Source organism: Halichoeres trimaculatus, unplaced genomic scaffold (genome assembly GCF_033239565.1).
Source record: "Halichoeres trimaculatus isolate MK-OKI-2021-1 unplaced genomic scaffold, fHalTri1.1 fHalTri1_scaffold_8, whole genome shotgun sequence".
Classification (NCBI taxonomy): domain Eukaryota; kingdom Metazoa; phylum Chordata; class Actinopteri; order Labriformes; family Labridae; genus Halichoeres; species Halichoeres trimaculatus.
This window is the reverse complement of record NW_027437186.1, coordinates 10316104-10450745: the sequence shown is the minus strand read 5'-3', so window position 1 is coordinate 10450745 and position 134642 is coordinate 10316104. Positions and strand designations below refer to the sequence as shown.

General features: G+C 40.0%; 5 protein-coding genes across 5 annotated transcripts in view; 4 read left to right on the top strand and 1 right to left on the bottom strand.

Annotated features, from left to right (window-relative positions):
• The first annotated feature begins 17274 nt into the window (after positions 1-17274).
• Positions 17275-42258, top strand: LOC141794865 (rho-related GTP-binding protein RhoQ). The gene is made up of 5 exons (XM_074675433.1): positions 17275-17846; positions 18152-18210; positions 34210-34374; positions 37207-37302; positions 39028-42258. Exons 1-5 carry the CDS (start codon positions 17705-17707, stop codon positions 39187-39189), a joined length of 624 nt encoding a protein of 207 aa, XP_074531534.1. The 5' UTR covers positions 17275-17704; the 3' UTR covers positions 39190-42258.
• Positions 42259-50514: 8256 nt separating this feature from the next.
• Positions 50515-71494, top strand: socs5b (suppressor of cytokine signaling 5b). Its single transcript, XM_074675332.1, has 2 exons — positions 50515-51000; positions 62422-71494. Exon 2 carries the CDS (start codon positions 62441-62443, stop codon positions 64127-64129), a length of 1689 nt encoding a protein of 562 aa, XP_074531433.1. The 5' UTR covers positions 50515-51000; positions 62422-62440; the 3' UTR covers positions 64130-71494.
• A 37596-nt stretch (positions 71495-109090) lies between these two features.
• Positions 109091-110689, top strand: prop1 (PROP paired-like homeobox 1). Its single transcript, XM_074675082.1, has 3 exons — positions 109091-109184; positions 109951-110183; positions 110333-110689. The coding sequence occupies exons 1-3, from the start codon at positions 109091-109093 to the stop codon at positions 110687-110689; spliced, it is 684 nt and encodes a 227-aa protein (XP_074531183.1).
• A 2583-nt stretch (positions 110690-113272) lies between these two features.
• mcfd2 (multiple coagulation factor deficiency 2, ER cargo receptor complex subunit) lies at positions 113273-119069 on the bottom strand. Its single transcript, XM_074676348.1, has 4 exons — positions 118954-119069; positions 118202-118372; positions 117890-118049; positions 113273-115022 (listed from the first exon to the last, which is right to left on the bottom strand). The coding sequence occupies exons 2-4, from the start codon at positions 118369-118371 to the stop codon at positions 114891-114893; spliced, it is 462 nt and encodes a 153-aa protein (XP_074532449.1). The 5' UTR covers position 118372; positions 118954-119069; the 3' UTR covers positions 113273-114890.
• A 4316-nt stretch (positions 119070-123385) lies between these two features.
• ttc7a (tetratricopeptide repeat domain 7A) overlaps positions 123386-134642 on the top strand; it is a 68553-nt gene continuing 57296 nt past the window's right edge. Inside the window, exons 1-6 of the mRNA XM_074676349.1 lie at positions 123386-123530; positions 127298-127461; positions 127563-127731; positions 130361-130491; positions 130696-130820; positions 133296-133374. Of these exons, the coding sequence (XP_074532450.1) occupies positions 123401-123530; positions 127298-127461; positions 127563-127731; positions 130361-130491; positions 130696-130820; positions 133296-133374 (798 nt within the window). The 5' untranslated portion in view covers positions 123386-123400. The remainder of the gene's footprint in view (positions 123531-127297; positions 127462-127562; positions 127732-130360; positions 130492-130695; positions 130821-133295; positions 133375-134642) is intronic.

Here is a 134642-nt window from a genome sequence, read left to right as displayed (position 1 = left end):
ACGAAAAAGACCAATTGATTTTTTTTATCTTCCTTTCCAGTCCCAAATAATACTCTGAAGGTTTTATGATTGAATAAGGATGACAGAAATCTGATCCACATGTAACAGCTCTGCGTGTTGCCTGATTTGACACACATGATGACCCCAGATTCGGGTTCAGATTAGTTTATTTGTACTCATAGATTTTCTCTACAACAAGAAGATGATCCAACACAAAGTTATGTCCAAGGCAGTACACAGGATGTTCATCTTCAGGCCTGAGCTGTTTCCCTCACGATATGCTTATGTTGTTTGTTCTGATTTGGCCTCCTGCCTTCATCCTCAAGATGGGAGGAAGGGAGTTGTCCTTTTGTTTTAGTGTCTGGCTTTGGTTCCTGTTCCCAAAAAAACACACACAACAGGCCGGGATGCAGGAGGGATCTCACTAAAGATAGACCAGAGGAGGAAATGTCACAGACTGTTGGAGCCTGGCCTGTGTGGGGCAGGTGTGTGCAAGTTAAATAAGAGGAAGAACCTTGTAATAAACCAAAGACTATTCTGATCCCATAACTTTTTTAAATTAAGTTCTTTCAGATATGGCTCAAAGTATATTTGTGTCATCATTTTAAACATCTTAAGTATCTCCAAACTCTGTCTTTTATAAATCTTGTCTGTGAACTTCTTTTTTTTTTTTTTTTTTTTTAAACTTTCAGGGTCAACCTGATTCCAAAAATGTCAAACCATAGAAATAAGCAGAAGTGGAAAGAGTACTACAAATTTTTACTCAAGTACAAGGACTGCTACATTGCTTCAATTGTACTTAATTACAAGTAAAAGTACCCATGTTAAAACAATACTTGAGCAAGAGTACAAGGTACTCTTCTTTAAATCTACTCAGAGTATTAATTACTTTTTAAATGAGGGATGCTTTAGTGTGTTGTTAATAGCAGACATTCAAAACGATTTGACCAGATGTTGCTGTCAGATTGATGTCAATCTTTGATGGATGTTTCCTCTGTAAAGATAAGTATACGATCACACATCATGTTTGAACATTACTTCATCACATCTCTGCCATTAGCACCGAAGGAAAACATATTTTTAAAACCAGGCGAGCTGAAGCATCTGTACGCTGTCTCCTTTACTCCTTCTGTGAATTAAAAATTCCTCCAGGTACGGCCACGGACACTTGTCAAGTACAACTCTGTTGCATTAGTATATTGCCACAGACACCTGTGCTTGTGCTGGTGGGGTTTTCCTTTCCTTGTGTTATTGGTGTGGTAAAGAACATCAAACATCATCAGACTTTGAAAGTCATGAGATAGAAAGCCTTAATGACCTTTCTAAATGTGAGGCCCAGTACTGGATAATGTTATGTTTAATGCTTATAATTTGCTGCAAACACCCACAGACCCAATAGTATGGATTTATTTATTTATTTATTTATTTATTTATTCATATTCTTTCTTTATAAAACTTAAATTAGCTACCCAAAGTCAAACCAACACTTCATGAAAAGAATCCAGAAGTTAAAAAAAAATGTTGTTATATATATATATATATATATATATATATATATATATATATATATATATATATATATATATATATATATATATATATATATATATATATATATATATATATATGATATTATGGTATTCATCAAATTTTTTTGATTGATTTTTTTGTCACTCTGTTATTTTGTGAGTCTTTTTGGGCTGCATTCTTGAATGTATGAAAGATCCTCTATAATAAGATGAGTTTGAGTTTTGACCACATGTTGTTATCCTTCTACTTAGACTTAATGTGCCCTTTCTTATTGTGTCGATACATGAGACTGAAAAAGTGATTCAAATGAGCCGCTCCACGGACAAAGCATACTTGAATATATTTTTGACAAAGAAATGAAAAGCTGGTTTATGAATAATATCTGTGACAAAGGATATTGAAACAAAACGCCACAACAGCTCCTTTGGCACTTTGTTTCTGGTAATCACTGTAGGTGTCGGTACAAGTGATGATTTCTGGTTTTTATGTTTTTCCACATTTAGACATCATAAAGTGGTCACACACACACACACACACACACACACACACACACACACACACACACACACACACACACACACACACACACACACACACACACACAAAGATAGAAACTGAAACTCATAAATCTGGATCACCAGGGGTGATTGTGAGTTGTTTCACAGTGCCTCTCCAACCCGCCAACAGCTCTTGGAATAACGTCACTGACACTGATGTGGCGTGATGACTGCAGTTATGATCATTTTGAAACACCCGTGGGAAAGTGTTGTCGATGTTTGTTTGCCTTTATGAGAAAACTGATCCAAATATGATACGATCCTGTGACTGCTCCCACACTGAGGAGGTGTATGAGTCAGGAAAACATTATCTTTCATCAGTCTTTAGATGTCCCTGTAAAATGAACCTTTCAGATTACTCACGCTCTGATAAAAATGATGTTTCCGATCAGCTGTTTATGGAGGCCCTGAGAGGCAAGAGAGACAAATGCAGCAGGTAATCCCTTTTCCCCTCTTATGTGTACAATGTGAGGTTCAACTCTTGAAGGTTTAAAGTAGAATATTCTCAAGTTGCTGTGTTTCTCTGAATGAGTTTACACATGATGATCAGGTGAATGAAGCATCTATAAAAGCTTTTCAGAGGGAAGGTTTAGTATATTCTCTACTTTCCACTGCGAGGTGAGAACAAGGTTACAATGACCACTGATGAAGGGAGAGTGGTGATTACAGTGACACTGAGAAAACAAGATGCAAATCCAAAAACAATAAGAGAAGAAGACAAACAATGGAGGCACCAGTTAAGATGTGGTTTAGGTCTTCTTCAACCTCTAATTACTGACTGCAGAGGCAGACAGATTGTGCAGGCAGAGTCTTGGTGTCAAAAGTGTTCTGGGTTTCATTTGTTATCTGAATATTGTGCATTGTGACTGTCTGTAAGAAACTGGTCTTTGTGGAGACCAAAAGTGGATCAACCCAATCTCCTGTTATATAATCAGCAAACCCCTCGACAGTCTTTAAATGACAACTTTGCTCTAATCTGTGTTTGTAAATAGATATTTGAATGCAAGTTCAGATGACAGTTGACTCCTTGACTCCGTCTAGACTGCTAACAAAGATTAGACAACTACTTATGACGCCAACAAGGCGCACCAGTGTCTCATGATCTAAATGAGACTTTAAACACAAAAATGTTTTCTTTGTTCTTACACTCTACAAAACTTTTACTCTATACTAAAAAAAGAGAATAAAGAAAAATGTTTCTGTTCAAATGATGTTAGTACAAAAATCGAGACCAACAACGACAAAGGTCACACTTTATAAAATCATATCAGTAGATATCTTTCCTCTATTGTCCCCTCAGGGCTTCCGTAGTTTTCACTGTTTGCCGTAAATCATTCAGCTCATGTGTCTCCTCTTCCTGACCTTCTTACGGTCAGCAGAGATTACATAACAGAAACATTTCCCTCTTTTAGACCCAGTTTCAGTGAATCCAGCATTTAGTGTGAAGTGTACATCATGAGGTTCATCATGTGTTTCAGGGTTCCTGCAAAATACTGAGTTTATCAAAATCACACAAATCAGCTGAGTGTTTCATGTGATGAGACGTGTGTGTGTGTGTGTGTGTGTGTGTGTGTGTGTGTGTGTGTGTGTGTGTGTGTGTGTGTGTGTGTGTGTGTGTGTGTGTGTGTGTGTGTGTGTGTGTGTGTGTGTGCGTGTGTGTGTGTGTGTGTGTGTGTGCGTGTGTGTGTGTGTGTGTGGGCGAAATCCTCCTTCAGTTGACATTCTATCTCTGGCACACACACGTTTTTTTTTTTTTGTTTGTTTGTTTTTTCAATCAGTTCAAATGACGTTTTCAGGATATGACGCTTTTACAACTTGAAATAGTACAAATAAATTTAGTCAGAGTGATTATCAGATATCTCTAATTTTATAATCAACAACAGTAGCTTTATTTAAGTTTTACTTGTAAAAATATAACTTCTCCATAATTTCAAAATTATAATCAATATTTTGTTGACCAATATGCCCCTTTTTGTCTTAAATTTAATTTTCCTTAGTCATACATTGAGTATGTATTTATCTTACATACTGTATACTTTCACAGTACCTGTGTTGTTGTAGGGAAAAAAACAGATAATGAGGGAATGGTTTGAAATAGTAATATTTGTCTACAAAACATACATTAAATATACCGCATCATTTCTCAGAGTCCATTCATGTTTTTAAACAATCAATCAATCAGTCTCTATTTGTATAGCGCCAAATCATAACTAACGTTATCTTATGACACTTTCCAAAAACATTTACTGGTCTAGACCTGTTAATGTTAATACAATTTTATTAACAGAAACCCAACATCAAGATAAGATAAGGAGTCTTAGCTCATCTTAACCCACCATGAGTACAGGACTTTGAAGCATCTAGCAAATTACAATGGCAAGGAAAAACTTCCTCTTAACGGGCAGAAACCTCGGACAGAGCCAGACTCGTGTTAGACAGACATCGGCCTGTTTTGTCATCTTAAGCTATATTTGTACCTTGCACATTTGCAACGACACTATACTGATGCCTGGTACCTGGCAATCCGTATCAGTACTCAGTGGTACCAATTTTTAGTACTTTTGTGTGTTAATGTGGAAAAAATATTCCATCCATACATTTTCTATACCCCTTATCCTGTTCAGGGTCGCGGGTGGCTGGAGCCTATCCCAGCTGTCATTGGGCAAGAGGTGGGGTACACCCTAGACTGGTTGCCAGCCAATCGCAGGGCTGACACATAGACAGACAACTATTCACTCACACACTCACACCTAGGGACAATTTTAGAGTGACCAATAACCTGGTGAGCATGTTTTTGGATTGTGGGAGGAAGCTGGAGAGAACCCGCGCATGCACGGGGAAAACATGCAAACTCCACACAGAAAGGCCCACTGGCCAAGGTGGGGATTTGAACCAGTGACCTTCTTGCTGTGAGGCTGCAGCACTACCGTGCAGCCACCGTGCAGCTGGAAATAATATGTTGAATTATAAAATCTCCATCTTCTTCAATTTAACATATCCATTCTTCAGTGTATAAACTTGCAATCCTGTGTTGATGTCCAGCATGGAAAATCACCTACCCCTCCATCCCTCACAGTCACAAGGATGCGTTGAGGGGCCCAAACATGGTACTGTTTGATTTTACGTGAACCGGTTCCTGGTACTACAGACTGACTTCAGTCGGTACCTATAAAAGTACTTAATTTGGTACCAATGCCTAATCATGAAATAATAACTGGGATTTTTTTAATCCATCATATGGATTAGGATTATCGTCTATCCAAGATCTACACTGCTCACAATGTTCATGGTGGCTGGGTTTGAGCTGTCTCAGGGTGAGAGGTGAAGTAGACCCTGGTCTGTGTCGCAAACAAAGGTGGACCAGGATAACCTGAAGGAAGTTTGATAGTGTTAACTGACTGAATTTTGCAGTATGGTCTTCAGTGCTGGCAGAGAAGGGGTGGAAATAGTTTGTCTGGGCTGATGGAGACGAGAAGAGGTGGACAGGTCTTTATGTAAGAGATGACCATGAACACAGCCACGTATGTACCAGCAGAGTTGATAACAATCAATCCAAAAATTTGGAAATCATATAACTGAAGGGCTGATTACTGGATAAGCTGCAGGTGTGTAGCTTAAAAATGGTGTAACAGATTTGCAGTGATCAGGAGGAAGGGGGTGGCGCCTGTTTCTAGACACATACAAACAGATAGAGGACATAAGGTGCTCTCAGTTGTTCACAAGTGTCCATATGAAGATATCCATGACATTGTAAGTCAAATTTTTCTGAAAGCTTAGAGTCTAGGAGTTGTGACGTGTCTAATGAAGTTCTCTGAATAAGTGGAGTCCTTTTCATCCAGTTTCATATAAAGACATTAAGTTATAGGGTCTGTACTTAGAGGAGTTAACTCAGCTAACATTGAAGAGTGTTAGTTTGGCCAACATTAGCCACTTACAAGACCAAAAGGAGCTAATCAGGCTGTTATCAAACTGTCCTTCGTGTAACTGTTGGAATAAATGATTGCTGTTAGGATGTTTTGACCAGTGATTATGTATGTTAGGTAAATTAGTACTGCCTCTTGTCATAGCAACAGAACAAAAATGCCAAAGTGGCATTCATATAAGCAGACTCACGTTTTTTTTCTACAGTTGTTTTAGAGGCTATTGACTTAACATGTTTAAGTGTGAGCAATAAAATCATAATTTCATTACCCCTAAACTCTTGTTTATTAGCTGTTTCAAAAAAATGATCATCTTACTTTATAATATGACTGGGTATGACTGACGAGAACCTTGGTGACTAAATTCAAAATCTAACAAGCTTTAATCCTCTGATTTTTCTTTTATCAAACTCCCTCAGGCGCATTGGTCGTGAAATTTCAGACAGAGAGATGGTTTTAATTTAATACACACACATACACCCACTCACACCCTGTAACAGGAGCCCTAAGAGCGTCACTGTTGAACAAACTGGGGTCAGTCAGGCGAGTGAGTGATGGAGCTGAGCTGAAGGTTAGCCTTCACTAAAAATATGTCCTGTAATTTAACCGAACACTCCACAGGACTCCCGACGGCCTCACGTCTAATTTAAGAGCTCATCTGAGGAGTCACAACGCCTCACGCTCCCCCAGACTACCACCTCAGTCTGCACGTCCACACTGAGATTTATGCTGCTGACAGGAAGTGTGTGTGTGTATGTGTGTGTCTGCAAGCTCTAACATGAGCAGCGTATGATCAGGCAAATAGTGTGTGGAAACTGGAGAGGAGACGTGGGAGTGGAGAGCTCCTGTCTTTGTTTGCTTTTTCTGGAAATAGAACGGAAGATCAGACAGCACACACACACACACACACACACACACACACACACACACACACACACACACACACACACACACACACACACACACACACACACACACACACACACACTGTGTAATAATATACTATTGAACAGGTTTATTTTCATTCATATTCAATCAATGTTTATACAACACGGGACATTGTCTCCTCTGACAATCCAGTGAGTGAAGAACACATCTGTGTGTGTGTGTGTGTGTGTGTGTGTGTGTGTGTGTGTGTGTGTGTGTGTGTGTGTGTGTGTGTGTGTGTGTGTGTGTGTGTGTGTTTGACATGCAAACTGCTGCAGACCAGTTAATGTATGTATCACATTATATAGAAGCACCCACCTTTAAAATTAGCCCAACACAGAAATAGACAGTAGATATTAAATGTCATCCATGTGGGAAATAAGGTCAGCAGCTCTCTAATGAACTCCTGGGCAGAGCTCAACTGGACTATAGAAACCTAATAAACCCGAAACACCACATCAACACAAAGAGCATTCTTCTCCAAATGTCCTTTAGAATAATAATAATAATAATAATAATAATAATAATAATGATAATAATAATAATAATAATAATAATAATAATAATAATAATAATAATAAGGAGACTAATCTATTTCCTTATATGTGAAACAGATTAAATGTTTAAAAGTTACTGTAGTGACACAAAAACATAGGACAGGAAGTCATTGTTTACACATAAAGTTTTTTTTTAATGTAGGTCTGATGGTCCGCATTAGTGGTTCCCATACTGAGGGTGAGCACAGAGACACAGGCTGTTTCCCAAACCGCCTACTACACTAGTAGTACCTACTATTTTGGCCAAAATTCAGTATGTGAGAACTTGCTAGATCTGCAGTATGACAAAAATCCCTGGATGTCCTACTGATCCAAGAAAGTTTCTCAGTATGCAACAGACCAGTCTACCTGGTATACTGTTTCCCACAATGCACGCCGCTAACGCTGTTTTTCTATGTGGGTGGCAGGCTTTGGTGAATTACGCCATCTACTGGAATGAGTCAGCAATACAACTACAATACAACAACATTAACATTGGACAATCCATGAGATAGAAGTGAGGGGATGAGAAAGAAACGCCAGTAAATCTTGTCTCTTCTGGTGGTAAAATAGGTGTTAACTTCTACATATTCAATAAAGCCCATAAACCAATAATTTACTTTTATTTAACCATACGTGGATTATATCGAAGTGGTTTTTCAGTCAGCTGTAAAAATAAAAATTAAATCCCATCCAGATTTTTTTAAATGACCAATATAACTTTTGGTGTAAGATCATCAATAACTAAAATGTCACGATCTTCACATAGTTTGTTTTGTACATTTATAATAAAGGTAAAAAAATACAAATAAATCATCAGCTGTAGCTCCGCCTTCCAAAACTTAAAACCGGAGTAGTATACTAGAAAACAGATCCAACAGAACAGTCATACTACATACTACAAGCAAAAGCAGTATCAATCAATCAATCAATCAAAATTTATTTTATATAGCACTTTTCATACAAATAAAATGTAGTGCTTTACAAACAGACAAATGAATAAAATGGAATTATAACCCAAACCCACTCCACCCAGCCCCAGAACCCACCCACGCAGCAATCCATACACAGTGTTGATAAAAAGCAACATAGATAAAAGACAATGCTAAAGCACACTGCTGAGGAAATGCCATCTCAAAGGTTTAAAAACAAGAAAACTGGAGGTTAGGTTGTTAAAAGTATACAATTAAATATATCATAAAATAAAATAAGAAAATGATTTTCAAAACTTAAGAAAACTTAAGAATAAAAAATACTTGAAATTAAGTTTATATATATATATATATCAAGATGAATAAATGAGGAATAAAACAGGAAAACTAGAGAAGAAAATTAAGAAAATAGAAAAGATTTTAAAAAGATAAGATAATAAATAAGACAAGATAAAATAATAAAAAGTGGTCTGTACTTACAGTTTTTCACGATTGTTTACACACATTTTCTGAAAGGATGCCTCATATTCCCAGAACTCTACACACAAATCAAAAAATCAGTCACACATTTCTCAAAACCCCTCAATTTTCCTGCAAAATGAAACTTTACATCCAAAACAGTGATTATTCTTCTCAAAATGGTGTTTTGTCTCCAAATGATGCACACAAACCACTATATGGACAAACATTTATATGAACCAGTTGAACACTGATGTGCTCAGTGTAAAACACTGTGATTACATAATATTCATCATGACTCGGGCCTTTTTGTGTTCAGTGTGACACTTCTTGCAAAATACTTTAGAATTGTTTGTTTTTTTGTTTGTTTGTTTTTTTTGACTCAGAACACAAAATGGCTGATGATGTTCTTTCCACTTCTACGTCTTTTTGTGAGGCTGAATCTAACCTCATCAATAAAGACAAACTGGTGCCCCACTGCAGCCACCTCTGGCTCAAGGACTCTCTGAAACACACAGGATAATATCAGAAATAGACATGGAGTGGTCACTATTGTGAAATACATTCATTATGATTCCAATTCTAAAGCATGTATAACATTTAGTTTTCAGGGTATGCATCAGTTACAGGATTTACTTGCACATAGTTATATCGCAGTTCTTTGGCTCTGTCTCAATTGCGTTCAAATGGAACTCTGTGGACTTGTTTCATCTTCAGAGAATTTCTTCACAAGACACGGTCCACAGTGGATAAACTTATTCTATCAACATTTGGAAAAATTGTCATTGTTTTCTTGTACTTTTCCTTGGATTTGTCGTAACGTAATGACATTATTCTCTACGACCATGTTCATAATTTGATTTTCCTGTTCAGGAGACAGTAGATGCTCCCGACCTCCTCTTGATGGTCGTCTTTCAGCTCTGCAATACTCAGAGTGAAATACTGTAAATATTGTGAAGGGATAAAAAGAAGGAATACATTTCTCAAATAAACAATTTACTTTTTTACAGTCCTTCAGAACAGTACACTGACAATACTGTAATACTGTACTCATTGAGTACTGTGTTGAATTGCAGTACAAAAATTTTCTAATACTAGTAAGACTAATTTTCTTACCTATTTTCATTTTGGAAAGTCCGGATGATGGATGCTACTGTGTATCTGCTCAAATTTGGCTGCACCCTTTGCTCAGCCTACCTCATTGTTAGACCATGGTTTACCACATGGTCAACCAAAGTGACCCTGATCTCATAGAGATTATGGCCCTCATCCTTCCTTGTCCTCCTTGTCCTCCTCGTCCTCCGCGTCCTCCTCCTCTCATTCTCACACCTCTGGCTCTCCCTCTGATTTCAATGTTGGCATTCATTGTTCCAAAACAGAGAAACTCACCTGTTGCCCTTTTATGCTAAAGCTCTGATTGCTAGTTGTAAAATTGTGTGACAGGTGTTTACCCATTTGATGAGTCAGTGTGCATAATAGGAATATTCATTTTACTGTTTTGAGTGGCATTGTGTTCTTTGTGAAAACAAGAAGTTTACTTCATGAAAATTGTGCCAAAACTCAGAGAATTGTGTGTAGTGTTTTGAAAAAAGTGTGTTGTAGATCTGCAGTCTGAGTGTAAAGCAGGAATTGTGCTTATGGTTTAGCAGACTTGGTTCATGGAGTTGGTGCATTGGTTATGTGTTGTGGTCATCGTGTCTCAGGCACCAAAAATTGTGTGTAAACAATCGAGAAAAACTGTAAAACAAATAAAACACTAAAAGGCAATTCAGGTAAAAGCTCGACTAAAAAGGTAGGTTTTGAGTTTGTTTTTAGTAGGTAGTATTTAGTGCCTACTACATACTACATTCACATGTAGTATGTAGTGGGTGGTTTGGAAAACAGAGTGTCATCACCTGCATGTCTGCTTTTTAAATGCTGTGTCCACTAACTGCTAAACATTATTCTTGAAATTTGAAAAAGTTTCCTAATCGTCATTTATTGTCCATTATTTTCTGTTTTAAGAGCTCCACTTTTTATTTAAGAATGTTCAGCTATACAAGCAAATCTGTAAGACTTTTTTTGTGTCAAAGTTAACATTTTTAAAAAGTTTTTTAAGGTTTAGTGTTTGAACTAAATTGAAATCCAGTCAGCAGTTTTTCAGCTGGTACTCTGCCAACTTGGAATGAACTGAGGGCTGTGGAGCCCTTTTCCAATCCAGAAGCCTACATATGGACCTCCTCCTAAATCTAACTGAGTGTATAAACAGTGCGTATCAAAAGGCCTTTGATTGGTCTGCAGGGTTTACAGTATTTCCAGAACAGTATTTACCAGTAGTGTAAATATCGATGGTGTAACCAGTGCAGCTGCACCGGGGCCCAGTCACCCGCAGAGGCTCATGAATGAAGGAAGAAAAAAGAAGCAGCTGTCCAGAGTTGTCACAGGCCCCTGTTTTTGTGAATGGAATAACTCAGGGTGGGTCAGTAAGGTAACGCTGAGTGGCTGGTAGGAGGAAAACAGTCATTTTTTTCAATGACTTAATACCTGTCAGTAATCATAAGCTGTGATGATGTGATGCCTGGTTTGCTGGATGAGCGTGTTATGTTATGTGGCCAGTCACCTGTAACGTTTGCTGACATGGTGACCATTGCAGTTCTCTTAACTGGCTGTGCGTGTGTGTGCCCAAGTGTGTGTGTGTGTGTGTGTGTGTGTGTGTGTGTGTGTGTGTGTGTGTGTGTGTGTGTGTGTGTGTGTGTGTGTGTGTGTGTGTGAGAGAGAGAGCTTATGTTTGGGGCACAAAAACTATTGGCCAATCCCCATGATGTTATGCTACTGGTATTTACATCAGTCATTAATTCCATCTCCTTTGGTGCCTCCATCTTTTGCTGTATGATCAATGGAAACATATATGATGGAACAAACTCCAGTTAACATAGTATGCTTGGAGGCAATGTATCGTCATAGAGACACCACACTGCACACAAGTGTTTCTGTCAACCAAGAAGGAACCAGGAACCTTTCAACCAGGTTGTCAACACAAGTCAGTTCAGGTCTGAAGTAAACTCCTGATTTTCTAAAAATCTCACTCGACTTTTTTTCTTTCACTGTAGTCACATTGTAGCAGTGTCTTCCTGCTTCCTGATGGAAAGCAACAACACCGTGTTGTTTAGAATGGCACATTTCACTGAGACATAACTCTCGGTCCAAGCAAAAGGGTTTGTGATCATTTTTATTGATTCTACACCAAGTGAGACATTTGCTGTTATAAAGCCACACATGGTTAATATTCTTCTTAAGCCAGGGATAGACTCAGAAATCATGACCCAAAGTACATAAAAGTTTACACTAGCAAATTTAGAAAAAAAAAAAAAAAAAAAAAAATCAAAAAACACTTATCATCAACTTAATAACCAAGCAACCAGATGTATACTTTTCTGTCTGCACATTAATCTTCACTTAGTGGAAGTTGTATGTTTTCTATCTTTGTTAAAGACACAGCAATTACAGATGGGAAAAAAAAGCTATTTCACAGTTATTACTATGTGTGGTGCATCCCTGAGAGTTTCCCAGCATGCTTGGTGCTGTCAGCTGACCACCAGTCCAGCCGGTGCAGGGGCTCAGCCTGCATGCAACACCTACTCAGGAATACTACATGTATGAGGTAATTGTTGTTTGGTCATGTGAGCTGCTGCAGCAGCTGTCAAATGTGATGAGAGCAGGAAAATCCTCAGCACCGCCTCCTGCAGCTGGTTGGGCAGCTCATAGCTGTCTAGGGACCATCAGCCAATATAGGGAACAAATTTCAGTTTCAACAGTGAAACAGAGAAATTACTCAAAAAAGAGACACTCAAAATCAGAGCTGTATAAATCTGTAAGGAAATGCAGTAATTTCATTTGTTTAAATCTCCTTGCTTTTTACTTTCCTGTTTATTGTTTTCTTGTTTTCCAGTCTCCTGTCAGCTGTATCTCACCGTCAGTAGTTAGTTTACAGGAATGTGTAACACGTCAGTTGTCAGTTACGAGATGTTTCTGACTGATTTGGGATAAGATGTTAACAATTTCAGTTTTATCAGATATTTTCGAAATAGGCAGAGAAAGCAAAAATGGGTGAAACGGCAAGATGAGTGGAGGCAAAGGATCTGAGTGAGCAGACAGACATGGATGAGATCATAGTGGTAGAGAGGCAAGGTTGTGGATAGCTTTGTAAGTGAGTAACAGTATTTTTTACTGTATATGGTGAGTGATGGGGAGCCAGTAGAGCTGCTGTTGAACAGGTATGATGTGACTGACGGAAAGGGTCCTGGTGATAACACGGGCAGCAGAGTTCTGTACCAGATACAACTTATGGAGGGTTTTCTGAAGGAGACCAAACAGAAGGGAGTTGCAGTAGTCAAGTCTGAAAGTGACAAGACCATGGACAAGTGTGGACAAGTGTGGCAGCAGTGTGAGGTGTAAAGGAGGGGTGGAGGCGGTTAATATTGCGGAAATGCAAGTATGCTGACCAGATAATGCTGTTTATGTGGGTGGTGAAAGAAAGTGTGCTATCAAGGATGACACCCAGACTCTTGATCTGGGAGGACGGAGGTGGGCTTAGTGGAGATGTAGAGCTGGGTGTCAACTGCATAGCAATGGAAATGAATGGATGTTTATGAAAGATATGGCCAAAAGGAAGTAAGTAGATTATACATAGCAGGGGCCCAAGGATGAAGCCCTGGGGCACTCCTGTAGCAACCGGTAGTGAGTGTGAAGTAAATGATTTCAGCTGAATGAAGTGAGTGTGACCTGGAAAGATGGTGTTTGAACCAGTTGAGGGGTGTTTGTGCGATACCAACAGTACAAAGGTCATCCAGGAGGCGTTATTCCAAATTACTTTCTTCTTTGATCCTATCCCTTTTTCTCTGAGTTTTAAAAAGTGAGATGAGACTCAACTTTTTTTAGTCTTTGAACATATAAAAAAACAAACAGTAAAAATGTAAAGAATTGTTTGTTTGTCACACACACACACACACACACACACACACACACACACACACACACACACACACACACACATATATATATATATATATATATATATATATATATATATATATATATATATATGCTCAATCGTCTGCTCAATCGTCTCCTATGGGCCTTTATACCTGTGTGTCAGTGTCTGTATCTGCCTCAGCCCTCTCCTCTCCCAGTATGTTGATGTTTTGGTTGTTTTGTGACAGCCAATTACAGAGTGCCCCGTGCACAAGTGACTTTGTGTGTTGAGGAAGCTGTTAATACCAGCTACAATAGTAGATGTAGCAAGGAGAAAGACAAACAGAACCAAAGCAAAACAAATCGCCGAACAGCTGCTGCTTTTTCCTAAACCAGAGTATAGCTTAAAACACGACTTTCACTCACTTTTGGTCACTTGGAGAGCAGCACAGGACAAAGAACGTCACGAGTTGGCTTTCTAGCAGGTATGTGTCAAATACTAGTAATTAGCTTGTGCTAACTCGCAAAGCCAGGTGCACGGTTCTGGAGTTTCTCTCAAGTAGAAACGCGATGCTACAGGTGGATGCTGCTAGCACTGATCCAAGGAGGAGGAGCCCAGTTTGAATGTTGTGTTTACTAACAAGAAAAAAAAAATCCTGCAGACCCTACCCTTAAGGTTATAAAAGAGGGCCTTATGACCTACACAGCAGTCAGCCACCAGGGGGAGCTCTAAAAGTTTTGGCTTCAAATCTGGGGAGCTGTCAATTTATCCATCTGTTTTCAAGCTTGAACTACAGATTAAGAATAATAACACATGAATATAGCGTTGCCATGACTCTAGATGTATGGTTTACAGAGGAAATTTTAGATGTTGTATCAGACAAGCATACAAGTTTTGCGGGATAATCCAAGAGGACTACGTATGAGAGATCTGTAGAGTATCTGACTTGTCTCTGTGTAATACATCTTTTTGATGCCCCCACATTTTGCTAAGGACCTCCTGAAGTTTAAACATGGGCTTCAGGGTCTTTAAACCCAGACAGCGGAGGGAACAGGACATTCAAGGAAATAATAGGTATGGGCCTCTGTGAGGGTGTGTGTGCTTTGTGAAGATGTTTATGAGCTGACTAATTTCATCAGACAGACACACCTGGCCCACTCACAGGTCAAATCCTTCTCCCACCTCCTCCTCTTTTATAAACACGCTCCTCCTGTGGAGGCTCCATCTGTAGTTTCCCTTCTCATCTCAGATATCTTATTCATCCCACTCACACACTCAAGCACACTCAGACATCTCTTCATCTCGACAGCCACAGAGTCATGTGACCAGCAGACGGACTTCCCTTAAATTAGATGCTAGACATTTATGAGACTTCAGTTTCAGGTCAGAGTCTAAACAAACATGTAGGTGTTCTCTTACATGTGAGGGCTAATGTGTGTCTGGACAAAATGAAATCACTGTAATATCATTACTGTCTTTATTTGGGGGCTGAGCAGAGCTGGCAGTCAGCTTAAGAAGGTGTTACTACCACGTCTGTAATATGAAACTGTGCTGGAAAGACAAACCATCTAGCGCCAGTAACCAAACAATACCACAACAATTAAGTGACTGTTTCCTGACATTAAAGCTATTTCAAATGCAATCTGCTTTATTAAAATAAAGGTACAATATTATATGAGTTTAACTATGGTTACTTGATACCACACGCCCCTCCCACCTGGCTACAGATACAGACAACTTTTTAAAGATAGAAAAGCACGACTTGAAAAGAGTTGCCTTGCTTATTATTGTCATAAATAGCCTGAAATTAGTGCAAGCGACTTGTATTGTTATTAAATTGTTGTCTGAGAAGGTTTTATTTCCATTTTCTTTGGAGATAAAAATAAAAAATGCAGTGTGCCTTGTTAGATTAAAAATGTAATTCACATATTATCATTTCCATCATTTATAAATTGAGGATTTAGGTCACTGGGAGTGCTGTTGAGGGGCCTTCTAGCCTCTGTTGGATGATATCTCTGCATGACACAGACTGTTTAAGTATACACAGTGACATCACCCATTGGTCTGCTGACTGCCTCACTGATGTATGGCATTAACCAGCCATCATGTTGTTTTTTAAAGAGAGCCAGTGGTGACCATACTTGGATGAAAGAATGCAGCCAGAGGGGAAAAATTGGTTAGCAAATGCTTTATTATAAAAGCTGCATAACCCGTGTCCATGGCTAATTCAAAATGTTAGTTGAATAAGTAATGAGAGTATTTCACATTGACTTTTTCGTGGTAGAAGAAGCCCCTTTGGTATGGCAGACTGTATGCTAAAAACACATCCCTGTTATTGTAAGTTAAAGCTCATGTGAGGACCTATCTTTTAGTGTTGATAATAGCGCCCCCTGTGGACAAAGTGGTATCTCTTATCTCTGCTCACAAGGCAGCTTCAGAGGGTTAGTTGTCTTATCATGACAGACTGCAGTCTTCTCAGCTGGAGAGCTGACAGCAGTCTTGACTCTCTGACCTTGGCTGGAACAAATAAATCAATGTATGACAAACACAGATTCAGCCAACAAGCTCTGAGCGCAGACACAGATACTAATGAGTTCTAACATATCATTAAAATATTACTACAGTTTCACTCTGTGTAGAAACTGGAGTTCAGCAGGTCAGAACATTTGATTTTTTTTCTTCTTGTGTAAAAAATATAGAAAAGGCTACAAAATGCAGCTGTCATTTGCAAATAGCAAGAAACTCACACTGTCCATTCAAAAAGGCCATGTCCCAATAATGTAAGACTTTAAGCCTGATATCTTAACAATTGAGGTATATATTAAAAAATCACCCTTTATATGGTTGCCATTAAAAAAAATACTGAAACAACTTTGCTGTATGCCTGTTTTTTATTTTTTTTTTCCGTTTCAAACTTTGACATTGTGCACTTTGAAGATCAACACTGTGTGGAGCTGCCCTTAGAGGACAGATAACTGCTGTTATCTGGATCATAGTGTTGTCTTTATTAAAAAGCCCTTAAAACTGCTGCTTGTCTAGTTTCCATCCGGCCTACTGATGAAAGAAAAATGATGCAGCATCTTGAAGATGAATGGTGTGAGTGGCTCTATACAAGTTAAGTAGATTCTTATGTCAGATAACTTCTGTTTTTCTCTGAGGATGTGTTCGATCATTTTAACAAATCAGTCAATAATGAGACTGCTGTTAAGTAAAGGCTTTGGTTATACATCAAAAGTGCTGTGAGGGGTCTATCACTTCACAAACCATATGTTTACACATATCCATGTAAGTCTATTATGATTCCTTTCCACATAGAAGCTCGTTTAATTTAACTGGTTGAGTCATTCCAGTGTTCATGATGTAATTCCTTTGGTCTTCATATCCCCAGCAGGCGGAGTGCACTTTATCCGGAGCCCCTTGCTTTGAAACCCAAGCTCCGCCCCTCCAGCGAGCGCACCCACCTTGTCTCGCAGCAGCTCAGTGCGCCAGGCTGCTCGAGCTCAGCCGAGGAGCTCACCGGGGAGTGGGCACGACAGAGCAGGGCACGAGGAGTGGCAGCTGCAGCAGCGGACGTTTCATGGTCTGAAGGTGAAGCTGTACAAGGAGCGCTTAGCTTTAAGGGTTAATTAGGAACGGCAGTCCCGTTCACGGTTTTATCAGAGAGAGTTCCGTAGCCAGCTGTGGGGAGGAGCGGAGAAAGATGCAGCTCCAGTCCGGCTCGGTGCGCCGCGCCGTCCGTCTCCGCCGCTGGTGATGCCTGCCGCGCGGGATCACCGCCCAGCAGCAGCTACAGCGGCAGGAGGAGCACGAGGAGGAGGCGCAGGAGCAGAGGGAGGAGGTCAGGAGAACAGGGCGTCGGGGGCCCGGTGATGATGATGGTAAGGTCCGGATCATGGCTAACGGAACCGGTACTATCATGTTAAAATGTGTCGTGGTGGGAGACGGAGCGGTGGGAAAAACGTGCCTGCTGATGAGCTACGCTAACGACGCGTTTCCTGAGGAGTACGTCCCTACAGTCTTCGACCATTATGCAGGTAGGAGCAACAATGTTCATGTGTGTGTCTAATTATGGTATGAAAGTATTCTTCTGCTCAGTGTGTATGTGATCATTAAAGTGTCTCAGATTAAATTAAGAGTGAACTCCCTGCTCCCCTTCCTCCCCCTCTCTTTGCATTGGCTGCATCTGTTGCTATAATCAAAACCACTTGTTTGCCTTCTTCATAGCAGAGAGGGGTTGGGGACCCCGACTCTCCCCTCCCTCTCCTTCCTCCTTTACCCCCTCCCTCCCTTCCTCCTCCTCTTCTTCCTCCTCTCACTGCTCTTTGTCATGTCGTTGCAGTGAGCGTCAGTGTCGGGGGGAAGCAGTACTTGCTGGGACTGTACGACACAGCCGGTCAGGTACAGTTTATTTTTTCCTCAGGCTGGGAGCCAAGCATGTCAAGGACACACACACACACACACACACACACACACACACACACACACACACACACACACACACACACACACACACACACACACACACTCACACTCACACTTACACACCCTATGCCTGTCCTCCAGCCCTCCACAGGCTTCATATTCAGGCCAAACACTAAGCTGCAACAGGTGACAGCTCTCACACAGTTTACTGCAGAGATTGTGTGAGTGTGTGTGAGGGCGTGGGCAGTGGTGGTAGTTTGCGGTGTTTGTGTTTGTGTGTGTGTGTGTGTGTGTGTGTGTGTGTGTGTGTGTGTGTGTGTGTGTGTGTGTGTGTGTGTGTGTGTGTGTGTGTGTGTATTGAAGGGTCAATAGTTGTATTATGTGGAGAACAGGCCTCCTATGTGCAGCAGTGATGTCACAGGTTGGCTTATATGGCTGCTAATGCTCTTTACAATGTGCCATTCAGCTGGCAGACATAAAAACTGTACCAAACACACACACACACACACACACACACACACACACACACACACACACACACACACACACACACACACACACACACACACACACACACACACACACACAAAGTCATTGTGGGCATCATCAGCAAAAATCTACAAAACTGCCAGTCGGCTCAAGCAAACTGGCAAATATTTTTTAATGATTTGATGTTTAAAAAAGACTGACTGTGTGAAAGTTATTGGTTTTAGTAGCTGCTCACCTCAAATTACTTTGGGTAAACAACTGACATTAAAAATCTGATAATTGAGTTTCAAAAAAAGGTACTTGAATATGTTTTGAGGACTGTGTTAAAGAAGAGGAATATGCTTCTGTGAAATCACCTGTTGCTTCTAAGTTTTTAAGTGTCAGGATGGCTTTTGAATGTCTTCTTGTTGTTTTTTTTCACTAAAAGTTAGGGTATGTGGACTAGAGGTTTACAATTCTGTAATGAACATAGAGATGGGCTGTAAAAACAACAAGAAATTTAATTGGTACAAAGCATGAAAAAGGTTTTATTTTTGTTGTGAAGTTAAGCATTTTTACACGAGGCTCTGTGGATATTGACCCACTTTAGGAGCTACCCCCAAGTGGACACATGGGGAACTTCGAGTTTTGGCACTGAAACTTTAGCCTCATTTTTTTTTAACCCTGAGGTTACTGTCAGTATGATGCTTGGATTACATTTACATAAATTAGTTTTCAGACCAATGAAAAGTCAAAATAAAAACATGTTGAAGGGAAAATTACTATAGATGACTTCCTCTTGTGTGCATGCATGTAATGGATGTGCTATAAGAAGCAGGTTTTTTCCATAATAGGAAAAACTCTGCAAGTCCATAACAGCAAAGTGGTGTGGCCAGGGGCATGTATGTTGTCAAAGTTTAGCATGAAGAACACAAATACAGCTGCTGGTTTGATGCTTACACACTTATTGAGACATTTCGGGCAATCTCTATTTAAAAATGTTAGAAAACACTGAATCTAAAAACACATTTTGTTCAAACAGAAAGCTGCACAGTTCCCATTTAAGTCCAGACATTGTTCAGCCGCACTGTATGACGTGTCAACAGTTGTGCACTAACACCTTTAACTCCCCGACTCTGCAGCAACTTGAAACTGTGCACGCCTGACGCTGAATAGTTAACACTGTCCTCAGAGACAGATTTAACCATGTGAAGTCACACTCCGAAATCTGACACCTCCATAAGTAACACAAAAACCATGCACTGAAGGGTTAACATGAGAATATTCAGCTTTTACTCTGCTCTGTTCATTCATAAATGCTAGATGGTGAAGTCCATAAATAACAAATCACAGACAGCCCAACAGCTACCTGTGGCTATGATACATCTCCTGTAGAAAACAGGCAGTGGAAGTTTTACTACTCAAGGAGAAAAGAGGAACACAGGCTTATTGTCTATTCTGGCGTGGTTGATGGGCTGTGTGTGTATGTGTGTGTGTGTGTGTGTGTGTGTGTGTGTGTGTGTGTGTGTGTGTGTGTGTGTGTGTGTGTGTGTGTGTGTGTGTGTGTGTGTGTGTTTAGCTGATTCAGAGTGTCTCTGAAATGGAGAAGTTCTCCCAGATGTCTGCCGTGGGTGCAGAGTAGAGTTGCTGCTCTCCAAAACGTAGTCCCCCCCACCCCACCCTCCTCCACCCTGTGCCCCCTCCTCTGTTGACCTCTTTTTGTGGAGCACGAGGCCAGCTGGAAATATTTAGAGCTTCAGGATCTGATCAAAGACCCGGACCCCAAAGAGACAGAGAGAAAGACAGAGAGAGAGTTATAGGAAGACCAAAAGAGGAAGAGAGGAGGAGATATTTGAGGGAGGAAGATAAATTTAGTCTGTTTCTCTTTCTCTTCACATTGTTCTCCTCACCCTTCACTTCTGCTATACATGTTTTACAGGTGGACAAAACGAGTGTTGGAAGCATGGAAGTCATGTTTTTTTAATCAAAAAATACATGCTAAGTGTCAGTTTTTATCATTTGAAATGAAGACAAATCATGTAGCTACATAAGGAACAAAACTTTTGTTTTCACGTCTGGTCCGTTGAGGAGTGATGTCTGTCTTTGTGGCTAGGTGCAAGGGCTTGGAAGAAAGTTGCTTTAGAGTAAATGTTGACCATTTACTGCCTTTCATTTTGTCTCTCATTCACTTCGGATTTCCTGTGACTCTCCATAACTTGTTTAACGTAAAAGTGCTTGAAATAGTACAGCAGTGTGCTTGTGTTTGAAAAGAAAACTGTATGGAAGGCGCTGGTGATGATGGTGATCCTTAGAACAAACAAAATGCCAACCAAGTTGCTTAAAGGGAAAACTTTGCAAGCTAGTATACATGACTTCACAGTCAAAAGAAGGGCATCATAAGACAGAAGAAGTCATCTGGAAAAAACTGTTTTGTTGTCATGGTCATATGAGAAAACAAAATGAGAAGTGTTAAACAGTCTACATCTACATGCAGCTTAAGAAATCAGACTGTGAGCTTATTTTCTTAGCTTAGATAACACATTTACTATTTGATTAAAACGTATATGTATATGTTGTATCAGACAGCGGCTGGATTCAGCCGGACTTGGCAGGTCTCAGTACGCCTCAGTGTTCAGCAAATTTCACTAGGAAAAACTCTTCTCCTTTGTTGTTTCCAAATGGCCCCAATGATTTACCTACCCTCATACTAACCACAGAGTCCCTTTCTACTTTTAAGAGATGTTTGAAGTCGTGCTGCGACGATTAATCAACGTAATCGACTACGTCAACTATAAAAATTCATCGACATAAATTTTGACAGTCAACGCATTTTTTTTTTTTTCATTGTTGTTGTCATGTGGTGAAATGAGCATTAGAACAAAACTAAACGCATTGTTGTGGAGAGCTGGGAGAGAATCAGGCAGGGTCATACAAAGAGCAAAGCAAGCCCCAATAAACAAAAACAAGCCCAGAGTCACTCGTAAACAGTCTTGCCAACACTGCTAACAACAACTTTGATCTTTGATGTTTTCTTGGTTAGCAAGTTCTCAATATCTCAAAATGTCAGCGTGCATCACGGCCTTTTCCTGGCTAAAATCTCATAATGGGTGGAAATGAAGCAACATTTTTAATTCTATACAATGACTGTCATACACTACGACACTGGCATTCACTAATTCAACACTAACATTTTAGTGTGACGTAACAGACACAATCTTGAGGCAAAACAGGATCATAGCATTGTTGTAATACTGTATGTTATGGTGTGATAGATCTTTTTGTGTGTTGAGGTTGCAAATTTTGACTAAAAACACACTTTCTATCAAACTGTTTTAGGCGAAATGCTTTGTATTAAGCCTGTAATTCTCCCTTTAAACGTTGATTGTGTGAAAATAAAGTCCCTCCTTAATCATAAACAATCATCTCAACCCCACAGTTTGATAACTCATCACATCCTTTGTGAAACCTTTATCAACCACCCTCCATGATGGTATCACATACATCTCCAAAGTAACTTCCTTGCTGTGCATTTTAATCTTAACCATGTTATATAAACACTTTAAAGCGATATTTGCTCCATCATTGATATCTCTGCAGTTCTTGCAGAGTTCCTGCAGTCCTGCAAAGGACTTCTCTTTTTTTCTTTTTGCTGTGGAGCCAACAGCTGTGCCCTTCTAATGCAGCTCCTCTGGCACCAAACTACAGTATCTTCAAATACACTTTGATCATTTAGTCTGGTTTTAAATCCAAAACAAACAGATTAGTTAATCCAGGTTAGCTATGTCCTGTCAGTCCTCTACCAATCAGAGCTAACATAACCTCACTCTTCATTTTATTGACAGACTCTCAAGTTTGAACAGACCACTGCAGAATAACTGCTGACTGTGGGTTGGAATGAACAATATCGCAAAAAAACATAGCCCCTGTGTTATATAGTGATACAGCCTGAGCTAAAGGCTAATTTGCCTTTAGCTCAGGCTGTCACTCTCCCATTTATCTTTCTTCTGCTCTTCTGTCCTTTTTCTGTCTGACAGTTAGGCTCCTGTGTCCACCATCACTACAAAATTAATCACAGAAATCGTCTTCTCTCTACTTAACTTCATCAGCCGGCGTGGTGTTGTCTTAGAGGCCTTGACGTGCTGTAAATCAGTCTGGTCCAAGCTAGCCCAACCTGGAGGCTAAGAAGTAGCAATTTAAAATAAACTGTAATCAGCAATATTGGTACTGATAATCTTGTTTTAAAGTGTGGATTGTGGTCAGGCATATATCTAGAAAGAAGACTTTTTCAAGATTACTTTTAAACTCCCCACAGCCCCTTTAAGTCTTCTGACCAAGCTGTGTTACAAATCAAAAAGTCAGCACTTATTTTAATTCTACCGTCTCTTATAGATGTTTTTTTTTTTTTTTCACTGAGAATAATGAGTAAAACGCTGTTAATGAGATTAAAATAAACAACATATATATATATATATATATATATATATATATATATATATATATATATATATATATATATATATATATATATATATATATATATATATATATATATATATATATATATATATATATATATATATATATATATATATATATATATTTAGCCCAGCACACAAGGTGGGTATTGTGATGTACAGGCACAGAGCAAATTTAGCATCCTATGACTATAAAAACTGTTTAATTCAACTTTTACACAATTGATTGGGTATATTGAACCACACGAACAAACATCTGGCTCAGCAAAAAGATTACTTTACTGGACTCGCCTTTGTCCCACTCCCTTAGACTGGCTGTGTTATGTGTTGCACCAGTACTTTTAACATGTGTCGGGGGTGCAGAGACAAGTCAGGGGTCTCTGTGGCAGAAACATCAAATATAGAATCAATGTTTTGATATTGGTATCATTTTCAGGGTATTAATATAAACCAGGCATGCATTGCCTGCTAACAATGGTGTTCAGATCTGACAGTCTGACAGGGCTAACGAGCAAAATCAGCTTTTCTTGAGGGCGGTAATAAGTACTTGTCAGCATAACCTCTTTAAAACAGTGAGAATCTGTGCTCGAATGATTTATGATTATGTTCTCTAAAAAGTATCAACATATATGTATAGGTATTGTTTCTACTGATGAAATTAAAAAGAAGGGTGATTAATTAGAGACTGACCAAGCAATCTACAGTGTGTTTTTATTGTCAGAAATTTAATTACAGCTTGACACTGAGCTGCGGTACTACCAGCTGTTGTTTGTGCTCCTCTGACTGCTATTTTCTGCACACTGCTCCCCTCCTGCTGTTTATTGAATTATTCCATATGAGAAGTCTGTTTTTCTGATAGTGAAGGGAGAGTCTTTACTTATTCATTTGTTCCCCTGCTGCTGCTGCATCACAGCCTGAAGATGAGGAGGAAGCAGGAAGTGGATGATAATTGCAGCTGTAGTTACCATGGAAATGCTTCAGCAGAGGGGAACTGGGTAGTCGTGACCCTGTGGGACCAGCGTGCTGGTTCCCCACTCTCTGTCGTTCTCTTCTGCTGAAGTCCTCAGCTGCTGTCACACTCAGCCGCACTTCCTGTAAAACACTTCTCACCCACTCCTCCTCCTCCTCCTCACAGTCTGATGAGTCTTTTTACAGGCAGCAGCCAAAAGTGGCCGACTGACCCCCGGATGAGGGAGGGGGGGCAGGTGGGCTGGGGTGTAAGAGTTAAATGAGGTGGGGGGGCTGAAATTGGTTTAACCCAGCCGGGCATCTGTCACCACTCAGCTGCTCTCACATTGAGGAACAGGAACTCTCAGCTAACACTTTGAGCTTGTAACCCTTAGGATAGCTTAAGGAGCAAACAGCTGTGTTAGTTCAGTTCTTTAATCCATAATTCATTCCAGAGAAAAAGTTGAAGATTGTTAAAGAATGATTTTACACTTTTGACAAAACACTGATTTATAATTCAGATATTTTGCATGGTAATTATGAAATCAATATTATTTCCTCCCAAATAATGAGCTTCCTCTCAAACATGTTGCCTTTATCGGCCTCTGAAAACCTTGAACCTGTCGACTGCAGGCTTGGGTTTGCTCATGATGATGATGTGTTGTAGTCATGTGAAATACTGTCTGGGGTCAACAGAGTGCTTTATTCTGAAAATCATCTGAATTTGCAGTGTGTTGGACTTTGGGTCCTGCTTGATCTTGACTGTGCGAGTTGATGTGTCCTGTTTCAGCATCAGGCAAATATAGAAGTCCTGCATTGATCATCATTTTGATAGTCGTTTTCACAGTAGGTAGAGAATTGTTATTGGTGTAGCATAGAGCAACTATCATTTAAAGTTAGGGTCTACAAGAATTTTCATTATGTAAGTAAATGCAAACTGGGCTCCTCCCCCTTGACTCAGTGCCAGCGGCAGCACACACCCACAGCCTTCAACTGTGACTACATGAACGCATTTACTAGCCTAGCAACCACCTGTAGCATTGCGTTTCTGGGGTGGGAGAGAGTTGAGAACCATGCACCTGACTTGGCATGTTAGCACAAGCTAATCACAGGTATTTGACACATGCCTGGTTAGCAGAAAGCCAATTTGTGTGGCTCTTTGTCCTGAGCTACTCTCTGAGTGAAATTCAAGCCAAGCTTTACCCTTGTCTAGTAAAAAGTGTTATCTTTTTGGTGTTTCATTGCATTTTCGTTGTGTTTTTCTTGCTTTGTGCTACGTCCACTATCGTAGCTGCTCAGTATAGCTTCTTTCACTAGCTATTAAACGTATAGTCACTTGGATACTGAGTGTGCTGTGATTGGCTGATATAACAACACTTAGCCCCCCCCCCATAAATGTCCCGATACAACCAAAACACCAACATACAAACTGAGGAGGGGGTTGAGGCAGACGCAGACACTGACATATCTGTATAAATGCTCATAAGAGAGGATTGAGAAAGTTGAGATTTTATTTTTTAAGGACAATCCTGCAGACTCAACCTTTACATCTTTGCGTTGTTATTACAGGACTGTCATACCAAAAACTCATGTCTTTGTGTGTGTGTGTGTGTGTGTGTGTGTGTGTGTGTGTGTATGCGTGCGGGGTGGGGGGGATTCGTCCTCACAAATGTGAATATGTGATTTGTTTCTACTAAAAACCAAGTAACAAATTGGAGACTTTTAAAAAGTGTTTTGCTATTGAACAAACAGCAAAAATGACATGGCTGCTTGTGGCAGTTGTTTTTTTATTTTTAATGCACATGCACCAGTGCTGCAGACAACCTGTTTGTTAAGCTGTGTGGTACTGTTAGATTTAATTGCATGTTTAGAAGAAGGAAACCTGTTGTGTATCATTATACCATGATGCGAGGGTGAATAAATATTTCACACTGAAAAGTTTTGATGCACAGTACAAAGTTTAAAGAACTTTAACAGTCCCCACTTGCTCATAGGGACACTATATACACACTTGCACATATACTTCTGGGGTGTTTAACATGAAACTGAATACACAGTTTACCACTTACTGTCATGACCAAAGGGGCTTTTCAATTATTTCTTTCAAAAACAACTCTGGTGTGGACAGGAAATGAAAAAAGGGAAAGAAAAAGAAAACAATGTAGAAATATCTGTGTACATCTAGCATGAGTGTCTTTGCAGAGTGTGTGTGCGCGCAGATCTGACAGCTATCGCTGGTCTCGGACATCATGGTGGGATTCATCTGCTTTACAATTTTAATGCAGCACCATTTCTGGGATGAATTATTCAAATTTAAAGTGTATTTGAGGAAGGCACTCATTAATTTGCTGCAGTAGTTACTGTTCCAGTTCAAACCTTATAAGATATCTAAAATAACAACATTGTTAAATGCTTTCAGTCTTTTAATGATTTAGTGTTGGGATGATACCAAGAGATATTACTTTATTACCCTGCTCAAAATATAACAATGATTTTAAATAATCTTCTAAGTAATGTTTTTAAGGATAGTGTTTGGGGATGACATAGTGTCATACACCAAGATAAGACACAACACAGTACCATTGTTCAAGTTTGTAATAATACAGTATTCTGATAATATCGTATTGTGATGCATTATTCAAACGCATCATGTGGTTTAGATATTCATTTGCACTGTATTTTCCAAACAATATAAGGTATACAATAATCTTTACCACTGGATCCTTTCCCCAGTTACAGTGTTGCCTGAAAACATGATTGTATTTATTTGTCAGCCTCCTCCTTCAAAGGGGAGCCAGGATAAAAAAGGATGTTTTAACCAGAGCTCATTAAAACCACGATGATTAAAGGTCTTCATCCTTATTGCGCTGTGCACAGTTATGTGCCACTGCCATTAACAGCCATTACAGGCTTCATTACACTGTCTGATTTTTGAATGGAGTCTGGCAGGACGTCCTCACTCTGCATGCCTGAAGAGACAGAGTGCATCAGGCTTTGATTAATGATCACTAATCACCGTTAAAGGACAGGAGAGTAAAAAGCCCTTTTATTCCTGAGGTCAAATCCAGGTCTGTGAAATGTGCAGACTCACAGATCAGAGGCTGACCTTTGTGAGGATGTCTGCGCTTGTTTTCCAGCCCAGCAGCCATGTTGGAGCAGGCGTCTGTGACTCTGTTGACACAGCCGGCTTATCGAGCCCCAAGGAGGCAAGAATGAGACGGATAGAGAGGAGAGAGTGATAGAGGGCAGAGGGAGGGAGTGACTCACTGGTATCATTGCACTATATGTCACAGAGTCAACAGAGCCCAGAGACACAGCGGAGCTGGTCCAGGAGGCCGAGTGGAGACGGATAGTCTCGCCCTGATGGGATCATATGGACATGTATGGGGAGAAGTTAAGCTGCTCTGCTCTCCTCTGATCATAATATTTACTGTACACTTCTCACTTGGCTGTCATGAAACATCTCAGGGGTGAACTTTTAAACTATTAAATCTACAACATCGAGGAAACTGCCCTCTGAATAAGATCAAAGCTCTGTTATTTTAACTGTAGTGTCATAACCCAGCACAACTCAGAATGTGATACCTTAATAAGAGCTATCCTGATACTTTGTCTAGGGCGGGGGTCTGCAACCTTTATTATTACTTATTAAGAGCCGTTTTGCCCCCTCTTCCACCAAAGAAATGTGGTCTGGAGCCACAAAACATAACACAGAAATAAATTCAACAATAAAATATAGGTCTGTTTGAGTCTTTTCCATATTTGTGTAAAATTAATAGAATAAAAAGTAACCAACTTTTCAGAAAATACTTTGTGCTTGTTGTGAAAATGTCTTTCAAGTTTACATTTTTTGTTGTTTGCTAAATTTTCACCACACATATGCATATTTTGGTTGGAAAATTATTAAATCTTCTTTTGAGTCAGTGACAAAAAGGGATTACTTTCAGTCCAAAAGAACTGTGCAACAAAATAAACATCAGAAAAAGATAATTATGTTAAGAAATAAGTTTTGTTTGTCTTTATGATTTTCTTTGTCAGGGCCAGAGGGAGCTATTACAAGGAGGCTTAAGAGCCACTTGCAGCTCCAGAACCACAGGTTGCAGACCCCTGGTCCAGGGCCTTTTGGTGTAACACAGGCAATATGTGTTGTGTTTTTCAATTCTTTCCTAAAAGCACTGGTTGTAATTTGGAGTTTATAAATACGTTTCATTTAGGAGAAATGGACCCTACAGCATCACAGCAACAGACACATTGTACAACAAGGGTTTGCTAGTTTAAGTTGTAGTCACTCAAAGATAATTTCGATTTCTTCACACTTAAACCAAAGGAACCCCACACTGTGTATTAGTGTCTGACCTCACATAGGGGAAATGAGACCATGCAGAGGTAACTCAATTCTCCCAAACAGTATGCAAATAACTTGTCCAGAGACCCACCTGTAAGGGCTTACAACTGAAAGTCTAAGACAAGCTTTAACTATTTCTGCTCAAGGAGGTTTGTTTCTGGTTGCTCTCTGTAATGCACGTCAGAATATTAGTGCTACTAAAATGGCTCTTGATAACTTTTAGCAGGTGTACTTACTGGTATTTAATACAGTCACTCTGCTGAAAAGCCAGCGATTTTTTAGAGAAAGTGACATTAACCATAATAAAAGTATATCTATCAGAAAGTGTAAGATTCACTTGTTAAAAAGAAGGGAAAAATAATCCAGTGGCCCTTTTCAGCAGAGTGACTACAAACATTTCTGCCCTGAGTGCTGATCAGGCTTCAGATTGAGCAACGTAGGAGTACTCACTCTGTCTGCGTCTCTATATTTACACTCTGGGAGACCAGCAGGCGTACTGTCTTCTTTGGTAATGTTTGGGAGGTGTGCTGAGGAAACAGAGCTGTGTCTCAGAGCAGCGCTGGGCTTGTTTACAGTAAACTGCTGACTGTCTAACACTGTGTGTCTTTATGTCTGCTGCTCTGTGGGGATGGCGGGATTCACTTGTGCAAGCAAAGGTCACGGGCACACAGAGACACACAGAGACACACAGAGACACACAGAGACACACACACACGGTGTACTTGACCCTACGTGGCAGATATAAAGTGCCTGAAGAGGCAGGAAAACACGATATATGTGCTGTTATGTTTCATTCCAGTGAGGGTAATTTTAGTGTCGGCTAGGAGCTGATTGATGTCAGTGCTGTGGTAAATACGTATGCCGTCAGTGTGCTTTTGATTGGCTGCAGGGTGTCAGTGATGTCATGAAACTATAAAGTGTGCTAAGTCCGTCTTCTGTTCCTAATTAAAGATCTGGCCGCATTGAATTCAACTCATTAACAATCCAGAACCTGTTTAAATAATGAAAGACTCCTGCATTTCTCAAAAGTAACATGTGAAAGTGAAAATAGTTAAAAAAAGAGAAACTGAAAATAAAAGTAATAAACTCCAGTTATTCCAAAAGTCCTGCAGTGCCTCTGAACACCACAGAGGGCGCTCGTTGCACAGAGCTGGAGCAAATGCAATGTCTCCCTGATTTTGCTTGGCTCACATCAGCATCATCGTGTACCTGATTGTCCACTGAGCTCTCTTTTTCAGGCTGTATGGCAGAAAACATGGCAGCCCATTTTTTGGTAGAAATCTTTGCTCTGATTTGTATGCAATAGGGGTGTGCCAGATCACACCATCTACAATAATACGGGTATAACTTTTTGGACTATACAAATTTGTCATTTTGTGATATTTACAGTGCAGAAACACAATGATGTGTGACGGTGATGTGTGATGTGTACAAAACAATGGCCGAGAGTGAAAGTAGTACGACAGCATCAACTTCATCCTCACGTTAGGATTTATTGCCTAAAAGAGGAGCTACCTCAGTGATGTGGAGGTGGTTTAGCTGACCAAAGATCAGACACGCAGCAAAACACATTGAATGCAAAATGTGCAGGTGAACTATTACCCCTAAGGGTGGCAACACCACAAACATGTTCCACCACCTAAAGCTGAAACACACAGCCGAATACAACCAGATGACACACAAGAAGGACATGAAAGCTACGTAATTATCCGTGGGATCTTTTGCCTCTATGACGGGCGTGTAGTCGAGCCAAACGTCCCAACGCTTTATAAGCCTTACCCCTAATATACATGAAGCATGAGCGCCCTGCAGCACAGTCCCGCAGATTTTGGAGTCATGCTAACTTATACTGGGCGCTACCCTGCACTGTGCCGTGCAGCACAGCACTGCACAGTGCAGTGTAGCGCCCATAGCAGCTGGAAACCCCCCTCCCCAAACAACAACAACAACAAAATTATAAAAGAATCAAATCGCGAGGATAGCATGTCGTCCCAGTCCTACATTTTGTCACGTTGAAAACTCTTTGTTTGGCTGTGCAGCCCGTTGTGTCCACTCATCCACCTGGTACCCTGACTATTGCTCCGTATGTTTAATTAAGTAAGAACGACAACTTTCTCTTTGCGTATGAGGCAGGTGTAATTCCACAGAAATAATCATTCTCACACTTCTTCTGAAACACTCTGTACCTGATATCAACCCTTCTTTTGGCCTATGAAAGAGATACCTTGCTTTAACAACATTCTGAGGATGTTAGCAATATGTCAAATGGCTGGTTTCAATAGTTGATTATGCTGCATTAAGGGTCAACTCGTGCATTCCCCCCCCCCACCCCCCAGAGTTTTAGGGGTGTGGCTTCAGCTCTACCTTGTTATCAGCTTCTAGGTGGCCTCTAGGTTGGGTTGAGTGAAGTCATTGAGACCAAGCCCATAGCTAACGAATACAGTCTGTGGATGAGAGAAGCTGCCAGAGCTGTACTGTTAGTGCTTACAGGAATGCCTTAGGCTGTACTTAAATGGCTTACACATTAGATAGTCATCAGCAGCAGTGTTTCCTTAATAATGAGGATATTTGTGTTGGTAGCGGACAGTTTTTTCAGAGGTGTAAGAAACTGAGAAAACTTGTGCAGAACTCAGAGTAACAGGTCTCTTTAAAACTCTGGGCTCTAATTTCGTAGACCAGACACAAGCGCAGGCGCACCTGCCCTGGCCTTCGCCGTGTGGACAGGGCGTGACCGGCGCACTTTGTAATTTTCCTCCTGGAAACCTGCCTCTGAGGCTTTGTTGACATGTGCGCACATGTGCGCCTGTCACCAAATTAAAGCTGCGTGGGGTGTGCTCTGCTTTGCGCCGAGAATGAACCAGGTTGGAGCTGGCGAGCTTTCAGCACACTTTTTTGGCACAAAATTGGCACTGCGCCAACATGAATCTGCTGACACCTCCCCCTGGTGCGCTGTCAACTCCCCCTGGCGCGAAGTCACACCCATCTCTGTGCAGACGGTCTACCAAATTGTCAAATTGGCAGTGCTCGGCGGTGCGCAGCACAAAATTGATACTGCGCATGGTGCACCAGGCTTGCGCCCCCTGCGCTGCGCCATGAAATTAGAGCCCTCTGACTTTGCATCTTTTGTGTGGGGAAAGCTAACAGCTAGCCTAACCCCAATTAAGGAGGCACCAAAAAGACTGGAAAATCTACTTTGCCAGGCAAGGCACACAGATACCTGTTGATACCTGCTTACACCTGCTTACACCTACTATCACCTGCTAATGTATACATGAAATACTACGATGTATTTATTTAAATCAATGTCTGAAGTGTTTCTACTGATTGTGCCTCAGCTTGCGTGAAGCACCAGATGGTTTGCATTCATAACTGATTCATCCCATCAGCAAATTCAGATAGTGTGAGGTAATCTGTCATTCACAGTTCAGTTACATAAATAACTGTGAGTACACTCAGTCATCCCACGAAGCCTTCCAAGTCTAAAATCATCCATTCAGGATGTGCTGAAATTTTAGAGTCTGGTCCATTTAAACAACAAACAAAACACTAATAACACTCAGCATCCGCCCACTGGATTGAGATTTATGTGCTGTTTTCATAATTTATTCCAGTTCAACATAAAGTCAGTTTATCTTCAGTTCATTACACAGCCGAGGATGACCCCTGACTGATCTGCTGCTGGAGAATCTCGTGATGCCCCGCTCATTTGCATTTCCATTTCCCTCGGTGCGTTTCTGTGAGAAGGACTTGTCTCTGAGGGTTGTATCAGGGTGATCTGGTTGGACTTTGTTATGTGTTTTTTCTTCACTGAAGGCACCAGAAAGAAACATTGTCATGCTAGCAATTGAAACTCTTTCTATCACAGCAGAAGTGTAAAAACATGGAGGTTGTTTGATCTCAGGGATGTGGACAATACGTGTCTTTGTCGAAGACAGTGAGATTGAGTTATTCTGATAGACCTTTGAGCTAGCAGGAGAAAACCGTCCCATCGGGAGAAGGAGTGAGATGGTTTATGAATATTTGCGTGTGTGTGTGTGTGTGTGTGTGTGTGTGTGTGTGTGTGTGAGAGAGAGAGTTTGGCTCATAAAACATCAAACGTCAGAAGGGTTTATCAGTGCAGAGGACAGAGAGAGCCTGATCTGACACACAGAGGACAGTCTCGTGTCTGTGAATTAGCCGTTCATACAGCACAAATATCTGAGGTGGCAGGGACTCTGGGTCTTGTGGCGATGCCTTGTGCAAATGTAAATAACACGTAATTGTCTCTGTCAGAAAGAGACAAAGTCAGTCTCATTTGAAGGTTATCTTCGCCACATCCTTTTCTTATCTCGGTCTAAGAGACGCATTTTCTCCTTAATGTTTCTTATATTTAAATGATTCCTATCTAGAAGTTTGATTTCCAGTTTATAAACAATGATAGAAATAACAAATTTGAATTGGAAAAAAAAAAAAAAAATTGACAAAGAATCCTGATTCTGATATCGTCAAATTTGGATTTTCGATCCCCCCCTTGGCCCGACTTAAACAAGTGTTGAAATGAATGGGTACAAAGGTGTTGTATCTAAAGACTAGGGATGGGAATCGAAAAGATTTTATTGATACCAGTGCCCTTATCTAACTACTTATCGCTTATCAATACAATTCTTTATCCATTCCCTTTTAATTCCTCCTGGTCTTCTGTGTCAGCAACATTTAATTGAGTAATAAGTGAATAAATATGAAATTGGTCACTGGATCTTGATATTTCTGGACATTAATAGATAAAAATAACCAAAGCTCGCATGTCACATGATGTTGATGTACTGTTGTGTTATGTTATTGACTGAAGTAGGTCATCTAGTTTCTCAAAGTGGTTATAGTATGCTATCTTCCTGTCTGAAAAACATTTACCTGTTAGTAGGTTAGTAGTTTGACCTTTGGAGTTTTCATTATTTTTTAACAAAGAGTAACTGTGTTTTGCCTCTGTGATGAGAGTTGAAATTCTGTTCTGAACCTGAAGTTATACAGATGCATGCTAACCGCGAGCATTTCAGTGCAGTTTCCCATACACATTAGCATCATGCTAGTGTTATTTTTTTCTATACTGTTTTTGGTACATTAGAAGACGTGTAAATGTATTGAATAAGAATCTGGTGTGAGAGTGTAATGCTTTTTTGTGTGATCAATTCTTCAGTAAAACTTAAAGCAGATAATACAGAGTCAGAGTTTTCTTAGGAAACTGTTTTCTGTCTACTAAGCTATGGTGGCTGGTGCCAATAGTTGAGGTATGGTCCAGCAGCTCTGGTGTAATGCAAAGAATCGATAAGGGAATTGTAAAGCATGAAGGCTAACGATGCCCATGGATTGAACCATTTCTTATCGATTTTTCATTTGAACTGTTTTTTTCAGTGCCCATCCTTATTGAGGAATGTGCTTGACAATTGATGTGAGACTTTATGGTATGTTAAATGTATCTGATGAAAGACTTTCCACTTCGGGTTTAAGATGTTTCAGGATGAAAACAAAAAACAAGCTCTTACCAGTGTGCTCTTGAATGCCACCAGGCTTCCTTGACAAAAGTGTGCTGCTCACTCTTAGCTCTCCTGGTTAAAGGGAGGAGTAAAAGAGCTCTCCATTCAGAGCTCTTATTTTACATACTTCAATTATTCATGAACAGTAAGAAAAGGAAATGAACCACGTCTTCTTCCTGACCTCCTGTCCTCCTCTAACCCTGATTGTTTCTGTCTCGTCTTCTTCCAGGAGGACTATGACCGCCTCAGACCACTCTCCTATCCCATGACCGACGTCTTCCTCATCTGCTTCTCTGTGGTGAACCCCGCCAGTTTCCAGAATGTGCGTGAAGAGTGGGTGCCAGAGCTGCAAGAGTATGCACCCAGTGTCCCCTACCTGCTCATTGGCACACAGGTGAGCCTACTACCTGTCAGTGTACAAATCTTTTTAACATTAGCTGGTTATGATACAGACTGTAATCAATACTGAGACCTCTTTATGTGTAACTAAAGCAAACATGACCACGACACAGACCTGTCATGCACTGTAAACCCGGATAAGTTGAGTTTACTTGAAAAAATGCTCATAAACCGTTTACCTTAAAAAAACTAAGTACTGAAACGAGTGAATTTAACTCAACATCTTCAGTAGTTACAGTAGTTATTATGGAAAATCATTCTACTGAATGTCTTGAATCAAATAAACCCGATGCTTATTTGTTACAAATTAAAATATTGAGTAATATTAAAAAATAGGTGAATATCACCATAAACATAATAAGTTGACCATAATCAAAAGTGAAAGATGTGATATCAATAAATTTGCCTTATGAATTAAGGAAATGTAATAATTAAAACAAATTGAAGCAGATATGAACAACTAAATTAAATAACGTTTTAAAGTACAGCTGGGTCTCATATCCACAGCGTTCCCTCCTCACTCATGGTTACAAACTCTGTCACAACAAAAATCAGCTCTAATTTCATAACTTTAGTAACCGTGAGTGAGGAGGGAAGGCAGTAGATATGAGACCCTGCTGTACATTGAAATATTGTTCTTCAGGGGGCACAGGTTGTCTGAACTCCACGGCACTGACTGGTGGTCTGTGCTCCATGGAACGGGATCTTATACCTATTGACTTTGCAGTGTGCGCCTAATGGTTAATAAATTAATAAATGAAATTTTTGACTGGACTGTCATGTTATTTAAGCCAATTTTGAAAATGTGAAACAATACGTTTATTTATTTTTGACACAGACAGTCAGTCCACATCACATAGCGCATAGACAGCTGATCGATGCCATAAGCGGCACAGACAGCTGGTCCATGCTGTGACACACAGACTAAGACATCATGTCATGTGGAGCACAGACATCCTATGCCACTGCTGCACGTCTAGAAGTACAGCAGGGTCTCATAACGACTGCGTCTCCTCCTCACTCACGGTTACAAAACATAGTAAAAAAAAATAATGATTTTGAGCTGTGCTTACCTAAACAGTGACAAAAGTTAAGTCTACTCAGAAATCATCAGTTTCAACACTGAAAACTCAGACATTTGAGTAAACTGAACTTACTAACACATTTTTAAGTCTTCATAGCTTAATAAAATTGAGTGATTTGAACTTTGGGGTTTACAGTGTATCTGTGACTGCTGCTGATGGTGGGTAAGTGTCACAAAAGGCCTTTGTTTACATTTCTCACTGTGAAGGGTCTCAGTCAGAGATCAGATTTTTAGTTTTAAGAAAAAAATGAGCAAAGCTTTACAACCTACCTAAAGTTTCCCAGGAGAGCTTTGTTACAAACTAACCGGTACAACAGGTCATAAAACTGTCCCATTAAAAGGCTGCATGAATTGATCTAAGATAGTAATATCAAACTCAAAAAGGCAGAATGGGTAGTCAGAAGAACAACAACAACAACAAAGATGCCATCAATAAACAGAAAGTAACATCACACCTCAGAATCTGCCTGGTAACATCAGAAATCTTGATTAAGGGTTAATTTTAAACCCTCGATGATCCCGCCTTTGAAACGAACCCACAAATCAGAGCAACAATGACTCCATCCAGAGCATCTAAAGCTGAGCTAATGTCCTGTAATCTTCACTAAACTCATGTAGATTTTAAAAGATGACATTAATCCCTCGTGTTAGATTATTTTCTTAAGCTTTAAAACCCTCTGAAAATATCACTCGTCCTCTGAGGAGAGTGCACTGACTTGTGGGTGATATTTTTTTTGGTCTGTGTTCCCTGGCAACTGAATGCCAGAGCAGCGAGGCCCTGCGGTGATGAAGAGGAGGATGGAGTGGGTGTTTGATTTATCTACTGTCAGCTGATGTTTACTGAGCTTCTTCCAGTATCTCTCTCTCTGCTGGACGCTCATGTGTACTCACCGTGCTACCACACACACACACACACACAAACACACACACACACAAACACACACACACACCACTCAGGAGAAGGTTAATGAAGGTTGTTCCCTGTGAGATTGTGAAGAAGGAGGTTTCATTTATCCTAATTTGTTGAAACAGACGTGGCCGAGCCGAGGGTGTGCTGTGATGTGTCGTAATGGATCAAGAGAGAGTGAGGAACTTTGTGGTCGGCTGTGAAATGTCTTTTCACAACAGCAGGAAGTGTGACAACATGGTGTCAAAATATGAAAACAGACTGTTATACACTTATAGATGTCTAGGAAGACGGTGTTGTAACACCTTATTTATGGTGCAAAATCGGAGAGCAAGTGAACAGCAAAGTGTTGGAAATGTGTTTAATTTTCATCAAAGTCAGACAAGTCGGTCTCAGGTAAAAAACAAACCATGACTCAGTACATTCCTTCAGTTTGATCTTGCAGCGTAACATTAAAACATGTTTCTTTGATGCTCTTTAGAAGACACAGGATGTCAGAAGGGGCTGCACACTAAGCTGCTGCTAGATCCCACAGTCTCTTTGGTTCTTGGCTTTTATATCAAGGCTCAACTACTTGTAAAGGTTAAAACATTAAAAAAGCTGCTCTACCTTTAAAATCAGTGTCTCCATCATGCCTCCTGTGGGGCCTCAGAGCTGTGCTCCCAACATTTTAAGCTCTCCATCAGATTTAATCCTTTACTGTGATAAACAATAAGCTTCAAAATAAAAATGATCTGATGAGAAGCAGAAAGGGATCCGTCTCTTGGAAATGTTATTAGTTTAACTCATAGTAAAAGCTTCATATTGAACTGAGAAAGTGTCCCTCTGTCTTTCAGATTGATCTTCGGGATGATCCGAAGACTATTGCCAAACTGAATGACATGAAGGAGAAGCCCATCACCACGGAGCAGGGACAGAAACTAGCAAAAGAGGTTTGTACATCCTGAAACAGTGAAGTCATCTGGAGCTCATAGCTTCATTATCAGTCAGATTCCAGTGTGGTGATCAGATGCAGAAATGTCTCTAAAGAAATATCATGTCTTCAGAAATATGTCAGGAATCAAAACTCTGCACATTTTTTCATCTAAGTGAGTCCAGGAGACATTCCAGGTCAACATGGACATCCAGCAGAGTCCAAGCCTGCAGGACACAGAAACCACATGTGGTCTGAGAGTAATCGCTCCTGTCAGAAACAAACCAAGAATAAAGGTCAACTGTTCAAAATATGACTGTGAGGTCCGTTTTCTTCATATTTATCTGATGCAAAGAGAATTTTAACAGAATTCCTGTGCCTCCGAGTCTTAAAGTTCACAGAGGCCACAGGAATCCATTCAAGATCATTTGATAATGTTTTAAATTCAGTGAAATTAGAGCAATTTCCTTCAACCAGAGCTAAATTTTCTCTCTGGCAGAGTCAAAAGTGATGAGGTTTTTTTTTCTTAACTGGCAGCTAAAAATACATCCAACATCTGATCTGCTCTCAGCATGACAGCTGCACAATCTTTCTAGAATTGATATCCAATCCATTCTTAGTGTATACCATGATACAGACCACAAGATATAAGACTAGAAGTCCTCAATATTTTGTGTCTTAAAATAGAGGACTATAAACTGCCAGCATTGGGCAGACCTTGGTGTTTGAGGCCCCGGTGGTTCACAAAACAGCCAGAGCACCTTTATGTGATGACCTCATCATTTTAGCAAGTCTTGTATAATCTTGTGCTATCTTTAGATTGGACCATTTTAATCAGTTTACAGACAGATTGGGGATTATTACAACATATAAATATGTAGCTGTTTGAAGTTTTGCGCAGGTTTAGTAGAATAATAAAATAATAAATAATAATGCAGACAATATATATATATATATATATATATATATATATATATATATATATATATATATATATATATATATATATATATATATATATATATATATATATATATATATATATACTTAATTTATATAATACTTTTCAAAACAGGGTGACAGAGTGCTTTAAAGAATAAAAAGGATGGACATTCAGCATTGTTACTTAATATCTGTATATAAAATATCAACAGCTGAAGACAGCCATGGCCAAAATGTTGAACTTAATGTTTTACATGATGTCAGGGTGGATCCATGTTTTTCCAGCCTTTGGTAGGTCCTGTACATCATGGACTAGGGATACGTACAAAATTAGGTACTTTTATAGGTGCCGACTCAATTCTGTGTGTAGTACCGAATAAAGATTCACGTAAAATCAAACGGTACCATGTTTCGGTACCTGAATGCATCCTTGTTACTGTGAGGGAGTGGAAGAGTAGGGAATTTTCCATGCTGGTCATAAACACAGCATTGCAGGTTTAAATATTGAGAAATAAATAGGTTTAATAGAAAAAAAATTGAGAGTTTAATATTTGAAAAAAAAAAGTTACTACCACATAATCAGGCACAAAAGTACCAAAAATTGGTACCATTGAGGACCGATTTCCAGGTACTAGGCATCGGTGCTGTATTGTTTCAAATGTGAAAGGTACCCATCCCTATCATAGACACAACAGCTTAGAACAAAAAGACCTAGCGCACACCCCCAAGTGACTTCTTTTTGTATTCTTTCCTGAAAATGACAAACTGTAAAGCATCTTCTATTATAAATTCTCTCCTTTAGATTGGTGCGTGTTGCTACGTTGAATGTTCAGCGCTGACCCAGAAGGGCCTGAAGACGGTGTTCGATGAGGCCATCATCGCCATCCTCACTCCGAAGAAAAAGAAAGGAGCTCTGAAGAGAAGACTGGGACCTCGCTGCATCAACTGCTGTCTGATCACGTGATGCATGAGCCACAAAGATCACTCAGCAGCCGACCGTAAACCAAACCTGGACTGAAGGCAAGAGAAAAATGCACAAAAGAGAGGACTGAAAAGGACTAAACAAGAGCCACTTAATGCTGCAGTGCTCTTGAAAGACTGTAAATCTCTCTCTCTGGATGTCCATGGGGGGGTCGAGGATGCAGTTTACTACCAAAGGAGCACAAAATCCAAGTCAGTCTCGTCTTCAAAAAGACTTTCTGCCTCCAAAGTACCTTCTTTTGTAACCATTTTTAATCATGTTTTCTGTGCAAAGTTGTTGTAAGCTGTCATACAAAAAAAACGACATTTCAGTTTAAAGAGAAATGCTACATTTAAAGAGCTCTTATTATTGTTTAAAGGATTTCTTTAGAGTTTCAGTTCAGGAGCCTGCAGATGATAAATGATTAGAGGCTGACTTTACTGACACTGTGACAGTGAACAGAGTACTTCTCTGGACATAAGGGCCCAGTTTTTAAATTTAGTAGACTCTTTTGGCCCAAAAAGTCTGTCTCTGATTATTTGTCATTTGAGGATCTGATGATTAAACCAAACAGGTGCTTTGTGTAGTGTGTTCAGTCAGAGCATTTTGGACCTAAGACTGTATCATTTTAAAGTTAGGGAGTCTTGTTTCTGCCTTATGAAATCCTGTTATGTTACAGTGTGGCATGCCAAAACATACTGCTGAAGTCTCAACAGGAAGAGAAGAAGTCTATAACCCATCTTTGAAATATATATTATACAGAGTTTATGATTCTAAGTTTCAGAGAAAGAGATGTTTTATTCAGCGCAGATCTTATTTTGTCAACGTATAGCTTGTTTATTTTCATTTGTTATCCTGCAATAATGTGTTATCCTTTTATCACTTTTGAAGAAGGTTTAGAGGATTGGAGAGGAAAGATGACATACTCTGATATACATCCATCATCCAAAGAATAAAACACTTTTTTTAAAGTAGCTGTGCTCGGACAAAAGTGAAGCAATTTTTGCTGTGCAGGCATTAAGTTTGACAGCTTATTCATGTGGGGTTTAGGTTAAAAACAACTATAGAGGATTCAGCCCAGCTGTTACACCAGAAAGCAGCACTATGAACCCTAAAGAAACAGATTTCTCCGAAGTTTTAAGTCTTGTTTCAGTCAAATAAAGGCAAAACCTAAAAAATGTAATCCTCAATAAAAAATAATAATAATAATAACACAAAATAAGTTTATTCACATAACTTAGGTTGTGTGACGTAAATACTGCCTATATTTTGTCTGAGCGCACCTTACAGAGACCCATCATTGTAAATTTAATGCACAACATGAAGCACAGTCAGCAGCACACCATTTCCAGGCACAACAAAGCACATTCCTCTGCTTATAACTCCATCTATCTACAGGAACAACAGGCTGAGTGAAGCACAGAAATAAAACGGTTCCAGCAGGCACAAACAGGAGCAAAGCACACCATCTGACCCCGCACAGCCCAAACAGGTCTCAGCGAAACCACTTAGACACGTTTTCTGAAGATCTGAACACATGGAAAAGCATTTCTGTTGTCCCCCACACCTGGAGTAAATTTCATACCGTAACTTTTGTGTTCTCTGTGAAACTAAAAGACAATCTTGACTTACAAATTCAACATAAAAATGCAGAATGTGCAGGTGCAGGACTTGATTTTGGTATAAGGAGTGTTCTTGTTTTAATGGTCTGAAGGCATCAGTATTGCTGTATGCATAAACGTTCAGCTAAGGAGACATAGCACAGTCTGCCATAATGAAATCACAGGATAGAAAGTGTCAGTTTGTGTAGATTATGGACTTTTTTATGATCTCTGGCATCACCGCTGATTCAGATATGTTTCAAATCCAGACACAAACTCCTCACAGGGGCTGTAACTTTTTTTGTTAATCTCCAAAAACAAAAAATCTGCATGCAAGAGCAACTAAAAAAATTGGACACTAGATGTCATCACTTAATAGCAAATTCATTCTCACTGTATAAAAAAAAAGAAGAGTGCATGTAGGATGAAGACTTGGCTTGAGGTCTTTTATTGCTATCCTCGGTCTATGGGCAGCTGTGGCTCAGTGGTAGATTTCTTCGTAGGAAGGTTGGGGGTTTGATCCCAGCTCCTGCTGCCCCTTGGCATAGCAGCCTCTGTCATCAGCGTGTGAACGTGGCTAAACTTCTCTGAGTGGTCAGACAGTCTTAAAAAAACTATGTAAGTACAAATCCATTGTTTCGGTTGAACTTATACGCCAACATCAGCTGATGGTTCCACACAGGACTGTTTACATACAGCTGTTCATGTTAAAGTCAAGCTCTGAGATCCTGCTTAGAGTTCAATAGTGCTCAGTGAGTCACTGCACACCTCACTCCCTCCTCTTACATAAAACTTAGCATTAAAAACTAACCAGTTTGAACCAAAAGTCAAATTAAAAAGAAAAAAACTTCTGTTTTCAAAGTAATGATGCTAAACATCAGAGATGTAAAGTCGTAGCCGTTAGCCAACATTAGTTTGAACACCTCCAGCATTTCTGTCTTTTCTCTGTTGTAACACTGAAAAGAGTTGAATTGAATGACATTCATTTGATCTGTGCAACTTAAGACCCACTTAACATTTCAAACTTGAAAAGTGGATCATGTGTTCAGTTTTCCAGGACTTGGAGAGAAGAATTTAAATAAGTTCAAGCCCTTACAATGATTGTTTGCAACAAAGTAAAACTGTAACTTCAAGTTGTTCTGAACTTTTCCTGTAAGACAAACGTGTGAAACATCAGCTCTTCTTGTTTTTCTGCTTTTGTTCAGAGTTTTTCTTTCAACTGATCAAAGGTGCCAACTCTTGAATGACTTGTGTAGACTTTCTGTTGGAGTCGATATGATTAAAGCTTTAACGTTCTCGGTGCTCCTCCTCTCTGTCCCGGCCTGCGGCGTGACAGATCATAAGCTCAACAGTTCTGCTTGCTCTTGTGTGAAGGTCCCGCTCAGGATCCAGGACCTCTAAGTGCCGCCTCCAATGCATTCTCCCATGATGCTCCTCTCCTCTCAATAAATGTGTTTACTGTGTTAATAAAGTCGGCTCTGAGGGTGTGACTGTGGAACACATTAGTGTAATTATTGTTCAGTATATTTCTGAAACTAATGAACATAATGGGACTGACATCAATGGGTTCATTTGATAATCAGGTCAACAGAGTTCAGCTGGTTTGAAAAGTTTGACAGCAAACCACCATGTTGGTTTAAGCTTTGTCTGCTTTTTTATTTATTAATTTAACCAGGATATCCCTTAATTAAAGCATTATTATTATTATTATTATTATTATTATTATTATTATTATTATTATTATTATTATTGACTATTTTCTACAGTTGTGTAGATTTTTTTCAAAGTAAATATTCAGGCTTGAAGATCACTTTTTTTCAACTCTAGATCATCTGCGCCACCTACTGGCTGAATTCTTTTCATGAAATGACGCTCACATCCCAGCATGTCATAGAAGCAGCTGGCACTGCTCCTACTTCTTATTTTGGAGTAGAACTGTAAAATAATTTATCACCTTTTATTTGTCTGTTTTAGTTGTCTTCACTTTGAAGGAAACCCTTTGTGTGGTAATGGTCAGACTAAGCTGCAAAGAAGCTTTTAGTCAGAGAATTCACTAGTTCTCATTTCAGTACCGTACGCACAACAGTTTGTTGATTAGTTTAACAACTTCATTCATCAAAACACAGTATTATTTTTCACTTCTGAAAGATAGACATAACGACACATCATACATATGGAATATAGATTTTTTTTTTTAACTGCATAATCTTCACTAATGTAAATTTGGTGGTATTTTTTTCCACCTTTCCTTTTAAAACTTGCATTAATCCTAAAATGCATCATCCACTGTTTTTCAAATGGCAATTTTGGCTGGGTACTCATTCTACCCATTGAGCTATTTCAAAGAAGGATGAGACACGGCACAACAAAGTATCAAAAGCCCTCCTGTACCATATTCCAACATCCCTTAGTAGGTGAGCTTCTTCTTTGTTGTTCTACCTTACCTTTACCATAAAAACAAGAAAAATAGAAATAAAAACAACACAGGAGAAGACTTTTAGGACAAGAAAAGAGCAGATTTGTTGATTTGATTAACTGTGTGGGATCAGTATCTACATATGAAACATTCATGAGCATGTTCAACCTCCTGCCACAAGATGGCAACCTGACCTTTATCTCTTAAACTTTTGGACTGCAATAGTCTAACATCACATTCAGATCAGAGTCAGATATTTAACAATGATATATTCCATTTGTCTTTGAACACCTGTGTTCATTGTTTTGTCTTTGCATGTCTTCTTTCTGTGAGCTCAGAAAAACAGTGGATGCTTTCTACTTTGGCTCTTTGTAAATAAAAATAATGTTGCTAAAAATGAAACCCTTTCTGTTTTGAGGTTGTTGGAATGAATAAAGCTTTAGAAGGATGATTTCGATTCCTCATCACTTTTGCGCCCTTAGTTAAAATTGTAACAGCACTGAAATTGTGACAAAAGACAAGCACATTTTTAATGTTTTTATTTGTACCATAGCAAAGTATCATCAACCCTTCAAAATTCTGTTAAATGCTGGTTATAGTGTGACTTTTCAAAGTATATGGCAGTAGGTTTATGATAAAACAATGCTACTAAGCCCTTTTTAAGTCCTGCAAAGTAAATGGTGCCATCTTGTGACTGTGGGGTCAGGACCTCAGGGTAAAAATCATCAAGGCTTGTCTTTTGTTACTGTAAGAGACCCAGTTACTTTCAATTTTATGTGACTGTGTGTGATGGCATATATATAGTCTGTTTTAAATGTTCATTGTACGTAATATTTGTGGTTGTTGCTAACAGTAACTATAAAAACCAAATCCACTTTTTAGGCTGATAAAAATCATCTTGGGTCGCTCAGTGCAGGGTTGGTTTGTCTTTTAACCGGGGGATTATCCTCAGTGCTTGTGTCAATGGGTAAATGTTTCTAGCAGTGAGAAAGCTCTTTGAGTGGTCAGAAAGATAAGAAAATGGTTTTAAAAGTCCAGGCCAGTCTTTGACCTCTAACCCTTTAATTCAAGGAGTTATCAACTACATTTGTCTAAGGGCCATTTTTTAACAGACTCTGCAGCGACAGGAGAAAGGCTTTACTTTACTTTACTTTACTTTACTTTCCACTTTACTAGGCACACCTGTACAACTGCTCAATAACGCAAATTTCGAATCGACCAATCACATGGCAGAAACTCAATGCATCCAGGCATGTAGACATGGACAAGACGATCCCCTGCAGTTCAAACCAATTATCAGAACGGGGAAGACAGGTGGTTTAAGTGACTTTGAACATGGCGTGGTTGTTGGTGCCAGACGGGCTGGTCTGAGTATTTCAGAAACTGCTGATCTACTGGGATTTTAACCCACAACCATCTCTAGGGTTTACAGAGAATGGTCCAAAAAGAGAAAATATCCAGTGAGCAGCAGTTCTGTGGGCTAAAATGCCTTGTTGATGCCAGAGGTCAGAGGAGAATGGACAGACTGGTTGGAGCTAATAGAAAGACAACAGTAACTCAAATAACCACTGGTTACAACTGAGGTCTGCAGAAGAGCATCTCTGACCACACAACACGTCCAACCTTGAGGCAGATGGGCTACAGCAGCAGAGGACCACACCGGGTGGCCCTCCAGTCAGCTAAGAACAGGAAACTGAGGCTACAATTCACACAGCAACACCAAAACTGGACAATAGAAGATTGGAAAAACGTTGCCTGGTCTGATAAGTCTGGATTTCTGCTCCACATTCAGATGGTAGGGTCAGAATTTGGCATCAACAACATGAAAGCATGGATCCATTCTGCCTTGTATCAACGGTTCAGGCTGCTGCTGGTGTAATGGTGTGGGGGAGATTTTCTTGGCTCACTTTGGGCCCCTTAGTACCAACTGAGCATGGTTTAAAGTTCACAGCCTACCTGAGTATTGTTGCTGACCATGTCCATCCCTTTATGAGCACAGTGTACCCATCTTCTGATGGCTACTTCCAGCAGGATAACGCTCCATGTCATAAAGCTGGAATCATCTCAGACTGGTTTCTTCAACATGACAATGAGTTCCCTGAACTCAAATGTCCTCCACAGTCCCCAGATCTCAATCCAATAGAGCACCTTTGGGATGTGGTGGAACGGGAGATTCTCATCATGGATGTTCAGCCGACAAATCTGCAGCAACTGTGTGATACTATCATGTCAATATGGACCAAACTCTCTGAGGAATGTTTCCAGTATCTTGTTGAATCTATGCCATTAATGATTAAGGCAGTTCTGAAGGCAACGCGGGGGTCCAACCCGGTACTAGCAAGGTCTACCTAATAAAGTGGCTGGTGAGTGCATTTAAAGCTTGGAAAATGACACCCTCAAAGAGACTTAAGCAGAAATTAGACGCAGGAAAGTGAAGCTTTAATGAAGAATGGACTGATAAGTTTGTATAGTGCTAACTTTCAGACATGCTGTACCTGTGTGCCTTATTTTGATGAAACTGTCGGTCACTTAAGAGAACCATCTGAGGCATCACCACAACACAAAGCAAGCAAGCTTCGATAAGTCATATCCTGAACAGTCAGAGGACCGTCAGAGAAACATTTCTACTTCGAAATCTCAAAACTGCTATCCAAGCAGAGTTATTAAACAAACGAGAGGGCAAGACATGCATCTCTAAATGCAACAAGTTAGTCATTGTTTTTTGATTGAAAGCAGGCTCAAGCTACTTTTCAGAAGGTGTTTTTCACTTTGATTTAAAAGGAAATAAAGTAGCATTGTTTTTTTCCCCTCCACTAGGGTACTTTTCAGTAATTTTCTGGGGGCTGGATGGAGAGCCCTGGTGGGCTGCCAGTTCATTGCTTTCAATCTTACACTGTGTCACAGTTTAGTCAGTTCCGAGATAGTCACTGCAGAGATGAGGTCTCAAGTTTGAGACTTGGAATTGCACAAACCTGACATGAGACTAATAATGGGGACAACTCAACTTGTTCTTGGCCTTCAGAACTTGCACCTAATCTTTTTATTTTGTCTTTATGGCCCATTAACAATATGAGATCAATGTCATGCACACTTCACCAAGCTGCAAGTATCTTTTCTTTTCACTTCAATGGAATACGTTCTTTGATGGTGCCTTAAATTATGACTCTGGAGAAACCTAATTTTCTTGAATCCTTTAAGATTTAACCAAAAAAGATTTGTCAGTATGTTGCAGCTCTGATGTGTTACTTTTTACAATTAAAAACTATACTTGAACATCTGGATGATGTTTAAATGTGAGAACCATACCAGTTTGTAAACAGTGGTTGCTTTCTCTGGGTGGGGAGAGCGAGGGTAAAATGGATTGTGAGGAGGCAGGCGGTTTGGAGCTTCGTCAGCAATAATGCAGGTATTATACCGGGCAGTTGTGAAGATGAGGGAGCTGGAAGGCAAAGCTTTCAACTGACCAGTCGATCTATGTTCCAACCCTCACCTATGGTCCAGAGCCTTGGGGTATAACTGAAGAATGAGATCAGGGATACCATGACCTAAAATGAGTTCCTTCTGCAGGGGTGCCGGATTCAGCCTTAGGACACACTGGCCAATCGTGCCGTGCATAAGCACGCTTCAGCCGTAAAGCACGTTTGGAAAGGCCAGTGTGACCGCAACTGTGCCATGCTCAAGCACGATTCCCTTCCGTGCTTCAGCACGTTTCGAAGAGGTGGACTTCGGCACGGTCTACTTCATGCACAGGCACAAGCAGCGCGTGCGATCCATTGCGTATAATCACCTCGAGCGCATCTCTCGACAATCATTTTAAACAAAGCAGGGGTGTTAGAGGCCTGTGTCGGGCGAAAACGACTTCATATAAGGCCAAAAGTCTCTAAAGTTGTAGCAGCGCTCTCTGTGTCTCTTTGTGCTGACTCTGATGAGATCGCACTTCATGTAAACAGATGCTTCACGATGACAAAGGCAGGCTGTGCGCGTGTCTGATACCCGCTAAAGTCTGGTTCATATAGGGGTAGTGTGACCGCTGGCCGTACTCTCCAGCTGGGGAACAGCGCTGCAGGGGGGCAATCGTGCTTAGGCACGGCACGGTTTGGATGGCCGGTGTGACCGTGCTCTTAAAGATTGGGTTAGGAGTTAAGACATCAGGAGGGTCAGGGCTCCTAACAGTCAGTTTAGGTAGCCTGGACATTGGTAAGGATACCTCCTGTGTGTTCTGGGCATTTCAGTTCCATGGCAAGTCCAAGTGAGAGAGGGCAGATCCCGAGGGGTAGACCCAGAACTCGTTGGAGGTCTGCAAAGAGTTGGAAAGCATTGCTCAGGAGAAGGATGTCTGAGTTGATTTACTTTGAGATAAAAATGATTTGTAGAGATAGGGTAAAGGTTCCTGTGTGTGTGTGTGTGTGTGTGTGTGTGTGTGTGTGTGTGTGTGTGTGTGTGTGTGTGTGTGTGTGAGTATTCATGTACACTGCCACGGTAGAAAAATCGGTGTTCAAGTTTGACCATCCTAGTCAGAAGAGTCGACTGCTCCTCACAGAAGAGAATGGATCATATAATCAAAAACACATGTATCAAAAAACTGGCCTAAAACTTCACAAGTTTTAACATAACATAAAATAAAATGGATAATATATCTTAAACTCTCAAAAACCCCTGTTTTTACTGTCTCTATTTTGGAAACCATAAGAAACTGTAGTGGGACTCAATAACTTGAGCTTTAACTTGGGCTTGCAAAAAGTGACACTCACCCATCTCTGCCTCATTGTGGATTTCCTTCATTCCACACAGCAGGGACCTACTCGGTGAGTTTGAGTCCATGTTGACTAAAACAGTGTGAATCACTCGTGACAGGGGAATCAGTACTAATGTGATTCTCCTTCATTTCCTTTATAAACACAAATTAGATCAGCGTGTCGGACATATAAAAGCTAATGCTCTCAGAGCGATCCCGACCCCGGCTCCAGCTGACTAAAATATTACTCACACTACTTCCACCTCTCATTACGAGCCTGTCATGTGCTGGTGAATGGTCTGACTGCAGGATGTGACCTCATGTGTGGGTGTGTGAGAGACTCTGAATGCTCTGAATGACTCTTTTTCATTGTTCTTTGATTTACACCAGTGAAGGCTTTGACACAAATACTTAGGTATGTGTTACAAAATGAGATAGTGTGCAGCACTGGAGGCCTTGAGAGGGTTTTAGACCTTATCCAATTGAGAGGGACAGTGCTATTTAATTACCCAAATTAATGCAATAAACTAGTGTTTTGATCCAAAAACATTTCTGCTGAATACAGAACTAAATCTTGAAATATTCAATTTTTTAACATAAATATGAGTAGCTGTATAAAGTCTAGAAAAACAACATAAAATGTTTTAAAGCTCTTGGGTATTGAGCAGGAAGGCCTGAAGGTAGTCAAATACATTTAAGGGGATACAACTGGCCCAAAAAAAGCATCCAAAGCATGTCGAGGGCAATTTCATTAAAACTACAGTTCCAACTGTGGCCATTTGAGGCTGGCTCCAGAAGTGAGTCAGTCCTCATATGGCTCCTTCATAAAAAGTCTTAATTTTAGGGAATACAAAAAAAATGTCATATTTAAACTCAGTGACAGCTGTTTAATGGCTCCTCCACCTATAACCTCCATCTTATACTCAGCTTTATCATTTTTTCTCAGTTGTTGGCTAACAATTTACTTTTGTCCTCTTTGTTCAGGATAATCACGGTTCTTCTTTCTTTCATCCCTCTGCCACCGTGGATGTGGGTGACAGCTGGCCTCAGACATAAAAACTACATTTGCCTTTAACCTAGTTATTACTTCTCTGGTGATATACTACACCTGTGCATGCACCTGTGCGTACCCCTCCACAGGAGCTACATTCTTGTACATTGTGGAATACCTGCCAGAGTGATTGGAAGGCCCCTTATATTGCCTGTTTTTGTTTTTGTTTCAGCTGCATTACCTGCTTGTTTTTTTGTGTTAGCAGTAATGTTGTAAATGCAGGAAATTGTGATTCTGCCCAGTAGACCAATCGACCAACTGCAGTCTGTATTGTTGATGAGCAGTTACATATTAGAGTGTGCATCAGGCTCTATGAATATATGGTATATGCTGTTACATAGATACATATAACATATTTTAAAGCTTTATACATAGATAGCACCATCTATTGCTGTGGCTCACTACTGGTGTTTAAAGACTAGACCTCAAATACTTTAATGGCGTGAATGCCAGGCATCATGTTTGGAGGAAACCAGGCACCGCACATTACCTGGCCAATACCATTCCCACAGTGAACCATGGTGGGGGCAATGCCATGCTGTGGGGATGTTTTTCAGCAGCAAGAACTGGGAGACCAGTCAGGATTGAGGGAAAGATGAATGCAGCAATGTACCAAAACATCTGGGATGAAAGTCTGCTCCAGAGTGCTTCTGACCTCATATTGGGGCAATGGTTCATCCTGTTGCAGGACAATAACCCTAATGTCAAAGGAGTGGCTTCAGCACAACTGAGTGCCAAGCTCATGGCATCATATTCAAAAGGACTTGAGACTGTAATTGCTGCCAAAGGTGAATCAGCCAAGTATTGAGCTGAGTCTGTGAGCATGTATGTACATGTGATTTCTTAGTTGTTGTTGTTTTTTAATTAACAAAACTAAGAAAAAAACTCACATTATCACTATGGGGTGTTGTGTGTAAAATTTTGATAATTGTGTAAACTGGTGTTTAAACAGCATCATTTAAGCAGCAGCCCAAGCTTCAACTCAAAAGGTCTTGCCCATGACACGTTTCCCATTCTACAACAACAGTCAAAATAAATAAACTTACTAAAAGTATAAAAAATTAAACAAAAAGTAGACTTTTCCAGATTTTTTTTAAACGTGTTGCATTACTCATGAACTAGCATCATAAAGTAAACCTGGCTGGAAACTGCAAACACAAAGACAAAAAGAATCAAAGTAAAATCTCTGAAAAAATTCTGAACTGTTATTGGCTTGGTACATAATCTCTTTGATATTTACAAGAGAAAAATGTTTGAACTTGGTCACTCGGTGTACATTCAGAGGGCCCCAGAGTTCATGAGATCAATAGCTGTAGCTTGCCTTGTTAGTGAAAATGACTCCTGAAGTAGGGTGTAGATAGGGATAACTTTTTAATCTCAGAAGAAAGGCTTGGCCTACCGCTGAGTGGATTTCCGAGGCCTTGTTACAGTTGTTACCTGGATGACATCAGTGGTCCGGGTCTGGCGACTCTGGCCTTCATACATACAGCATCATTTCACCTCTCCACGTTTCCAAGTAGCTGCCAACGGAGCCTAATCCGCCTCCATCCGCTCATTGGTGACACGAGCCGCCCGTCACGCGGAGCCAGCTGCGGGGCATTCCCTATCCGCGTGCTCTGTCGGAAATGCCCGTCTGTTTCAGGTCCTCCATTGGACTGAACCGCTGTCAGTCGGCCTCCCTCCCGCTGAACTCCGTCCGCCTCTCCAGTTCTCCGTCTCCGTCATATTGGCTGCGAGAGGCAGCAGCGAGCACGGCTGAGAAGAAGACCCCCACCATGATGAAGAATGGGCACTCGCAGCGCTTAAAAATGTTGTAGTCTTTTAGATTTATTTCCTAGTATTTAACTAATTAATTTAAAAAGTAATCGGGATGATACCATCAAGTATCCGCGTAGCTTTAGTGCTTTCATCCGACACCGTGGTCCGCCAGGGGGATGTATGCCTGACTTCTCTTAATAGCCATTTTCTGCAGACAAAGAGAGCCTCTGAATAGAGCTTCCAAAGGCACACGGTAAGAAATGAATTCGAATAACAACCCATCACTAGTTAATATGTCACGTTTGTCTACACAGCATCTTTCAGCAACACAACAGTACTGGATTTATTCGTGTTGGATTTTTGTGTCGATTTTCCGCGAGCTAGCATGCTAACCCCGCTAGCTGAAGCTAACTAAACGTTAGGGTCCCACTCTACTAAATGCTAACGGTTAGCATTTTTGACAGCTCCAGAGCCTAAACCGCTAGTTAGCCTGCCAGGCTGTGGTCGAACCAACTGGCCATGGTAATTTACACTACTAAAGAAGCAATTTAATTCAAGATGTATATTTTAATATATGACTGAAGCAACTAGGCGTCAAACGTACCATATTTAACTCGAGCTGATGTTGTCTTTCTGGCCGTATCTACTATATCGTTAGATGCTTAACATGATAGCTAGTCGGCTAACTTGGATGGGATCAAGGAAAGTGGGGCCTCCTGAAACCTAAGGCCTTCCAACAATTTCTGTACACCAGCTGTAATAACTCTATAGTAATGTTTCTTTATGTGTCACTGATGGTGGACCTTATTTACGGTCTGTCGTGCTTTCTACCTGCGATATAACGGGACCTCAACTTCCAAGTCTATGTGTATACAATATGATATTAAGTTGAATAAAGGTTGTGGCAGTATGTGGATGATTTAATTCCGTTAAAATCACTCTTGATAGGTGTTGAAGAACAGGTGAAGGTAGAGTTATTCCCGGTGAATTTTGTCAAGTATTGGCTTATCCAGCGGACTGTAGTGCTCCATGAGTAATTACAAACTCTGATCTGGTCTGTCTGTGATATTTGTACATTCTGTAGCTTTATTTTGGTGAAATGAAGTCAAGCATAGTTTATTGTCCAGAACTGTGTTAATGTTGAAATTAAAGAATAAGTTTGAGGCATCAGTCATTTGTAGTTTGTAGACCCCAAGGCATTCAAACTATTACTTTATACCAGCCCAAATATTTTCCCATAAGTGATTGGATAAGATGTCGCTAAAACTCATTTAAACTTTCAAGCGTCCTTTTATTGTTAATGTAAATGGATGGTCTGATAAATAAATTGGTTAATTTTTTTTTCGTATGGCAGATGTTATGTCGTCTGGCCTAACAGTGATGCCAGCAGCTACAAAAAACTGTAATGTATATTTATGCATGATAACAATTCAGTATAAGGTCAGATGTTTTACCGTGCAGTTATCCTTCTTCTGAATTAAATCTATAACAAAAATGTATCTTCAAACTTTTATTTCAATACAATGAACTTGCATGGTTAGTCAGTAGAACTCACTTGAAGTAGAAATTAAAGGAATCAGTGTGATTGAGTCTCATTTACAGACTCGCTGTGGCTTTTAGCCATCCCGCATATCTGTCTGAATGCAAATATCTCATTAACTTTGGTCTGGTCAGAGCAGAGAGGGTGTCCTCCCTTAATCTTGTCTCCTCTCCAGCCCTCTCTTAGATCAGTGTGATCCCAGGAGGATGGGTGTGTTGGGCTGCCGGAGAGCAGAAGTAGCCTAGTTCTGTTTCAGGGCGGCTTTAAATGGTTGTGGACCGGAGTGCACCATCAGTGCGGCCATTTTTATCAACTTTGACAGTTGAAGGGTAAAGTTTTTGATCATGATTTAATTCATCAATTTTTAATTAGCTCTGCAGACTGAACTGTAGTTTATTAATTTGCAGAGACGATTGGAAAAATAATTGAACATAATTTCACCTCACATTTGTCACTGGATGGTTTGAACCTTATACAGCACTCTTCGGTAAAAATGAATAATCCTAAGAGGGATGCTCAGTTTTGTAAACCCCCAAAACAAACATTTAACATTTCACACTAGGTGGAAATAATCTCACAATGTCATTGTTGTTTCAGGTAGCAAAATGTAAGAATTCAGGGAATCTTTGTAATAATTTTTGTTTCACCGTTTTTCTGAGTAATCAGATTCTGCAGTCATTAATAAGTGAAAATCTGGATGGTATTGGACCATATGTTATAGCATATAAACAATTAAAAACCCATCAGCCTCTTGCTGATGGCAGATGTTGCATTTGTTGAGAAGGTTGATTGTTTATAGGTGAATTGTACTGATCATTCTTCCACAGTTTGGAATACATGTGATTTGTGGAAATTTGTGAAAATATGATCATTTTGGTATAAAACAAATAATATTATCTAATAATATCATAGTGAGGCAGTAGTCTCAGTAAAAAGAAAATTTATTTTGAAAGTATCATCTCTTGGTTGTGTGCGACATCAATAAGTAGCGTCACTCAGTGACATAATCCTGAAGTGTGCTGTGGTGAACTTGGTGAACTTAGCCATACTAGTCAAACTCTGTTGTATAGAACTTTTTTGGCCAAAAACTGCAGGATTAGTCCATAAACACACACTGTTGGAGTTGTCTTGTTGTAACTCAGCCGAAACATGCTGCAGAGGCAGCTGGTACAAAGATACACATACATCTGCTAAATAAATGGTGTGCATGTGTTCTACATTTCCAAAGCTAATGTTTGAATAAAAGCTTTGTTTTTGTAGTGAACAGCAAAAAGATTATTCACAGAAAGATTTTGTTTTGCGTTTGTAATGATGATGTTTCTGTTCTTAAAGTGACACAGCCTTTTTGTGCAAAAATGATCTCTGTGTGGCAAAAGTATTAACTTGATATAAATGGACTGAAGTTTTCGACAAATGTGATCCATGATTGAATTTGTGACAGAATCTGATCACAACAGTGGGATTTGTAATCAATTGCACCCCAACAGTAGGGCTGAACAATTTATCGTTTTCAGATCGAAATCGCAATTTTAAACAATGCAATTTTGAGATCGCCAAAGCAGCAATTTTTTGCAGCACTCCTGACTGACTCAGGATCTGTTGTGTCAAGTATGATACACATTCTGTTTTACAAATCTGTAGACAATCTATATGTTAAAAGTGCTGTTAAGCAGGTCAACAACACAAAGCCTCTGTTTAAGAGTAGAAATTGATGAAAACAAATTATTTATCATCACTATTGATGATTAAAAAATCGTTGCAATATCTGCCAGAAAAATTAGATCTTTTCCTAAAATCGTTCAGCCCTACATGTGAAGCTTGATTTGAAGAAAATAGTGAATCGAATTGAAATCACAATATCTGCCAGAAAAATTGCAATTCAATCTTTTATTAAAATCGTTCAGCCCTACCCAACAGTCAACGCTACGCACAGCCTTAGCTAATGTAACTGTTTGATAGTGTAGCAGCAATTAGGGAGTAAGAATGTGAAGCTACATCACTGCACAAAATGCTGTGATTAGTTATATAATTGGATGTGCACAGGTTTCTGCAAACTTTACAACCTTTCCTCTGATTGTATGTATGGTCACATGACTGTTCAGCTCAGTGATGAACATGGATGCTGGTGAGCAGGAGCATGATGAGCACGCCAACCCCAAACTCCTGAAATGTCCACTTTATTGCTTCAAGATAAAATCTAACAGAAAGAAATGCTACGTAAAACTTGTTGCGTTGAAGTCTCTGTGTTACATTGCAGCTGAGGAAGCATGGAGAAAAGTTGATGAATGCGTGCGAGTGAAGGCCCAGGCAAGTAAAGATGAAAATAAAGGGACCGCTTAAAGGGACAGTTCAGTTTTTTTGAAGTGGGGTTGTATGAGCTCTATGTGACCACTGAGGACATTAGATACAGTAGAAAGTTGTCTCCTCTCTCTCAGTAAGACACAGACTGTAATTGCTGGCAACGAGGAAATAGGCGCAGGGACAGACGGTACCAAATTCAAAGGCTATTTTCTCTGCCTACAAGAACTAAAATCAAAAAGTAATACCACAGTTTAAGAGAACACTACATAAAATAATTTTTAAGTGCATTAAGTCTTCGGAAATATAAACATTTATCCGGACCTAACTAACTGATCATGTATCCTTCCGTGCAGCGCTAGTGCGCTCCGTCCCCCCTCATCTTTTCAGCTGTAGGGAATGTAAACACGCTATGCTTCGGGCGCCGGTTGTAGCCTCGTGTAAGTTGGATCAAGTATCGTAATTCTTTTGTTTGTACTCTAAGGATTGTGAGACAGCGTAGGAAATTCAAAATGAGTGACTATGACAGCGACGATGAAGTTACATTCACTTTGGAACCAAAAGGATACCTGTATGAACTGGAGCACACAGAAGAAGAGCTGCTACAGATGGCGACTGAAAGGAATACAGAGGAAACATTCAGACACTTAGAGCTCATACAACCCCACTTCAAAAAAACGGAACTGTCTCTTTAAGGTCGTCATAGCCAAATAACTTCAGAAAAGTACGATCGCAGGTAACTTGCAAGTGTCATGACATATGACAAGACCTGAAATGAACATAAATAACTGACTTTCAAATGTTCTTTAATTTTTTCAATGCGTGTTATTTATGTGCAACATTAGATTGTTTGGTGCCAGGTTGTGGAAATGGACAGGACATTTGTAAATCTTCAGACACTATCCACCTGTAGAAGTGCATTTTTTTAAACTGGAAACTGTCATTGCCTGAATGTTTGGATTCATCTGCGATAAAATACACCTACCCTGATGGAAACTGCCGCTTCTCAAGGAGAAGCTGATAAAACATCAGTCACACCAAGGGAAGACAATGGGGTGTGAGCAAGCAGTTTTAGCGTGAGGTTTTGCTTTCTCAGATTAAATTGCCTCATAGTTATTTTGAGCTATTGTTGCTCATTTGATTAAACCTCTGTGGTCTTGTGAATTTCACTGCTTCAGCGCAACTGACTTTACAAGGACTCATCAGTGGAAGTTGTATGATATTAAGCCACCAAACAGACACTACATTCAAATAAACTGTTGGAACAGTGATGTCTGTCTGAAAGATGCATTTATTGAAAGTCAGCTCTTTTCTGTGGAAAAAAGATTTGTTGTCTTTGGGGGTTTGTGTAAGCAGTTGGACTTTACTTATAGTGAATATTTTTCTTCACATGCCGTTTTGTCCAGCTCTTGTTCGTATGAAGAACTTTTGGATCAAACCCTTGATAACTGCACCTCTGCTTCTAAGCTGTGTTGCTGTGCACACAGTGTAGATGGAGTCTTAGGAGTTCATTGTGTACAGAGCTTTACCAGAAGCTCATTTATCCAGAATTGTCCATCTTCGCTTGAGAAACATCTAGTTTCTCCAACTTCTTGTTGTGGATTCTCAACCTGCTGCTTCAAATGTGAGCTCTATGTCCACTCTTGATTTCTCTGACATGTAGTTTAATAATTGAGTTGAAAAACTAAGATAGTAGTCTAAACATTTTTAAATACTCAATTGAAAACCAGCACCGCTCTACAGTTTTGATTGCCGTGACACTTGAGGGTAGAAATAAGATGTACAAGTTTTGTGTGACTGAATGAAAAAAGAGAAATTCTCAAGTTTAGCTTTAAATGAGCAAAGGTAGACCTAACTGGCATGATGTTTGTCTGAAGTTCGTCACGGTGTGTATCTGTGTCATAACTCGATGATCACAGAGCTGTGGGCTCAGGGCCAGAGGTTTCCATACAACAGGAATGACACAATGAAAGGTGTTGCTTACTTCGATGACGCGCTGCAGCTCTGAAACTGGTGTCAGCTTCTCTGACCTGCAGCGCTTTGTGTAAATACTTCTCTATTACAGCTGCATTGGCTGATGCACAGCATCATGCTCCGTGACTTTGAAACAGTTTGCAGGGATGCATAGGTTTACATTTGATACTCAAACTCCTAAGTTGGGGGGGTAAATGCAATGGATAAAATGTTTAACTTTATTGAAAGCACTGGTTGAATGAGAGGAAACTAAATTATTGTTCTACAATGAAGAAACACAAGACAAGTAAAAATATCAACCAAACTCTTGATTAGATATAACTATAACAAATAGAAATGCATTAATGTATTGGATTATAACTGCTCAAATTGAATAATAACTAGTGTTGTCAGGCAGTCAAAAGAATTAATCTAATTAATTACAGGATTTATAATTGATTAATCACACTTTAATCACACTTTAATCTCACATCTGCTTAAGGTCCCCCAACTAAAGAATCTGAGTTCTAGGACATTACAAAATTGTAGTGCATGACTAATCAAATGAATACATGAAGAAGTTAATATTTGTAAATCCACATTTTTTTCAACTGGCCATTATTAAAATGTCCATGTTGGCTGTCATTGACGTCTATAGACGTGAATTCGATTGCAACTGTTTGCTGCGTCTATAGAAGGAAATTGTGTTTTTCAGCAGGGAGTTGCAGGGTCTGGTGGAGCTAGTCAATCAAAATCATGCTTGTTACTTACTTTGAGTGAGAGCGGTGTGCTCTTTGGATGAGAGATCAACATGGATATGAGGAGAAGATATGAGATGACAGAGACATAGCGAGATGCTGCAAGTCAAAAGTTCAGGCAGCTCACACTGAGGATGTGTCACAGTAGTTCAGAGAGAAAGAGTGGCGTGATCGTGAGAAAAGACAGCAGAGATCATGGAGAGGATTAAATGAGTTTTGGTGTTTACATAGTCAAAGAAAAAATATCATTTGGGTCTTTAACGATTGTTCAAGATGCTCAGAAATGGCTGGCAGCCAATTAGTAAACCTTGCGTTTATTTTTATGACTTATTAATTTTTGGTAGAGGTGTCCCAGTCCGATATTGATATCGGATATCGGTCCAATATTAGCAAAAAAAAAAAAAAATATCGGTATCGTATTGGAAGGCATCTAAAATCTCCGATATAAGCAGTTTCTGTTACCCATTGGTTAAGAATAAATGGGTCAGTTTTTCCTCATGCCTACTGTTGCTGACTACTGTTCTTTGTTTGAATAATATCAATTTATCAAGCCTTTTCTTACATGACAGACATATAACAAAATTAGTAATAAAAGAATGCATGTTTAATGCTGATTTCGTATCAGATTAATATCGGTATCGGCCAATACTCAATGCTGCAGTATTGGTATCGTATCAATAGTGAAAATGTAATATTGGGACATCCCTAATTTTTAGTGTAATGAATTAATCTAATGAATGTGTTTAACTGACAGCCCTAATAATAACTTAACAAGAAGACTGTAAGAAACAATACGTTAAATTATTATAGTGCATGATAAATTTTCAGTTTTCAATTACCAGAAAGCCAAATCGCAACATAACTGACAAATGACAAATTTACACAAAGATAAATTAAATTAGGTACTTGAACAGTTCTTAAAATTAAAAAGAAAAATGAAAATTAAATTAAAAACAAAAAAGTAAAAGAGAGGTGTGGGGGCAGGGGGATTGTCCATTGGGAAAAATATAAATTGTTCACATAACATTAAATTTGCATCAACATTTTATGCACCTCTTTTTACACAGAGCTAGCACCTTGTATCATTTTCAATGTGAATATTTTTAACAGAATTACCACAGTTTAAAGTGTAACTGACTTAAATGCTGAATGCACTTTTTACGCCTCTAAGGCAGATTATTTTGCAGAGTTGAGGTCTAAGTTTGCTTTTTTTGTGTCGAAAAGCTTTTTATGGCAGATCCTTTGCCACGTTTATGCTGAATTATCATTCAAACCGGGAAAAGCTAATATTATTGAACATATTCATGGTCTAGATTTTGTACTGCTCAAGAATCATTTCTACCTATTGCCACTGTTTTGTGGTCATATCACAAACATCTAATGATCTTCAGAGGACAGGGAGCCGATAAGGAGGGAGGGGAACTAACGTCATGATTAAGTTAGCGGTGGCCTTGGAACGGCCCCAGATAATCAACTTTAATCAGTCATGTGCTGAAGACCAGTCTGGTTTCCTGTTCATCACAGAGCCATCACAGCTGACTGTGCACATCAATAATGTCTTTATCAATATGAAGAGGGAGATGTTGCTCTCTGCACACAGGTAGACAGGATGTCCTGGAGTCTGAAGGCAGTAAATGGAAATGAGAAGAACAGGAACGTCTGAATGAGAGTAGCTGCTGCAGGGGTGACTGTGTTGTGAGCCTGGAGCACACAAAGTTAAAGGGGACTTTATGGATTTTCACGAGTACCTCTGTTCATTTGAGTTAGGTTAATATTGTTAGACAGGTCTGGCATCGTCAATTGTTTTCTGAAAGACGAAAGAAGTGTTGCTCACAGGCTGAGATCCTCATCTTCCCAGAAAAAAACTGCAATCTGCTTCAGCAGAGTTACTCTGTCTGCCTGCTGCAAAACTGGCATCAGGAGTACGAATCGAAAATGATCCCAAACATCAGTGCAGAGAATTTTGTGAAAAAAAAAAGAGACATTTTTATAAAGCGTGTGGCTGAAGAAATGTAGCAAAGCCTGGGCCAAAGCTATGACAGTACATCTAGGCATTGTCATAAGGAACTGAGAGAATTCAGTTCCAGCTCTGATAATTTATTTCTTGTCTCCATTCCAGAGTGATAAAATCTAAATGTGAAAGCAAATCTTTTTTTCTGTTGGCATTAAAGAGGGGGTATCGTGCTTTCACATATTTTAAGCATGGAAATAATGTATTAAAGCTGGATATGGTATTTAACGTCTACAGATTTTCAAATGGCTAAATATTCATATTATGTTTTCTATGAGCTTCATGAGAGTTTCTGAAATAATGAGCTCTTTCCAGAAGGATCTCCTAACTTCCTGAAGGCTGGCCAATCAGAGGGGAGGGGGTTTGTAGAGTAGGAAACATTAAAGAGACAGCAGCTAAAACAAAACATTACAGACGGGACCTGGTATAAAGGTTTACCAAAACACCAGTGTGAGGGAAATAGGGATATTTATTTGAAACTGTAAGTCATTTAGAACTACATCATATAAGAAATAAAAGCACAACCCTCTCTCTAACAAAACACCAATGTTTATCGCCTTTTGCTAACTAAATAGACTTTGTGTCATTGAAAAGGTAACACACCTTACAGCATGAGAAAAAAGTTACTCCATCATTTTATTCTTTGCATCAAATAGATAACAGAGTAAGGTTTTTCTGCTTTTAACAAGAACCACCAGACGTTTTGTATTGTCAGATGGATAATGTTATATCGGCATTAAGGCAATAAATGTCTGAATAAGAGATGTTTTGATTTTATTATCTAATCCAGGTCTGGATAGTTTACTTGAGTTCAACTGTGTTGTTCTGAAACCAGTGCAGTTCAGAAAATGTTGTGTATCGTGGCTCGGTTCTTTACATGCAGAGCTAACATTAGCTTTGTTTATGTCTCCAGGTTTTATTCATTTCAAACCATCTGATCAGAGATTTTAGTGTTCATTTAGATAAAGTGAGCTGTAAGAATATAGTTTTACCCCAACCAGATAGAAAATGAGCAGTGGTTAGTTTGGCGAATGATACAAATGCTGTGCTACACCACAGCTCTAAAGTGGAAGGAGACTAAATGATTCTGGTCTGATTGAAGTGTTAACATGAAACATTTTTATTCTGATCAGGCCTTTATTCCAATGACAAGCGTTCTATATAAACATAGCTTATATCATCAGATGTTTAACTCACAGCCTCCTGGTGCGTGATGTGTAAGAGATTTGAAAAAAACAACAACAAAAAAAAACTTGTTCAAGTTATCTTTGTTTTTATTTTAACTAGTGCTGTCACTTTAATGCTTTCATCAGATAAATAGATATAACTGCAAATTAATCTGTTATAAAAATTAACGCAAGACTAACTCATTGGCTGCCTGCCATTTTCAGAGCATTTTGAACGATCTTTCAAGACCCAAATAAATTGTTTTCTATGACTATGTAAACACCAAAACTACCTAAAAGGAGTGGACTCTCTTTATCATGCCTCTCATCCTGATCTGGATCCAAAAAAAAAGTGATAACATACTTTTTTCCTCTCCTTTGATCCTCTCCATGATCTCTGTCGTCTTTTCTCAAGATTGCGCCGTTCTTTCTCTCTGAACTAGCGCGACACATCCTCAGTGTGAGCTGCCTGAACTTTTCTGACTTGCAGCGTCTCGCTATGTCTCTGTCATCTCACGTCTTCTCCTCATATCAATGCTGATCTTGTCCAAAGAGCACACCGCTCTCACCCACAGTGGTTTACGAGCACGACTTTGATTGAAAAGCTCTGCCAGACCCTGCCTCCCCCTGCTGAAAAACATAATTTGCTTCTAAATGGTTGCAGTCGAATTGACGTCTATTGACTTGACGTGGCAGTGGCATGGGACAGTTAGCAAAAACACGGTTATTTGTAACTCATTTAAAAGTAATTTTCATACCAACGAGCTGCTCCAACCCGACATATCGTTATAGAATATAGAATTTTTTGGACAAGATACCCTGACTTAGGCTTTATTCAGTCACCAATAAAAATGCAGATTTATAAATCTGTAGTACAATTTTGTGATGTCCTAGAAATTTAATTCTTGCTTGGGGATCATAAGCAGGTATGAGATTAAAATGTAATTAATTAGATTAATTAATTACAAATCCTGTAATTAATTCGATTATTTTTTTAAGCCCCTTACAGCGCTAATTTTAACTTAAAAATGCAAGACAAGAGTGCTCTGATAGCTGACATGTTACTGGGTTGTACTAATGAAACACTCTAAAGTAGCTTTTCACTCTGCTATCATCCTATGCGTAGCTGGAAATGACTTCTTATTTGCTAAAACAGCCGTTACCCATGGTAGTAAGAATGTATATTGTTGCTTTAAAAGCAGCTGTTGTGTGAACTCGTTGCTCTGTTTAGTTGTTTGAGTGTCAAATCGTACATTCAAGCCTGTGCATCAGAGGCATTTCTGATTCTGTTGTCAGAACATGGCTAATCCATATGTTTTAGGGTTTTAACTCACCATCAGGTCAGGAAACCTGTGTTGTAGGGTTGCTGAGTGAAGGAGATTGACGTTAACTGGAGGCACCAGAACATGTCTAGTCATAAAACCAAAGAGGAGAGAAAGTGCTGTGGTGGAGTCCCTGCAGGTTGAGTGTTTGTTCGGGCCACCTACCTGAGCTGACTTTAAGTTTGAAGAATTTAAATGCACTTTGATGCTACAACTTCCAAATGTCTGTCAAAGTGTGGTAGAGTAATAAATCATCAGCCTTTGTGGGTGTACATGTGGCCCGTCTGCTGCTGTTACAGGGAAAGTTTTCGGTCAGGTCTAGACTGGCTCTGTAATACAGTACATACCAGCAGATCAGCTGTGAGCAGATCCTGGGTTCATTTATAGCCGTGGCCTTGTGTCCCTGCACGTCTGCCTGGCAACTCCTCACTCTGCTGCTCCAGCTCCTCCAGCTCACCCACCTCTCAGACACTTTGGCCCCGTTAGACTCTCACCATGTCTAATTACTAGATACGCAGCAGTCTGGGGAATTTAAATGTAGGACATTCTTTATGGAGCTTGAATATGGGCGTCATAGCTGCTTTGACTTTCTTCCACCTGTAACTGTTTGTCTCTGTTCTCCGCAGCTCCCCGGGGCTCCGATTGATGAAGAAAGTGGGCAACATGTGGAGCAACCTGAAGAGCAAATGTCAGACTCTGTTTCACACCAGCAGCTCCGGACCCGGTGAGAGCAAGGCAGACGCCGACGCCGTCCACTGCGTGCTCGATCTCGGACAAGGTGTTTCAGATGAGGCTCAGGCGTCAGAAGTCCCCAGCCCATCCCGGAGTTTACTGCCGGTTCCTATGGTAACAGCGGGACGCCGCCATCACAACTGTGTGTCAGACATCCCTCAGATAGTAGAAATCACCATCGACAAGGACACTGAGGATGTGCGGGGAGGATCAGGGGGCGTTCCTATGGCACGTAGAGACTCTTATTCCCGTCATGCCCCATGGGGGGGCAAGAAAAAACATTCATGTTCCACAAAAACCCAGAGTTCTCTGGAGGGGGACAGGAGGTCCGGGCGTTTACGGGGCAGTGGGAATCGCAGGGACCGGCGTTACGGAGTTGGCTCTATCCAGGAAATGGGCGACTCTGTTTCTGGAGGGCGCAGCCTGAACGCTCGCTCTCTGCGCCAGCGGCTGAGTGATACGGTCGGGCTGTGCTTACCTCTCCCACCTCGCAGACGCTCCCGCTCATCCAAGAACCCGGTCGCTTCCAAACGAAAGATCCACCTGACAGAGCTGATGCTGGAGACCTGCCCCTTCCCACCGGGATCAGACCTCGCACACAAGTGGCACCTGATCAAGCAGCACACGGCCCCGGTCAGCCCGCATTCCTCCACCGCCCTGCTCGATGCCTTCGACCCCGCCCACCCCTCACCTGAGGACGAGGAGGAGCGTCTGCGTGAGCGCCGCAGACTCAGCATCGAGGAAGGTGTGGACCCCCCACCCAATGCACAGATCCACACCCTGGAGGCCTCAGTGCCGGGCTCCTCTCTTTACAAACTGGGACCAAAGATGGCTCCTGGCATGGGGGAGGCCTCTGGGGAGGTCCGGGCCTCAGGGTCCGGGAGCTCTTCAGGTGCTGGTTCATCAGGGGCTTGTGGGTCTGTGTTGGGGGCTGCAGCGTCAGCCCAGGACTGTGACTCTGAGGAGGACTCAACAACCCTCTGCCTGCAGGCCCGGAGGCCCAAGCAGAGGCACGCCTCAGGGGATGGACACGTGAGCCGACAGCAGCCCGGACCCTGGAAGGTCCACACCCAGATAGACTACATCCACTGCTTGGTGCCAGACCTGTGGCAGATCACAGCTCTGCCCTGCTACTGGGGAGTGATGGACCGCTACGAGGCGGAGGCGTTGCTGGACGGACGGCCAGAGGGCACCTTCCTGCTACGTGACTCAGCTCAGGAAGTCTACCTCTTCTCCGTAAGCTTCCGCCGTTACAACCGCTCCCTGCACGCCCGCATCGAGCAGTGGAACCACAACTTCAGCTTCGACGCTCACGACCCGTGCGTTTTCCACTCTTCCACCGTCACAGGACTGCTGGAGCACTACAAGGACCCCAGCGCCTGCATGTTTTTTGAACCGCTGCTCACTGCACCGCTCAATCGGACTTTTCCTTTTGGCCTGCAGCACCTGGCTCGGGCCGCTATCTGCCGCTGGACCACTTACGATGGTATAGGCTCTCTGCCGCTGCCCCCTGCCCTGCAGGACTTCCTCAAGGAGTATCACTATAAACAGAAAGTACGAGTCCGCTGGCTGGAGAGGGAACCGCCACTCAAGGTCAAATAGGGTGGGCTTCTCCTCGCCCCTCCTGTACACAAGCTGCAGGAGGAGCAAACACCCAGAGGAGTTCCTCATACGAGCTGTAGAGACTTTACTCTCTTTCTGGTCGGGGATGAGATGGAAATGTAACAAGCTATACAAGATTCATTCTAATCTTTGTTTTAGTTATTACTCACATCACAGAATACATATGATTATATTCAGTATAACGCTGTCTGGCAAGCACATGTTTTTGTGTTGAACAGGTTGTTTTAACAGGAAGTGGAGGCACAAATATCCAAGCTTTGTGTCTTTTCTCTCCTGCTTTGTGCTAAATGTCTGCCTATTCCCACCACATCATCACCTGCCTGTTCACCCGCCTGCATGCCTCCCTCTTCATCCCAACCTGCTCTTCAGGCCCACACGGCTCCATTGTACAGGTCACTTTGTGTTCCCCCCTCTTTCTTTCCTCCTGAGTTTGTCAAAGCACAGAGTGGAGCACCTTCACAGGAGGTGTGTGTGTGCGTGTGTGTGGGGGGGTTGAGAAGGCATCTGGAGATGCTGTTGGTGTATTGCAGTCACAGCTTGTCCCATGGATAGAGCTACATACGTCGCCATCGCTTTGCACACGTGCAGCTGAGACGCCAGATGCAGAGAGATCAGGACATCAGGGAAATGAAGTGCTTTCTAAGGGCTACAGATTAGTCTTTGATCACAAGTTCCTCTTTAGCAGTAATGTGACAGATGAGCAGTCGGTTTACTGTGTTTTATTTCAGGAGCAAGACCAACTTGTCAACTTTATTCCCACTGTGGGTTGTACGTTCAAACAGGGAGGGGAAAGTTGTGAAGAAGCAGCCTGACATCTCTAACCAGGCATTACACCAACATACAAACCCAGAGTGATGTTAATGGAGACATGAAAGCAGACTTTGGGCTTCATCAAATATTTACTACTTTAAATTTAAGTTTTACATCTGCATCCTTTAAACAGTTTCTTTAAAGTCACCTGACACACTCAAAGCTTGATGTGGTCCTCTGACGACCACCATTCACACATCAACATTAACAGTGTTAAAGAAATGCAACAATTTTCAACTAACATTTCAAGACTCAAATAAGCTTTTCACTGTCTCAAATGACAAAGAGACACAGAAAGTCATTATATTTAAGAAAGTTCTGTCTGAGAAACAAAAAGTCAACAATAATCCCAAAAGTTCAAGTAGCCTCCTCTAGACTTTTGGTTTCAATGTTGCAGATCTATGGTTTTATTTCCTTCTCTTTTCCCTGAGGTCGCTGAACATTTCCTCATGTTTTTAGTGTTGTAATCTGCCTGTAAACACTGATCCAGAGGAAAAATATCCCTCCACTTTCATTATTTAACACTTTTCTAACTTAAAAAGCATTTTCCTTGATTTCAGAAAAGCCAACCGTCTTGGTAGAAAGGGACCTGATCTTTTATATACCTTGCTTTTGGCAGGTAAAGGTGCTAAATTGACTCCTTGAGTCACAAACAGGAAACCCTAACTCTGGTCTCATCAGAATTCATTGGGCTCAGTCTTTACAAAGCCCTCACTGCCCACTTTTCCTTTTAAAAGTAGTATTTTAAACATTGACTGCAGCTGACACTCACTTGAGTTATGTAATCTTACTGGTGTGTGTGTATGTGTGTGTGTATGTGTGTATGCGTATGTGTGTGTGTGTGTGTGTGTGTGTGTGTGTGTGTGTGTGTGTGTGTGTGTGTGTGTGTGTGTGTGTGTGTGTGTGTGTGTGCAGGGCTGCAACATGAAAGACCCTGAGTCCACTCACATTTTGTCAGTTGAATCCTTGCACTTTGTTTCATTGCAGCAGCATTGTAGGCTGCCAACTTAAGCAGCAAAGTCTCAAAACGACCCTGAAGCTCTCGCAGAGTTGCAGCTGGGAGCAAATTTATCCACGGTGCTGTGCTCCGCTCCAACACAAGCTGACACTGTAAAAAGAAAACTGGAAGAACACTGATTTCCAGGCTTCAGATCTGGGTTTCTGTACTGCTGTTCTGGGGCTGCTAGTCGAGTTGCTGCTCATTAGAATACAGTTTGCAATTAGCCTGCGTGCAATCCTGTTGGATTATATTTTTTAAGTGCTACATGAAAAAAAGTAGTCAGCTTGAAATTTGATATTCTTTTGAAGCCCACATTTGTGGAAAACTCTGATCAGTAAGCAGCTGATAGGCAAAACATCAGACACATACAGACCCAGATAAAAGCAGCAGTTTTTGATTGAAACCCACAAATGATTCAACTGATTAAATCTGAGTCCTGACCAGTCCAATAATGCAAAATGTAAATTCTGTAGTGTCTCTTCTTTGTGAAGAGAAAATAAGTCAAACGTTGGTGCTTTAAACAAAAACATTCATCCTGTCTCAGTTTCTGGTCCTAAACTGAAGCAGACGATGCTTTTATCACTTTTATCAGTGAGAGCGAAGCAGCTATGAAGGACGAGCCTCTAGTTCACTCACTGAAAGCACATGTGTAATTTTCTGTTTCTAGTGACGTGTTCATGGTGCTATCACACATTAGTAACATTTCCAGGTGTGTATTTGACCCACCTATTGTCTCTGGCTGAATTATGGCCGGTACACCAGTGTTAGCTTCTTAGCTGGTTCTTTCTCAGAGCAACAAATCAACGTCAAGCCTGCATCCCCCATCAGACCCTGATGAGAGCGCACAAAAGCAACTCTTCACAGGGATTTTGTGAAACGGTGCTAAAACATATATTTTACCAGAATCTTCAAAGATTGGTGGTGGGAGATTCAGCAGAAAACCAACAAGAGTTTTTGAAGTTGCCACAATCACCAGATAAGAATGCAAACGAATAAAGAAGTCAGAATAGTTATTTATGTTGAAAATTATAATTATTTATTACTTAAGAAATATAAGATGAAGCTGCAAGGCCCATAACCAGGATTAACCTGGAGGACAGAAAACCAACACAGAATTCACCAAATAAAGCAGTTTTACAATGGAAATCAGTTTCTTAAGCACTCAGAGATTATTCTATCATCAAGCCCAAACTGAAGTTAAAAATTCAAAAGCTTAAAAATGCCTCTCTTGTTGGAGTAGCTTAGCATTAGCTTTAAGCAGACTCCATGCAAATGGAGAGTATGTGCTATAAAACGGCAGATTTCAGGATCTAGCCCAAATGTCTACATGTGCAAGTGGAGACTGTAGCGGCCCCCTTTCAAACATTTAGAGAACATAAGACTTTAAAGTAGAGGGATTTGAACCCTGCAGGTCAGGTGTGAAACTAAACTTTTAAACTTTGATCTCACATGACTTTTATTTCTCTTCTCAGTGAGGATGAATCATGGTTATCAGAGTGTAATAACCATCAAGATGGAGCTCAACAAGGATCAGTTTAGACTTAAAGCTAAACCATGAACGTATTTATCCAGCAAGTTTCAGCTTTTCAAAGAGAAAGCCACCTCTCTCCTGTAGCTTGATTTTAACAAACATTTTCTGCACACAGAAGTCCAGAACATTTCCAGCTCAAAGCCTCCATCATGCCAGCTTCGAGGTTAGCTTCCTGTTAGCATCGTGATAACCAGGTGAGGTAAAGGAGTGTGCGACAGTCTGGGAATAAAGTTGACTTGTGACTTGCCTGTTTGTTTGCACTTTTATGTCAGGAAATTAAACAAATTAAGATCTATTTAAAAACCCACAGCCATCATCCTCTCCTGCTCACTGTCACCTGTCGATCATGCTGATGCCTGGCAACAGCGCTCGTTTCTGTTCAGTGCCCAGCCTCTAACAGGCTCATTAAACCATGATTGGAAATACATGTCCGACTGAAAGGGCCTTTTTTTCTTTTTGTTATATCTCACGGCTGCCACATCCCAAACATCATGAGGTGAACTGAGGCCTGTCTGTGCAGCTCCAGCAGAGTGATTTAAACATCCAGGAGGAGGAGGAGGAGGGTCACTGAGAGCGTACTGTTGCTTCAGCAGCGTGCTCGCAGAGGGAGCAAGAGTGGTTGTTGAAGGAAAAAAAAAGCACTTTAATTGTGAACTTGTGTTCTCAGTGCAGTGTGAGAGTGTCAGGACGGGGTCTTCTGTTGGGTCGGCTTGTTTCAGCAGCAGGTTTGGGTTGGAAATGACAAAGTCAAACTTTTGTTTGAAAGAGATCAAACCAAACACATGAAGTAAATTTAGACTTTGTGGGGAAGTGTATCAGAGGTGTGTACCTCCATGACATTTTAGATAATAATGCTTATACATTTATGCTCCAGTAGACCTTTGCAAGTTGTCCTTTGAATATTCTGGTCTTAAAGCCTTTAAGTTCAGGTTTTGGGGGAACTGCTGACCCTGTATCAGTTTTAAACACACGTCTCACGAATACTTATCCTGCTGCTTTCTCAGGGTCTGAAATCATTTTTTATTTCACCAGCTCAGTTTTATTTTATGAAAAACTACTTTTGTCAATTAACCTGCAGAGGTAATTATTCCCGTTGTCCATCAACTGAGAATTCTTGGAGTGGTGTAAAAATTAGGGATGGGTACTGAATTAGATACTTTTATAGGTACCGACCAATTAAGTCAAAAGAACCAAGAACCGATTCACGTAAAAAATCAGAAGGTACCATGTTTAGGTACCTGAACGCATCCTTGTGGCTGTGAGGGACTGGAAGGGTAGGGGGTTTTCCATGCTGGACATGAACGCAGCATTGCAAAGTTATATATTGAAGAATTAATATGTTAAATTGAAAAAAATTATATATTTTTTACCACATAAACACAAAAAAGTTCCTAAAATTGGTACCGTTGAGTACCGATACAGATTGTCAGGTACCATCGGTACCGTATCATTTCAATCGTGAAAAGTGCCCATCCCTAGTAAAGTTGCTCATCACAACTTCACCATTTGATTTGTCTTTCCTGATTAGTTTCAAAACCAGAAATGAGCGAGATGGTGCTAAAAAATCTTTAACGTGCTACCTAGGATTAATAACTCCCTTTATTTTTTGGGGGGTTACTCTCACCTGTCTGATGAGAAAGGAAACCTCCTTTCTTGGATCCACATCAGGTGACTCAGCATTTGCTGGATGCATTACTTGTTCTATCTTTAAGTGATGTTGCAGAGGAAAAACCTTTAGTTCATGTCAGCTTTGAGCCCTGACAGAACGATAGCAGAAAGTTGTCCCCTCTCCTTCTCTTTTGTCATTTCCTGCCAAAAATCCTGCTCTGAAAACCCCCGACATGAGCCCATCTGAAAGGCTCTTCCAGCGCTGTTTGTGTTTTAGCCCATCGAGTGCAGATGTGTGTGCGTGTTCAGAAAAAGTGGGCGGTCCTGAAACATGTCTGATGGTTTTTGGGGTCGTCGTGTCGATGGAGCTGCAGACTCACTGCATGTGTGCGTGTTGTGTGTGTCGGTGTTTGGACAGAGCCACACTGAGGGAGGGGACGCAGAGTCCACTTGTGAGGGGTGATGACACTGACTCTTATGAACGATGCCTCTTTGCCCCTCCTGTCCCGACCCCCTCCCCTCTTTATTCTCAGGCAGGCCCGGTGTGAGGAGCGTCCTCTCAGCCCAGTTTTCCCCATGGGAAATATCTGACGTTAAGCGTAGCACACGTTTGCCATTTAACCCGTAGATTTAGGAGGAAAAAAAAACATTGTATGTATGATGAGTGATGATTTTATTCTTTTGTCTGAAAACACACACTTGTTGCTCTATCACACCTCTCCTGACACCTGCACTACCCACCCTCACCTTAAACCAGGGGGTGTGTTATCATGGACCACATTTAGCCAGCACCACCCACCTCTCTGTGTTCCTCCCCCACAAAGAGAAGCGAAGATGGTGTTTACATGTTTATTCTGTGTTCTTAAGAGAAAAAAACAACAACAGTGAATTAATCTATTTGACATTTCATGTCATCAATGTGAGATCATGTAGCTGCACTATGTGCTGGAAACCATTGAGTCCAGTCTGGATGAAAAAAGAAACCTTTCCCCGTCTCTGTATGACTCGTGGTTTCAGCTGTGAGGCCGGCCCAGACTGCAGGACGTTTAAAAAACTCAACAGATTAAAAAAACTCTCCTACACAGAGAAATGGCAGTGATCAACCTTTCTCTGATCTTTACAATAATGAACTTCAGGATTTTTAGAATATTTAAGCATCTTTTCCCCCTGAAAGAGCTGCCTTGCTTCATCTCCCCTAATCTCATCTCTGATCTTTACGGACGATACTGTGACAGTTAAATTTAAGAGAGATTGATGAATGACTGAATGATGATGTGCAGTGGGTGGGAGAAAAAAGCTTATTCAGTCAGAGTGAGAAAACCTTTGAGGAGATACAGCAAACGCGCCTTTTTTTTTTTTTTTTTGGAGGTGATTTTTTTCTGTCAACAGGATGCTAGCTTGCTTAAGCCTCATGAGTTTACTGCACATGAGCATCTGACTCTGCCTCCTTCTCATCTGTTTCAAATTTTGAATCTTAAATTTCAAAACACCTCAGCAGTCTAGTTTAATCTTGTGATATTTAATCAAAGCATGTGTTAACAGACAGACTCAGATCTGCTGTAGTGATGCTCTACAGGAAGCAGGAATAAGGTCTGTTTCTATATGAAGAGGTCCAACTGTACCTGTGTTTCTACAAACATTAGCCACAGAGCTAACATGAAAAACCAGCCAACCAAACCAGAATCCTCCCTGATTTTTAGGAGGATTGAATCAGATTCAAACTGACCCCAAACTCCTGCAGTCTGAGCCTAAAGGTCAAACATAAAAAGATATTTTAAACATTTTATTTCATGTTCCCATAAATATTTTAGAAAGCTGGGTTATATGCAAACAAAAAAAGATGTATGAAAGAATTATATTTCATTCTCCCTAATATGCAATGGAGTGTAGTGTAATGATGGTCACTTTAATGCTGTATGTGCACACTGGTTGCTGTGTGGATGTGGCTGCAGAGGCAGCGGGACTTGACAATAATGGGAACTAATGGTCGTCAGTCTGCAGCACCGCCGTGTTCTCATACGGCCCTATTCGTTCTGACCAATCACAGGAGCCTTTTTTAGACCGCCGGGCCGAGCGATCTACTGTCAGACGAATATCGCTGTTCCATTTTTCTTCTGCTTTTCCTTTTTTTTCTTATTGTTTTCTTTCTCTCTTCTGCTGTCAGGTAGGAGGACTTGGAGCGTGTAAATGGCATAATCATGTTCACATCTCACCGTCTGTTTCTGTGTATCTGCTTCACCATTCAAAGAGGAAAAAAAAACAGTGGTTTCCAGTATAACCTGTTCATTTTAAAGAGCCGTATGATGCGACACTTGTAGCTGTCACTCTTGGTGCTTGGCTTATGCTTCATTGTCTTAATATTCCAAATAAAACTGTTAAGTGTAATCCACACTGGCCCAGGATATAGTGCTGACTTTGTTTTTCTTTCATGTGCTGAAATACTGTCCTCAGAGCAGAGTCAGAGTGAGTGAAGAGCAAGGTTATAATAGTTTTTGATTTGTCATTATAGTTTAGTTTTAGTTAGTTTTGACATTTTTTTTCCATTAAAGTTAAGTTTTAATTAGTTTTGGAGCGGGCATTCTAGTTTTTTTTTAGTTTTGATTTTTGCAACAAGGCTTAGTTTCAGTTTAGTTTTAGTTTTTTCATACCTTATTTGCCAGGTGCAGGATTCAAAAAGGTCAGAGTAAATATTTTGTCATACTGTTTATTTTCAAGTCCAACATAGTGCTCACTGCTCAGTCAATGCTGATACTGAACTGTTGGCTGCTGCCTTAAACACAAGAAAATAATATAAACTTAATATAAAACATATATAAATAAATTATATAAAAAATAATAACCTAAATTACATAAAAATAATATAAACAAAAACTATATAAAACAATATAATATGAGCTTAAATCTTTAGAAACTGGGACTCTAACAAGAAAGACAGACTTAAAAACAATAAAAGTCAGACTCACATGCAATTAAACTATTACAGATGCTCTGATGCATTGCTCCTCTACATTTCATTGCAGCACAGCCAGTCAGTGCAGTAAACAAGCACGTCCCAGTATGTCGCTGTGATGGTGCCATACAGCACTAACAACTGCTGAAAACTGTCTAAAATTGGTTGGAAAAATGTGTCGGAAATCCTAAAGGCTATTAATATTGTCAGAAACTAAAACTAAGGGCCTTTTCTCTATAATTTTAGTTAGATTCAGTTAGTTTTGAGAACACAAGATACAGTTTTAGTTTACTTATCGTTTTTGTTTTCTAGTTTTTATTAGTTTGAGTTAACTGCAATGTGTTTTAAATTTTAGTTTTTCGTTTATAGTTTCGTTTTAGTTAACTATTATAAGCTTGGTGAAGAGCCTAATGAACATGCAAATCTGAAGACAGTATTGCTGTCCTGTGATATCGATGGGCTCAAGCCCTCCCTCCTAATGATGCCTACACCCCACTGAACATCCCACTCATAGAGCACAGAAAACAAAACTGGTATTTTCTTTTTTCTTTTTCATCATATTCCTTAAACTTATATCTGCCTTTATTCCAAAGTCTGACTCAAAAAATATGTAAAAAGTCTGTAATGACTCAGTTGTTTAGCGACATTGATGTTCAAAACACGTCTATTCCCATTATTGAAAAAAAATACTTATGACCAGGCTTGGGAATAACACCATTATTTAGAAAAGCACTCAGAGAGCACAGACCTCCACCAAGCATATTATGATTGTCACCAACACTTTAGTCCTACTTTAATGTTATACTCCCTTTCAGCAGACTGTCTGCTACAATTTGGTGTTAGTTGCAGGTTTGTACAATAATTTGTTTCCTGATAGTGTTGAAAATTATGATGACCCAGTACATATTTCATATTCCAGATCGTAGTATCCAGAATATTACCAGGATCTGGATCGTACTTTTACATCTGTCAGAAATTATGTTGACCTTGTCTTGTGTTGTTTTGCAAAGCAATCTGACCATTTATGGTGGAGTTATATACACATATGGTGAAAACAGCCCTATCTCACAATGATAAAGAATCCTCTGAAAAATATCCTGGATCCAGACGCTGATCCAGATCACCTCCAAAAGTAATCACCCTTTCCTTGTCCCATTTTGAACATTTCCTGAGAATTTCATCAAGATCCGTTTGTTAGTTTTTGATTTATGTTGCTCACAGACAAACAAAAACAGACAAACTCTCCCAAAAACATAACTTACTTGGCAGAGGTAATTATATGTGTAATAAAGTGCAGGGGAAAGCAGATAGAAGTAATGATGAATACAATCATGCTGATGTTATTTTTAGCTGATGCTAAAGTAAACTTTTCAGCAACAAATATCACACAGCTACATGTGTGTGTCTGTGTAACCTGCAGAGGATCTCTCATGCAGCCTCCTTGGATCAAACCAACTAGACTAGAGGGAGAGGGGTGGATGCTTTTCTGAGGTTTGAATGTAAGGCACAAATTGCTGACTTGTTTTGACTAGAAAAAATATTAGAGATGACAGGACCATACTTGGAAATAAAGGGGTAATTGGTAGAAATTACAAGTCAGGAGTAGAGCAGGAGACAGGGTTAAAAAGGAGGAGAATCCTCCTAAATCGGGAGAGTTGACGGGGTCTATCTGACCTGGCTCGTCTAACATTCCCAGGGAAGAGAAAGAGAAATTTGTGTCCTTGTGTGTTGTCCTGTCAGAATTTTTGGACTTTCTTTCACTATGTGTCATAAGACCAGGTCGATATCTTCCTCTATTACCTCTGGCCTCTAGCTTCCTGTGTATTCAGCCTTTCTCCCCAAACAGAACAACAGATGAGCCCCATACTCTCCTGTCACACGGCACCCACCCCTCTTCCTCCCTGAGTCCCTGCAGCAGCAGCAGCTATGCAGACAGACACGAGAAAGCTGCCTGGAACTTCACAGTTAAGTATTTGTTCATTTGAAATGAAGTATAAATAGCATGTGGGTTATCGGTTTCAAGTTAGCTACCAGAGGCTCATGAATAATTGACACTCACCCAGGAGGAAGGGGAGGAGGGGGGAGGTTCATACAGGGCAGGAAACTTTCTGTGGGCTCAAAGAAAGCAACAAAACTTGTCTTCAAACAAATCCTGAATTCTGCCTAAACAAAGGACAGTAAAAATCTGACGAGGGTCACAAAGTGAAGAGGAGGTGGATGAAGTTAAGTCCTGACCCCTCCAGATTTCATCTCAGTGTTTCACAGTCAGCTCGGTCTGGACGCCTCTTTATCGGCCTTCACTCTGCTGTATCTCCGTTGGCACTTGGAGCGGCAGTTAGCCTCTGTTGTTGGCAGCAGCTTCAAAAAACACATCCAGAGTGAGAACGATCACTCTGATATCAAGATCAAAGAGTTTCAGTCGCTCTCACTTTGCCAAGAAAGTTATTTTGTGTTTTTAGGTTATTTGATAATGAGGGTCCTCTGAAAAAATCAAACACTTTCAAAAGCTGCTTTTTCACAAGTCTCCTCACAGTTAATATATTTCCCATGCTTTTATTCAAAGGAGTATTCCATTTTTTATTTTGAGCATTGAATAAGTTACATGTCACAAGTTATTGTACTGCATAGTGACTTGTCAGCTTTTACAGGGTGGGCCAGAAAGATTTACCCATTGTTTTTTCTGCACTATCTAAAAATGCTTGCAGACAAACAAAACAAACATTAAACACATTTTCTATACTTTATTCTTTGTCACCAAAAACATTAACATCTCAATATGGCCACCCTTTGCCTTTATCATAGCCTGGAGACGACCTGGCACTACCTGGCATGAGCGCCGCACTGTCTCTGCATCAAGTTTTGACCATGACTTCATCAGAGCTGTCTTCAAAGTGGTGACACTGCTGTGAGATACTCTTGAGACCTCCCTCTCTAGGATAGACCAGATCGCAAAGGCCATTGGATTGATGTCCGGACTTGACAGAGGCCACATGTTCTTGTCCCAGAAGCCAGGAAAGTGCTGCTTGCACCAGGCCTGTGTGACTCTGGATGTGTGAGCTGGTGCACCATCTTGTGTGAAGACACGCTGGTTTCCAAACGCATTGTTACACCAAGGCAACACTTTTTCTTCAAGCATTTGAAGGTACACCTGGCTGTTCACTTTCACACCCTCCTGAATGAAGACCAAAGGAGACTTTGAGCCATCAGATGCAACCACGAAAATGAGCTCTGCAGCCTTCAGGTAGGTGCTGTGCACTATATGCATTAACCCTGTCATTGTGGGATTTGACCACTGCCTGAACGGTGAAGATCTTCTCATCAGACCAAACCAGGACTTTGTCTGCGGCACTCTGGATCTCCTGCAGCATCATTTTCCCCCTGTCAAGCGGCTGAAATCATATGTCTGTGTTTCATTTTTAGTGCTTTCAGTCTGAGATCCTGTTTGACGATTCTTCTCAGTGAAGTTCTTGAGATGTTCACTTTCTTTGCTGTTGCCCTCATGCTTACTTTGGATTCTCTTCCTCACCATCTCAACAACCCTTTTGATCTGGACTGAATGTTTTCTTCCAGGGATTGGCTTGCTGGTGGTGTTGCCAGTCTCCTTGTATCGTTTCATGACATTGTAGACAGTCATTCGACAAACATTCACCTTTTTCATGATTTGCATTGTTGTCAGTCCAGCCTCCCTTAAGGCCACAATCTGGTCGCGCTTACCCTTCGATGCCATACTCGACAATCATTTGGAGCAAACAAATTAACTCAGGTACATCAAAAGCTATGCCTTTTAAGAGAAACTATCCTAAATTTTAAGTTTCCACGACAAAAGCTAAGCAAACAAACTGGAGATATATGATGGGTAACTCTTTCTGGCCCACCCTGTACTCCTTAAATGAGAAACTGACATCAGTTAGACAGTTTGTCTTTGTGCTATTTACAGACGTATCATAGTCGTCTTCCACCTACATTGCACATTGAGGTCTGCAGGCTGCAAGTAGATTAATATATAAAGCCAAACTTAGTAATGAGTGATTCTAAGAGCGTTGATGGAATTTCAGTTACTACAGACACAAGTTGAGACCACGTCTATGCTATCTGGAGAGCAGGAAGAGGTACCTGGTGGTGCAGGTGTGTAAACTGGGAGCTAATGCTCACCAAACAGGAAAACTAATCACAATCAAGACTTAGGTTTAAGTTATTTCATTTGAACTCCTTGGTAGATTTTTTTGCACAGCCATGATCCAGTTTGATATCTAATTACAGATCAAAACCTAAGGATCAAAATAAACCAGCAGATAATCTGATGGTTGATATAAGGATGCAGTCAGCACGACTCAAAATGAGCTAAATTTTAATGACAGACCTACCCTATCTTCACTTCAGCCTTGCTCCCATGCTGTTTCTCCAAGTGGTTTCTCTTTAAAGTCCCCATGAGGACTTTGTAAGTGATCTTGAAATAGCCTCACTTAAATATTTCTGCCCTATTATACTCAAAATGTGATTATTGTCAGCAACATTGGTTATCTCTAAATGCTTTTTCTCAGCATCCATCCATTTACAGCATGCTGACGTTTCAGTGTCCAGCAAAGTGTATCAGTAAGAAGAGAGATCTGTGTTTTTCTCTGCTGCAAATGATTTCTTGGATTCATTGTGTAGTAATGGTGGAGACTGGAGCTCAAGTGGCAGAAAGAAAAAAAGGACAGAAGAGATGAAGAAAGCTAAACAGAAGAGTGATAGAGCACAAACTAAATGCTCAAACACAGGTCAATCTGTTTGTGGTAATGTTTATTCCAACCCACAGTCAGCAGTTATTCTGCAGTGGTCTGTTCAAACTTGAGAGTCTTCAATAAAATGAAGAGTGAGGTTACGTTAGCTCTGATTGGTGAGGTTGGAGTTGGTAGATGAGCTCTGGTAGGATATAACCAAGACTCCTGAATGTTACAAGTTACAATACAAACTGAGTTTACAAAGAGTGACTGTTGACATGTCTCAAACAAAAGTCTTACATAACTATAAATAAATGCATAACCTCTGAGTGTAAGATGTCTTGAGCAAAGAAAAGCAGTGTTAGAACAGAAGATCTCACAACAGTGGGTGCAAGTGCTCATGGGAAATGGAGTCTTTCAGAGGTGTGGACTCGAGTCATGTGACTTAGACTCGAGTCAGACTCAAGTCACAATTTTGATGACTTTGGACTCGACTTGACAATATCATCAAAGACTTGCAACTCGACTTGGACTTCGACATCAGTGACTCGGGACTTGACTCTGACTTTAGCGTGATGACTTGAAAATACTTGAAATTTTCAGTAAGACTAAAACTTTAACACATAACCTAGGGTTAAGGATTGGTAATAACACCTTAAACCTAATATTAACCAGTCCAACATCTTCACTTACACACACCAACCCTATATGTCCACTTACACACCCTGCATATATACACACACTCAGCACATGCACACATTTGATGAGTTAAAATGAATTATCACATCACAAAATAACCACATTTTCAAAAGTTCATTTGTTGTTGCAGCGCTCAGCACTCATTGTTTTCTGAATGCTATGTCAGCACTCTTTTTCTGTCATCAAGTTCTGTAACGCTGGTCACATTTTATCTGAAAAATAAAGCACCTCAAAATACATTAATCATACTGGTTTAATTTAAAAGATAATTTGTTAAATAACATATTATTTGGTTAAAAAAAAGTGCTCATGACTTGAAAGGACTCGAAAATTTTAAGCCTAAGACTTCAGACTTGACCTGACTTGTCTTCTCTTTACTTGAGACTTGCCTCGAGACTTGGGTTTAAGGACTTGAGACTTACTTGAGACTTGCAAAACAATGACTTTCTCCCACCTCTGGAGTCTTTATCCCCAGTCAACTCTAGCTTTTCCAGATAATCCTCACGGCACTTTTAAAGTGACTTTTGCGCTGCTAATACAATAACTAGTGACATGTAACTTTTACAACCCACTTCAGGATACTGAAACATCCCTTTGACCTCTCAAGACCCAGAGTCCACACAACGGACATTACATTTCTGCCTCTCAGACCCATGATACTTCATTTTTTTAAACTTTGACCGATTAGCCACAATTAAAGCCAAGAGATGCCCATCATCTTTTGGTGAAATGACAACATTACACTCATTTTAGTGAAAAAAGTAATATACTTAAATGCAATAACATTGATAACAAACAACTAATACAAAACTCATGACACAAATAATCAAGCTTCCTGTACAAAGACCAAGTTTAGTGATTACACTTATTAGGTCTAATTTATCCCAAATAGCAAAGTGAATTAAAAATTGCACACCAGACAAAACCACAGGTTTTAGGAGGCTAACTGTTTGTGTGAAAGAGAAACATGTAAATGTTGCTGTAACTTACACAGCTGCCTTTGTCCTCACATTCCTCTTTTGCTGCCTTGTAAAAACGTATAAATCTTATAAACTAAAAGATTTTCTATATTTCACAGCTTTTGATTTCTCACCATAATAAAAGAAAAAAGAATGAGGTGTGAAAATCTGGAGGGTCTAGAACAAAATTATGATATTAATCAACCCATTTAATTTTTAACAACAACGAGAAGAAGCTAATGAAAGCATATGACCACTTTCAGCTTATAGTAGCATGAGGTAGAAAACTGAACCATGTAAAACTCCTAATCAGACATGCCATCAGATGAAAGTGATGATGTGCTTTTACAGTTCAGAAAAACTCAGTTACATTCTCTGTGACTCTGGTTTACACGGTGAACAAGTCAAGCTTTTTCATTCTTCTTAACGTCTCGTGCTCTGAGCTGTTTCTCTGCACACCCAGCGCTCTAAACCCAGAGTTTAGCACACACCACACAGCCGCCTGCATCTTATCTGCACGCAACACTGACAGAAGAAGAGGAGGAAGAGCACAGAGAGAGACAGGGAGCGAGAAGAAGGCAGCGCTGCTGCTGTGTCTTCAGCGGTGGAGAGGTGCCAAGTCTGCGGCGGCAAAGTGAACATTGACCTCCAGTTCACCTGACTTGGACGCTCATACAGGCACACGCTCGCACCAGGTTTCCATCCATATTTCACTGCAGAAATGCATTCTCCCACCTGGGTTTTAAACCCTCTGAAGAGCTCACCTACCATTGGTTGAGGGAACCATTGAGGGCGTGTTAGAGGTGAGGCACAATTCTTACATTGTCATGGCCATGGGCAAAAATTGTCCAGTCGTCTCCAGTCGACAGGAAACAGCTACTGTAGCTCCGTCAGTCCTGCTACTCCAGACTGATCCACAGCTCAGCTGATTCTGGATCTGATCGGCTGCTGGTTTTTAGAGCTTCATCTCTTGACCTCTGACCTGCCATCCATACACAGACCAAGCGCTGGAGCTGGTGTAAAAACATGGACAGTACAACAGCTCCCCTAAAGTGAAGCCAAGTGTTCAACAAACAGTGCAGAATGCTAACACCCAAAATTTAGTTGATGAAAATCAAAATGTCATCAGATCAAAATGTGTACACAAAAAAAGTCAATAGCCTTAATGCTAATGAAAGAAACTTTATGAATGAAACTTTATTTAACCAGGAGAGCCTAATTGAGATTGAAAATCTCATTTGCAAGAGTGTCCTGGCCAAGACGGGCAGCAGCACAGATGAGACTAATGTGATGACATGACTGATTCATAAAGCTAAATATAAAATGGCATTACTAATAAATATAGAATATAAGTACTATGAAGGATATCACAAGGGGAGACTGCTACAAAGCTATATTTATCACATTTTTTTTTCGTAGATAGCTGTCAGCTCCCACTTCTCACTCAAAGCGAAAGACCCAAACCATTTTTTGAACAAGGTTGTGAATTTGTTTATTTTTTCTGTAAAAGTCTCTTTTTTGGCTTTGGGTGTTTTGGTTTCCAGCCTAACGCAGGCAGCCTTAAACAGACTCTGCAAGAACTGCAGTTTTAGTACTTCTGCACCATCATCTTAAAATTTTATGCTTGGGATCAACTCATTTTGGGAACTAGCCCCAAGTGGACACTAGAGGAACCGCACATTTGTAGGTGTAGACTTAAATTCTTCTCCTTGGAGGCTGCTAATTACTTTTGATCAGGGAATTTATTACAAATAAAAAAAATGTTCAAACTGAAATTTTACAGGAACTTCATTTACAACTTAATATGTTGTAATTATTTTTAAGTTACCCAGTGTTTACATTTGGGCCTGTACAAAAGAGTCACAAAGCTGCTGTGAGTTTGTGTTTCCAGAGGCTTCTTTGACAGTCCCTTCCTTCATCGATCTCCTCCTTCCACTCCACAGAAACACATGTGAGCAGGCATCTGGACTGACCTCTTTTTTTTGTTGTTGTTCTCTGGCAGACACTCTGGAAACTTTCAGTGGGCATGTCCTGTTAATTCCTGTCTCCCCCCTCTTTCACTCTTGCTCCTTCTCCCTCCTGCTCCCATCAGTCTCTTTCTGAACTGTGCATGCATTAATGTTGTTGCATGCACAGTGACTAAATAAGTGCACGGTTTTGCAGAATGTGCATGCACACAGATCAGGAGAGAGAGTTTTGATTTTGGGTGCAGTGCGTCCTCTGTCCTCCTCTTTCTCTCTCTGCTCTCACTTCTTTTCCTCCCTCCTGTTTCCTCGTGTCCTTCTCCAACAGCTCACTGTATCATTGCTGCTTGGCTGGCCTCTGAGTAAACTCTGAGCTCGTTCTGCAGCCCTGCTTTCTCTCACCCTCTGCCTCCCGTCACTCCGCCAGCCTCCAGAAAGTTCTCCTAGCTGGCACCAGGAACCGGGTCCATGTATGTGTTTATGGAGTTCTGACAAATTCCTTCCTCCTGGCTCCTTCTCCGGTGCTGCAGACTCGACATGCGAGCTTTATAAATAATCCCTGGTTCCCCATGCAGGCCCAGGCTGTGTGGTGGAGGAGCTGTGGGTGCTGGAGCTGCAGCACGGCCTCTGTGGTGACGGAGCTCCATTATGGAGGCAGCAGGACCGGCCAGCAACGGGCAGATGGATCTTGTGGTGCAGCGTTGGGTCCTGTGGTGGAGCTGTGTTTTCTTATGGCAGTGCTCTGCCTGGGTCACTGGCACTGGTTATACTGGTCACTCTTTTACTGATTCTCCTATAAATAAACTGCTCAAACTGCTCCACTGAGTATTTATACCAGAGTATTAAAACAGGGCTTTTTTGACATTTCTTATGATCTTCAAGAGTCTATTTCTGCTTTTATCTATCTAAATATTCATGTTCCTTTAACACTCGAATGCTTTTTAAGCTTAGCCTGTTTTATCACTTTTAGTCCCTTCATTTGAACATGCTCACTGAACTTTTGTGTTGCATCTTGTTACATTTTTAACATCTCTCTGGACCTAAAACTGGTGAGTATTTTTGTCCAGCTTTTGCTTTCTGTATTTTAAAAGGTGCTATATATATTGAAAAAGTTTTTCATTGCAATAAAGTTGTAGGGCTTGAATACAATATAAAGTTGCGTATGCTGCGGATAATGGTTCAGTTTTGAGAATAAATGTGAAATGGTGATAACCAAGTCGAACAGTAGAAAATTTAAAGTGCAACCATCAGGGATAACTTTGAAATGTCAAATATGACTACCAATAAAAAAATATTCTATTCTATTCTATTCTATTCTATTCTATTCTATTCTATTCTACAGTCGACATAAGACCCTGGTTTATGTTGAGATGTTGCACAGAGGGCACAGACTGTCTGTGCTCCAAATGGCACAGACCAGCTGTTTATGCTCAATGGCAATAACCTGCTGTCTTGTCTGTCATAACTCTAACGTATCAGCACATCTCATTTGTTAGCATAAACACTAAAAGCACTGTAAAAGTCATTGAGTACACAGGCCCATACCCTGTGGAGCACAAAGAGCCAGTGCATGCAACAGAGCACAGATAGCCCATCTGTACCATGTGAAGCACAGATAGCCTGTCCGTGCAGATGAGCATGGACAGTCTGTTCCCCCCTGCAGTATAACACATCTATGTACAGCAGGGTTTCATATCCACTGTGTTTCCTCCTCACTCATGGTTGCAAAATGCCATCACAACAACAAAAAAAAAAAAAGATTTACGGGGACATAGATTTTTAAGTTGAAACAAATTTTATAGTTGAGATGATGCTGATTTATGATTATATGTTATCACAACAGTTTCAGTTATCTTTTGTCATACTGATTTTAAACAATATGTTAGAACAACAAATGTGTAAAATAATTTTTTACAGTGTTTATCATTGTGAAGCATCTGTGTACACAAGCGCAGTCGTGTCACAGTCAGCACAATGATAAACACATGGAGAACCAACTTTAGTAACTTTTTGCCTTGGTTAAGTCATTTTGGTCTGACACAGCCCTCTAACATCCCCGTAGGTCTTTAACACAATTGCTGTGAGGAGTGGTCGCAGTGATTAGATGTCAATCAGTCGCCTTTGGCTCAAACTAAAAAATATTCACATATTGTTTGGGGAAATTAAGCTAAAATATAAGGACCTCTGCCAGTCATGAAGGTTTGCTGTTCAAAGAAAAATCAAATGAAACATGAAACACAAAAATTTCCCCACAGTCTGCACGATGAAAAGCATCAGCTGCTCTGTGTCTGTGAGGCTTTGAGCAAAACAAAGCACAAATACAAAGAGGTGAAGACAAGACAGCGAGGAACATTTCAGTTCTGTGGTTTCCTTTCTGAGTCGTCTTTCCCAGAAGAAGAATCAACTCTGGGTGACCACAAAGAAGGCCCCAGGCTTTCATCTAGGCTCCAGGGTCCCTTTAAGGGTGAGCCGGGGGGGCTGAACAACTGCATTACTGTCACACTGTCCCTTCCCTCTGTTCCCCTCTGACTCACACAGCTGCTCTATGACCACAACCCACCCAGGCTGTGGAGAGTTCGCTGGATCTGTTAATGTGTTGACTTTGGCAGGTCTGGTTCTATAAGTTGCTGTTTACATGCTGCTGACATGTTTGATTGACTCTGGAGACTCTGACACACGTAACCCTGCTGTAGGGATCTAAACACATCATATATGTACGCCCATGGTGTTAAATCATGTCTGTGACGTTATTCAAAAGTCACAGAAAAATGTATGAATGAATTCAAGCTCTGGGACTTCCTGCAGCACAAGGGCCTGTTTCCATTAACACTTTTTTTTTGTGCGCTGGCAGCATTCACATCCTCAACTGAAGAGTGCTTCTCACCAGTGCTTATTCTTATCAGGTTACAATACTTCTGCAGCAATTCTGCTTCTTTCAGTTGTGGCAGCCTGTTTTAAACATTCATTAATTTATTTCGAATTTGTCCAAGCAACTTTGCAAAGAAACCTACAAACAATTAATGGAAATCATGCTTTAATATTAGCAGCTCCTCTACTCTTTGTAACTAAACCTCACACACTAGAAAAAAAAGGGGGAAAAAAAAGAAATTTTGTCAAGTGTTTTTATCTTATTTTAAGCAAAAAATTGTCCTATCATACTTGATGCAAGCAACATTGAACTTGAAATGTCTTGTTTCAAGTTATTTAAAGACAAAAATTAGGTTTGAATTGCTTGTAACAAGTAAAAAAAAATCTGCCGATGGAACAATAAACATTTGCTTGAAACTAAAATAATGTCTTTATACAGTTAACTTTTCTCTCATTAAACAACTTGAAAAAAAACATTTTTCTTTACAGGTCAGGTGAATGTGGCTCATATTAAATCTAAAAAGACATTTTCTACTGAAAATAAGACAAAGACACTTGATAAGATTTCAGTTTTTTGCAGTGCAAAAATCTTAACAGTCAGTTCTTTCTCTGCAGAGCGTTTGGCTATTGTTGTTTACAGAGATGGTACAAGAGATTTTTAACTCTTGACTTTACGGAGCAATGACTAGCATGGTATTGATCTGAAATTGGCTATTTTCAACTGCGAGTGTTGAGCAAGGAGCATCAAAAACAGCAAATCATTAAAAAACAGTACATCACTAAAAAACAGATGCAGATAATGGGCTCTGCCAGCACAAAAACTGCACCGATGGACACAGGCCCTTATGCTACCTGTAGTCAATATTTTATCTTTGGCTGCTCCTCTATAAATCTTATACACCATTATGAATTACTTGCTTCGTTCGCGAGTACCAAAAGATACTAAACTTGTGAGAAGAGAAAGGATTCCTTACAAGTGCCCTCTGCTACATGAGATGAGGCAGAGCTAACTTGCCAATACAATTAATAGCAAGAATTAAAGTCCACAATATAATCCAGCCTTCTCGAGAACAAGAACTTGTGTCAATGGACATCAGAGGAGGTCAGTGAGGTTGTGACTTATCAATCACAGGTCGTCCCGCCTTGAATCCTTCCTCACTTATGGTCCATCTAACTTGCAAACTAACATCATGCTTTACTGAAAAAGAGATGAAAGTAACTGAAAGTCACTTTTGTGTCCATGGGACTTTATATATACTAACTTTCTCTGACCATGGCTCACTGTGCCCATACATGACTGATGACTGTGTAACCTTCAGGCAGACTTCAGGTCAGCCTCTGCTCCTCTCTCTGCAGCTGTGGACTCTCTGCTTCAACGCTCACGGTCGCTCTGTTGCCTGCTGGATGTATATTTGTGTAGAGATCTGTATAGTCTACTGTCCACGCGCTGCACTACACTGCATGTGAGGTCTGTGTACCATCTGGGTACAGTGTTGAATACTCTCTAAATGAAATCTCTGAGCTTTGCATGAGAGATTCTTGACTTCATATTAAGCTCATTCTAAAGCTAAAACTGATGTAAGATATAGAATAGAATAGAATAGAATAGAATAGAATAGAATAGAATAGAATAAATGTTTATTTGTTGAGATTGTCAGTGTGAGAGAGACCTCCTGGTCTCAGGACTCTTACAGATCCCTTTCGTTCATTGATATAACACACAACAGGCTTCGCTGAGTCTTCACATGAATGTATTTTATGTCAGTTTTGATTATTTTTCTTGTGAAGAATTTTTGTTTTACGGCAAACCACTGTGTCTTTAGTCCAAGAGCCAGGCTGTGACACTTAACTGAAATTCCTTTTTAAAGTTAGATTGACAAGTTGTTTTTGAACTGAAACTTAAGTCCTTTTTTGGAGATAAACATCAACTGTTATGAACGTGGTTGGGGAAATGTTGAGTGAATATCCTAAACAGATCAACAGTGAGACATAAACAAACAAGTATTATCACCTCCACCAAGAAGGTTATGTTTTGGGGAAAGTTTGTTTGTCTGTGAACAACATAACTCAAAAAGTAAACAAACAGATCTTGTTGAAATTTTCAGAAAATGTTCATGATGGGATAAGGAAGAAGTGATTCAATTTGGAGGTGATCTGGATCACCATCTGGATCCAGGATCTTTTTAAAGGATTCTTGATCATTGTGAGATAGGGCTGTTTTCACCATATGTGTATATAACTGTATTATAAATGGTCGGATTGCTTTGTAAAACAAAACAAGACAAGGTCACCATAATTTCTGACAGATGTAAAAGTTTGATCCAGATCCTTGAAATATTCTAGATACAAAGATCTGGAAAATGAAACATGTACTGGGTCATCATAATTTTCAACACTGTCAGGAAACAAATTAATGTACAAATCTCCAACTAACACCAAATTGTAGCAGACAGTCTGCTGAAAGGGAGTATAACATTAAAGTAGGACTAAAGTGTTGGTGACAATCACAATATGCTTGGAGGAGGTCTGCACTCTCTGAGTGATTTCATTATTATATTTATTATTATTATATTTATTATTATTATTATTATTATTATTATTATTATTATTATTATTATTATTATTATTATTATTATTATTATTATTATTTATTTTTAATTATTTTATCATCATCATCATCATTATTATTACATGAACATAAATAATGCCTCACAATATATTAAAATACAAAGAAAAATAGGGGTAGCCATTTGCTCAAAAACACATTTGAGAAAAATTGTGCAAAAATAAAAATAATGCTTTAAAAACTTGATTAAAGAGAAAGACAAATCTGACCTTTTTTGAAAAATAAAAATAAAAAATAAAAAATAAAGAGAGAGATCGTCCATTCTTGTTTTATTTAAACTTATGTAAAAACATAAATAATGGCTAAAAATTAAAGAAAACATGATGAATGAAAATGACAAATTAGCATAATGCCAAAATGCTGAATGCTAAAATGTCTCCAAGCTGCAAAGTGCTTAGCACCACACCTCCACTCCAGCTCCTCTTTTTATGCTGTGTCTGATTTTACTAGCATCATATCAGCACAGAGTCTTTGCTGCTGCTCTTCCTGCCTTGGCTTTGGCATTCCGTGTAGGCACATGGAAGCTCCCAGAACACAGCTGTACCGCCTAATTAAATTCATAGCACACAATTATTGAAATCTTTTGGCGAAAGTGGTCCAGACTGAATTGTAAGTTAAGGTATCGGTGTTGTTTCAGGGGCTGAAACTTGAGCCAACATTTGAACCAGCTGAAGTGTCTTTTGGTTCGTCTCTGCAGGGTTGAGCAGGGCCCCGCTGTGCAGGGCTCAGCTCAGTGTTTGGGCCCGCTTGTGGTCAGAAGCACAGCGAGCTCTGCAACAGGAAATGACAGAACTCAGCTCAGAGGCTAAAAATAAAACACCCGTTGTTAAGGGGGAATAGAGCCGGGGAGGCAGCGGAGAACTGCAAATATTATTTCAATTGAACCGCAGGACTAAAACCACAACAAGCCTCTCAGAGAGGAGGCCAGGCTAGAAAATAAAAGCAGGAGGTGAGGAGGAGGTGAAGCTCCCAATAACGGAGTCAAAGGTTGGTGTTGGTGATGAAGATGGGTGTGGTGAGGGGGGTTTCTCAGTTAAATTCCTGTGAAGTTATGCCACAGAGCTCTGACTCAGAGGACAGCATGCTTTTATTTCTGCAGGAATGTCAGCCTTCCTGTCCCTAACTTCACTATTGTTACGAAGAAGAGAGGAGTAGGGAGGGAGGGGGTGAGGGTGTAAAGTTGGCATCAAACCGACTCTAACACTACTCCAGTTCACCTCCCCCTTCCTAACCTCACTAACACACTCACACTCATACACACACACACACACACACGCACAAATAGACACACACTGGCAGGCTCCACACACCCTGGCACTCAGTGGTGCCGAGCTAAGAATGGAGCGCTCCTTCGACTCACGCGATGTGGTGTGCTGAAATTTCCTGCAATAAAAGCATGATCGGGAAGATACCCGTTAAAATGTGTGAGGAGGGAGGAGGATTGGAGCTGGAGCAGACTGAGTGAGGAAGAGGAGGCAGGAGTAAGAAGAGGAGAGATCAGGGAGGAAAGGTGGAGGGGTTTTCTCTTCTTTAACCACCTTGCCTCCTCCTCTGACAGAAAAATAAACTCTCAGACTTTGGCTCCTTCTCCTCCTCTTTCACTCCTTCTGTTTCTTTTTCAGATCCTGTTTTCATTTAGCACATGGCAGCGCTCCCTCGAAATCTTGAGTTTCCCAAACCAAAAGCTATTTCCTGATTCACTGCCTCTCTCATATAATTATTCTGCTGGACCGTGTTCCTCGCTGCTTTTTTCAGGCCTGCTTTTCCAGCACTGCCTGTTCTGTACTCGCTCTGACATCATGGCCTCAATGGGGCGAAAAGGAGGCCCGGCTCAGGTCAAAGGTCAGGGCTGCGCTCGCTCATTCACACATACTTCATCACTGCTTGTTCTAGCCTTCACGTGTTGATCTGATGTAATTTTATGAAACACTTCTTTGAATAATTACATCTGGCTGATTCACATGTCCTGAAATGCACTTATGTAAAGGGTGATTTCAGTCATTTAAAACTTCATTTTTTAAATTTTTAGAGAAACAAACAAACTAGTTTAAAGGTTTTGGAAGTCTGTCAGTAGATTTTATCAGCCAACAGCGATGAAACGGGCTGTAATGGTTGCAGTGTAATCACTGAGGGCAAATGGGCCTCATTAAAGATTGTTCTTATTTTTGCCACAGACTTATACTGTTATTTTAAGAACATCAGAGAAAACATTTTCACAGATACAAGATGATTCTTTGGAACCAGGAACAGCCTTTGAACCCCTCTCTGTTGATTCATAAGAGTTTCCTTTATGAGCCTCAGTAGGATTGTGTCATTGACTGTAAAAAGAGGCCTGGGTAGCCAACGTCATTTGTGAAACCTCTTGATAAATTTCCTTCTTAGTCTTTGTCAGATGGGACAACGGGAGACAGACAGGAAGTGTAGGTAGCAGAGAGTAGGGGAAGACCATGGGCTGAACAAACATGGATGTCAGACCTGTGACGTCATCCTCTGATTCCTGGAAAGACATTTTAAATCCCAACAATGACTAACCATGATCTGTGATCTGGAAACTGGCAAAGATGAGGAGCCCAGGTTACATTAGCCTCCTGAAAAACTTCTACAATTTATCCACTAGTCAGTCAATTCAACCCTACCCCTGATTATGCCAAAAAAATAACAATAATAACAAAAAATAACAAAAAAACCCATGTAACTCTTATTATTACCTTAATGGATGTGATTTACAGAATGCATGAATAAATAAGTCCTCTAAAACCCAGAACCATGCACTGTACCAGTCTGTAAACAGCAATAATTTTCTGTAACAGTGAGCATGTGAACATTGTTGTTGATGTGATATCTATCACTTTTGCAGCCGGCCCCATGTGGACACTTGAAGAACTGACATTTAAAAAACAACAACAACAACAACAACAACCTGAAGAACTGGAAGAACTTGACTTTACATAATCATGCTGGACTAACTAAGAGTACTTGAAATGACAGGTTAAGACCAAACAATTACTAATGACATGTTTTTTGGTGGGTTCTACTAAAGTGAGAAGTAGACTTGTTTGATTTTTAGCCACCAGTTGGTTATAAATGAGAGGCACCTCTGCCTTAACAACAGTCTATGGATTATAAATGTAGTATTTTTATCTATTTATTTTTATTTCTCTATTCATTTATTTTTGTATAACAAGGATGCACAGACACAGGCTTTCTGTGCTCCACTGCATGGACCAGTTGTCTCTGCTTCACATGACACGCATTGGCTGTCTGTGTTTCATATGGCAGGGACCATGTACCCAATGTTTTTTTACAGTGTGTTGACCAGTTTTAGATTGAAGTGTAGGAAAAATTGAGTGTTTTTTTTGTTGTTGTTGTTGTTGTTGTTGCTTTTATTTTTGTCTCCCAGTTAACTTTACAATACCTCTACTATGTCAGTAGTTCAGTTCAAGCACAGACAGCCGGCCCATGCCGTGGAGCACAGACAGCCTGTGCCCTCCACTTAGCATCTTAATGTACAGCAGCATCTTATATCCACTGTGCTCCCTCCTCACCCACAGTTCAAAAAACATAATCACAATAAGAATTACTTGGCTATAAAACAACTTCACAATTCTGGCAACAGGGTTACTAGTATTTTGCCGTTATTTCACAGTCACTGTCAACTGTAATCAGTCCAGTGTCTGTGGATGTTTCCTCTGTATTCCTTTCAGTCTCCATCTGTAGCAGCTCCTCTTCTGTGTACTCCGGTTCATACAGGTATCCTTTTGGTTCCAAAGTGAATGTAACTTCATCGTCGCTGTCATAGTCACTCATTTTGAATTTCCTACGCTGCCTCACAATCCTTAGAGTACAAACAAAAGAATTATGATGCTTGATCAAACTTACACAAGGCTAAAACCGGCGCCCGAAGCATAGCGTGTTTACATTCCCTACAGCTGAAAGGTGGAGGGGGGACGGAACGCACTAACGCTGCGCGGAAGGATACATGACCAGTTAGTTAGGTCCGGATAAATGTTTATATTTCCGAAGACTTAATGCACTTAAAAATTATTTTATGTAGCGTACTCTTTAACTGTGGTATTACTTTTTGATTTTAGTTCTTGTAGGCAGAGAAAATAGCCTTTGAATTTGGTACGGTATTTCCCTGTTAGCGCCAATACCTCGTCACCAACGATTACAGTTTGTGTCTTACTGAGGGAGAGGAGACAACTTTCTACTATATCTAATGTCCTTAGTGGTCACATAGAGCTCATACAACCCCACTTCAAAAAAACTGAACTATCCCTTTAAACTGTAAAATTAAATTCCAGTACATGCACTGTAAAATAGCAGGGAATTACTGGCCATTTCTGCTGCCGATATTTTACTGTTGTCTTAAAGTGAGATTTTTCACAGTGTAAAAGTTTTTTGTAGTTGGCATTTCCACGATTGTGACCCTCATCTGTGAGCATCTTTGAGGACAATGTTCATGCTTGAAACAGTCCATGGTTTCACTGCTGCAGGCTGAAACAGCTCAGGTGTGAATAATCATTTTAAAAGATCTGCTGTAGGTGGACAACTTGAAGTACGAGAAGATATTGTTTTACTTTTTGGTGGACTGTAGGGAGGTGGGACACATTTTTAAAGCTGAAGAGGGTCACATGAATTACATGTAAAGAGCCCTCGTTACAGGCCGCATTATTCATCCCATAAATGACTGCATTGTTCCTGTTCACTCATCCACACACGCATTCACACAGAAACTTGGAGAACTTGGGACATTAATCAGCTGATAAATAGAGAAGAGAAAAACCACTGTGAGCCTGTGTGTCTCTGTTCAAAGACAACACTGACGCTTAACAATTTAAAATTGGTCTAAATCAGAATCATACGCTCGTTTTCTGACTAAAAAAAGACAAAATAAACTTCTGGAAAAATTAGATTTAATTACAATTAGTTACAGAATTTCATAATCTTTCCAGATTAACCACAAACGTCACAGAGTCGACACAGAAGTGGAGGCCCCACACAACAGCTTCAAAACTGTTCAAAATCTTAGAAAAATATCCTAAAAGAAAGTTAGTTTGCTGTACAGACACCTTTTCAGTGTGGCTGTGGTGGACTGTGGTTGTCTTCAACCTGACTCTTAACACACTGTCAGGCTGTTTGAGCAGCGTGAGTCAGAACCAGAGGATGAGGCAGCAGCCATCTGCTTCCTATCTGAAAAGTTGAGCACCCTGCCCCTCTGCTGTGATTGTTAGTCACTCTGTCTCACCCTGGAACAGTAGCTGCAGGGTAACATGAGGACAGCTGATTACATTAAGGAGCCATAACACCAGAATCATGACAGCAGCATATCACCAGGTCCAATCATTATAATGGGCTCTAGCATTGTTTTTACACTGCGTTAAACTCTGCACCAATAACAGCACTGCTTTTAATTTGTAAACTGCACAGTGGGCGGTAAATGTGATTCACTTCAGTTCAAAATGCTCCAAGCTCTCCAGCTTGTTCAGTTTTATGTGACTCTCCTCCAGCAGAGTTACATGTTTGCAATGATTCAGGGTCAAATAAATGATATTAATGGGTGTTCTCCATTTTTTTTTATTGTGTTCTGGTTTCACTTGTGTGTTTTCCTGCCAGTTCCCCTCTTACTAACTTCTGCTCCTCCCTTTCACAGATTTAACATCCTGGACACCCACAGTGATGCAACTAAACTTTCCAAAACTGAAATGGCAGTGAAGGAGACCCACATAAACTGTTTGGGGGTTACAGTTATCTACATATCTATCTAGATTTGACTTCTCCTCAGTCAAAAGCTGCAAATCTTCTCTTAAAACCTGCAGAAACAGACAGCGTAGGAGCATTTATGTCTCAGTGCATCACACATCTGAGTTGATGATTTGTTGAAGAATGCAGTTCAGGTCTGATGTGCAGCCTTTAAAACCTTGCAGCTCTCCTCCTCATACTTTCACTCGTAGAGGAGCTAAGAATAGCAGCAGGCCAGACTACAATGTGTGCTGTAATAGCAGCAGAAACTCTAAACCGGTCTGGAGGTCACACACCAGGAGAGTAGCTGACATGAGAGAGCACATACGAGTTAGTGAGGTAAAATATAGCCAACATGTGTGTTAAGTCAGGAAGCATGTGTGACTACATGAGTGTCAGTTTGTGTGTGTGTGTGTATGTGCGTGTGACCGTACAGTGTGTGATTTGCCAGTATCTGGCTAGTGTAGCATAGTCAGGGGTCAGAGAGGGGATTAGCACTGATGACCAGACATATAACAGCAGGCATGTACAAGCAGGAGAGGTTACAACCACATGCCAATGATGAAGCCAAGTGTTGCATAAGAGGACGCCTTAACAGACAATGCAAACAGCTGATTGGCTGAAAATTTAGATAATGAAATTTAAAGGTGCTCATAGAATTTTTAAAGACATGGATGGCAAAACCAAAGACTGTGTAATTAATGGATGTAGTCTCCTCAATGTCACCCACCTGTTTCTGAAACAGATTCTTGAAGCATATCAGCTGGCACAGCCATATTGGAAGTTGGGTCAGCTTTGAGTCTGCTGTGAAACAGCATTTTGTGGACTGGTGTGTATAGCTGTGTTTCCACCAAGCAGTCCGGGTTGGTTCAGTACGGTTTGGGACGGTTTGGTACAGTTAAGCCTGATCTCGTTTGCGTTTCCACAGCAAACTGTGCCCTCTCATGGTAGGCGGCATGTAAGCCGGAGGCGGGAAGTCACAGCTGTTAAACAATAGCGTGACGGCGTAGCAGCGCTACAGAGTGTACCCCGCTAATAAATCCACAACAAAATGCAACACAGTAAACAAAGAGCATAGATGGGAGACATGCAGCATTTCATCCTCTCTGTGATTAGCATGTGGCTCTTTGATACAAAGTGTAATCAAGTGTTGTTTCAGAGAAGTCTGTGTGCCGCCAGGAGAAATGCAGCCGCTGTCGGGGTAAGCGATGATTTTTTTGACCAATCAACCGTCTGCAGTGCTGTAGCTCCACCTTCCGAGAGCGGATCGGTTCAGTCTGGCACCCATATGGAAGGGTCCCAAAAAAGTAGGCCGGCTCGTCTCGGTTTTTAGGGATCCGTCCCGGGATAAGTCAGTGGAAAATGCGCGCCGTGCTGAGACAAACCGAACCAGTCTGTTTGGTGGAAATGCGGCTTGTGTGACTTCTAGTACTTCCATAGCCAGTCTCAAGAAGACACTCAAGAAAAAAAAACAGATTTTGGCACTTCTGCATTGCCCGCATCATCCTGAGCTACTGTGTTGTGCTTGTGCTGCTCAATCTGCTGAATCTGCTAACTGTCTCTCAACCAAATATGCATACGATGCTCCACTTCTGCTCTTAGCATTCACCAACACACCAGATGATCAGCTCAACTCTACTTGGGAAGAGATCTCCCAGAAGTGGCCTCTAAACAAGACAGTTATAGCTCCACCTACAGGCCTGGCATGCTTACTACAGCATTTTCAGTCAGTTCCATGTAAACAGATTTTTTTTCACTGTTTTTACTGCAATTTAGCATTTTCAGATGAAACGTTATTGTGTAAACGGGGCCTTAATTAAGCAGCAGTGGCAGCTGGCCACTAGAGGGCCCTAGGTGTCAACCTCCCCAGTGGGGGGAGTGATTTTATTTTGATTTGATAGCACAAAAAAGTCTGGATGTTCTGAGGTCAGTTGTCAAAAATACAGTTTCCCTGTCAATTTCTTTCAAATTAAGAGTTAAGAGTAACCATGCTAACTGTGATGGTCACCAGTTAACAGGGTTACACCATAGGTAACCAGGTTTGACCACAAATGACGCATAGTCACAAAATTTTACCCTGTGTAGAAAATTAAAAGGTTGGTTTCAGGTTGCAGCTTACAAGTCATTAAACTCGACACTGGTCAACAGCTTTAAAAAAAAAAAAAAGCTTTGCTTCCACCAAGCAGCTCAGTTCAGTTCCTCTCAGTACTGCAAGCTTTTTGTGGTGTTTCCACTGACAACTTTCAGGACAGATCCCCAAATAGCCGTTTAGTTTAGAAGTTATTATGATCATTTGATTGTCCAATCAGAGGCACTGCTCAGGTCATGTGACTGGCAGGCGCCCTATAGCTGCTCGAAGAAAAACTCATAGCTGGCGTCTTAGCGAATATGGTTGCGTCCGCGGATTGGCTTCATTTCACGGTTTCTCTTGGGAGCTTGGCCCATGTTTTATACACTCTATGGTGTATTCAGGATCAAGGTAATAATAGTTTTGGATTTGTCATTATAGTTTAGTTTTAGTTAGTTTTAACTCTTTTTTTCCATTACAGTTTAGTTTTAATTAGTTTTAGAGTGGGCATTCTAGTTTTTATTTAGTTTTGATTTTTGCAACAAGGCTTAGTTTTAGTTAAGTTTTAGTTTAGTTTTAGTTTTTTCATACTTAATTTGCCAGGTGCAGGATTCAATAAGGTCAGAGTAAATATTTTGTAATCCTGTTTATTTTCAAGTCCAACATAGTGCTCACTGCTCGGTTAATGCTGATATTGAACTGTTGGCTGCTGCCTTAAACACAAGAAAATAATATAAACTTAATTTATAAAATATAAACATAGATTATGTAAAAATAATGTTAACATAAATTAAATAAAAATGTTATAAACACAAATTGTATAAAACAATATAATATGAGCTTTAATAATTAGAAACTTGGACTCTGTAACAATAAAGGCAGACTCACATGAAATTAAACTATTACAGATGCTCTGATGCATTGCTCCTCTACGTTTGTCTCAGCACAGAGCACAGCCAGTCAGTGCAGTAAACAAGCACATCCCAGTACGTTGCTATGATGGTGCTGTGTGGCACTGACAACTGCCGAAAACTGTCGTCAAATTGGTTGGGAAAATGTGTCGGATTAATTTAAATCCTAAAGGCTATTAATATTGTCAGAAACTATAACTAAGGACATTTTGTCTTTAATTTTGGTTAGTTTCAGTTAGTTTTGTGAACACAAGATGCAGTTTTAGTTTACTTATCGTTTTTGTTTTCTTTTTTAGTTTTTATTAGTTTGAGTTAACTGCAATGTATTTTAAATTTTAGTTTTCGTTTTTAGTTTAGTTTTAGTTAACTATTATAACCTTGAACAGGATCAGGCTTTACTGATCCAACTTGTACCAAACTGAACTGGTCCAAACCGGATTGCTTGGTGGGAACTGGACTGAAGTTATTCCTGGTTGTTCCTAGTTTGGAGGGTGAATAAAGGATTCTGACGTCAAATGTGACTTAAAATTAGCTATCTTGTTCTAACAGTCAGTCGTTTAAATTTAGGTAGTTTGATGACTGTGTTATCTTGACTGTGACTCTGATAAAGTGCAAAAAGCATCAGCAGAGTTAAATGAGAGCTGGGAAGAGGAGGAAGATGAAGAGGATAATTAAACCCTGTTCCTTCAGCTCTCAGACCCGGTGAGGTGGCAGGGTCAGGGTCAGAGTATCATACTTCCAGCTACACACAGCACTGCCTGACAGCTGGGTTATATCTTCATTCTCATTTCAGTGTGCACATTAACAGTTTAGACACTTTACACTGTATGCATGAGCAATTAAACACAGAAAATCAACTGAATGATGAAGGCTACCATGGTTTGGCTTTGCCTTTGGGATACAGAGTCATCGTATCCAGGGATACACTCTGAAAGTCCCTCATCCTGAGTCATTCAGATCTATCTATATTTGTATTGATATTTATTTAATATCAACCATATTTGTTATTCTTTTGTGCATAAAATGCATATTTATGACAATCACCAGTGCAGCCATGGTATGCTGCCCACGTTGGCTGTGTGAAGCCATCTTTAGGTTCAGTGAATGGGGACCATAGCAGGCTGTTAAGTCAATAAAAGGCTGTCAAGCACAAAAGAAGATACCACTGAGGGAGTTTGAAGCAGCAGAAGGCATCCAGACAAATAGCTGAACCTAGAAAACCTCACAGGGCATGCTGCCCAACACCACCATGATCTAAATCACTCTACAATGAAGCTGACATTTCTATGAAGGTCAGCTGTAAAAACTCCTCACAGATAAAGTTTTAAGGCTCCAGGCTCGTGCTGTATTGTGTAACAGAATGGGATGTCCAGGACATCCCGTCCAGTACAAAGCTGACGTTCTTGGCTTCATATCTGCTGCTGTGGAAGATGAGATTCCCTCGGCGGAGGCTAAAATGACGTCCTAGATGAGTTTAATGCCATTAGAGAACAGAGCTGCAGGCACACGGGCACTGAGAGGGTGGAGCTGCATACCGTCCATCTGCTGAGTCATACTGGGAGCTGTGGTTCCAGCTTCACACCGCAGACTGGACCAGTGATGGAAGGGAGAAACCAGAGCTGTAACAAAATGAGGAGGAACAATGTGTGTCATCCAAGTGTAACAAACTGTAAATCTGTTAGAATTATATGAAGTGTGAAGAGATTCAAGCTGTAAGCTTTTAAAGAGCTGTGTGTTCAGGAAGAAAACCTCCGTAACAACTCTGAGAAGTGATTTTGAGGAGGTTTTGTCCTCCAAACAGAGGAGCCTGATCATCCCTTTCATTTCTTTAATTCTACTTTTTCTAATGTTTCAGCCTCTATGCTTTTAATTTTATTTGCTCTAAACATTGTAGCGTAAAGTGAAATCTAGGATCCTTGTGGTGAACCTCCTGACCCCCTTAAAACATTTTATACTTATTTGTTTTAGGCCAAAAGTAGAGGACGTTCTCCACATTGAGTTATATGGACAAGTCTGACCCAGGATACAGCCTTCAGTCTAAAAATGTGACGCAATATGTAAGTGCTCAAAACTGCAGTTCATGGAGTGTCCACTTGAGGCTGGATTCAGAAGTACTGCAAAGCACTCACACACCAAGCCAAAAAGCAGAAATAAACATGTTTACTGCCTGGTGAAAAACTTAATCCTGTTTGAATCTCTAATTTCGGCAAACACTGTATGGAGGTGTTTTTTTTCTACCTCAGCAGTTTAGAAGATATTATGATGACAAATTTACTCAATCAGAGGCAAAGCTCAGCTGACTGATAGGTGGGCGCCCATAGCTGTTAGTGTGGTGGCCCAAAACCCACCACATTTCTAATATGCCCCCTTGCGATGACTTACATCAAAACTCTATTCCAGAAACAGTTGGGTGACGTCATGGAGTCTATGTCCTATGTACTATCGTAGCCGCTCAGGATAGCTTCTCCACTCACTGATCAACATGCAAAGTCACTTGTGCACTTGGCGTACTCTACTTAGCTGTCCATGCTTACTTTCTGCCCAGAAACGTCAGCATACAGGCAGAGGAGGGGGTTGAGGCAGAAACAGACACTGACACCCAGAGGTGATGATTGAGCAGGATTATGCCTTTAAGAAAATGACTTGATTTTTCAAGAGAATCCTGCAGACCTTATCTTTGACCATCAGTGCCGTAGTAATACTCTCACCGACTCTGTTGCTGTTGTCTGGATTGCAGGACAGGATCTTGCTGCATTTTAACCTCTAAGAGAAGGCTGAGGTCCAGAGCCAGCTAAATGTTAGTATTTCTCAACCCTCACAACCTGCTTGAGACTGAAGCTAACTTTTCTTTGCCTCAGCATCTACAGGTAGAGGTGCATTGCGAGGACTGATTTGATAAAGTGTTTCTGATCAAGTATCACTGCTTTTCATTGCTGTATTGGACTATGAGAATCAGAAACATAACACAGCCTAAAGTGGAGTGGTCATTAGTGATGTTTGCGAGGCATTACATTCCTACTTTATGGGCTGCTTTGTTTTCAGCTTCATGCTAAATTTAACTTGCTGTTTCTGTTGGTGTTTCCACTCTTTGTTGTTGTTCGGATTTGTGAATGATTATGTGGTTGCTTTTGGTTTTCTGTGTTTCAGCTGGTCTGGTTTTGGACTTTCTGTTTTCTTTTGTCCCTAAGCTGTTGCTCTCTTCTTGCTGCTTCTTGCACAGATATTGTTTTGGTGAGACCGGAAGTATTTTCTTGGTTGCACAACACAAACAAAGCCATGTATATTTGAAGCTGTTGGCACTCCATTGACGCCCAGACTCAATGTAAAACAGATGAATCTTCTGCATAATGCCGGTGAAAACTGGGGAGTTTGTTGAATTGTTGACAGACAGAAGACATCCTCTTTCTCCTCGAACAGAACTTCATGTTTCTCTCTGTCCTCACACAGCTGGGGCAGCAGACTGCTGCATGGATAAAGGGGGGGTTACTGAGGGTGAAGCTCGGGGAGTTGAGTTACATTCCTTCCATCGGGGCTGTGTGTCTGCCAACCAGGTCACTCCCAGTTCAGTCCCGGGAAACTGCGAGGAAGAATTTCCTCTATGTGTCCGTATTGGACTCAGTCACAACCACAAAGACGCCTGAGAGGTTCACGGTGAGGCGTGTGTGTACACATAATGCTTGAAAGTAAGCATTCAGTGATATGCTTCTTTCTGATAAGAGTAGGAAAGAAGGAGTTTCACGTGCCTCCCCAGAGTGAACATGTAGATCTACAACTGCACTGGTGATATTGTTTTAAGTTTCCTGACTTTTCGCTGGTATTTGATTGAATTTCACAGTTGCTTTACAGTAATTTTGCAAAATTGCAATAAGATCCTGGCAGATTTACCATCTAAAGATTTCACCAATATTTGAACACAAGTTTGTCTGTTTCAGACAGATACACAAAGGATGTTCTTTGAAGCCAACAGACATCAGCCAAACTTAGGCCCTGTCCACAAGTAGCCGGGTTAGGCTAGAAAACTCAAGTTTCATGGTTTCGTGTAGACACCGGGAACAGAGTTTTTGGTTATTTAACGTCACAGCTGAAAAACAGGGGCTCATTCTGATTGGATAGCATGGGTTTTACGTCTGGAAAACTCTGCCCATTATAGGTTTGGCATGCGTCAGGCAGCACTCACCGGCAGATTTTCACGCTGCGAGTGGACAAAAGTATTCTTAAAAACACATGAGGAAGGGATACTCATTTTTTTTTTCAAATGTGTGTGCAAGGCATAGACTGTAAAAAAAAAATGGACGTCATCTTGCTCAGCTTGAAGTGAGGTTGCCACAAAACTGCTCCCCCTGGTAGCTGACTGCAGTATAGGTTAAAAAATCCATCTCCCCAGTCATACTAGATGGGCTGTGTTCTAACTTTGAAAAATTAATACAGCTCGTAGAAATGTTTCTCCCATCTGATTGTTGTGGTGATTTGAAGATGTCATTTAGCTGCCTTGTATTCAAGTCCTCTTTTTTCTGAAAAGTTTGTTTTCATTAGTTATACGAGATTAAAAACGAGGTTTTACGCAACGTTAGACGATGATTGACAGCTGACGTTCTCGTGTGTTTTTGGGGGGATTGTAAAACATGTTGGTAGGTAGGGTCAAGAAGTGATTAGACTCTCAGAAGAAAAAAAATATTATTTTTGTCACCTGGCTCCACTCAAATTCTCCCAGAATCCCTCACAGTCTCTACTGCACAGACTCTGGCTGCACAACTGCTACAATGGCGGCGCCTGTGACGGGGGAATTTTGGCTTCAAAACCGAACAATGGTAAATGGTGGAGCCACGCTGTCCACTCTATATACAGTCTATGGTACAAGGCCTTAAACAACCGCTGCTGTGGTCGATCTCATTAGCTGCAGGTGTGGCTAGCTTGCTTGTTAAGCTCATATTAGCTTCATCAAGATTCAAAGCTTTACGGTACTGCTGTTCCCTAATGAAGGGGTTTCATGCCCGGGTCAAATCCTAGTCGAAAGTGGCCCAGGTTCCAATCCAACTTGAAACTTTCTTTAGCTTGAAAACATCTTGGATCTGAAGCTTGTTTTCCAAAAGCACATCAATAAAAGGATGGGTTTTTTTTGTTATTTTCATAATAATGGATAAGTATTTGGTGATCAGTGAACATTTATGAACAGTTTTTAAAATAAATGGTCTCCAGCAGTGATTTGATGCTGTAGATACATGAATGTGAATGAAATTGTCGAGCAGGAGCTGAAGTAATGAGTTGAAAGACATCTCAGAGCATATGGTATCTTCACTCTTCATGCAGATCTCCATTTGGAGAGATTAGATCCGTTTATTTGGTTTACAATACGTCTAAATCATCATTAGATGATAGCTGATGACTTCCAGGATTTCATTACCATGAAGAGCCTTCTGTCCCGACTTTACGTTGGCTGTATACTGTCCTGCATAGGGCCTGTCTGCAGACAATGTCACATACAATAACACTCACACCACAGACACAAACCAGAACACTTCTGACAGCATGAAACTCATCATTGACTTACAGTTTCTGCACTTATAGAAGGTCTTTGAAAGGACAGTTCTGGGGTTTTTTTTGTTTGTTTTTTAAGTGGGGTTGTGTGAGGTACTTTCTTAATGATAAGTGTATTACCCACAGAGGATGGTGGTCAGCACATAAGCCATGTTTACCACATAGTTCAGCTCATTCTAAGAAAGCCAAACCTAGATACCAATGTTGTCTTTTGAAATGTTCACAGTGCTCCAGGCAGAGGAGTATGTATGTCTTTGTGTCCACGAACAGAGCTAAAATAAATCAGCCTTTCGATGTTACTCCAAACAGAAGCCAAGCTGACCACCATATATCATGGGAAGTACCTCATACAACCCCACTGCAAAAGCACATTAACTGGAAACGATGTGGGTAGTATAAGCATGTGATAAAAGTTGGTGCTGACCCCACAATTTTGTTTGGTCAAGTTCTGTTAAGAGAGATTTTTACCTCCACCAAGGAGGTTATGTTTTTGGGAGAGTTTGTTTGTGAACAACATAACTCAAAAAGTGACAAACGGATCTTGATGAAATTTTCAGGAAATGTTCAAAATAGGATAGGAAGAAATTATTAAATTCTGGAGGTGATCCAGGATTTCTTTAAAGGATTCTTTATCATTGTGAGATAGGGCTGTTTTCACCATATGTGTATATAACTCCATGATAAATGGTCAGATTGCTTTGCAAAACAATACAAGACAAGGTCACCATAATTTCTGACAGATGTCAAAGTGCGATCCAGATCCTGGTAATATTCTGGATTCTATGATCCAGAATATGAAATATGTACTGGGTCATCATAATTTTTAACACTGTCAGGAAACAGATTATTAATACAAACCTGCAACTAACACCAAATTGTAGCAGACAGTCTGCTGAAAGGGAGTATAACATTGAAGTAGGACACAAGTGTAGGTGACAATCACAATATGCTTGGTGGAGGTCTGTGCTCTCTGAGGACTTTTCTAGTTCTACGTTTTTTTTTTTATTAATATTGTTCCTCTTTTACCCCATGTAGTAACTTCACATGATTTTCAACAAAACACTTTGTTTTAGCTAAAGCCTCTTTAAGGCTCACTGCTCTATGGCCCCCTTCTCTTTTATTGATCAGCTCTCCAAAGGCCTGTTGGGGGTGCAACCTTGGACACACCTTGGTGTTTGAGGGCTCTTCCTTCATGAATTAACCTCATCATTTCAATAAGTCTTGTGAAGATCTCACACTCTTTTTAGAACAGAGCTTTTTGATCAGTTTGCAGATTCAGGGATTTATACAACATATGAACATGTAGCAGTTCTGCATGTTTAGTATGAACATTCAGTATTGTTGCTGAATATCATGTTTACAGGAAAGTGTAATACTATCTTTTGACGGTGTCTTCTATTTCTCTCCTAATAGCTATCCATGCCACTGTCCATGAACTGATGTCTTTAATTATAAATGTACAAAGTATGGAAGCCTTAAGTGGACATTCTTCTGTAGATTTTGTTTCCTCTGTATTCTTGAAATCTCTGCTTAAGGTCTCTGCTTAAGGAATAATAGGAAAACTGGCTTTGTTAACAAGAGCTTGGGAGAAAAGTAATTGAAATGTAGAGATGAAAGTCTGCTAAGGGCCTCCATACATCTGTGCCTCATTTATCTCCCTGAGACAGGAAAACGCTGCCATATGGGCCAGAGGTGAAGAAACTGTAAGGTGAAGGTAACAGTCACATCCTACAGCAGGTGTAGATCATAAGGAATCTTCCTGAAATAAGACCTCTTCTTTTTCTCTCCGTCTGATACGTGATACATGACTTTATTCATGCAGCAGACTGATATATCCCTGTTATTTATAGAAACATGCAGCTCAAATAATGAACTTCAGCCCTTTTCTGCTCCACTCAGTTTATCTTTCCATCTTTCTATTATTAGGCTGCCGAGAGGACTGGAGGAGCCGGAACCTTCTGGAAGCATCTATCATCAGTGTGTGTGTGTGTGTGTGTGTGTGTGTGTGTGTGTGTGTGTGTGTGTGTGTGTGTGTGTGTGTGTGTGTGTGTGTGTGTGTGTGTGTGTGTGTGTGTTGTTTTAACAGAGTGTAGCTTGATAAGAAAGCATCATTATAGAAAATCAGAAGGAAACATGAATTAAAGTCTTGTATCTTTACAGTTTAGATCTCCACTCTGACTCCCTGTTGTGTATTTCTACTGCACTACTTCAAACAACAAGTATGATGAGATAATTTATACTGTAATTTGGTATGATATAAATAAAGTCTATATTGACTGACTGGATGTTTTTTGTGGGCACTTCCCTGTGTATGACTGTTCAAAGTATTGATGGGAATTCCAGCTGTTTTAAGTGAGCCGACTCCTTTGGCTCCTCTCACTTAAAAGAGCCGGCTCTTCTGCTCCCAGAGCGGCTCTTCAATATTTTTTATTGCTTGAATTAATTTATTACCAACAATAATGTAAAATTGTATGCAAAATGAATTACTGATGTAAAATGCTTTTTTTTTTTTTTTTTTAGATTTATACTCGTTGCCTTTATTAACTCCCTCAACAGGGTGCTAAAAAAAAATCAATTATAAAATGCAAAAACAAACATGTAACTATACACAATTTAACTTTTAGCTTTTTTTCTACTAAATAATTGAAGTGAAACAAAACAGAATCAGTGGCTCAATAAGAGATTTTAATCTTGCAGACATTACTCCTTTTCCTGCTGTCACTCATTTTCTTAACTGTACCTTTACAGTGCATTTGTGCTGTCTCTTTCTCTCTTATTACCTTTATTACCACAAACAATGTAAAATGATTGACTGTATATTAAGGTCTTTATTTATTTTATTACTATAGCTTATTGTTTATCTTAATCTTTCATTCTTTCCAAAGGGAAAAAAAAAAACAGAATTGGCTCCAATCACAAGCAGGTTCAAAAAAAAAAAAAAAAAGGCCGGGAGCCAAAAAAAACCCCCTTGAATTGGCTCCCAATCAGGAGCCGGATCCTGTCTTTCACTTTGAAGGGCTCGTTAACAACCGACACATCACTAGTTGAAAGCTACCAATCCACTTTTACTTCCAGTCCACCTCTCTGTAGAAAAATCTTCTTCCTTCATCCAAATTCCTGTGCATCAACATCTGGAGCCAAGAGGAAGTCATATGGAGACATATGGTACTCTTGAAAACAAAAAGGCAGGAAATCTGGGGTTTCTGCTGAACGTGTTTCTGATTCTGAGATATAACAAAAAGTACGATACACAACTTATTGATTCAAAGTGTTGGTGATGCTAAAATTCCCTCAAGAAGATGCAAATAATATATGTCCAATTAATGTCACCTCTTCCTCAGGAGCATTTACCAGACATAGATAAAACTATGTATTTTTACTCTATGTCTGTTTTTGCTTTAAAATGTGTTTACTGGGAAGACAAGCAGAGGTCGGGGTATTCAAAACTAAAGACAGACTCAGGGGGGCTTGTGTGGCTGAGTCGGTGTCTGGGACAGGAAACATGTGAGCTGCATATGGGATCTGAGAAGGACTTGGCACCCTGCGCGCACACACACACACACACACACACACACACACACACACACACACACACACACACACACAGAATGCAGGATACAGGAGGAATGGAAGCTCTTCCAGGACTCACAGAACTTGGCCCTCACCACTATCTGTCACAAGGAATCAAATTAGACGTTTTCAGCGTCGAGCGCCAACAACAAGACGGGGACTTTTCTTAAGCAGTCGCCAGTGACGTTTGGTTCAATCTCAACACTAATTTGTAGACTTAGCCAGAGAATTAACTTGTATTGACATCTCTATCACTGTGTTACACTTTCCTGGCAAAGATTCAGGTCCAAAGAGGAAGAAGAAGGGGGGTTACGATCCACTGTATCAGTGTGTCACAATTCCAGTCTGCATTTGGACTTGTGATTTACGGGTTCTTGGAGTCAGGTATGGCTCGGGTCAGATGGCTGGTGATATGACAGACATGTTACACAAGAAGGAGAGAGGCTTCTCAGAATTAAGACCATCAAACACTACTATAAGACATCCAAACCAGACTCCTTTATCACCCAACAACCTCTAGGGTTGGAGCATGAAGCCAAGTTTGGCACAAAGTTTCAAAATCTGCAGTTCCTCAAAGGTCCACCAGAGGCTGGCTCCAAGAGTTAAATAACTGCTACAAAACCTCAAAAGAGTCAAACTCTCTTTCTGAATGAAACATGTTTAAAGTGTTTGTTTTTTTTACAAGAAGAGATTTTGTCATTAGTTTATCTGTTTGTTACCACACTCAGGGCTGAATGAGAATAATACAAAAACATTTGAAGAAGTTATTGTTTTATTTTTCATTTTGAGCAAAAAAGTTAAAAGTCAGGAATAAAGTTGAAATTTTAAGGAAACTAATCCAAATATATGTGTATATATGTGTGTGTGTGTATATATATATATATATATATATATATATATATATATATATATATATATATATATATATATATATATATATATATATATATATTTATATATATATATATATATATATATATATTTATATATATATATATAATTATATATTAATATATATATAATTTTAAGGAAACTAATCCAAATATATGTGTGTATATATATATATATATATATATATATATATATATATATATATATATATATATATATATATATATATATATATATATATATATATTTTTTTTTTTTTTTAAGGTCATCATTTCTTGAATGGTAATGTAACACTTCTATTTCTAGCAGTTTGAAGGTCCAGGTTGCTGCCAAGAATCACATTATATGATGCTGTAGAGTTGTGTTTACCACATTTATATTTACAATAATGGAAAAGAGGAGCATGATTTTTTTCAGTTCCAAAACAACAACAACATTAATCTGTACACGTCTTCTAATATCTGATAAGTCATAAACACATAGTGTACAATAAAAGTAGGGCCGGTGACATCACTCAATCGTTCTGACACAGAGTTTTGAAGCCTATCACTACATTCTAGTTAGGATGAGGTGAAGCGGTGGGTCTTTGTCCTCTGTGCAGACAGCTACAGGGTTCCTGCCTGTCTGTCAAGCCAGCCCTTCCCCTATAAGGACGAAAATGAAAAGTTCAATAACTCTGAGAATAACGTGTCAGTAAGACACACTGTGGAGGTGATGATAAACTCAGATCTGCTAGAGGGTATTCACTGCCTGCAGGCTGCAGCACTGTTACTAAATAAAGGGGGCGCCACCATGTCTCAGCCAGCTGCTCAGCTAAAAAAAAAAAAAGTACTGAACTCTAAAATTGATTTAAAAAAAAAAAGAAAAAAAAGAAAAAGAATCTTTTATGTGAACTGCTTGTGTAACAGTATTAGCGCAGCTCGCATCTACTCAGCATCTTCCTGATGCAAAGTAATGAAGCCACTCAATGGCAGAGGCCATATTGGATATGACAGATTTGAGATTCCTTTAAATCAGCTATAGCAGTGGTTCTGAAATGGGGGTACGTGTACCCCTGGGGGTACGCAAGGGCACTTCAGGGGGTACACAAGATTCAAAGATGTATATTCAAAAAATAGCAACCAAGCAAAATTCCTTTATCACCATTTATTTAATCAATGTTTTGATCCAATATAAGTTTAAGTTCATAGATTTAATATCATATTCAATGGGCACTAAGAGTACACTGCTATGTTCTTTTTTTTCCATCCAAAACTGCTTTGTGCTTGTTAGGGGGTACTCGGCGGAAAAAAAAAAAAAAAAAAAACATATCATAGGGGGTACATGACTGAAAAAAAATTTGAGAACCACTGAGCTATAGGGTTGGCATCAGCCACATGAACCAGGCTGAAATAGTTTTTTTTAATGCCATAAAGGTCTGTTTTTGTTTTCTTTTTTGACTTGGAGCACATGAGGTTTCCAGTCTTCTGCCTCAAGTGGATTTTAGGTGAACAGCAACTTTTAGCCCTCCCCCATAGACTTCATTTTTCTAAACCAACTGTTTGAGCTTAATATTTGATGATAGACAGCATAAATAAGCAGATTATTTTGCATTATTATTATCATTATGTTGCATGATAGATGAACATTATTAGTTTGATTATGATTTTATTAACAAATAAACTGACTTAAAACAGGGAAGAGGAAGAGCAAATGTTTAGTAGCAAGTAACAAAACACTTTGACAGATAAATATCATGTAAGAGATCTGAGCGTCAGCTACCTGTGTCTGTGCTCACCATACCTGGTTAGCTTGTTCACAGTGTGTCATGCTTTATTTGTGGTGGCTTGTACACTGGAGTCAGCAGTGTTTTTTTGTTGTTGTTGTTGTTGTTGTTTTTCCTGCACTTAAGACTTCATAGAGATGAGAAGACAAGTTGTTAAGTCAGTGGTGGATCTGTTGCTTTGGTTTAATAAAATCCAGTTAGCTACTGCCAGAAATACAATCTCTCCCTCATGATTTACAAACTTGTAAAAAAAGCGATGAATTAACTGTTAGCACAGATTCTTGAACTTTTATGAGTTGGTGCTCCTCTCCAGCTGCATGCTCACGTGCAAAAATAGTCAAAATTGATTCCAAAAAGAAAAAAAATACAGAGTGATGAGGCAAAGAGGCAGCAAACAAAGCAACAGGTGACATCAGGTTGGTTACCTCAGTGTACCCAACACGTGCAGAGATTTCCAGGTATACCATATGGGTATACACTGGCATAAAGGATTGTTGGATAAATATAGACCATGATGAGTTATAGTCCTGATGAAGAGGTGATGACTCAGAGCTGAGCGGGTTGATAGTGGGTCTCTTCCTCCGTCTATCTCAGACTTTCATTCCTCTCTGCATGAGAAGTGCTGATAGCAGCTGGGGTCCCGCGAGGTGACTCTGGAGTTCAGATGAGTTAATCTGGCAGTCTGGGGGTGGTGGTGTCAGTCAGACAGCAGCCAAGCACACGCAGGAAGAGTCCTGAGAAGGGATGTGTTTGTGGGAGACCAGAGAGGGGACTCAGCTGTGTGGTCTCCACATCCACCCCCTGTCAAAATCCAGACTGGAGAGAATTCTGCTGCAGGCTGATATGAAAGAGCCACCTGCTGGTTAGAGAGAGAACTGTATGTCAACATTATTTAAAAAAAACGCTGAGGTTGTTACACATGTGATCCCTGAATTTTACTAGTTGTAGATTCCCTAAACTTTGAGCAGTTCTGCTGAGAGCAAGGGAGCTGAATGAAAAAGACTGTAGAGTCATTGTTCAAGAATCAATGTCAGGTTCAATTCCTCTTTCTTCTTTCACATTCACAACTTTGTGAAAGAGTGTAAACATGCATGAAAAGAAAATGCCATAAATAGATAAAGAAAAAACACTCAGAACAACAGAAACTGACTCTCTCATTTAACTCTCTCACAGCTGTCTCATTTAACAGCTGTGTCTAAGTTGCTACATGCTGTCAGATAATCACTTTTTAAACTTCCACTCTAACAAAGAGTATAAAGAGCTTACCTTGAGTATATGAGAGGAAGTTAAGAAGTGAGCTTACCTGTCTTTAACCTATTTGTCTTAAGAAATCAATTGCCATTCTCAAAACCTTTCTCTCACCTATGTTAATTAATGTAACACTTGTGTCTCTCTCAAATGAAGTAATTTGCACATTTTGATCAGACAAGAGGGAAAACACAAAAAAATGAATGGAGAAAAGAAGAAAACTATGTTATTTCATTTGTTTACATTTTTAAGAACATATAGGGCAAAGCTAACTGCACCCTACATATGAAGTTAAATAAAAGTAAAAATGCAATTCAACCCAATGCATGAATAATGAAAGGCTGTGTAAAGATTTTTTCTGTAAGATTTTTTTTTTTTTCTGAGGGCATGAATTTTATTAATAGATTAATTTATTCATTTATTTATTTTATTCGTTTGTTCATTTTTTAAAAAATATATTTGTCTTCTTTTTTTTCATAATGTTACATATTGTCCACTAGGCATTTTGCATGATGTCTACTTCAGTGGACATATGGTAAATAAATAAATACTACTACTACTACTACTACTTCTACTACTACTGATAATAATAATAATAATAATAATAATAATAATAATAATAATAATAATAATAATAATAATAATAATAATAATAATAATAATGATAATAATAATAATAATAATAATATTATTATCATTATTATTATTATCATTATTATTATTATTATTATTATTATTATTATTATTATTATTATTATTATTATTATTATTATGACGATAAAATGACACTATTACTGGGATGTTACTGTGTATCATCCCTTTTTTTTTTAACCTCTCGGGTGTCTTTAGATTTGAAGGACTGACAGGATTTGCCAGGAGGGTTGTCTGTCATCAGTCAGAGAAAATTTACTTGCAGTTATACTGACTGACCACTGAATAAACCTCAAAGGAAGGAAGCAGCGGAGAGCTCTCCAGAGGCTGATATGCAGAGACCATTGCATTCAAGACAAAACATGACTTTTGATCCACTGCAGTCACCACTATGTACTAAGTTTTAACACATTTGAAGGTCAATCAGAGACTCTCCTGGATTTGCAGTTGTATCATAATCTTAACAATTAAGCATTTTAACAATCATACTGGCAAAAACACATTGGAAGAGCCGTGCAGTCAAGCTGTAAAGGTTTGTCCGCAACCCATTTCTTATACACAGAGTTTACAAATTTATTGGACCATGTGACATAAAAACGGGAAAACCATCCAGCAGGAGTGAGGAATTTCAAACTGAATTCTCGTTTTTATTTCCAAATTTGGAGCCAGCACACTGTGAGTCTCTGGGAAGTCAGAAATAACATGAAACCACCAACAAAGAAAAAAACGGCAAAGAAATCACGCCCTGTCCATACTCAGGTAAAGGTAGACCATGTAGGCGGGACTTTTTCATGTGGAGCAGGGGGCACAGGTGGTGTGGTCAGTGGTCATACCTGCAGGGATGGCTCAGGTGAAAGCAGCAGGAGACGCAGTGAGGAGTCAGCAGGAGAGTTCAGAGGTTTATTCTGACATGATGACGGTCAGCTCCACAGCAGGTCAGTCCAAAAATACTCTGAAGACGAGTCATTAAACTGTGTGTAGTGTTAGCATTAGCAGAACTGGTTTGCTGGAATCTTGCTAATAAAGATTTGGAGTTGCATGAGGGTCTAAAAGCTGTTTTGGGGTTTTAGTGGAAAAACTATATAAATTAATCAACGTTTCTTTGATATTGAAGAATTTATGTGTGATAAACATGTACTCTGTTTCTCTGAAATCAAACTTTTTGGCTATATTACCCTACATTTCATTACAGTCTAACTTTAAAAGTATCATTTCAGACCCAAAGGTCCATTTGGGTTAAAAAAAAAATTACAATTTTAACTGAATTCACTGATATCTTCTCAACTTTGATTTGAAAACGACTGATTCAAAGGGTTTTTCTTGAAAATGTTTGCAAATTTAAGTCCTGATTCCAGTCGTTGGACCCTCCTTCTGTGTCTCCTTTGTCCCTCATGGTGTGGCGAAGGGTCAGCTCAGTCCACCAATTTGTCAGATTAGTTGCTTTGTCTGATAATCTCAGTGTAATCTTGCAGGTTCTTGTGTTTTTTTCTCACGAGCTCGTCTTCATCAGCTAAAGCTCAGTCGCTCTCAGGTTCCCTGCTGGCAGTGGGAACCAGAAACTTGTGTAATCCTTCTTTATTCAAAGAGTTTTCAGCGAAATGCTTCTTTACAAATTAAAAACACTTTTTGTTGCCAAGGAAGTGAAAAGTCTTTTCAGCATCTTTTCAAAATCTGAACTTTTCTTTTCCTTCCTGAAAACAGACATCGGAGACTCTGTGGGAAGGGGATCCCTGTGTGAGACCTCTGTGGCAGTGGGCCTCAGCAGGAGGAGCAGGGGCCTCCATCCTTCCCCTGCCAGGAGACGACACCGCACCTCCTTCAGCCACAAGCAGCTGGAGCAGCTGGAGGGGGCGTTCACACAGAACCAGTACCCTGATATCTACTACAGGGAGGAGCTGTCCCGGGTCACCAAGCTCAACGAGGCCCGCATACAGGTGAGGGGTTCACCCCTTTAGGAAATCTGTACCAAAAAGGTCACAGTATGAATGATAACTTATGAAAGGATAAAATATATGTTAGTGTTTAATAAAGTTACAGAGCACTTCAGGGTAATCTCGTCTTGATGGCCTCCTGTCCTCTGCAGGTTTGGTTTCAGAACAGACGAGCCAAGCAGAGGAAGCAGGAACGTGCCTCACAGAAAGTCCTCCCCCTGAGTGTGATGGGGGGCCACAAAGGGCTCCTAGGTGGCGTTCACGTCCAGGCATCCAGCATGAATCGACAGTTCTACCCCCAGCCCCTGGCTCATCTCCCCCGCCTTCCCCCCATGATGCCCACTGGTCCGTATTCCCGTCACCCAGGCCAGGTCACCCAGTGCCCCTGCCCTGGCAGCATCCCAGCAGCTCCACGGCAGCATGACGACTGGTACAGCCCTCTGAGGAGCAACATCCCCTCCCCGATGTTCCCTCTGCAGCCTCTGGAGCCGCCCACGCACTGGAGTTAGAGAGGAACAGGCCAAGAGTAGAGAATACCACAGCTCATTTCTTCACCTTAACGTAGCGTTTATGGCATTTTAGACTAAGGCAAACTTCAAGGTTTAAACAACTGTTACTCCTCAGGTTGGTTGGTTCAGCCTGCTGCAGTAAAAACAGGCTGTGACGGCTGCAGTGTAATCCTTTATCCTCCTGAAGAAACGTGTTTAGTTTCTTGTATGAAGACATTATTCCAACACATGCATTTTTCTTACCCCACTGGCAGACTTTTTTGTCTCTTCATGAGTGAATCTGGAGTCTTTTTTGTCTTTTAATGTCTTGAAATAAAACATTTTTACTGTCTTGTAGGGGGGTTGTGGCTCAAATTTAGTCTAATATGGCAATTTAAGCTAAAATGAAGACAAACACTTAGATAAGGGCCTTTTCAGTTCACCTGTTTCTGGCTTTAACAGGAAACTCTGAGATTTCATCATTTTACAAATCCTCTCTGTGATGTTGCCGGGCGCTTAATAAAGTAAGACAAAAAATCAATTGCTGGACAGACTTTGATGCAGTTAAACTCCTCAAGTTTTTGTATCTTTTGTCATTTGCCTAAAGATGTGTGGGGAAAGAAACAGTTGGATGTTATTTTAATGGAGAAAGTTCATCTGCATTATTTGACAGCACAGTTTGCCTCAACAGCAAAACTCAAATCTTAGCGAGAATATTTACCTCATTTCTACTCAAAATATGTCATCACGCTTTAAACTACTGGGGGGAGTTTTTGTACAATTAAGACACAGACTAAATCAATGCTAATGACTCTTATAGGCACCCCTAAAAAAAGAGACCCTCTGAACGAGAATAAATCTTTCTGGTTTATTATTTCTATCACCTTTAACAGCTGCCAGGAAACAGGAATAACAGCTGTCTTGAGTATTTGTTTGCATTTTTCAGGGCAAATATTCACAATCAGTGGTTTGTTTGACTGTTGACAGACAGCAGGGAGAGCTTTTGAGAGTATTACACTCTTTGTCCTCTGGGGGCGCCAAAATCATACACAACCCAAAAGTTCCTCACAACTTTAATTTAAGCCACATTAACATTATAGTCCAGGGCCTATATGTATGACCAGACATTAGTGATGAAAACAGACTGTTTGTACTAACAGTAAAAAAAAATGGTTAAAAAGAGTGATAATTTTAATAGAGGTAGACCCACCATTCCAGGTGCTAACGGCAGGATTACAGCTCCTTCAGCTGTTTAAAGGCAGACATCACATGATGCGTTAATGTTTGAGACAAAATATACAAAGACAGTGGACAATCCTTTGGAAAGGTGGTGATGTGTGGCCATACAGCTAATTTAGATTTGAGACAAAACATTTTTTCAGTGAACAGATGAGATAAGGGAGACAATCCAAGTCTCAAACCAACAAATCTCACTGCCATCAGTTTTACAAGTTTAATTCAGTCTTTGCTTTGATACGCCTGGGTCCTTCAAGATGTGTCTATTGGAATGTTGGAGTTCATAAACTGCTTTAAGAGTTATTCACTACCACACACATTTACTTTGTTTAAGATCACCACACTTTCTCTTTCTCTTTGTTTACTTGATTAACTCACTAACAACAGGTGCTTGTTCATTCTTGTAATAGAGCTCAATTTTTCCGGCTGAAAAAAGTTTTTCTTGATCTTCTCTCAGTCACACCGTTACAGCTTGTCAGGTTTATCACTGTATATGAGTAGTAGTCAAGCGCAGTTTGAATTTGTTGGATGGGGTTTTCTTGGAGGTTCCCCTTGATTATGACATCATCTGCACCTGCTTCTCTTTCATGGTGTAATCAAATAACTGGATGATTATTTGCAGTCGTGCATGCGGCTAACGCTGCAGCCAAACGGGCCGTTACATAACAGTCGTTTTTTTTTTTTTAATAAGTATGGAATTTAAAGGCAGGGTCTGCAAGAATTTTCATTACTTGTTTGTCAACACAACATTCAAACTGGGCTCTTCCTCAGTGCTGGCTCAGTGCCAGCTGCAGCACACATCCACAGCCTCGCGGCTAAGTTAACACACTCACTACCCCAACAACCACCTGTAATATTGTGTTTTTACGTGGGAGAGACTCAAGCCGTGCAATAAAAAAGTTTTATCTGTTTGTTTCATTTGGTTATCACGTCCACTTTCTTAGCCGCTTGGGCTAGCTTCTTCCACTCCCTAATCAACACGCACAGTCACTTGCCCACTAGGAATGCTGTGATTGGCTGATGTAATCATGTCTACTCTCTGCCCAGAAACATCCAGACATCAACATACAGGCAGAGGATAGGGATGGAGGCATACACAGACACTGACACACATGTATAGAGGCAGGTTTATTCCTGTAAAAGTTGACATTTTACTTTTAATGAAAATCCTGCAGACCCTACCTTTAACTTTTGGCTTGTAGAATCTTGAAATGAGATTTTTACACAAGCTTACATGTGATGATAAATATTTGAGTAGAAGTTTGATAAATACACTTTTTAAGATTTAAAACCCTTGGTGTTTATCTCATCACTTTAGGTTGTCTGTAAAAGCAGATTTTTAAATAAAACAACTCAAACTGTGTGATTTTCAGCCTTTAATGTTTCACATTCCAGAGACAACACCGTTGTGTCTGTTGTGTTTACATATCTGTATTCAACAATCTGAGCGGATCGAAGAATCAACACTGGATGGCAAAAATATAAAGTTCATTTGTATGAAATCAAAAGTCATAAAGAATCACAGATAGATTCAACAACACCACTCTGAGGCATGTTTGATCCACATCTGGTTTAAAGGCAGCTGAAGCAAACCTGTAATTATTCATCTCAAGTGCTTTACTGGTAACCAGTGTAGACAACCAGTTTACTTTACGTTTTATCCAGTGACAGAGGAGCTGCAGTCTGAGGCTGATTTACATTCACTCCATCATGTCTGTTAAACCATAAAGCTGCAGCCTGGAGGTGAAAGGATGTGACAGGTTTGTGTGATTGTGGTGATCTTCATGGAGAAAACAGAAGACAATCTCTCATTTAGATTCATTTCCTTGCCTCCTTTCCTTTTCCCTAAGTCTCTCACACCTCAGACACAAGCACAAAGGTGAGGAGAGGAAATGAGGCGCAACGGAAAGAAAAGAGAACAATTAATTCATCATCTCTTGTCTCAGTACAACTTAAATTTTCATGGATGATTCAGGATTCTAGTGAGAAAGATTTCTGCAAACGATAATTTTCATCTTCCTGAGAAACATCCTTCAAGATGTCACTTAGATCTGATGTGTGTTTTCCAGCATAGGCTGTAGAAAAATATAAATAACATGACAGGTCCAAAAGTGAAGCCAAAAGACCAAGGGCTCCCCCACCTGGCTGGTATTTTGGCTTCACTTTTGCACAACAGGGGGAAGCAGAGTCTTTGTCTACTTTTATACCATCAGTGATCACAAGAAAGAGAAACAAACAAAATATAGAAACGTTAAACTCCTCAGTCTCTTGTTCTTCTTTGAGGCGTCTGCTCCTCAGCTCTGCAGGGTTTCTCCCTCCTCACACAGACCTCGTTACGCTACATACACAGCATGTGAGCAGGTGAAGGCCTCTTTACTTTGTGATGTCTCGTCTTCCTCAGAAACTGAAGACATCACAGACAGATTCATTTGGTCCACGCAGCAGCTGTATGTTCATGTAAATGTGATTTCAGTCCAGCATTCGGTGTGATGACATTCTGTTAAAATGCTACAGGATCAAACTGAAAGCACCAGTAAAGGAAGCACACACACACACTGCAGAGTGTCCTGCACACATGAAGAACCAATCCACCCAAAAAACAAACACAAATTTATGAATCTCACTTTGAAATAAAGTGACAGTCTTTGTTAAGTTTGTTGCTTATAAAACAAAAGATTCTTTTAAGTTTTGGGTGAACTGGCCCTTTAAAAGGCGATATCAAGGAAGCTGCAGAAATGAAAGCTGCAAAAATATCCCCATATGTGTGAGCACACACAAGAGTCAAAGGCATTTATCCTCCTTTTTTTGCTTTCTCTATCATTTGGTTTTTAAATCACAAATTGTCTGAAATTAATACTGATACCTCTGCTCCCAAGGAAGCAAACAGACATTCGACGATATCGTGGTCAGCTTCTCTTCCTGCAGGTTCCTTGGCGGTTTCGTTGTTGTTATGGTTGTGGAGTAGAAGATGTGTTCAGATGATGCTTCATTCCAGAGATTTGGCGAACTCTGCATAATCGATGTAACCGTCGTTGTTTTTGTCGTCGTCCCTCAGAACCTCGTCGATCAGAGAGATCAGATCCTCCTCTTTCATGGGCTCAGAGTGCTCTCCTCGCTCCTGAGAAACACAAAATCAAAAAAACATGTCCATATCATTAACAACAGAACACACTGGCAAGCAAAATAAGATATCAAATCTGCTCCTAGTAGAGTGTGAAGGGCATCCCAGTGGATATTCCCACTCAGATCTTGCCCTTCTCTTATATCCCAAGTGGCTCTTATCTACTAACATTTCATATCAGGATATTTACACCTCTTGTCCTGCGTCTTCTATGTGAAAACACACTGAAGCTTAATGGGGTGGCAAAGTTGCTCCTGATAATCCTCCCATGGAGACACTAGCGTAGGTGGAGGGCCATTAAGTGATGTGAATCCTCGCTTTGAGACACAAACATCGCACCATCTCAGGGTGCAATGTGTAAGTCTAAAGGAGAGGGACTGCAGATCTTTGCTCCAGTGCTGTCGTTTCAGTATCAGAGGCTCATGGCGAGTGTACTGTTTACATCCCCAAAGACAGAAGAGAGATGAGAGGGGAGAAACAACAATTTCATACCCAGGAAATTTAGACGGATATGAAGCTACTCCTGGAAAAAGAAGCTACACTAACAAACTAAACCTCAATATACTAGAAAATCACTCAGAGAGTGCAGACCACCACCAAGCATATTACGATTGTCACCAACACTTAAGTCTTACTTTAATGTTATACTCCCTTTCAGCAGACTGTCTGCTACAATTTGGTGTTAGTTGCAGGTTTGTATGATAATTTGTTTCCAGACAGTGTTGAAAATTATGATGACCCAGTACATATTTCATATTACAGATCTTAGTATCCAGAATATTTCCAGGATCTGTATCGTACTTTTACATCTGTCAGAAATTATGGTGACCTTGTCTTGTATTGTTTTGTAAAGCAATCCGACCATTTATCATGGAGTTATATACACATATGGTGAAAACAGCCCTATCTCACAATGATAAAGAATCCTTTAAAAGAAAGTTCTGGATCAGCTCCAAAATTTAATCACTTCTTCCTTATCCCATTTTGAACATTTTCTGAACATTTCATCAAGATTCTTTTGTAATTTTTTGAGTTACATAATCTCCTTGAGGGAGGTAATAAATATGAAATTGTTTCAAATCCAAGGCCTTTCGCAAACACACTCTTCTCACAGGAGGAGAAACCAATCTCTAGAATACAAAACACACATGCAGCCCCTCCTGCATAAGTCCTCCTCTGTTTGCTAAGTAGCTACAGGGGAATCATCAGCTGCTGAGGTGAGGCTGTGAGAAGCACAGAGAACAGAGGACACAAGAAAAACGAGGGCGCATAACAACACTCAACAGAAAACTGCTGACTGCAGGTAGATAACACCTGAGAGTCAGGAGTCAGAAAGACACTCAGCTCCCCCAAACAACCGGTCAGTGCCTGTAATCTGAATTTAATAACACCACTTGCATTTAAACTCACCTTTGGTGCTTCCTTTTCACTTTTACAGCACCATGATCACACCAAAGTTCTGTTTTCATGAAAGTTTCACTAACAAAAGTTTTTTTTTTTTTACTACCTTTTATGTACTTCACTTTGTTTCAGCTGTCGTTGTTTTAAATTGCTTTATAAATAAAGTTGAGTTTAGCTGAGTTAAGTTTTACATGCAGACTTTTTGGACAGTTTGGATCTAGACAGCGTTTCAGCAGCATCTCATCTTTCATCTGACATCTTTGGGAAAGCAACTGTTGAACTGCACCCAGTGAGAAAATCAGAACTGGATTCAGGTATTATGAAAAGATTTTTGTAGGTTTTACTTTTGTTGTTTTACCCCCCATACACTGCAAAACCAAAGAGCTATGCAGTGTTCATGTCTCATTTCTAGTAAAAACATGTTATCAGACTCACATCTGACAGTGGAGGAAGAAAACTTTGCTTTTGTTCCTTAAAATAAGAAAAATAAGAGTAATGTTGTAAGACGAGAAACTTAAAAAGTTTGGCAGAAATTTTTACTCACTTTTCAAGATATTCAGGTCTCATTATGTCAACTAATTAAGACATTTTTGAACTTGTCAGGTGATTGTGGCTCATTTTGAATCTGAGAAGATGATATTATTAGATATAAAACATAAACACTTGGTTCGATCTCAGTAACTGCAGTGTTTATTGGCCAGGGGTCCAAATTGTTCTTATATTTAAAATATCTAAGAGGTCATAAAGTCAATAAAAAGCAATTTTTAGATCTTACACAGTCTGACAAAATCTTAAAACAAAAAAACAAAACAAAACTTAATTCTGCTATTCACAATCAAATGAAATTCATGAACTGTTATTGAAGAGGGATAAAAAGCCAAACATTAAATTGTAGTGATTATAGTCATACATAAAATGAACAATCTTTCAACTCTTTTGATCTTTTCTTCAAAATAGTGTTTCTTTCTTTTCTTTTCTTTTTTTTTCAAAGGCCAAATCTTATTCTTGGCTTAATCACACGGCCACTAGCTTGTCATCATTGAAGTGATTGAACCAGTGGTGTTTGTGTTTGTGTGTGAGTGTGCCCCCTTAGCTAATTATAACATGACTAACTGCCCTCTTGGGAAAAAAACATACGTGTTTAAGTGCCCTCCTTTTTTTCTTTTCGCTCATGCCCTTCAAAAAGTCTGTGCACTCCACTGGACACAACAAACAGGAATCAGCTCAACTCCAACTGACCAATGCCAAAATTATCAGCCGATCACCCAAGATCTGTTAACAGGTTGAGTATCAGCTGATTTATGGATCAGTGCACCTCTTGTAAATGCCTCCAAAGTCACCAGTCAGAGTGAACATTGGAAGCAGTGGAAGTTTTCTTAGTAATTATGTGCTTTAGGTGGTGACAGTTACACCTGATTATTTGTATGGGCAGAGTGTACACAAACACACACTTATCCACTCACCTCTTTGTGTACGTGTGTGATAGCAGTGGCCAGCTCCAGCCCATCAAGCAGGTTATTTCCATCGTAATCGTGCATCTTAAAGTAGTGCAGCTGGAGCTCCTGGGGGGTCATCTCTTTCTCTGGTTTGTCGATCACTCCCTCCAAATGCTCGATGATGTGGCTGTGAAACAAAAGCCCCACAGGGACACAAAGTGAACACTGCTGCTGACTGAGCTCAAAGTTCATCATTCAGTGTAAATAGCAGCTGGATCACACATCTGCACGTTTCAGAAAGGGAAAAGAGACAATACTTGGCGTGTGAACATCACTCACTCTTTATCATGGACCATGTTTTTGTCAAGACGACCATGTCCTGTGACATGAGCTGCAGACTCCATGATCGTCTGCTGCTGTTGGGGATCCACCTGAGAGTAAACAGACACACAGCAGGAGAGGAGGAGGAGCAGAGCTCCCCACTGTAACATGCACCTGCTGCTCCTCATCCTTCAGACAAACAAGAGACAGAAAGAGAGTGATAGAAAGTTAAACAATTGATCTGTCTGTGATCTGTCAGTGCATTACATTTACTATTTGTGTTGTGTTGTGATTCCTTTTCCAGTAGTTTTTATTCATAAATCCAGCTTTTTCTACAGTATACAGTTTTCCCCCACATTTGATTCCTATTTTCACTTTATCAGAGCTGCTCTTACTTATCACCACTTCAGGTTGTGCAGCAAACAGAGGAGAAGGAAATAGCAACGTGACGTTTGTAAATCAAAACTGTGCAAACAACACAACAGTTAAACGGCAAATATAATCAAAACATACAAAAGAGCAGTATTAAATTCCTTCAAATATATAACCTTCACATGGTCGATAAAGGGAGAAAGTTGTCTGTCGATATTTCTGAAGTAAAAACCTGTTAACGGAAACATATGCTAAGAGGAGGTACTTTCTGATAAGATCTGCTAGCTTGACTCTGTATTTCAGGACTGTGCAGAGGTTCAACGACCTGTAAATAAAATTCAGTCCATGTTAGAAGTACCACTACATTATAACTGCGACAGAAACGTGATCATACTAACTTGTACAGTAGTTGTCTTCGCGGACCGTTGTGTTGGTTCCTTAACTGACTGGAAACGCTACTGATTAGGCACAGGCTTTCAGGACCAAACGGCTTGCCGTAGCCCCACTTGGACACGACAGCTCATTGTGATTGGTTCAAGTTTTCAAAGAGTATAAAAACAGGGCGAGAAAGTACTCTGTAAGTAACTCAAAATCCGCCTGGACCAATCATTGACGGTTTTGTGCTCTGGAAAAAAATTGTAAATTCTGTTTTCTGTGAAAATGATGAAATTTCAGCTGTTGAGCTCATAGAGTTGTATATGCAACTCTTTTTTGTTCCCAAGGTTAAGATCTGGGAATCAGCCGGAATTAATTCGTTATCATGGGAAAACCAGCAGTCTTACCTCGAGGAAATGAGATAAATATGTCAAGGTTTGGAAAAACAACCAGAATTTGCATTTCATGGCGACAAAATGAGTTATCTACAGGTATGTAAGGTACAGGTATATTTAACAGTTGTGTTTTTGTGTCAGCTGTCAAGAAGTTAACAAAAACCAAGATAACTATATTGTAACTTTCGACCCTTTAGTATCGTAATTTCTGCTTGTTCACACCTGTATGGTATAATATCAAACCATACAAGTGTTGAACACTATTATTAAAATGTAAAAAAAAAAAAAAAAAAAAAAAAGTACAAGATTTGTAGATTGAACAAAAGTTTCACTTTACAAAGTAGACCAAGTTTTGGTAAATTTATTTTCATTTTTACCGACTTCCATTTATTTTCATAAATATAGCCTATGTTTTTAGTAGCTATTCATACAGCCATTTTATTGTTATTTTAATCGTAAAAAGAAGACAATGTCAACATAACCCTGCTGTTTTCCCCCATTGGGTCTTGCGTTTCAATAATAAATGCAAGCAATTACTACGAAAAAAGAACTACAAAGGCAGCTCAAATCAACGATAAGATAAATAAATAAATAAATAAATAAATAAATAAATAAATAAATGAATAAATAAATAAATAAATAAACTTTTGAATAAACGTTTTAATAAAACAGTAGTAAAACCGTATGAAATAAAATTGAATTTGATCAAACTCGTGGTTCTTGCAGTGAGTTCACTTGTCAGGCAAGACTATCTTTGATACTGCCTCTGTTGACGTCATCAGGGGGCGTGGCAAAGTCTCTGTCAAACTGCACACAGTAACACGCTGTGTTTGTTCACGTGTATTAGTCTATGGTTTGAGTTTTCCGTGCAGGTGGAGGAGGGGAAGCGAAGTCACAGAAATGTCAAGTTTCCAGAGAGAAAATGAAGCCGCTAAATCTCTTTTCAGGAGACTCGAGGTTTATTTTCTGTCATTAAAGTAGCTCAGTAGTCTCTGACCCTTGCCTCCCCCTGTTTACACCCTGTGTTTATAGTTATACCCCCTTCCAACATTTTACTGCTTTCCTCCCTTACTACAACGTAAAGAGAAATATATTTTTTAAATTGTCTTATTGAGCTGTCCCTGTGAAGTTTGTTAGATTTGTTGCTCTGTTTCTGAGTGAGTGGACTAGGAAGACAAGCAGACCAATGCTTCTGAACAAATCATGCAAAGTTATGTACTGTACTGTGTCACTGTACTCAGTGATTAAAATGTGATTATTAAAGATAGAAAACAGGCGTATCCAAACGCCCATGGTGTGTGTTTTGGTTGTAGACTTTGCAGCAGCAAAGCGCAGCTTTCTGTAAGATGCTGCCTCTTAAGCCTTTAACCTGATCCAGTTAAAGTGTTAAAGGGAAGATTAAGGACATGTCTGCTCAGAGGAGGAGAGCTCACTTCCTTTTTCTACAGGCAGCTGTAGATTAACAACTCTCACTCATTTCGAGGAACAGAAGAGCAATGTTAATGAGAGTGTTTTTATTAATAGTGTGTGTTAAAGTAGAGGAAGTCAGTTAATCAATCATCACTGTGGTTATTTTCTTCAAACAGTGAACAGCTTTCTTTGTGTTTGTGTCTTTCCTCATTATTAAGAAACAGAGTCAACATTTTGTCTCATGAACTGTGGTTTGAAGTTCAGTCATTATTTGAGATTTTCAGCTGTTATTGTTGATACACTTGTTTGGTAGCCTATTGTGCATATGATCTCATTCATGAAGGCTACTGTCGTTAGATTTTCCCGTACTTAACTCTGTGCAGGGATTTCTTCAGATTTCCAGAATCTTTTGTTGATTGATTTTATTGATTTTACTGTAGATACTGAACTCCCCACATTCTGTGTAATTTTTCTCTGAATTACAAAAAGAGACCTCACAGACACAAGCGGGAGACAGAAGCTAACCTTCTGTCTGCCAGATAGACACACATCAACCCTGAACATAGCATGTAACTAGATTGGAATGCTAAAGTACGTCCATTATCCTAAAAATATATAACAGTATCATGAATCTGGAATTGAGCTATTTGCTCACTCAGTCTCTCGTAGAGTGAAGAACCTTTTCTTTTCTTTCTTCTGAGAGACTTCTGGATTCCTCTTTTTAAACTCAGCCTTGTTATTAACATATTGCATACCTTAATTAGTTGGAAGACGTTCCTCCAGATGTTTATTTCTTTTCTTTCCACAGTTTTTTTTAATGCTTTCTTGTTCTTCTTGGATTATTCTAAATCAGTTGCTTGTAGCAAATTTAAAATGCAGGTGTATTTTCCATGAAACATTTTTTTCCTGTCTCAAATCTAGTTTTATGGTCTTTGCTCTCATTTTAAGAGTTTAAATTATTTGCATCAAAATTCTATTCAAACAACTTTACACAGCATCCCAACCATAGAGTGATAGGTATCAGCTTATAAACTGTGTGACACCCAAACAGACTTTTAATTTCTTTACTAAGCACTATCAAAAACTAATGTTTACTGACAACTCACAAAAAATGTTGCTATATAATTATGTTAATGATGTATAATTTGTATCCCATTTGATAAATTGGGTGGTTTTGACAAGTTCTTATTTTTGTTTTTTTAATGGTAACACAGTGCTATTGCAGCAGCGCTATTACCCCGCTATTGCAGTGCTATTACCCCGCTATTGCAGTGCTATTGCAGCGCTATTAACCCACTATTGCAGCGCTATTGCAGTGCTATAACAGCGCTATTAACCCGCTATTTCAGCGCTATTGCAGCGTTATTGCAGCGCTATTACCCCGCTATTGCAGCGCTATTACCCTGATATTGCAGCGCTATTGCAGCGCTATTGCAGCGCTATTGCAGCGCTATTACCCTGATATTGCAGCGCTATTGCAGCGCTATTGCAGCGCTATTGCAGCGTTATTGCAGTGCTATAACCCCGCTATTGCAGCGCTATTGCAGCGCTTTTGCAGCACTATTACAGGGCTATTGCAGTGCTATTGCAGCGCTATTGCAGCGCTATTGCAGCGCTTTTGCAGCACTATTGCAGCGCTATTACCGGGCTGTATTGTAAAGTGTTACCTTTTATATTTATTTATTTTTATTTTTTAGCCAATACACATTCTTTTGATGCAGAAAATGCTTATTTTAAGACATAAGTCTTGAAAATTAGAAATAATTTCCCTGAGAGAAAAAAGTGTGTGGATAATTTCAGAAAAGGACCAATTTATAACTTCAGCTTGCTATAGTGGTGTGATAATCCTCATGAAGGTTGAAAACATTTTTTATATTTTTATTTATTTATTTACATTTTTAAAGGAAACAGTTTTGAAACACATGTATTAAATCGGCGATATGGATTAGAGCAGAATAATGTGCATTTTTTTCTTTTCTTTTTTTTCTTTTGCTTTGTTTTGCTTTGTTTAGAACATCAGCAACACATTTGCAGGACAAAATCAACAGATATAAGAAACTCCACATAGGGGCGCCAAAATCGAGAAAACGGAGCTTCTTACTGGAGCTTTGAGATACTTTGTCTTTCTGTAAAGGCATGTGATAACCTGGGAAATTAAGTTTTATTTTGAAATAATAAGTCTCTTAAGTTAAAATTGGTGGCTGACATGTAGAGATATTAACATTTTTGAGGAATTGAGCATATGTTATTTGTTGTTATTTTATAAACAGGCTATGAGTTAATCGTGTAAAAATACTAAACCATATAAATCGATAATCCTATAATATTATAAATAAGAAGCTTGTTTATAGGTGTCCTCGTTGAATGCTGCACACATTTCCAGAGAAATGACCCGGTTAACTGATTTTAAGTTCATGCAACGTCAATAACACCCAAATCATAACACACAGGCTTCTGCAATAGAATTACACTAGGCCTATTACTTTAGTCTTTATCTTTGTTGACCCTTCATGTCAGTAGTAACAGTTCACACCCCTCTCCTCCTCTTCCTCCACCTCCTCCTCCTCCTCTTCAGTAAGTAAGCTTACACATTTATTTCACCCTCCAGTCTGCAGTCACTCCCATCGTGTCCGGGGACTACAGCCACCACCGGGACAGAGCGCCCATGGCAGCCCGTGTTTCCTTCACCCAGATCCGGCTGGAGGCGGAGGCGGAGCGCTGCCGGGCCGAGTGTCAGTGGGACCGGATCCCGGCGATCATCGATCAGATGCAGGCTGCGCGTTTCCACGAGGACGGTGAGTCGTCGGGGGTGGGGGGTCATCTGAAGTGTTGGTCACTTGAGGACGATTTTACCTGGCATTAATCTGAAAGAGTAAAGAGAAAAATGAAAAGTTAAGCCGTTACTTGTTTTTATTATTATTACCTATTATTATTTTTTATTTTCTCGCTTTCAGAGGAGTTAGAGTTGTTTCCAGATTTTGTCACTTTATTTAAAGAGAAGTCTTAATGAAGAATTTCCTGCTGCTAGAAGAAGACAAATGAACTGTATCTGGAATTTAAAGCATAAACTTCCAAATGGCTTTGACCTTTAACTCTGGAGGAATCTGAGTTTTTGATCTCAGCGCACAAATTGGACTTTGGACTCAAAACAAGACAAGGAGCAAGTGCCAAGGATTTCTCTGCAGGTTTAGTCCACAAATAAGACAATATTCAGCAATTTTAAAGCACAGTGATAATGACAGAAGATTTCATCTACTGAATTAGCCTCAGTGGGTTATACCTGGATTCAAAGGGGGCTCCTGGACAATGATAAATCATCACTCACTGCAAGTTTACAGTGCACTTAGTAAATGACTGAATGGGCTCATAATCAAAAGTGTTTCAGATCCCCCTCATCAGTCACCCTGGTTGCTGGGGGATAAAGTACAGCACTTCAAAGAAACAAAGGTTTTCTTTCCTTTGACTTTCTGCCTTTACCTCATGAAATCCCTCTGCACAAGCTCAAAGAAATGCACACACACTTTTTTTGTCCTGTGCCTCATAAAACATTTCTGTGCTGCTGACTCACTAATGCACCTGCCTCCACCCCTCACACACACAGAGTAAATATGGGTACAGGTGACTTTACTGCAAGTCAACAGTTATCGTGGCCGCAACTGGCTGATGGTGCAGGTGGACAGTTTGCACATGCAGTGAAGTGTTAAATCAATGTGTTGTTAGTGTGCACGCATGTATGAGTCACATCAGCTGATCAGACATTCATGGAAAAAGGATGAATCAGGAGAGCTACAGCACCACTGCTGCACACTTTTAGATTGGGGAAGGAGGAACTTGATGACAGGTGTGAGGAGTTTGATTTAGTGATGGTTATAATTTATGGGATAATGTGCAGTTATGGGATGTAGAGGGACAGGGTTTGACAAGAACCTGATGTGAAGAGAAGGGGTCTTGACACATCCTGAAATCAAACTCCTGCACACTCTTTAACGGTAGAAATATATTTTTTTCAAACTTGTCTCTACTGAAATTGTAATTCGTAAATTAGATAGAGCACAGGGGTTTGCCTGTGGCTTTTTTTTTTTTTTTTTTTTATGTTTTGTTTTTTTTCCTGAAATGTTTAGTGTAAATAAGTAATTTAATGTTGAATATCCGATTGATCGACATTGACTGACAGCTCTGTTGACCTAAAATTGACAGGATGCTAACATGAGCTAAAGCTGCTTGATGTCTAACTGATAAAAGGCCAACAGATTAAGATATATATATATATATATATATATATATATATATATATATATATATATATATATATATATATATATATATATATATATATATATATATATATATATATAATTAGAAGTGAAAATGAGAAGTTTACATTGGCATTGATTCATTTCCAGTCTTTATTCTTATACCATTTCAATTTATGTAGAAGGATGGTGTACTTTTTTCTATTGTGTTATATAACTGGCTCCCTTGAACAGTGATTTCCAACCTCCGGGCTGCGGCCCCCTGATGGGCTACAAAGGAATTGCAAGTGAGCTGCCAAATCATTTCCAAAAAAGTTTTTTATTTTTATTTTTTTTGCTTTGGTTAGGGCGTGTAATTGTGTAAAAACAAAACTGTAAAACCTGTTGTACTAAAGGTGTTGTGACATCCTAAATGTCGTGTGTTAGCGACTGGGGAGTTTCCAACATGTTTCTTCTGTTTTCATTTCATTCCTTTCTGTTCAATCTTCAATTAAAGAAGTGCTCCGAGAACGCACCACATGGCCTTCATATTCATGGGGTTGGAGCAAACGGCAACCTCTGGTCTAAGAATATGAGACAATGCGGAAGTGCTAAAAACTGCTGTTTCTCAAGTGTTCGCTTAAGGCTGGCTTCAGAAGAACTGAAAGTCACATACACACCAAGCCAAAAAAAAAGCAGGGCTCAAAGGAGAAATTAACCTATTTACAGCCTGGTTAAAAAATATTAAGATCTTGAGCTCGCCCAATCAGAGGCACAGCACAGGTCATGTGACTGACAGGCGCCATATAGCTGTACGTTAAGCCCTTGCCACCCTTAATATGGCCACAATTCTCGATCTGCTTTATTTACCGTTTCAGAAACAGACTGGTGACATCAGGGGAACTACTTCCATGTTTTATACAGTCTATGGGTTGAACGTAGGTTGCAAAAAGTTTTGGGACTTAAAAGTGAGCCCTGAGTTGGAAAAGGTCTAGAGCACGGGTCACAAACCTTTTTGAGACTGAGGGCTACCTCATGGGAAATGAGTGGCACGAAGGGCAACTTGTCTGATAAAATCTTTCTAAACAAAATTGCACAGACCATTTTGATAACATTAATCATAAAAGTAGTAATACTATGTCAAGAGACTGCTCACAGGTCAATGTTAATTATTTCACAATTACTATTAATGATTTACAGAACAATGATGTTAGGAAGGAGCTCCCTTGTAGCCAGTGCTGTTTTTCGGAACATGCCTCACGGGCACACTAAGTGGGTCATGTGGGTACCCAGGTGCCCACGGGCACCACGTTGGTGACCCCTGGTCTAGAATCACTGCCTTAGAGGCAGCACAGACTACAGCACAGAAATCTGATGCATGGAATGATGTCCCAACGACAACTTTTCAATCCAGCTCCATGAAACAAAAACAGATGTTTAAGAAGTTGTCTTTCCAAGTGGTTAAGTTGTGTGTCCCACGTGAAGACCTGGCATCTAACTACTCAAACCTGTGGCCTCTTTCCCCACTCTCTGTCCTGGTTTTCTTCTTTTTCCACCACTATGTTCTTTCTGAATAAAAGAATAAAAAAATTCACCAAAACAACTTTAGAAAGGTTGGCATTGTTCAGGCTGACATGGTAAAGCATTAGTCCAGGTCTTTTAAAACTCTGGGGTGGATCTGAGGCATCAGCTCAGCTGTATCACAGTGGCAACTTGACTTTAAAGCAATGTCTTTAACCTCAACGACTCAAAGAATGTGAAATTGTACGTTATCACAGCACAGCATAGACTGAAGTCTAAAGTCTCCAGCTCATGTGGATCAACCTCTAACCTCTGTCTGTGGTTCAGGCCTGAGAAACACCCCTGCTGTTTCTCCCTCACCTTCACCACACAGTGACAGCTTCAGCCTTGACTGTGCTGATAAAACTAACAGGCAGATATGTGACGCGTATCAGGATGTAAACACTCTCACAGAATCAGTGTCAGATCACACACACAGGCACACAGAGTGCAAAAGGTAAACAGGAAGCTTTAGCTGAGTGTGTGTGTACACAAAATCTGAGGTCTCCTCCTGGACTGTGGAGGTGGTTTAGCGTACGTCCAGCGCTTCTTATCATGTGATTATACAATCCAGCTATTTAAAGAGAGCTTGAGGGAAATGTAGACTGTTGCCTCTACTTGAGGAATATTTGAGCTTCTCCCCCAGAGTTGGTGGGAAATGTTGTTTTAATGGATTCACTGAGGTTTACTTTGGCTACAGAAAATAATGACCTTTGACCCTCAGCTCAGACTCTGTAAAACTCAGTTTCTCCATCCTGACCCCTCTTCAGATGACTACGGGTTGCTGCTGATGGCTGAGGCCCTGCTGGAGGAGTGCCTCCAGGAAAACATAGACCTCCTGCGGAGCTGTACTCCTTTAATAGACAAGACCCAGCCCAAACTGTGCCGAGCTAAGGGACACCTGAACTCAGTCCTGAGCCGAGGCCGTCTCACAGTGAGTGTACAAACAGCTAACAGCGTGTTTGACTCTGTGCAAACAGCACAGGAAGCCTCTTCAACACTCAGCTCTCATATTTCTCCTCTTCCATACCACAGCCCAGATACCTGAACGAGGCTCTGCTGCTGATGGCCAAAGTTCACTATGTGCAGGGCAGATACCGGGACGCTCAGGGGATGTGTGCCAGGGTGGGACTGGAGGAGCTAACGCAGGACATACAGCCCACCTACCACCTCCGACTGCTGGCTGAGGCTTTTGTGATTAAAGGTACGTCTGGGAGAATGGAGGAAAACAGAAGCTGTACTGTTTTTTTCCCAGTGGGGAGAGTTTTCTGCAGCCAAGACACAGATGAACAGAGGCACATATCTTCAGGTATCAGTAGGAACTGAGAGTATGTGAATCCACTGAGTACATCAGACTCCTGTTTATCAAACACAGACGACCAGTCAAGGGTGTACCCCTCCTCTCCCCTAAAGACAGCCGGGGTAGGCTCCAGCCACCTGCAACTCTGAACAGGATAAGCCGTAGAAAATGGATGGAAAGGGAACTTTGATCCCTAGAAGCAGATTCTCAAACTCCGTCATTTAATTAGTTAGCTTAGCACCTCATCACATGTGCTGTTTCTGATATGTTCATGTGGACACAGGTGCAGTCACACATATATGGGTGCACACCTACACACACACTCAACATTGTCTTTTTTTTAAGTCCTTATCGAAACAATCACTTTCCCCGACCTTGTTGTCATGAGTTGAGGCTGAACTGTATCCTTCATGCATGAAGCACAGGGCAGGGACGGAGCCAGGATTTCAATTTGGATAGACCAACTTTGAGTGGGCCTTACATTACAAAAGTTAGTAAATAACTGTTACTATACTGATATAGATATAGATACAGTAATGTTACTATGTATGTTTTAGACCGCAATGGCTTTCAATAGAATCGGCCAAAGAGTAGCGCTCTAATGCAGTAGTTCTGAAAGTTTTTCCAGTGATGTACCCCTTGTGAAATGTTTTTTTTTTTCTGCCAAGCACCCCCTAACAAGCGGAAAGCATTTTTGGTTGGAAACAAGGACGTAGAATAAAGCGCTGTACCATTAGTGTCAATTGGATCTAGTACTCAGTTTATGAACTTAAACTCATTTCGGATCCAAACATTGATTGATTAAATAGTAATAAAGGAACTTTGCGTGGTTGCTATTTTTTGAATATACATCGATAACACACCAATGGGCTGTGCCACCTCAACTTTCCATGTATTATAGTCTGTAGGAGCAGCAACATTAACCACATTTGAATAAAAGACAAAAAATACAGCTTTTCCCCTAATCATTCTCCAGTCCTGAAGGTGTAACATGAGACTGAATGAGTCATAACTTTTTATCAACAGGCTAAAAGTTGCCAAACTTGACTGTTTTTATGAAGACAGAGTATCTAACAATAACAAAACAAGCGTAAAGTGACAAAATTTGTTATAATTCCTCTTTAAAACCAATTTTAAAAAAAGAAAAGTAAAGACAAAGAAAAAAAATCATTTTTTTAAGAAAAGTTTGGGGTGGGCCTGCCAGAAAGTGGGTGGGCCTGGGACTGTTGCGCCCACCCATGACCCCGCCTCTGGCACAAGGTATAACTATGTGAGATCTATTTTTGAAACAAAGACATTTACAGCCTTACTTTCCAGATGTTAAAAAAACATGAAGTATTAGTTATCAATAGACCCTGAGCTGAGAGTCATGTGTCCTGAGAAATAATGAATAATCAATGAAGTTATGCTGCTGGGCCGCATAATATATAATCTACGCCCCAATGCACTTTGCAATAAGATTATTATTTTTTTAAACTTAAAATCAGCTTCAGAAGATGGAAAGTCCTGTTTTCTGTGAGGTTACATTTCTCTTTTTGTAACTGGGGTCTGCTGCACTGAAGGAAAAGGTACAACAGCTGTTCTGGTTTTAAATAATCTCTAAAAATAACAGGTTCCCCTATGTCAGGGTGTTCTTTGGAAAAGTGTCAGATACTCAAAATGATAATTAAAAATTTTAAGAGACAAAAAGTTTTAGAGGACAGACCTCTATGGTTAACAGAAACAAGTCACTCCTGTTCATATCTAACACCAGATTTATCAGAGGTCAAAGGTCACATGCAAGGAGCATGAATGCTGCTGTCCCGTGAGGCCTGTGTAATCTTATTAAGCTATAATCATGTCATACATTTCCTGATGATCGTACATGACCTCATAACACTGATGAGGATTTTATGACAGAAACTTTGTTTTTGATTTCCTCTGTCCCTGATGCTGAGCCAGGTCAAATCGTTTAGGGGTCGTGTCTCTCCTCCTCATGGATTCTTCTATATGTTGTTGTGGGACTGCATTCAGACATGAGTATTCATCTGGTGATAAATGTCTATTGGCAGCTCTCTGTTTATTTGATCAGGCTGGCGTCCGGCCTGAAGCTGCAGTCTGCCGCAGACCTCCTGTGGTCCAGAAATATGCTGTTTGTTTGCGTCGTTAAGTCGGTAACAGACTCCAGAGCAGGCATCTGGACCAAGACCTGACCTGCTCTCCTCCTCCTCTATGATTATGCCTCAGCACAGCATCCGTCTGTGAGACACAGTGTGAGGAAATGTGGGGAGGAAATTAGAACAAATGCAGGTTGTGTTTGTAGGCCGCTGACCTCTTCAAGGCCATCTGGTTTTGCCTTTTTTTCTTCTTTTAAATTTTGTTAACTTAAGCAATGAGTTGAGTGGATTTGATTTAATCCAAGGTATGTAAATAAATGCCAAAATCAAGAAAATATTTGGTGCTCCGCATCTGTTTGTTACCCAATTTCTGTTTGAGGTGAGCCAGAGCTCCCTTCCCACCTGTGTCAGGTCTGTGTTTCCTCTTTCGCTCTCAGGTCTGTCCCTGGATCACCAGGCGGTATCTTCAGTGTCTCGTGTCCGTCTGTCGGAGAGGGAGGAGGAGAGTCTGTCCTGTTTCCTACGAGCGTGTGACGCCGCGCTGTCCTTCCTGCAGGAGCTCGATAAGGTATGTACAGGTTTTCACTGAAGCATGTTAATGTGCTTTTACTCTATGTGCCTTTTTTAAAGAGTTAAAAATGTAAATACTTTCCACTCTTGACTTGGAGGATCACATATTCTGTGTTTATGCTGCAGCTATGATCAAATAATGCAGAAAAACACACCACAGGTTCTGCGATGAACATAAATGTTTGTGTCCTTATAATTTCAGACTGTATCGACCCCTGCTTCTAAGACCTTCAAATCCAGTGTGCTAGCTCCGACGCCTGATTTTGACCTGGGCTACTTCCTGCAGGCTGCGTTACAGAGCGCTTACCTGTGTCTGCTGCAGAGAGGGTGAGGCCGACTAACACAAAAAACACCTGTTTCACGAACAGCCATTTCTACCTGGTAAAACTACAATGTATGTTAGAGAAAAAACATATTTTTATGAAGAGTGAGCCAGTTGGAGGAGCAGCAGAGACATTTTCAGAACAAAATCACAAACAGACAAATACAACCACAGCACGGTACGACAACAAATCTGAGACATAAATTCATTTATATTGCACTGTCCTATAGAATACTCTGAAACTACATTTAGAAGATTTCTTTTTTCAGAGTCTGTCTAAGCACGGCAGACAAACATCTTCAGGGTATTATGAGAGCACAGACCACCCAGATCTTTGTTTCTACTGAAATTTCTAAACACGGATATGGTATCACTCAGTCAGTAGGGAATTATAAATAAAAGTCAGCTAAAGACACACACACACAGATGGAAACAGGACACTTAGACTAATGAAAAAATGAAACTAACTGAACAAATGTAAACAAAGCTGAAATGATGAATACATATGAGGGAATTTGCAACTGCTTAAACCCTACAACTTCTTATTATCTATTTATTTATTTATTTAGGTTTAGCACTGTATTTATTAGGGATGGGTATTAAATTAGGTACTTTTATAGGTATTGACTGAATTCTGTCAAAAGTACCAGGTACCGATTCATGTAAAACCAAAAGGTACCATGTTTAGGTACCTAAATGCGTCCTTATGACTGTGAGGGAGTGGTGAGTGAGAAGGTGATTTTCCATACTGGGCATAAACACAGCATTGCAAGATTAAATATTGAAGAATAAATATGTTAAGTGTTACAGTATTCAACCAGTAATTAAACTTCAGACCCAAAAGCAGGCGGAGGCAAAGGAAGCAGTTGCAAAGGGGTTTTTATTTTGCCAGGAGGGGTGCTGAGGGTGGGGGGTGTATTAGGCAGGCAAAAGTCCAGGAGGCAGTGTGGGAGAGCGTGGCAGAGTGAGGCGGAGAGGTAGGAGGCTCGTGGAGACACTGGAGGGAACAAAGGAGAACACAAGTTACAAACAATGAAAATCACTAGTAAGATTTCTTCTATGAATGAGATACTCAAAAGTGACAGCCGATGTACCACTGGGTGAGCAGGGAATAATCTGGCACCGAGTCGTCCCTCCACAGAGCTTAAATGCAGCCTCCAGGTGATTATGATCCTCCTGAGGTGTGCAGGAGTCATCAGAGCAGAGTGAGGGGAGGAGGAGGGAGATCAGAGAAACACAGATCACCACATTAAGTTGAAAAACTGTATGTTTATTTATTTTAAAAAAAAGATATTTTTTACCACATGAACACAAAAAAGTACCAAAAATTGACACCGTGGAGTACCGGTACCAATTGCCAGGTACTGGGCATTGGTACCGTATCATTTCAAATGTGAAAGGTACCCATCCCCAGTATTTATAAATGAATGCACACTATTGTCTGGTCTATGTTTATCTATGTATGGCTAGTTTGGTAGCTAGAGTTTATATTTCTCTTTTCACTTCCTTGAATAGTTAATTCCTAACCTGAGACAGTTAAACCTTCTGCTTGTTGATATGTTCAACACCCATTTGTCTTTTTAATCTCTGTTTGCCTCTCTATTGTTGTAATCTCAGTCAATTTGGCCTTATTGTTTTATAAATAACTTAAATTTACCCCTCACATCTGTTTATTTTTATGTTGCTTCCCATAACATTAGTGTATACAGGAAGTAAATACACACACAGAGTAATGTGGTGTAGATGGTGAGAGCAGAAATAAACCGAGGGTCTTTACTCCTGTTCAGTATGGTTGTTGTTCATGTTGATAATTTTTTTTTAAGGTTTTGGTTATCATTGTCACGTTTTTGTCCCTCCTTTCTGAGCAGTTAGCAGGTGGTTGTCAAAAGTAGCTCTGCTTCCAACCCGTGTTATTGCGTGCAGAGTCTGTGGAGAAGTGGGTGCAGAGCTCCTTGACCAGCAGGTGTCAGTGTTGCTCTTTAACTCAGAGAAGCATTCAGTGCTGGGATGTGACCAGCACTGGCTGTCCAAGTTACTGAACACACCCAGCTTAAGCTAATGCAGGCTAATCCAATACACCGTTAGAGAAGCCTCTGTTATTATTTTCATTTAAATAAAGTGATTTTCAAGCTTCTGGTGCAATGTGCCAGTAAATGTCTTCCTGCAGCCTAAAAAATATATAAAGTATTCTGAGAACGACTTTGAATTTCATTTGTACAAAACTCCAAAGAAATATGGAGCAAGGATCCTTAAATGTTAACAGAGTTCACTGGGAGCTTTCTTCAGTCTTTGTATGATCATAAATTTTAAAACATTCAGTGTCGAGGAAGGTGTTGATACACCTTTGTGAAAATTATGGATGCTTTAGCTAACTTCACTTATATATATATATGTGTGTGTGTGTGTGTGTGTGTGTGTGTGTGTGTGTGTGTGTGTGTGTGTGTGTGTGTGTGTGTGTGTGTGTGTGTGTGTTGTGCCAGTCATCTTGCACAGGGTTCACACCAGCTGCGTCGGGTGCTCAGGGTGGTGGAGTGTCGAGGCTCTCAGAGCTTCAGGAAGGTAGGATGTTGCAAACATATATTTGTTGACACACCTTTCATGCCAGGGTTTGTTGGAACTGTTAGGCACTAAATATGCATTTATTCTATAAACTCTGAAACAAAACGGCACTAAGCACTCGCAGTTCGAGAAGAAAGGTGGGCCAAAATGATAATGGAGCTTTTATACAGATGTCAGAACACATGCCTGAGCAGATTTTGACATCACTAAGTAAATCTAAATGTCAATACATTTTTAAACTGTGGGAGTGTAGATATGTTCAAGTTTATTAGGTCTGTCTTCGAGTTGATCAAGAATCATCTCTTCTTGAAGTTTCAAACAGGCTAAGCTCTTGTGTAGCTTTAATGTGCAGGCATCAAAAGTGAGTTTTTAGGCCTCAGTTATCCAGAGCAGTGACTGAACAACCAGAATGAGGCTTAGAACAACAAACATGGAAGTGGGGATGTGAAGGTAGGTATGTGTAAATATCTTCACAAAGCAGATGAATTCATGAAGCATGTGAGAGAAAAAAATTGGTTTGGTGCTGTGAATTAAATGATGATGAATGATCTGAATATTCGCAAACAGAAGTAACTGATGACGTGTCACCAGCAGCCTGACATTTACGTCCAGATGAGAAAAAGTGAACGGCATGTAAAGAAAAAAATGTGTTTTCTTTCTAAGTGGTGAAATAAAGGAGCCAACATTCAAGTTTAACACCAGTTTAAAAAAAAAAAAAAGTATTTTTATCTCCTCCTCATAAGGGCTGTATCCAAACTGTTTTTAACCTCTCCCCATTCACATTATTCACTCGTTCATTCACATCATCCTCTGCGTTTTCAAATCTGCAAATTTCTAGATTTTGAGGAAGGGCAAGTATAATGATAAAGCACTGCTTATTACATAAAGCAATGCAAAAGACTTGAAAGAGTAAAAAAAGAACATCATAAACATTCAGCAAAAATGTTTAAAAACGTTTAAAATATTTGAAAATACTTTTTCAACAAGCAGCAAATGAATAGTGATTGTAGGCAGTCAGTAACAGTAGAGGAAGAGGGATTAAAATTTGGAAGCAGCAGAATTTAATATGTTTTAAGACCTGTTTTAAACAAGCTAACACAAAACGAGATTACTACTCTTCTGTTACAGAAATAAAATGAGACAACGTAATAAAAAAATTCTGTTGAGAATTTTGTTGTTGCAATGCTGCAAAATATGACAGTAATATGACGTTTCTGGGCGGAGAGTAAGTGTGGTTGGATCAGCCAATCACAGCATGGCCCAGTCCG

Excerpts from the sequence above, each read along its gene's own strand:
- prop1 (XM_074675082.1), top strand. The coding sequence starts at position 109,091 with ATGGCTCAGGTGAAAGCAGCAGGAGACGCAGTGAGGAGTCAGCAGGAG. Across the intron at positions 109,185-109,950 it reads GACGGTCAGCTCCACAGCAG|ACATCGGAGACTCTGTGGGA; the intron begins GTCAGTCCAAAA and ends TCCTGAAAACAG. Across the intron at positions 110,184-110,332 it reads TCAACGAGGCCCGCATACAG|GTTTGGTTTCAGAACAGACG; the intron begins GTGAGGGGTTCA and ends TGTCCTCTGCAG.
- socs5b (XM_074675332.1), top strand. The coding sequence starts at position 62,441 with ATGAAGAAAGTGGGCAACATGTGGAGCAACCTGAAGAGCAAATGTCAG.
- LOC141794865 (XM_074675433.1), top strand. The coding sequence starts at position 17,705 with ATGGCTAACGGAACCGGTACTATCATGTTAAAATGTGTCGTGGTGGGA. Across the intron at positions 34,375-37,206 it reads ACCTGCTCATTGGCACACAG|ATTGATCTTCGGGATGATCC; the intron begins GTGAGCCTACTA and ends TCTGTCTTTCAG. Across the intron at positions 37,303-39,027 it reads GACAGAAACTAGCAAAAGAG|ATTGGTGCGTGTTGCTACGT; the intron begins GTTTGTACATCC and ends TCTCTCCTTTAG.
- mcfd2 (XM_074676348.1), bottom strand. The coding sequence starts at position 118,371 with ATGAGGAGCAGCAGGTGCATGTTACAGTGGGGAGCTCTGCTCCTCCTC. Across the intron at positions 118,050-118,201 it reads AACATGGTCCATGATAAAGA|CCACATCATCGAGCATTTGG; the intron begins GTGAGTGATGTT and ends TTTGTTTCACAG. Across the intron at positions 115,023-117,889 it reads TCACACACGTACACAAAGAG|GAGCGAGGAGAGCACTCTGA; the intron begins GTGAGTGGATAA and ends TGTGTTTCTCAG.